Raw genomic sequence first — 141,281 nt, forward strand, 5'->3', positions numbered from 1 at the left:
AGCTCCTCCTTGGGCCTAGCTAATCCAGCCCATTAGGAGCCTTGGCCCAGCGCTGGGGGCTCAATATAAATACCCCTTTTATGGCAAAGGGGCAGGTATTCTAACTCACACTCGGATAACCTCATTCTGTACCTTTTCTGACTTAAGCATTGGAGCACCTTGCAGGTACACCCCCCTCTCATTTCATTCTTCGGCCCATTCACCAAGACCTTGGAAGGCCCTCCTGATCAGGCAGATCAAATAATAATAATAATAATAATAATAATAAATTATTAATCTACTGTGAATTCTGTGTTATTATATAAAATTCACTTTCATTGATAAAATAAATAGAGAATAACAAAGGAATTGAGAATTTGTTTTTACTTTATTTTTTATTTAGTTTCTCTAAGTTATTGTGTACAAGAGTGATCAAAGAATGAAGAATGAAATTAATTAATCAAAATTTTGATTCAAAATGATATCATTTAACATTTTTTTTATAAATCAAAAATAAAATTCGATCTGATCTCGATTTTTAAGTCTAAACAAGTCGGTTAGGATTCTAATTCTCAATTCAATCAACTAAACAAGCGGTCCGATCCGATTTTCATTACCATTACCATGTAAAAGAAAACTATTTAGTGACAAATTTTACATAAAACCAAGAGCTCAAAATAACACGTTTTAGCCAAATAAGAAAAAAAATATATTTTCTTTGAAGGATAGGAGTAAAAAGGAGAGTATCGAATAGATATTCTCTTTATCTTTGTTTATGTTTTTCACGTTCCATTCTTATTCAGCCCAACAAGAAAAAACGTAGCATTGAAGAAAGGCCCTTTTTAGATAGGATCTTTAATACTAAATTGACTTTATATGTTGGAAAATATTTTGGGTAGTATATTTTAATCTATAAAAAGATGAATTGAGAAATATTTTATGCTAAGATACAAAAAACAAATTATACTACCATATAATAAAACACTACAATTAAATACAAAATATTTTTAAAAATTAAATAATTTTCTTTATAATATATACTAATATAATTCTAGAAATTTTGGTTTTAATAAAAATAGATTTGGGCCATGAATTTCAACTTATAAAAGTCAACAAATTTGACACTAAAATAAAACTATTTTTTGTTAAAACTAAATAAATAACCAAAAAAAATTAAAAAATGAAATAGAGTTTTGGATTTATTTATGTCGGTACATTTATTGCGGTTGTATCTATATTTTCAGAATGTAGGGCAAGATTGTAGGATTTGAAATGGCCTTATCCTTTGAAAGTGCCCTTACCCCATGACCATGACAATTACAAAACTTTAGAATTTGTCATTTTCTTACAACCAACTCCCCCACTTCAATATGACCAATTTATTTGGGCCTCTAATCTTTCAATAATATCTTCTTTTTATTTATATATTTAAAAAGTTATCCACTTTAATACTCAATCTTTATATTCTTTGTTTTTTCTTTCTAATTTATATTATTTTAACTTGTTGCTATATATATATATATATATATATATATATATATATATATATATATATATATATATATATATATATATAATATATATATATATATATATATATATATATATATATATATACCTCTCCGTCTGGAGAATTTATAAACAGATACAAATTTTTATACTTGTTCTATAAACTGAGATAGTTGATGGTATAAGTCAATCCAAGAAGCTTCATCATCGCCAGGAACTTCAAAGCCTACCTTTGGAACACCTACTGGCATAAAAAAATAATCAAGTTGGCAGTTGTCTGTCAACTAGATTGTGCTTTGGTGTGAAGTTGTGCTCCACCCCCCAGCCAGATAATATAAAAAAAAGAAGACTAAATGAATAATGAATAAAGGAACGTTTTTATGAATAGGTCAGTCATTCTTGGATATGTCTCTACTGCTATTATTGTTACGTGTTATTGGACGACTAATGAATTTTATTCTTTAAAATAAAATGAAAGAAGGTTACAACCAGCAGAATTCTATTAAATCCATATAGTAGAAAGAAATAAAATCTATTTGTTTCTACTATATTATCTATTACGGTACGAAGGATAAAAATAGAATGTTTTACTAAAAAAAAAAGAGTGAATATGGAGGAACCAATCTATCATTTTCTTTTCATATGGATATATGGATATCGATCCATAGATATATATGGAATGTCAATTCCATGGCGTCCACATTTCATCTAAATCGATTCTCTTTGTATTGGTTCCAATCAATCTGAAATAATGAAAAAGCAACGCAATTTTTATTCTTCTTATTTTCATTTTGAGATTTCCGATTCTTTTCAGAATCCCGGTAACTAATAAATAAAAAGAAAGAATCTTTTTAGTATTCCAAAATTTAATTTGATTAAATTGAATATAAATATTCAAAATAATTAAGTTTGGAATAGTAATCCGTTTCCAATTATCTGGATTCCCGGGATATCAAGATGGCAACAATTTCAATATTTGTTTGATTCAAATAGCTTTTTTTTTTTCAAGATTATATATACATGGAATATATTACACCACTGGAATACAATAGAATTTCTAAATCTAAATAAAAATTTATTTCATTAATTAGTATTAATAAAATAGTTCAAAACTTGAAGAACCCCAGCTAGAAAAAAATTGAGACAGTTTGATGCCTTAACTCAATTAGTATTACCTTTAGAGTCCACTTCTTCCCCATACTACAAGGGAAAGGGAAAATGTAAAAACTACCATTAAAGCAGCCCAAGCAAGACTTACTATATCCATGTCAATTATGTCTCCTATCTATATCAATATGAATCAATTCTTTTATTAATTCTTTTTTTTATTGTTTACTCATTGGAGAATATCTTATAATAATAGTGGAATCGCTGGTACAGAGTCAAAAAAGGATTCCATTCCGTCCTAACACCATTGGCGAAACATCCAATTAGAACATCTAGCAAGTTCTTATCAGATTTGGAGTAGAATTGACAAATTGGAAGCATAAATAAAAAATATACTTAGAAGTAGTAAGGTAATGAATCATACTAATAGGTAGGAATAATGTTTTATTTCCCCTTTCATTAAGTAAAAAAGAAAGAATCAAGATAGATTCCTTTGCATACTCTTATTTGCATTTGTTAGTTCCCTTGAATCTAATCCTTATTGTATCCCGTCCCGATTCGTTCTCTAAAACAATTGGAAAACAGGCTAGTAAATTCTTTTACTATGGATTACCCAAAAGAAAGAGTTTTCTTTTTCGTAGACCGGAAATCGAATAGAATTATTATTATTTTTTTGATTATCTTGTCGATCAGGCGACACCCGGATTTGAACTGGGGAAAAAGGATTTGCAGTCCCCCGCCTTACCACTCGGTCATGCCGCTCAAATGATACAAAAAAATAGATTAGAATATAAAAAAACTAACGTATACCTTTTCAGTCACAAAAGAAAAGTAAAAATTTTGGGACAAATAGCAACCGTTAACTACAAATTCCGGAAGAATTAAGGAATCTTCATTTTTCTTAATGAAAAAAAAAGATATAAATTGATACATAACAAATCAATATTATTATATCTTTTTTTAGAATCCTTCTCTATTTCCATTATAACAGGAACTGTTAATATATGTCAACCCCAGAATATCCATTTTTATTGTTACACATTATCTAATCGGGTATCTTCTATGTAATTATAGATTACAGGGAATTTTCCATAAATTCTCGTACTTTCATTTTTTTGCCAATTTTTCATTAAATAGATTGATGAATGAATAGAAAAAACAAATTAACACAACATATGTTGTCCCGAACAAATAGGACTGCAATAACGTAAGAGACATATATAGATATCTATAGCTGAAGTTAGATCTATGAATGTTTAATAAATCCCAGTCTTTTTATGCAATGCAATCCTCCAATTCTAAAATAAGGGGTCAAAATATCTCTCTTCTTTGTGAATTCTCATTCTTTTTTGAACACTTGAAATGGTAAAGGGCTCAAAAAAATCGTATATTTTTTTCTGATTATTTTATTTTTTATATCTTTCTCTCATGGAGCCGAGCAAATACTGAATTTATTTTTTGGATATCAATCGAATTGGAATATGGAATATCATACTATACTAATAGTATAAATAGAATTCATTTTTTTTAGATTGTAAAAAATACCCCAACCCGAAGTCTACTCTGATAAAATTTTACCATCCGAAAAGAGAAAAAAACCTCTCAAAAAATTCTTTAAAAAAGGGCAGATGTATAGAAACTTTCAAAGAAAGAGTAGTTTTTCAATTTTTCGATCCAAATTGAAGCGATTGTACCCGTATATAATACCGTTGCTCCTTACCTGGACAGGGCAACAAACTTTACTTTTACCATTTATAGAGACTTTTTGGGATCTAGTTGTAATACTAAGGAAGAGTCCTAAATGGAAAAAATTTGTATCTATTTTTTCTCCTAGTAATTTTTTACATGGAGCCAAGGCAATTCTTCGGGAAATTGCACAACGGAACCGTATAAGTGAGATTTCGAGTAAGTGTTTACATAATTTTGTTGTAGACGTGTACGAAGGTCTTTTTCACACAAATAATGAGTCACCATTCCATCTGAGATCACTAAATATTGAGGAGTTCCTGTTTTCAATCCTTTTACTTCTTCTTATTACTGGATATTTAGTTTATGCACATCTTGTCTGTGTTTCTGGATTCTCTAACGAGTTACAGACAGAGTTCGAACAGGTCAAATCTTTGATGATTCCATCCTACATCATTGAATTGCGAAAACTTCTGGATAGGTATCTTACATCAGAACAAAATTCTTTCTGGTTAAAGTCTATTTTTGAAGTTGCTCTAGAACAATTCGAAAATTTTCTAGAAGAAAGAGGAGGTTCGCCTTCTGGCGGAAACATCCCAAGGGGTAAAGGTTTTAATCTCATGGATCTCAGAAGTATTATACCAAATCCCATCAATCGAATCGCGTTTTTGAAAAATACGAGACATTTAAGTCATACAAGTAAAGCAATCTATTCATTGATAAAGAAAAGAAAAAGGATGAATAGTGGTGATTGGATTAATGATAAAATAGAATCCTGGATCTCGAATAGTGAGTTGATTGCTGATAAAGAACGAGAATTCTTACTCCAATTCTCTACCTTAACGACAGAAAAAAGGATGGATCAAATTTTAGTGAGTCTGACTAATAGTGATGAGTTATCAAAGAATAACTCTGGTTATCAAATGATTGAGCAACCGGGAACAATATACTTCAAATATTTAATTGACATTCATCAAAAGGATCTAATGAATTATGAGTTCAATCCATCCTGCTTAGTAGAAAGACGGGTATTCCTCGCTCATTATCAGACAATCACTTATTCAGAAATCCCGTGTGGGCCTAGTTGTTTGGATTTCCCATCTCATGGGAAACCCTTTTCGCTACGCTTAGCCCTATCCCCTGCTGGGGGTATTTTAGTGATATGTTCGCTAGCAACTGGACAATCCTATTTGCTCAAATCTCTAGCGACAACCTCCTATGTTCCTTTCATTACAATATTTGTAAACAAGGGCCTGGAGAACTTTCCTAAGGGTTTTGATACGGATTATAATGAGGAGGATCTTTTTGATGAAAGAGAGGGTACCATTTACAGTCTTTTACCTAATACCGAGGGTAGTTGTTATAATCCCCATAATTATGAAAGGGATGATAGTGACGATTTCGACCATAAGCTTGATAGGCGATTGAAGTTTCTAAGTATGAAGGATCCGATATCTAGCGATATCATACCGGAAGACGAACTAGACCGGTTTTATTTAAGACTTCAATTCGAATTAGTAAAAGCAATGTCTCCTTGCATAATTTGGATTCCAAACATTCATGATCTCGATAGGAATGAGTCGGATGACTTATCGCTGGGTATATTAGTGAACTCTCTTTCCAGAGATTCTGAAAAAGGTTCTACTAGCAATAATCTTGTTATTGCTTCTACTCATGTTCCAAAAAAAGTGGACCCTTCTTTAATAGCGCCGAATAAATTAAACAAATGCATTAAGATACGAAGGCTTCTTATTCCACAACAAAAAAAGCACTTTTTTACTCTTTCATATACTAGGGGATTTCACTTGGAAAAGCAAATATTCAATACTAATCGATTGGGGTCTCTAACTCTAGGTTCTAATGTACCAGATCTTGTAGCACTTACTAACGAGGCGCTATCAATTAGTATTATACAAAAGAAATCTATTATAGACACTAATATAATTAGATCTGCTCTTCATAGACAAACTTGGGATTTTAGATCTCAGATAATAGAGATTCAGGATCATGGGATCCTTGTTTATCAGCTAGGAAGGGTTGTTTCACAAAATCTACTTCTAAGTAATTGCTCTATAGATCCTATATCTATCTATATGAAGAAGACATCGTGTCAGGAGGGGGATTCTTATTTGTACAAATGGTACGTCGAACTTGGAACAAGCATGAAGAAATTAACTATACTTCTTTATCAATACAACTACAAAACAACATGAACACAATCACAAAGCAAAAATAACAACAATAATATAAAAGAAAACAAAAACAATAAAGTCCATCCTTAAAATAAGGTGATACCATCCAACACAAACTAAACAGAAAAGAGACCAACCAAAACCACCACACCATATAGGAGAGAGCCAAACACCACAAACCACTATCGATAGAAAAAGAATCCTCCAACAACTAACAAGTACACTCTACCTCAAGACTAGGACGAAAACTCTCAAGACGTTACTGATTCAGGATGAGACACAATATTTTAGAGACAATCAGAGAGAAAGGACACGAATTGCCACAGACTTACCAAAAGGGAACTTAGTGAAAATTAGATGAAAAGGGACTTAGTGAAAATCAGGTAAAAAGGGAGCAAAAGCGTGCAACCACTAGAATAATTACGCGCAACATCAGACAACATTGAGATAGCCCATGTCCCATTAGTAAAATTCTAATTAAAATTTAGAAATCTTTATAAAAAAAATAGAAAATATAAATTTTTAAATAACAAGACTGAATTAATTAAAACATACTACTTCACATATATATGCTTCCAATATATTTTACATAGAATTTGACATCATTAAGACCAGTGACCTTGCCACATAAATAAAACTTTAAAATAAAAGTACCTGAAGAAAACCAAAGGAAAGCTTAACAAAAAGGACATCCTAAGTCCAACTGGACTGACACTTATACTGATTGTACATAATATTACATAGTAGTAGCGATGTGATCAGCGTTTGATAAAACGCTAGCGACCTTCAGTCTTGATGTTACCGTAACCTGTCACTCCATAGCCTTCCCTCCTGAACGGTCTATCTCGTTGACTGATCGTCATAGATCAATCCGAAAATGTAAGACAAAAAGAATACAGGGCTAATACTTATGTACAAGTTTAATAGTGGGAATAGGGTGTAAAATAATGATATATATGACTACCAGAATTATTCAAACAAGTGTATCTTTATCCCATATTTACCTCTACTCTATATATGTTTATTCTAATGCATCCCTGAACTATATGATGATTCAAGCCACTAAACACTTTCAAGGATATCTATCCCATTTACCAAGATTGGATATCACAAGACCACATGCCACCAACGTACTCCCAATTACCAAGAGCTACGACATCTAACTTCACGTGGAGTCCTGGTGTTATACGTCAATCGTCCCTTAAGATTCAGGCCAAGAACTTCGTCTTGTCTAGCATGCATAAATAATAATCCCTGTCGAGATTGTAGGCGACCAATCAACCTCGTACGTTCCATGCCGCGCGAAAGTAGACTTACACATTCCTCAATGCAAGTTGTAGCAGTAAATTTATGACCATCAAACTATAGATAAGCTAGACGTCAATTAAACCAGAGTCGCCACTGCACTTTTATTGTTTCCAAGAGAAAAGGGAAAAGTACGAACAAAACCCAAAAATAAGAAGTTTTCAAATCAAAACTAATAAAATGTCAGAGATTAGAGGTAAGGGGGTTGGTTACACATAGGGAAGGTGTTAGCATCCAAAGTGTCCTAGGTACTCCTAGGGAGCCATTTCTTGTGTGCATATGTGTTTTTGTACAAATGATGTTTGCAAATAAAAAGAGTGTTGGAATGAGAAAAGAATTCATGAATTATATTTTTGTGTTTGACAAGACCTTCAGACTTGTGCCTACGTACCAACATAAAAATGAGGGATCGAAATCTCGTAGTTCGTGGTATCAATTTCAAAGTGAATGCATTACTTTTAACAAAAATTTAAGTTTAAAAAGGCACAGGGGCCTAAAAATGGTTTGAATGAGTGTTAGTTCTTTTTTGGATTTTGAAATTTTTAAGTAAAGTATAGTTAAGTTTATTCACAAGTTTGATTAAGAAAAGGAGTTTGAAGATGCAATGGCATAAGGCCAAAGTTTCTAGTTTACAAAATGGTCAAAGTTTAGAAATCAACAAACATAAGCAAAGAAGATTTTAAAAAGAGGGAGAGATTTTTGAAATTAAAGAAGTGGGGAGGAGATGAAGAGACTAATCCTAAGCATAAATTTAAAAGTTTGAGAGTTGAAAAGATCTGACCAAGGGGCTGCAATCCAATAAACAAGAATGTCATATTGAAACCCAAATTCCCTTGGACTTTAGAATCAAGCAACAAACAATACACAGATAGAAAGTTGAAGAGCAAGGCATCAAATAAAGATAGCCACATCCAAGCTTAGCAACTCCATGATCTTCTTCCAAATTTCCCAAGTGTTAGATGAATCCCAAAGATGGCATAAGTCACAGGTCCAAAATAACAGCTTCACAATGATCATGTTGCAGATGAACTCAAATGGATCTTCAATATTGTATCAGATGAAAGTTCACTTCATAAGTACTTGGTCTTATAAAAGTTGGCATTGGCCAAGTCCTTTGCATAGGGAGTGTTGTCTAGGTTCTAAGTCCAATAGTCTCAGATCAAACCAACAGTCCACACAAGATGTTTTTTAGGGTTTTTGTTCTTATTATGTACATTAAAGTCAAAATACCACACAAAAAAACAAATATATAGAATCGCAAAATATCACAAAATATGGTCTAAATGGACAAAGTGAAAATGACATTAAAATAAACAACTTGGATGGTATGAATAATGGCAAATGAATAAGGCTTAAAAATTAAAGAGCATTAAAAGTAAATGACTTGAAATTAAATGTTAGTTGTTAGTGAATTAAGAGTTAGTATTGTTTTTGCTTTTCTTTTGTTTAAGTCATTATTTGGAGAACACTCAACCCACTTATCACAAGCATGGATCCTTGAACCAAGACATCTTCCAATGGAAGGAAAAAAGGCCAAGTTTCCACACAATACCATGAAAGAGGGGAGACTTACAATCTCACTAACTAGAATGCTATGCCTTTTTTGAATCAAAATTTAGCGCTATGTTAAGCAATTGTAATTGGACTTATGTAGAAGTCCCAACTATTTGAGATCGAGCAATAGAATTTTGGTGTTAATTCATGTTAGAGACATAGTATAATGGACTATGCCCATAAAACATACCACACACAAAAAGAATATGCAAAGTGGTGGACCTAATCTCATCCATACTCATGTTGATTTTTGCAATCAACTAGCATTAGGATATTTGAGATATCATAGATCCATGACATGAATGAATAAAGAAGGGGGAATGAGATGAAGAGGGAGGGGAATGGATCAATCACAAATTGGTCAAAGGAGGATTTTTACCAAATTAAGATCATTCATTCATTTTGGGAGATGGAATGTACATTCCATCAATCCCCTAAATCCAATGGTCTTATCCTAACAAAGTCAAATCAACCTTGACCAAGGCCCAACAACATAAGTCAAACTCACAAAGTCAAATAAAATGGCTCTACACAATCAATTTGGCATTTAATCAATTAAAAATAATAAAAATATGCATTAAATTAAATTATGGTTGGTCAATTTCCTAAAACCTCATCAAAATACCAAATAAATCGCCATGAGATTTATCATAGGTCAAACAAGGTCAAAGGATCTTGGAGAAAAATTTTCATAATTCTTGGAAACTTAAAAGTATTTTTAAACAATTAAAAATATTCATAAAATCAAATAAAACATGAAAAATATTAATAATGATCCAAAAAATAATTTTAATTCAGAAAATGAAAGAGGATTTTATTTAAAAAAAAATTGGTGAAACTCTCATATTTCTTTGATCAATATTAAATTTAATATGAAGTAATGAAAATAAAAGGAATAAAATGAAAATTCAATTAATCAGAAAAACGTGGACCACTTGATCTCCCTCATTAATTGAGGTGGAAGATCAAGTGGTCTGAAACGTGTGTTCCACCAAACACACGAGTCAACGCGCTACACCAATGGTAATCACAAAGAGCGTTCAGGATTAAAACAATTTGAAATGATCAAATGGCTCAGAACGTATCTAGCACATCGCCGGAGCAAATCACCGGTCGTCTTTTCCGATGACCCTGGTCGGACTAGTTCTCTCATCACCATCACATAAATGAAAAAAAAGGACATGATCTTAAAGAAAAAATGGCGTAGATCACGAATATGACCTCAATTCAACCTAACTCCAAGTATATTGAGAGATACATGGAGTTGAAACTTGAGGTACATGAACTGAGTTGCTTCAATTTGACCTCAAAGCAACTCAATCTTCTTACCTACATTGGTAGGACTTCAGACAACCAAGGATCCAAGAGAATTGATGATAATTAAGAGAGAATCGAAGAGAAGAAAAAACTAGAAAAATACCTTCAATGATGTGCAGAACTTGATCTCTCTTGCTTCAATTCGTGTTTGATCTTGCTTATGGAGCTTGCAGAAGTAGATTAGGAATGGTACAAGGCTTTGGATCCTGGAGTTTTTGAATCTCCAAACAGTGAGATTCAAACTCTATTTCAAGTGAAATTCCTCAGGTTTTCCTTTCAATTGTGAGGGTTTCAAATGGGGGAGGCAAATCTGGCGCGCAAGGGTCCTCAAAACTGATGCAATGGACCTCTATTTATAGCAAATGCAAGTGATATTTGCACACTTGAAAATTCTTCCAAAATTGGCAATGTGGTGTGCACGCTTGCATGGGCATGTACAGGCCCATGAAGCAACTCAATTAAGTCCAAATGCAAGTGAGATTGAGTCTAAATGTGCATTGTGATGCAAGCCAAAAGTGTATTGATGTTTGAAGAATGATTCTTGCCAACTGATACACCCATGTTCAGGCCATGCGCAGACCCCTCAAACTTTGTCCAAAATGGATGAATTTGAACTCTTTAGAAAGGTTAGATCAAGAGGAACAACTCTTATGTTGAACATTTTTCCATTTGGAGCTTGTATCATGATGAATTTTGAGGTGGAAGTTTGGAAATTTCAACATGTCAAAATATTTTCTAAGTGTTAAGCCATATGTTCAATTATTCCACCTTGACTAACTTTTTATGTGAGCTTTAAATGAGAAACGTGTCTTCATCAAAGTTGTAGCTCTTTCAAAAAAATTCAAAATGACCATAAATTCGACCTTGTTTGGATTTGGGATGAATGAGTTATGCATTTTTGAAGTTGAGGAAAATCACTTGTTCAATGGTATTGGTCCAAAATGACCTATAATGTATCCTCATATCACATGCTCATAAAAGTTGATTTAGCTCTTCCTCCAAACATAAATGTTTAATTAGACACCTTGAATTTGATTTTTCAACTTGGAAATATTTCATCTCGTAAAAATTGAGCAAGTTATGCCCTTGGGAAGTTGACTTCCAAATTAGGGTTTAGACAAAATGACCTATAATCTTTCAACATAAAAAATGACTTTCCAAGAAAAACTAGATCTAGAACTAAACATGAAAGTTGTTTGTAATGTCATTTATAGTTACTTTTCTCTTGAAACCATTTTCATATGATGAAAATAGTCGGAGATGGGGTCTAGGGAACCCCAGTTTTGATCAGTTGAATTCCTCTGATCAACCACCATGAACCACCTTGCTAACTTGCAATTATCTTGACTTTTTGGACTCATGGGAGATCATATATGAATAAGATGATGAAATTTGAGATTCCCCTTGAAATATTTGATCAACTGGAAAAGAAGCTTATTGAAGAAGTTACACAAGATATCCAGATGAACTAGGGTTTCCAAGGCAAACCAATTCCAAACTCTTGATAATTTGATGATCAAAATAACATATGAAGCTCATGGGGACCCATGAATGATGTCTAAAGTCATTGCGGATCATTCCTTGGTTGAGCTCTTAGCAATGAGGGTCTTAAACCCTAGATGTGAACTTGATAGATCAAAGGTGATCAGGTGCCTTACCTACAAAAGAAATAGACAAGTGCAAGGACATATTTGGTATTTTGGTTAGTAAATGATAAGATACAAAGTATGATACAATCACATGGTGCTTGGTAATCTCTTACAAAACAAACCCAATGAGTAAGGGGTAAGGAGGATGCCAAGGTGTGATCCCAATGCCAATGCATATGATGTGAATATCATGAGGGATCTTAGGGTCAAAATTGGGGTCTTACACAAGTCTATATGATCACTCAATCATCTTGTGGCAACTCTCAACCATAAGTATTAAGTTAATATTTGGAAAATATTGTATCAACCTTTCAGGTTATACTTATTATCTAGATACTTAGGTTGAGTGTCAAATCCATCAAATATCTTGTCTATTTCTTCTTGGGATGATCTTTATCTCTACATAATTAGTTTAGTTTATACAATAAATACGCTAGTAGGGCTTGGGTCACCACTACACACACATGTATATTAAGTTATTTTATGCTAACCATCCCAACATATACGAAATCTTGTCCCCACCTTTTGTTGTTGAGCGTTGTTGAAAATCCACGAGCGTTTTCTCCGATCTTTGCTCATAACCTAATTTACGATAACCGTTGAATTGTACGAAAGTTATAAACTAATTAGAATATAATTTACGATTAATTAAACATAATCCCATTATAACTTAAAATATTTAATAATAACCTCCACTATATTTAAATAATTATTAAATTCAAGTATAAGTTAGACTATACCCCGGTTTGGATTTGTTCATTTTAGAAAATTATCAAGAGTATATTCCTAATAATATTTGGGCATCATAACGACTTAAAATGATAAAATTTATCTTGGATCTTATAAGTTCAATATCTCGATGTCTGAATGGAAATTTAAATCGAAATCTTAAAATAATCTTTACATGAATAACATAATTAAAATAAAATGGACATTCTAACGGCTTACCGGTTACTTATGAAAATGATTTTGGCAGAACTTTAAAGTATAAAACTCGTTTGAAACTTTAGAAGAACTTTGACCACAAAATAACTCTAAAAGCTATGAACCGGCACCGTGAGAACTTCTACAACTAAAACTAATATTTCTATATGAAGAAACTAGAGAAGGAAGGAAATAGAAAGGTAAGAAATATGATTTGTAAATGAATGAAAATGGGATGGAAAAGACCCATATTTATACTAGTTGTAAGATATTAAAATAATATAAATTTATCTCATTTTGCCCATACCTTCTAACTTTTCAACTTTTGCTAGTAAATATGTCTTTATCAAATATTTACTAGTCTTTCATCAATAGTTTTTATAAATGTTCTAGTATGACTTTGTGAAAATAATTGATGAGAAACGTATGGGAGCATGATTTCCTAATATTTCATGACATAAGATCATGTAGGAAATTAATAGAAAAATATATAGATATTTCTTTTACAAAATGAAATGATAAATATAATAATAATAATGATAATAATAATAATAATAATAATAATAATAATAATAATAATAATAATAAAGGATAATTCTTTAATATATTTATTAACTTAAGATTATTTTATTTATTATTTTTTTAAAGATTAGTTTGTAGAGTAAAATGGTGATATTCAAATCAAATCAAATCAAATAATAATAATAATAATAATAATAATAATAATAATAATAATAATAATAATAACAAAAACAACAAAAGTAATAATAATAATAATAAAAATGATATGGATAATTAATTAACTCAAAATTAAGTATTTTAAATACTAATTTCAAAGTTTAGTTTGTAAAATAAAACGATGATATTCAAATCGAATAATAATATTAATAATAAAAATTAAAGGGTAATTAATTAATAAATAAATTGTTATAGTTGTTAGTTTTAATGTTTAGTTTGTAATAATTAAAGATGTTAAAATCTAAAATATAATCAGATATATTATTTAAGATAGAAAATTAGGATGTTACAAGCATCGCGCACGATAGGGATGTGTCAGATGCAGGTCATCACACACACGATGACCCTTTTTATGGGCTTTTCTAAAGCGTTCTGCTCCATTTTAAGGCTTTTTAAGGGGATTTTATTCACTTTTTCAAGGGTGACGAAATTTGGCAAGGCAAGTACGAGTTTTACATCACTATAAGTGATTTTTAAGAGCATTTGAAGCCATTAGAGGTCAATCCTTCAAGGAATCTCATATGCAATTCTTCTTAATTGTTTTTGGTATTGTATTTTGAATTATGAGTAGCCAAGTTTCTCTAGGTTAGGTTGTGTTTGATGAACCTGTTTCAATATTATTGGGACATATGTTTGATTTGGCATTGCATGAGTGTTTTGACCTATAATTCTATCCAATTGTTTCTTGTTCGTAATTCTTTTTATGTGAGATACTTTTTTAATTTGATTTTGGACACATAGGGAACATTGACCGTTAGTCTATATGTTGTACCTAGGGCAATTGTTATTCTTACGCTAGTGGACTAGGGATCGAAAACTCCGAGTAGTGATTAATAAGTTATATCGCAAGGGATTGATTATAGTGCTTTTGTTAATTCGCCGCGGTATTATAGTTTCAATTTCATTCATGTAATGCATCAAACATCAACAGTAGATAAATATGGGATTCTATACACAACTTGACCGCTTTCGTAATTTTTTCTGAACACTTTATTTTATTTTTGCATTCAACCTGAAAACCCCCTAATTTACTATTTTCTATGCATTGCACAAATTTGTCTTGTTAAATAGCAGTCTATGTGGATTTGATCTTATTTTATTACTGCGACATTATCGTTACACTTTTCGAGAAATCATCAAGTTTCAAATAGACAAAAACCTCGAGTGTCAGATCATAATCAACCCTCCTCTAATACTGGTAGGACCTCCCAACGATGTGAAAATCACAAAGAATGCGTGAAGATCCCCATGGAGATCTGTAACTTACTCAAACCACCTAAAATTCCTATACCACAACACAATCACCACCTCACAAGTAACAGAAAAAGAATGAAAAACTAGCTCTAAAAACTCATCATAAAACCCACAAGAAGCACTAACAAGATCGAGCAAAACACCATGCTTAACCAAATTCTCTCGAGAGAGAAACTTTTCTAGAAGGATTGGCCAAGAAAAAAAAACTACTTTTAAAGGAGCCCAACTAACCCAAATCAAGGGTAGAATAACATCCACTAAAAGGGAGGAGGAAATAAACGTACTTAAAAAGGTATCTAAGAGAGCATCGTAAGTCAATGAAATGGAGTGAACTTCATCCTTCCCAAACTTTCACCACTAGTAGTCGCTAACCAGTGATAACCTAATACCCTGAAGAATTTGATGAATATTAAAAAGTAAATCCTCTTCCCAAACGGAGAAATATCGCTTCTGGTGAAAAATCCCAAAAAAGATTACCTCCCACTAAACGAATAACATCTCTCAAACTCTTATCTTTATGTTCTGATATAAGGAAATGCATATAGAAAGGAACCTTAAGGGGAACACTCCCCACCCATATGTTAGACCAAAAAGATGTAAGAAGACCAGTCCTATTTTTCTCATCATTCTCTCCACAAACTAATATGAAGTCTCCCCTTCTTTTGAGCTTAAAAGGGAAACATTTCTCCATCAAGAATAAGAAAAATAATTTCTAGAAGATCTACCACCATTGAGTGAAGAAACAATGCTCCCCATAGTTATCACCAAGGATATCTCGTCGTAACCTAAATTCTCTAAAGATTAACTTTGAACACCATTTTTCTAACAAGGGAAAATTCACTAAGCGGAATTTACAAACCCCCATATATACTCTTAAGGCTTACACGCATCAGACCACTTAACCCCACCCTATAGAAACCTCTTGGTGATCCTCACAATTCTTTTTCAAACTTTAACAGACATCTTTAAAAAGGAAAAAAAAATTGGGATAGAATCAAAGACAAAGTTAAGAAGAACCACCATACCCCCACCCCCAAACTAACGCACCTAAAGCCTATGAATTAGCTAGATGGTAATTTCTTGAGTATATGTTTATTAGATGTGGGTTTGACTCTAAGTAGTGAGTTTGGATCTAAGCTTGTGTTTTTTATGGTAATATTCTTGTTCTAGATAATGGTCGTCCAACACAAGAAATTCACGTTCAGAAGGGGCTGGAGCAAGGTATGTTGACCAAGTGACTCCAAACATAAGAGGGTGTAAGAGGGTGAATTATGATATTCATAAATGAAAATATTTTAAAATATTTTATTAAGAAATTGGTTTTTATTATTCCAACAGAGATAAAGCAATGGATAATAGAGAAGAAATAATTCGAGAGGAAATAAAATGAGTGACAAAAAAATAAATAGATGGAGTTAGAAAGATTGCACTAGAGATTTATACAAGTTACTTATCCCTTGCTTACTATTGTCCCCAAGATTTTCCTCTTCAGAGTTCCACTAAAAAATATGTCTTGATATTTTACAAGATATGCCCACAAACCTTCTTAAAACAAATAAGAAATTTTGCATAGGCTAATTGTAACAGCCTAAATCCTAAAAAAGAATTTATAACGTATACGAAAAATATAAGGACATAAAAAGCGTGTTTCATCTCTTTGACATTCACAAACCATATCATCAGCATAAAAAAAACTTCATACATGATATAAATTACTCAATAAAACAACTAAGAAAATAAAAAATAAGGTACTCCCAACCCAATTACACTATCAAAGTGACACAATAGAAAACTAAATAGCCGATAAGATACGACAAACAAAATAGGAAACAAAGCAGCGAGTAGGCTAACTACGCCATCCTCCAAAATAAGTAACATCTAGTGCTCCTCAGTCTCCACCAGAGTATCTGCGTAGTATACATATGTAACCTCATGGAAACAAAAAAGGGGTGAGAAATACATTCCATATATAAATGGTGCATAAAACAACAAGGACAATTTAATCATTATAATTAATCAATAACAACCACAAACTCAAATAACAATAACAAACAATTAATAGGTGTAATTATGCATGCAATGATCATCTCTTCTACTCTAATTCATGTGATACCAATCTCTAGTATATCCAGAGATATGTTTCTGAGGTATCCCAACTCACCACTAGGACCGAAGTCCAACTCATCACTGAACCGAAGTCCTACTCGTCACTGAACTGAAGTCCTACCTATCTCTAGTATATATTATGCATGAATGCTAAATAAATATCCAATACTTCTATCTTCTATACTTATCATTGGTTCCTTTCAAACCTAAAATACATCATCACAATCATCGCCACTTTATGGCCACATCATTGGTTCCACCGAACCTAATTATCTCGACATCAACCACTCCTCCTATGAGGAATTTTCCATTTAACTCAACATAATAAATTAATAATACTTTTCTTATCAATCATAATCAAACAGCAGCAAATAAAACAAAGAATAGGAATTTATTCGAAAAACCGAGTTAAACATCTCAATACGGACACTCTACAGAGCTGACGGTTGGACCGTCTCGGCAATGACGATTTTCGCTCTCTTGGAATTTTCATTGTCGATCGCTGACGAATTAGGGGTCCTACGCTCATTTTGGGGCGCTGACGGTTGGCCTGTCACTTGGCTGACGCCCATCATCACTGACGATCTAGCATCTTCTTCCCCGACACAGTGACAGTTAGCCCGTCACACATGTGATGCCCATCACCGCTGTGCAGAATGCAATTTATGTGTTTTCTCTACTAAATCGCTCCATATTTCAATCTCCCTAAATGATTTCATACTGGTAATGCATCCAATACTCGATTAATACATTATCATAATAGATTGCACAATAAAACATGAATTTAACATTTATCATATCATTTCATCACGATTTCTTCATCAATTCATGGAATATCATATGAATAACAACAACCAATTTTCTATAGCATATACTCATATGAATTTCACAACAACTGTAGTAGAATCAGCATCAACAATAGAGTACTACTCAGAATTATATAGTAATAATTTAAAGAGGTTTTGCACAAACCATTTCAAGATTCAATTTTCATATCAATGGAAGAAAAGGAGAAATAAAGGGGTTAAGGAATGTCCATTATCCCTCATGCTTAGACACTAATATATTGAACAATTACCCGCCCCTTTACATTGATTATGCATAAAAGCTTGAAGCTTTGACGACTTTGACTATGGAGGCTCTCCTCTTTCACTCTCTATGTTGGTGTAAGCCCTAGAGGCCAATACTTTTGGTACTTGTATAGAATTATTTATTAATAATAAAAGGATTTTTCTTTATTATTTTTGTTTAATAAAGTCCCTAGAATAGCTAGTCCGTTTAATGTATCAAGTGTGACTTAATCATGAGATCACATTAAACATAAGAACACTATTCTTAAAGTATCTGTAGTCGAGCTTTATTGTGAAGTGGGATAATATTAAAGCATTAAGACTATTATGTATATAGACTGATGATCACATCTCATGGATCATGGATAAGGAGTTATCAAGTCTTAAACATAGGTATGAATATTAAGAGTAATATTTATACTGGATTGACCCGCTATGAGAATACCATATAAAATATTATGCAAAGTGTCATAAGTTATTCTCATGGTGATAATGGTGTATACCACCCTTCGACCTGAAACCACTATGGACCCTAGATGTAGAGTCGAGTGCCTTATTGCTGATCAAACATTGTCCATAACTGGATGACCACAAAGACAGTTAATGGGTACTCCACGAAGCATGCTGAAGGACATGAGTGACCTAGATGGAATTTGCCCATCTTGCGTAACAGGATAAATGTCTATGGGCTCAATATTGAACTGGACATGGATGACACTGTATATGCCTTGTGTTCAATATAGACATAAGGGAAAAAGGGTAATTATACACATAAGTATTATCACAAAAGGATTTGTCAGATCACATGACATTTTCGTGTCTTAGGTAGCAGTGATGTGTTGCTAATACCGCGAAAATCTACAGGGTCACACACAAAAGGACGGATTGATGAGAGATAGAGTAACTAAGGAACACCGTAAGATACGGTGCACTTAAGTGAATTGTAAAATATCGTAAGGTACGGTGTACTTAAGTAGAATACGAAATATGGTAAGGTACCACACACTTAAGTGATTTTGGCATATTATAAGATATGGACCACATACACTTAAGTGGGCTTTTTAGCTTACAACCCGCACAAGTGGTTCTATAAATAGAACCCTTATGCAAAAGCATTTGTGCAGTTGTAATTTCATTTCTCTCTCTCTCTCTCTCTCTCACTCAAAGTCTTCATTTGTAGCAGCTAGCACTGAGATTGAAGGAATCCGTTTGTATGGACTGAGTAGAGACGTCGTCACCATTCAACGTTTGTGATCGCTCCGTAGATCCGCATCAAAGGTTTCAATTGCCACAAGAGGTAACGATTATATCACTGATCATGCCCCTTCGTAAGGATCACTAAAGGAGAAAAATTTAAATTCCGCTGCGTTTTGGATCCCTCTTCTCCTTCACTCTATACCAGGATTTGCTCTTTCTCTTCTTAGTATCTTTTTCACCAATTTCTACGTACTCATACTATTTCCCCTATATATAAATAAAAACCTAATTTAATTTATTTAAATAATATCTACTAATTTTGCCAACTCTTACTAACTCTACTCACCTCTTTATATTTTAGTTAAATTCTCTATTATTGCCTAAACCATAATTTCTTACATTCTCAAATAATCTTGAATATTAAACTATAGTTAAAGAGATAAATTTAAAGAGATTTTATAACCCTGCATCCAGAAGAATAAAATATTACATTGTAATAATTTCTTGCATAATTGACAAATACTTAGAAAATTATGCTTCAAACAATCAACTAACAGAACCTCCCCAATCTTTGAATTGAGGAACTTACCAATGATACCAATTCTAGTGATGTTTCCTTTTTTGTTGTTACCTTAGTAGACATATCATTGCTTTTTAGGAGTAAAGGTATAAAAAAGAGATCCATCTCTATTCATATGCTTTAAACATTCGCTACCAAGGTACCACTTAGCGTTTAATATTGTGAAGCATTCTTGCACCATAAACTTGGATATTAATTTTAGGTACCCAAATCATTTTGGATCCTCTAAGGTTAGTTTATAAATATTTCCATTAAATTTATCATGATAATTATAATTGCAAATATATTATGAAGTAGCCATGTTTTCATTTCATTCATGATGTTCTTTATAAAAATAGAGTATAAAAATGTTTACTTTCATAGCTTTTCTTAATAAAACAAAATATAGCAATATGACCACTTTTTAAAATACTTGCATTTAGGAGCTTTTCATTTAGGATTTTTATGAGCATGAAATATGTTACTGAAGTTTTTAATGTTATTCTTAGGTTTAGAATTTAGACCTCCCTAATTATATAATGTTATTTGATTATCTAGAATAAGATTTAAGTTGTTCATTTCTTTAGTAAATTTATCAAGTGTGTTTTATAAATCAACACTTTTATTTTTTAAAATATCACATCGATCACAATTGGTAGATTTAACTAAGTTGTGGGTCTATGATGGTCCAATGGTCAGGAGAATATTTTAGAGTCTTAATAAATAACCTACCTGAATCTGGGACATTCCGTCGCATGGTGGCCGGATCCATTGAGGCATGCTCGGATCGAGGTAGATATGGCTGGCCTAGAACATGAGGAAACAAAAAATATTATAAAAAAATAAAGAGATAAATTTAAAGAGATTTCACTAGAGATTTATATAGGTTTGTCCTATTACACTTATATCGTTTATATTAAACTGACCACTCATACACGCATTAAGCACAGGATCAAATAAGTTTTCACGCTTCCTCTCTTTCACAACTTTGGAGTTTCAAGTTCTCTTACTCGATTCAACATTGATTCAACACTTTAACTGAAACTTGATTCTTTTGACTGATGAGACTTGGGATATCTTCTTGATTAGAAGTCATCATAAGAGATTGTTAAACAATTTGATACAAAAGACTTCACCACGCCGCTAGACATAAGGTGTTGTAATCATTGATCGCGACTTTATGAGTCGATTGGGGTACTAACTGCAAGTGCACAGTTCTATCGCGTAGTTTTAAAAGATATCGATCCCACAAGGACTTATGAATCGATATACCGTTTTCTAAGGTTACTTCGTAAAGCTAAGGCGGATGATACTTTGATTGTTTGGGGGAAAAGTTAAAACTAAAATAAGATCTAGGTTAAATATCAATTAAGCGGATATCGGTATGTAGTTCGTCGTAATTAGGAAATCAAGTCTTCGTTGGTTTCTTGGTTTTAAAATAAATCTTTTCAGTGGACACCATTGATTAAAAGTCTTCTCTCAAACTCTCGCTCTGTTGAATAGACTATGACTTTAAATTAACGTAGCTGTCACTTATTAGTTAAGTCCAAAATCACTTTTTGAAAACAATAGAATCTATAGAAACTCTTTTTAAGAAAATACTAATCGTTTAAACACCCTCGTCTCAAACTCTCGCTCTGTTGACTTAGATTATATAATTAAATTCAAATGCTTAACTCTCGTCCTCACATTTAACTTTTAAAAATACTTTTTGAAAAAGATTAGAATTTAATTAACTCTAAAAATTGCTTTCGCCCTGATCCAGAATTAATGTCCAATTTACGCTGTCCAGTTAAAAACTCAAACTTTCGTTCTATTGATTTTAACTTCTTTAGTCTTTTACTCTCGTACAAAAACCTAGGTATTAAACCTGTAAATTGAGACCATAAAAAGAGTGATTTTATTTTTAAACGTAATTAAACCAACTTAGTTTTGATTCCTTCATTCCGCTTATTTTACATACCGATACCTAAATAAATTAGCCGGACATGCTAAACAGATCTAAACAATCATCATGCTTAAATAAATCCATCTCAGGCAAACAATACAAAAAAATAATAATGCAGGGCATATATAAATTCAAACAATGATTAAAGAACCTGAATAATTAATGGCAATCTTGAACGCTCCACCACAGACCGGTTGGATTTGTTCTTGAATTCTTCAATCGGACAGGAAAATAAAAAGTGAAGGAATAAAAATCTAGGATCTAACATAAGGTTAGATCCAGTAAAAGATACACAATAGTTTCCGGTGTAGAAACTATTGTGTGAAAAATTAATTAAGTGCTGAAAGATTGACTGGAAAAGAAAATAAAAATTTCAAATAAAGTAAAAACTGTAAAAAAAAAAAAGGTAATGCTGTAAAGTATGCTTGCACGGCCGGAAAAGAAAAAAGAACGAAGAAGAGAGACTTTTAGGGTTGGAAGGAAGTGACTATTTATACTAGTCCACTTTGTAACGGTTTCCAAAGCTTTCCGTGTAAAATCCTCACGTTCCAAGAGTCAAACGAAATAATAGGCTTCAACGTGCCTCTGTTGCGTTTCTGAAGCCAAAAATATAGGAGAATGGTGTGACGTCCGTCACACCATGTGTTACGCTCGTAACACAAGGCAGCAGGGCGTGACGCTCGTCACACCTTGTGTGACGCTCGTCACAGGCTCAGCGCTCATGGCTTGTAGTTTTTTTGGCTGGGCTTTAGTGAAATTGCTTCTCTTCATTCCTTTTTGCACCTCCTTTTCTTCCTTTTTCACTTATGCTTCAAATAAGCTACCTGAGATAAATAGAAGGAAAAATACCCAGTAGTATCGAATAAAATGAAATAAATTGAAGCGAATAATAATATAATTTAATTAAATCGAGTCCAAGAATGTGATATTATTTCATGTTATCAAACTCCCCCATACTTAGACCTTTGCTTGTCCTCAAGCAAGATACAGTATAGAAATCGTTTTAAAAATTAGCCAGATGAAATTTCAAAACACACATCAATTTGTACCAGGTTGCAAGTAAACCTTGTTTAGAAATAACCTGAGTCTAATCTTGACATCAAGAACTACCGTTACAACATCCGGTAACCTTACCTCATGCAAACCAGTTCGAGTCATGCTATTATAACCAGCCTAGTTCTTTTTCTCTTATTTCACCCGTTTTCATTCTAGCGAAATCACATTAAGCCCTTTATCGTTTCGCGCACATAGTGGAGTGACCGGTTTGTGATTCTGATCCCCTTTTTAGCTTGAAGCTCTGGTACATTAGTCGGATAACTTCGTTTCTCGGTCCATTGCAAATTGCGGGGGATCGGACCGTAGTCCTCCCTACCAAGTTCAGCACCAGATAACTGCTGAACCAACTCATAATGGATCTTTCGTATTATGTTTTTGTATGATCTGCAACCTTTAGATTAAATGATCTGGTAAGGATCACCTAACTTAGTTAGTGCATTTCCTGATATATATATATATTTTTTTATTTTGGGAATCATTCACTTATATTCATCGGCCCTCCATGTAGTTTGCTATTAAGATGGTGCTGACTTCTTGTATAAACTACTCGGGGTTACTATAAAGTTAAAAGTCCAGGGACTTGTATAACAGGTACCTTTCTGATCTAACATGTTGAGGTTTGTTTAGAGCGTTGGTATGGTAATAATTTTGTCTTGATTTCACTCAAGTTTGATAAAATAAGCAACCTTTATATTTATTGATTGTGTTAAATTTTTGTTATGGCTCAAGAAAATTGAGGGGAATAGATAATGGAAATTTTTCATACTAGGGACTTAATTTAGAATATATATAAAATATATATATATATATATATATATAATATATATATATATATATATATATATATATATATATATATATATATATATATATATATATATATATATTTTAAATATAAGAAAGGGAAATAACAATGAAAAAGGAAAGATAACATACTTGAAAAAGGGAAGATTTAAAGAACAAGGTTTTTCCCCCCCATACTTAAATGAAACAGTGTCCCCAATGTTTCAAAGAAAACAAAATAAATAGAAAAAGAAAAGGAAACTAAAATCAATGCTGCCTGCCGCCTCTGGTTCTTGGACCTGGTGATCGTTGACGTACTTCTAAGTCGTCAAACCTGCTGAGCAACTCAGCGAACCGCTGATCGGTTATTGCATTCCTCGCTTCCTGTTGTTGTTGCATCTGGCGCATCATCTGCATCACTTCGAGATTCTGCGCTTGCATACCATCGATAGCATCCATGATGTCGTCGTTGGTTGCTGGCCTTCTTCGTCGACGACGTCGTGAGGATGAACCAGCTGCATTATCGGAAGGGTTGAGCGGGACTGATTGTTGTGCAGGAACCTGATCACCTTGCTCCATTTCTGCAAACTCGTCTGGAGGCGGGTTTGCTTGCGTAGGCTCGGTAGCTTGGGGAGCATTCAGATCATAGATGTGGCGGTTGGGATTGGTGACATCTGTTAGGGCAATGTTGGGTAAAACAACGCTTGGGACTTCCTGGTTGTTCACCATAAGGTAATACCCTCCGCCTACCCTGTTTTTGATTAGGCGGCTGGACCGACAGTAGCTTATATCCATAAATAGGGGTGGGAGAGATTGTAAATTCTGAAGTCGATCCCCAAGATTTAAGCCAAGTGCTATGGTGGTGATTAATCCACCAATTACAAAAGGTTGACGGCCTCTAGCACATAGGGTGCGGATATGATGAAATAGGAAGGAGGCAACGTTTACCTGTGTATCTGCTACAAAGACGCAGTGGAGGAAAAATAATTCTTTGGCGTTGACTTTGCTGTTGTTCGGTCGACCAAAAATAGTGTTTTGCAGGATGCGGATGAAGTACCGGATGGTTGGGTTATGCATATGCGAAGCAAGTAATACATCCCAGTTGTTGGTTTCCACACCGGAAATTTTTCTAAAGAGGTCGAAGGCGTTTATATGCCACTGGGAGTTCGGAGGTATCCTAGGATGGACTTGACCTTCTACAAGGAATTGTAGCATGGTGCTCAATTGGTTTTGGGATAGGGAGTACTCGGTGTTGAACATGCGGAAGGTTGCGGTACCGGTTAAGTACTCGTCTTCATTGGTAGGAGTGTTGTACGAATAAGAACTTAAAAATTCTAAGGTGAGAGCGGGGTAGGTAGGTTGATTATGAGTGCAAAGAAAGGTTAAATCAGCGAGGCGGAGCATCCATTCTATACCTTGAAGTAATCCTAATTCTTGTAAACAATTTAAATCAGGATACCTGGTGGATTGGACGCCTCGCTGTTGGAAACGCTCAAACTGCTCCCTTTGATAATTTTCATCTTCGGATCGGAAAATGATATTTCCGAAATCTTGGTTTCCCGTCATACCGATAAGTGGTTTGAAAGAGGTAATAAGGGGAGAAGGGAAATGAAATTGATTTTATAGAATGGTTTGTGGTGTATGAAGAAAGGTATGGTGGGTATTTATAGGAAAAGATTTGGAAGTTGGAAAGGGAGTGGTTGAAAAGTAAATAAATGTGGGTAAATGTGAATAAATGGGGAAGGTAAAAAGTGGGTGGTGTAACGGTCGTGTCTCCAACAGTTAGTAACGTTCACATAGTCTGCAGGTGTCACGCTCGTGACAGGGGTGTTACGGGCGTCACAGGCACTTGGTGTGATGACCGTAATGGATTGTGTGACGCTCGTCACACAGTCATTCTTGCAACATACTTTGTTTTTATAATTATATTTTATTATTGTTATTTTGTTATGCATATGTTTATTTTATTTTGCTATTGTGATACTTTTAAATTGCCTTGCATGCTATTCTACTTTCATAATATATATATATATATATATATATATATATATATATATATATATATTTCTTTAATAAGTTATGTGGGTAAGAACAGTAGAGAGCATTATTGATAGATATTGCATAAGTCATAATAAAGTAAAATAAATCAATAGCTTCATAAAATAATCATAATGTAACATTGGAAGACAGAAGCAAACATGCGAAAGAAAAACAAATACTATAATAATTTGAAACAAAATTAATGAATAACCTAAACTAAAACTAAGTAACTAAGAAAAACAACATCTATCCATCTGCATGATCTCTGGCCGGAGGAGCAAAGGAGTTAACACGGTTTAGCAACTCGTGGAACTGATTTGTCATACTATTCATTTATCCCAGAAATTCTTGTCCCATGTTAGCTAACTCTTCTCTGAGGGCGTCCTGTTCTGACATCAAAGCCTGAATGGTGGTGTTATAATTTTCTCCGGGCATATGATGTCTAAGATCGGATATCGCTGATTCTTCGGTCGGGACAGGTTGAGGAGGAGGATCAATATCATAATAACCAGATGGTGTCTGAGGGTCAGATTCAGCATAAGGGATCTGGTCGTCACAAATCTCATAATCCTGGATGGATTCAGTAGATCTATCAGGAGAGGGTATTCCGTTCAGGTTGTAGAGCCAGTTATTGCGGTTATGAACACTAGTCCTTGGACTAGGCAAGGTGAATAGGCAAAGAACTTGGTTGTTAATTATAAGCTCAAACTCTTCAGACCCTAGGTTTGCTATAAACATAATGTTGAAGAGGAAGGGTATACTCATAGTCGCAATGCCACAAAAAGGGCTTAGGTCAAGCATAGGTTGACGTAATCCGATAGCATTACCAATCATGGTTATCAAGCCGCCTATTTGAATTGGTGCTCGTTCATCTTGGATAAGGCGGTCAAAATTTGCCAACATAAAAGTGGCACCGTTTACTGGACGGTTCTGAGAAGCACAAAATATGATGAAGAGTTCATCACGTGAAACTGAGGTACTGTTTGACTTCTTCCCAAATAAGGTGTGGGCCAGGATCTTATGGAAATAACGAAAGGCCGGGTTATGTATGTTTCCAGAAAGAAACTCATGTTCCTCAGGATCGTCATTTCCAGTCAAGCTTCCCCAAAAGTGTTCAAGTTCTCTATATTCAAAAAGTTCTTCTTGGCTCACTGTGAATGTATCAAAAGAGGTAGGGAAACCTAAAAGGTTGGTAAAGTCTTGAATGTTAAATTGATACTCCATGTTGAACATTCTGAACTGGATGAAACCTCTGCTTATTCCTTTTCCATGGCTGGGTAGATAGATCAGAGAACTAAGGAATTCTAGAGTCAGTCTCCGGTAAGTGACGAATTGTCTACGGATAGGAGTGGTTTCCCACCCTATTTGACTCAGCAAATACAAGACACTCTCTCTTAGTCCAAGGGCAGTCATTGCCCAATCATCAGCATACAAACTAGGTAGCATCTCTCTCTCTGCTAGTTCCTCAAACTTTTGTTTCTGAGCTTTCCCTCTGAATTTGATACCCATACGATCAATTTGTCCCATCAGGTTAGTGTTAGCTAGAGAAAAGAAAAACAAGAGTTTTAGTCAGGATTTGGCCAAATGCCGAAAGAAGAAAAGAATAAAAATTTTATAAGTTTAAATAAATTAAGAATGAATACTAAATAAAATTTAGAAGAATAATTAAAGAAGAAATAAAAATAAAGATAAAGAATATTTGTGGGTTGTCTCCCACTAAGCGCTTTGTTTAATGTCGCAAGCTCGACATAAACACTATCAAATATAATCTATAAAATTTGGGGGCACTACGTCTAAGTGCAGGACTTGTGAATCTTCAATGTTCTCTGCATGATGATAATGTTTTAGACGCTGCCCGTTTACGATAAACGGTTCAATGGATTTTCCTTTAATTTCCACCGCTCCACTGGGAAAAACATTGGTGACTTGGAAAGGACCTGACCATCTAGATCGTAGTTTTCCCGGGAATAACTTTAGCCTAGAGTTAAATAACAGGACTGTATCGCCTTGTTTGAAGATTTTCCTTGATATGCGCTTGTCATGCCATTGTTTTGTTCTTTCTTTGTAGATTCTGGCATTTTCGTAAGCGTCTCGTCTGAGTTCCTCTAATTCGTTTATATCAAGGATTCGCTTTTCACCGGCGGCCTTATAGTTTAAATTTAGATTTTTAATAGCCCAGTAGGCCTTATGTTCTAATTCTACCGGGAGGTGGCAGGATTTTCCATAAATAAGCTTAAATGGGGTTGTCCCTATGGGAGTTTTGTAAGCGGTTCGATACGCCCATAAAGCTTCTGGTAGTTTCAATGACCAGTCTTTCCTTGAGGTGGCGACTGTTTTTCTAATATTCGTTTGATTTCTCTATTAGACACTTCCACTTGCCCACTGGTTTGAGGGTGGTAAGGTGTCGCTACTCTATGCCTTACGCCATACTTAAACAGTAGTTTTTCGAGTACCTTAGATATGAAATGCGATCCACCATCACTGACTACTATTCTTGGGACACCAAATCTTGGAAATATTATATTCTTAAAGAGTCTAGTTACTACTCGTGTGTCGTTTGTTGGAGAAGCTATAGCTTCAATCCATTTTGATACGTAGTCAACCGCTACGAGTATGTACTTGTTACCGAAAGAAGGTGGAAAAGGTCCCATGAAATCTATCCCCCACACGTCGAAAATCTCTACTTCCAAAATGCCCTTTTGTGGCATCTCGTCACGTCTAGATATGTTTCCTGTGCGTTGACATCTATCACATTTCTTGATAGCCGCATGCACATCCTTCCATATGTTTGGCCAATAAAGACCGGCTTGTAGGATTTTGGAGCAGGTCTTGGATGTACTTGCATGTCCACCATAAGGAGCGGAGTGACAGTGTTGGATTATATTTTCTACCTCTTCTTCAGGTATACACCGATGGAAAATACCATCGGGGCCTCTTTTGAAAAGTAAAGGGTCATCCCAGTAATAGTGTTTTATGTCATAGAAGAATCGTTTCTTTTGCTGGTAGGATAAAGTAGGTGGAACTATTCCGGCAGCTAAATAATTGACGAGATCAGCGTACCATGGTGTAACACATATAGCTAAGGTGGTTTCTACGTGTTTATCAACTTTATTTTCTTCCAAAGTAGCTATAAGTTTATCGTACGAGAAATCATCGTTGATCGATGTTCTTTCCGGTTCCAGGTTTTCAAGTCTAGAGAGGTGATCTGCTACTACATTTTCAATTCCTTTTTTATCTTTGATTTCCAGATCGAACTCTTGTAGCAACAGGATCCACCTTAGGAGTCTAGGTTTAGCATCCTTTTTTGTTAAGAGGTACTTGATAGCAGCGTGGTCGGTGTAAACGATTATTTTAGCTCCGACCAAGTAAGAACGAAACTTATCTAGTGCAAACACCACTGCTAAGAGTTCTTTCTCGGTTGTGGCGTAATTCATTTGTGCTTCATCTAGAGTTCTACTTGCGTAATATATGACGTGAAGCTTTTTATTCTTTCGTTGTCCTAAAACAGCGCCCACGGTGTAATCACTGGCATCACACATTATTTCGAATGGTTCATTCCAATCTGGTGTCTGCATTATGGGTGCGGAGATCAATGCTTGTTTAAGCGTTTGGAATGCTTCTAAGCATTTATTGTCGAAGATGAACTCAGCATCCTTCATCAATAGTCCGGTCAAAGGTTTAGTTATTTTAGAGAAGTTATTAATGAATCGTCGGTAAAAACCGGCATGTCCTAAGAAGCTTCGTACTTCTCTCACAGTTTTCGGAGGTTGAAGGTTTTCGATTACCTCTATTTTGGCTTTGTCTACTTCAATTCCTCTATTTGAGATGATGTGTCCTAAAACAATTCCTTCTTGTACCATAAAGTGACATTTTTCCCAATTAAGTACTAGGTTTACTTTTACACATCGTTCTAGAACTCTTTCTATGTTTTCAAGACATTCTTCAAAGCTTTGTCCGCATACAGAAAAGTCGTCCATAAATACTTCCATGATATTTTCGAGAAAATCGGCGAATATCGCCATCATGCACCTTTGGAAGGTTGCAGGAGCATTGCACAAGCCAAACGGCATTCGTCTATAAGCGAAGGTGCCAAAAGGACACGTGAATGTTGTCTTTTCTTGGTCATCAGGATGAATTGGTATTTGAAAGAAGCCTGAGTAACCGTCTAGATAGCAGAAATGAGAATGTTTTGCTAATCGTTCTAACATCTGGTCAATGAATGGTAAAGGGAAATGATCTTTTCGGGTTGCTTTGTTTAGTTTCCTATAGTCAATGCACATTCTCCATCCCGATTCGATTCGTTTGGTTATAGTTTCTCCTTTTTCATTTTCGATAACTGTTATACCTCCTTTCTTTGGTACTACGTGTACAGGACTAACCCATTTGCTATCAGATATAGGATATATGATACCTGCCTCTAATAACTTGGTTACTTCCTTCTTCACTACCTCACTCAGGATCGGGTTTAGTCTCCTCTGATGTTCCCTAGAAGTTTTACAGTCTTCTTCTAGCATGATGTGGTGCATACAAATAGAAGGACTTATTCCTTTAAGATCGGTGATGTTGTACCCTAGTGCGGTTGGATATTTTCTTAAGATATGTAGGAGTTTTTCGGCTTCGAGTTTTCCTAGGTCTGCATTAACTATCACTGGTCGTTCAAGTTCTAAGTCTAGGAATTCATATCTCAGATTTTTGGGAAGTGTTTTCAGGTCTAGGGTTGGTTTCTTAAGGCATTGCGTAGGGTCTGGTGTTATTGCTAAACATTGGTTGAGTTTGTCTTCTACAAGATAGTCAGACAATTTGTCATTTTCTAACTCTGTTTCTTTTATGCATTCATCGATGATATCCATGAAGTAACATGTGTCTTCTATTGCAGGTGCTTTCAAAAATTGGGAAAGAATGAACTCAATTTTCTCTTCTCCTACTTCGAAAGTGAGTCGTCCTCGTTTTACGTCTATGATTGCACCGGCGGTTGCTAAGAATGGTCTTCCCAATATAATGGGTGTAACTTCATCTTCTCTAATGTCCATAATTATAAAATCAGTTGGAATGTAGAATTGACCTATGCGCACGGGAACGTTTTCAAGAATTCCTACAGGATATCTAACAGAACGATCTGCTAGTTGCACAGACATTTTAGTTGGTCTTAATTCTCCCATTTCTAGTTTCTTGCATATGGATAAAGGCATAACACTAATATCGGCTCCTAAATCGCATAAGGCTTTATCTATGACAAATTTTCCTATGTGACAGGGTATAGAGAAACTACCTGGATCTTTAAGTTTAGGAGGCATATTCTGGATTATAGCGCTACATTCAGCAGTGAGTGTAACAGTTTCGCTATCTTCAAGTTTCCTTTTATTAGAAAGAATTTCTTTTAAGAACTTAGCATATGAGGGCATCTGCGTAATAGCTTCTGTAAACGGAATTGTGGCGTTTAATTGTTTCAGTAGGTCAACAAATTTTTTAAATTGGCCCGCATCTTTGGTTTTAATAAGCCTTTGAGGGTAAGGGATAGGTGGTTTATAAGGTGGTGGAGGTACATAAGGTTCTTTCTTTTCTACGGTTTCCTTATTACTCTCTTCCTTTTCCTTAGGTGTACTTTCTTCCTCAGTTGACTTTTTAGAGTTTTGGTTTTCAGTTCTTGGATCTACTGGTCCTTCCACTTCCGTTCCACTTCTTAGTATGATTGCATGAGCGTGGCTTTTCGGGTTAGGTTGGGGTTGTCCAGGAAATGTACCAGTTGGGGCAGCAGTAGGCGCTTGTTGTTGAGCTACTTGTGATATTTGTGTTTCCAGCATTTTGTTATAGGTAGCTAGGGCATCTACTTTACTTGCTAGTTGTTTGATTTGTTCGCTAGTGTGTATATTTTGGTTTAAGAAATCTTTATTGGTTTGCTGTTGAGAAGCTATGAAGTTCTCCATCATTATTTCCAAGTTGGATTTCCTAGGAACATTATTGTTAGGTGTAGATGGGGTCGGCTTTTGATATTCAGGAGGTATAGTTGGGGCTTGATTTGGAGCTTGTCCTGGTGCGTATAAAGCATTATTACTCTTATATGAAAAATTAGGATGATTCTTCCAGTTTGAGTTATAGGTGTGCGAGTAGGGATTTCCTTGAGCATAATTCACTTGCTCTGCTTGGATTCCTGTTAGGAGTTGACAATCTGCAGAAGTGTGACCTTGGATTCCATAGACTTCGCAATTCTGAGTTGCGACAACCACGGTGGTTGGAGGTGATACATTCAAACTTTCAATTTTCTGGGCAAGAGCTTCCACTTTTGCATTAACATGATCAAGGCTACTTATCTCGTACATGCCACTTTTCGTTTGAGGTTTCTCTACCATTGCTCGGTCGCTTCCCCACTGATAATGGTTTTGGGCCATGCTTTCGATAAGTTGATAAGCATCGGCATAAGGTTTATCCATAAGTGCACCACCTGCTGCGGCGTCTATTGTTAACCTTGTGTTGTACAAGAGACCATTATAGAAGGTATGAATCACTAACCAGTCCTCTAAACCATGGTGTGGACAAAGTCTCATCATGTCTTTGTATCTTTCCCATGCTTCGAAAAGAGACTCGTTGTCTTTCTGTTTAAATCCATTTATCTGGGCTCTCAACATAGCTGTTTTGCTCGGAGGAAAATATCGGGCAAGAAAGACTTTCTTCAACTCATTCCATGTTGTGACTGAGTTGGAAGGAAGAGACTGAAGCCATCTTCTAGCTTTATCTCTTAACGAGAAAGGAAAAAGACGAAGTCGAATTTCCTCTGAAGTGACACCATTAGCTTTAACAGTATCAGCGTATTGGACAAATACGGATAAATGAAGGTTTGGATCCTCTGTGGGATTTCCAGAGAATTGATTCTGTTACACTGCCTGTAGCAGCGAAGGCTTAAGTTCGAAGTTGTTTGCTTCGATTGCGGGTGGAGCAATACTCGAATGCGGCTCATCTTGCGATGGAGCGGTGTAATCTCGAAGAGCACGAGCTGGTTCTGCCATCTCGGGTATCGGTGAAGGAAGAAGATTTTTGAGATCAGGAATTTCGATAGGAGGGAGATTGTTTGCAACACGATATTCCCGAATTCGTCGTAAGACTCGGAGATATAGTTCGATGTCGTTGATTCGTAAGTAAAACGGCTCGTCTTGTGAGCGAGTGTGTGGCATACAAATCAACGAAAGAAGAAGAAATAAAAATTGCCTTATTACGATATCGACTAAATAAAAGTCCCCGACAACGGCGCCAAAAACTTGATCGCGATTTTATGAGTCGATTGGGGTACTAACTGCAAGTGCACAGTTCTATCGCGTAGTTTTAAAAGATATCGATCCCACAGGGACTTATGAATCGATATACCGTTTTCTAAGGTTACTTCGTAAAGCTAAGGCGGATGATACTTTGATTGTTTGGGGGAAAAGTTAAAACTAAAATAAGATCTAGGTTAAATATCAATTAAGCGGATATCGGTATGTAGTTCGTCGTAATTAGGGAATCAAGTCTTCGTTGGTTTCTTGGTTTTAAAATAAATCTTTTCAGTGGACACCATTGATTAAAAGTCTTCTCTCAAACTCTCGCTCTGTTGAATAGACTATGACTTTAAATTAACGTAGCTGTCACTTATTAGTTAAGTCCAAAATCACTTTTTGAAAACAATAGAATCTATAGAAACTCTTTTTAAGAAAATACTAATCGTTTAAACATCCTCGTCTCAAACTCTCGCTCTGTTGACTTAGATTATATAATTAAATTCAAATGCTTAACTCTCGTCCTCACATTTAACTTTTAAAAATACTTTTTGAAAAAGATTAGAATTTAATTAAATCTAAAAATTGCTTTCGCCCTGATCCAGAATTAATGTCCAATTTACGCTGTCCAGTTAAAAACTCAAACTTTCGTTCTGTTGATTTTAACTTCTTTAGTCTTTTACTCTCGTACAAAAACCTATGTATTAAACCTGTAAATTGAGACCATAAAAAGAGTGATTTTATTTTTAAACGTAATTAAACCAACTTAGTTTTGATTCCTTCATTCCGCTTACTTTACATACCGATACCTAAATAAATTAGCCGGACATGCTAAACAGATCTAAACAATCGTCATGCTTAAATAAATCCATCTCAGGCAAACAATATAAATAAACAATAATGTAGGGCATATATAAATTCAAACAATGATTAAAGAACCTGAATAATTAATGGCAATCTTGAACACTCCACCACAGACTGGTTGGATTTGTTCTTGAATTCTTCAATCGGACAGGAAAATAAAAAGTGAAGGAATAAAAATCTAGGATCTAACGTAAGGTTAGATCCAGTAAAAGATACACAATAGTTTCCGGTGTAGAAACTATTGTGTGAAAAATTAATTAAGTGCTGAAAGATTGACTGGAAAAGAAAATAAAAATTTCAAATAAAGTAAAAACTGTAAAAAAAAAAAAGGTAATGTTGTAAAGTATGCTTGCACGGCCGGAAAAGAAAAAAGAACGAAGAAGAGAGACTTTTAGGGTTGGAAGGAAGTGACTATTTATACTAGTCCACTTTGTAACGGTTTCCAAAGCTTTCCGTGTAAAATCCTCACGTTCCAAGAGTCAAACGAAATAATAGGCTTCAACGTGCCTCTGTTGCGTTTCTGAAGCCAAAAATATAGGAGAATGGTGTGACGTCCGTCACACCATGTGTTACGCTCGTAACACAAGGCAGCAGGGCGTGACGCTCGTCACACTTTGTGTGGCGCTCGTCACAGGCTCAACGCTCATGGCTTGTAGTTTTTTTGGCTGGGCTTTAGTGAAATTGCTTCTCTTCATTCCTTTTTGCACCTCCTTTTCTTCCTTTTTCACTTATGCTTCAAATAAGCTACCTGAGATAAATAGAAGGAAAAATACCCAGTAGTATCGAATAAAATGAAATAAATTGAAGCGAATAATAATATAATTTAATTAAATCGAGTCCAAGAATGTGATATTATTTCATGTTATCAATCATCAAGACCAACATATAGTAGTACATGAACAACACATAGATCCATAAGGTGGCCCTTTAACCTTTTTTCTCTTTCTTTTTATAGGTGGAGGGGTTTAGTTGTTTAGTTGGTAGGCTCGTGTAACTTGAGCTATTTTCCATGTTTAGGGAGGGGACCTCAGAGTTAGTGACATCTCATCTCCAATATGTTGATGATACTCTTATCCTAGATATAGCCTTGGTGGAAAAATATTTGGGTCATCAAATCCATCCTTCGGTCCTTTTAGCTTACCTCGAGTCTCCGTGTTAATTTTTCTAAGAACGGTCTGATTTGTGATAATGTCGATCAGAGATTTATGTATTTAGCTGGAGACTTTCATCATTGTGAACTAGAATTCATATCTTTTACGAACTTTGATTTTATGGTGGGCGACAATCTTCATCTTGACTCAACTTAAAAGCCCCTCATTTCTTTGCTAATGATACCGATTATATTAAAACATTGTCAATAATTTTCTGTTAAGAGGGCTTGCGTGTATGGACACAATAATAACTTGTGCTATTATAATTAAATTTAAATACATCTTTGATACATTTATTTTATTTTAAACAAAATTTTAATTGTCGTATTTTTAATTTTTAATTTTTAATTCTCAAATTTCATAAATTTTAATAACTTTGATTCTAACTCACATTTTAACTCATAAATTATTATTTTAAAGTCTAAAAATAGTAATTTTTTAATTCAATAATGATAAAAAAAATATTTATTTCTAAAATTAAAATGAGAGCTAAAAAACCTTATTTTTCAAACAAAAAATTTGAATTGATATTAAAACTCAACAATATGTAAGGTTAGGACTATAAACTCAGAGTTAAAAATAAAATGATTAAAACACTGTTTCAAATAAAATAAAGAAATAAAGAATACATTTAAAGTTTAAAATGAAGATTAATCACTAAATTAATGAATATTAAAAGCATAGTTTTTGTCATTAACAAAATACATAAAAATGGAAGTTTTAAATATATATATATTTTTGTGTTTATTTTTTCAACTTATTTTTACCAATTTGTGTATAAACAAAGAGAGTGATTCTTTATTTGAGGTCTCTTGCTTATGTGGCATGGAATCATTTATTTGGCAGACATGAACTTCAGCATAAATAGGCTTTAAAAAGATAATTCAATCAATTGCACCTACCCATTTCAATCATATAATTCTCTCCATTCCTCTAAGCTCTGACAAATTTGATGAAAGTAACCTGTAAAAGGGACCAATCATCACATCCAGCTAATACTCTATCCTTACTTAGTCCTACAAAGGAACATTGATTCTTTGTTTGAGATTGTATGTTGTGTAGTTATTGCATTATAGTACTTGTATCATCCTTTGCTTCATCATAATTATAATCAACTAAAGATGTTACACTTAAGGGTGTACCACACAACTAGGTAGGGTTGGGAAAGGAAGGTGAGTCTTTGAATAAAGGGTTTTGATTTATTTGTGCTATTCTATTTGGATACACTTTCCTGGCAATTTCTGAATTTGTTTTAGAGTGGTTTGGTTTTGTTTGTGGCACATTGGCCCTAATTTACTTCACCTTTATCAATGTCACATATCTAGCACTAGAACCAATCCCTAATTCATTATTAACCAATTACTTTCAAATTTGAATATGTTAGAAGTTACTCTTTTTTTTCCACGTATTTAAGATATTATTAATCGTTTGATCTTGATAAGATGAATTAGAAAAATATAATTTTATTTTTTATAATTCTAAAAATAATATAATTAAATCATGATCGTCTAACTATAATCAAACAGTCAAAATCGCATGATCGTATAATTTTCACCGGCAAAAAAATATAAATCTCAGTTTCTTTTCAACGATTATTATAATATATTAAATCTAAAATAACGGATTATATTACAATACATCATATGTCATGTAGTTATATATTTACCACATCAATTAAAATATGATGTGTCATGCTTAAACTTGAATCTAACAACAAATTTGCACATTTGCATTTCAACTTCTATCCAAAAAAAAATATATGTTACAACAACCTTATCATCTCATCATCTCACCCACAAGAGTTACTCATAATGCCAAAGAACTAATTTATTTTAGTTTAATATGAAATTAATTGAAAAATACCAAAATAATTTCTTTTATTATTTTTAAAATACTAATAAAAACTAACACAATTATAAAATTTAATACTAACAATAATAAATATTAGAAAAATGAATAATTGATTAAAAGAATTAAAAACACTCCCACAACATACGGGTTATCATCTAATTATTAAATAAAATGAAAGAACATATTTAGACATTTTTTAATTATACTTAATTTACTCATAATCTTTGATATTGTCAACAATTACAAATCATTAATCTAACCGGTGCGTAAATATATACAATTGTAAAAACTTTTAAACTTTTATATTGCGACAAAATTTATATATTGCAACAAAATTTATAATTATGGTTTGTAATTTAAAATCATGATGCAGTATAAAGGCTTAAGAATTGCATATGGATTAGGTTAGTGGTATGTTTGAAACCTTCTTTGATCTTCCATGTTGTGTTTTGTTGGAAGAGACTAGAAATATAGACACATTAGTGGTCATGCCGTTTTTTTTCTTTTTTAAAAAAATGGTCTTATGAGTGTGTAACATTTAATATTGATATGAATATACTTGAAGGTGTGTACTTGGTAGGGACGAAATAGCAATATTTAAAAGGAGAGAAATCATTATATGCTTAGTTAGCAATAAAATAAAAGGATGGAAAGAAAATGTATTTGGCCACATGAGGGTGACAAAGATATGAAAGTGCAATTTCACAAGTCCAAACAAACAAAGCCATGTTCAATTATTTTACTTTAGGCTTTCTCTCTAGCAAGCACTAACAAGTGAAAATCAAAAAACATTTTCACCCCTTTTCATTTCCACTACCTAACTAGTTCCTAACCTAGTAGTACCTAGTTCCTACTTATCTTTTTGCATTTCTTACTTAACAACACTTTTAAACTCATTTTCAACTTTAGATTTCGAATCTATTAACTACAAATTCGAATTCCATGCGTTTAAAAAATCATTTACTTACTCGCGTTAATTTATCTCAGACTATTAAATTTAAGATTAATCCGTTCATTTTACATTTCAATTAAATCATCTCAACTATGGACTATCGGTTAAGATCAATCGTATGATCAAACATCGACTATGGACTATCAATTTAAGATCAATAGTTATATCAAAAACATCGAGTTTTGACAATCAATTTAAGAACAATCGTCAAATCAAACATCAACCATAGACTATCAATTTAAGATCAATCTCAGAACAAACATCTATTATAGACTATCAATTTAAGATCAATATCCAGATCAAACATATAACATTAATAAATATGTCACGTATAAACTTATTGGAATCCAGATCCATGATTAAGAGGGAACATTTTTGTTGCAAACAAGTCCCTTAAACCTAATAAAATAGAATCCTAATTGCTTCTATGTCCCTCATCTCCAAAGCAGTGATGATTGAATGGTCAGAGTACTAACATAGAATATTTTTTATACCAAAGTTTGAATGAACAATCTATATCCTTCAAAAAAAAATGCATAGCCTGACAAATTTAAGGCCAAGTCCCACACTTGGTCTCATTCCCATACTTTCCTCATCAATAGCTATAATCTAATACACTCTGTCACTGCAAAAGAAAAGGAACAAAATGGACCAACCTCAAATAACAAAAAGAACTGAAACTAGGGTTACAACTTCATTAAAACTTTTGACCATGTTCCAACACTCTTCATAAATGTTTTTTTTTTATAGTAATTTTTATTCCTCAAACAAGAGCAAAAGTATGCAGTGTTTGAGAGAGAGGTTAAAATGATTGATATTGGGGTCCAATATTGTAATGAGAAAGAAAGATAGAAGAGGTGATGTCAAGTCATGTGTGAAGCAAGAGAATTGGCTGGTAATGTGATATGAGCTGTTTTGTAAGTGTTATCTTTATTGGAAGATGTTAAAGAGATAGACCCATTTGGAATATGACAGAATGTTTTTTCATTCTTAGTTTCACTTTGCAGTTCTGTTTTGTTGTTAGGTCCCTCCTATAAAGCTTATGTCAAAATCAAATCAACTTCAATAAAATAAATGTCATGTTGTTAATCTTTGTTATCACGTTTCATTTACTTGATCAAACTTGTAGCTTACACAAAACCGTTTGTTTTTCTTATGTATTCACGGAAATAGACATTGGAAACAACACACACGCGTAGAAATAGGTATATGAGGAAACAAATTAGTTAAATATAAATGCATGTGATATGTCGTGTCAGTGTCGGATGCAACCAGAGATATAGAAAATGAATTAGTTGAATATAAATACACGTGATTGTGTTGTGTCAGTGTCAACGTCAGACACTCAACACCACAGGTAGAAAATAAATTAATTGAATATAAATGCATGTGACTCGATCTTATAATAATGTTGGATGTCAAACATCATACTGATAGAAAATGGAATATAAAAGTATGTGACTCTGTTATGTCAATGTCGGACACCGGACACCATTCACGCAGAAACTAAATTAGTTAAATCTAAATACATTGGATTGTGTCGTGTCAGATACCGCACACCATGCACATAGAAAACAAATTAGTTGAATATAAACGCACATTATTGTTGTATAAGAGTGTCAGGACGTCATACACACAAAAAGACAAATTAGTTAAATATAAATACATGCGATTGTGTTGTGTCAGTTTCGGACGCCGAACATCATATGCATATAAAACGAATAAGAACACAAATGCACTTGACTGTACAATTAATTGAATATAAATGTAAGGGATTGTATTGTGTCAATCTCATCTCAGACGTCGAATATCAGACACATAAAAAACAAATTAATTAAATATAAATCGTGTTTTAGTATTAAATTTCTTTCTTCTTAGGTGTCAATTTCTTGCCTAATAAGCAATTTGACTATAAGTTTATACAAAATATTAATGGTGGCAAAAATTTGAGAAAGTGAAAAATGTCACTTTCTAGTGCATGACTTAAAACATACTTTCTCTATTATTATTGGATTCCCTAAACTTCTAGCACTATCTTTCGGTTTGAAACTCGAAAGATTTTAAATTATCAACTCTTTATGTTTGAATTTCAAACACATCACTAGGTAGCTTAAATTAATTAGGCTATTGTCACCATCATCACACAATCTTTAAAAGAAGAAAATAGTTTTGTTTAACTTAAACATTTAAAACTATATATAAAATCAATGTTTACTTTATGTTTGTTGTAAAAATATTAGTTATTATATATCCAACCACATTGACAAGATAGGTGTATGATTGAAATAGTGGAATTCTGATTTCTGCACAGAAGCTTCTCCCTCTAAATGTTACGTAAAAACAGTAACATAATTTGAAGCACTAATACATGAGAGTGATGATAACAAGATGTGAATATTATTATTATTATTATTATCTAAAAAGGACATAGAAAAAAGAAGCAAATTATGGGAATGGATGAATATAAGGGAGAGGAATATGGCATAGGATTCCTAAAACTTTTTCTTTTACAAGAGCGTGCTAAGTAGAAAAGATAGGGAAGAGAAAGTGGGGAAAAAATCTACACATTCAATTTAATTGAAAAGGTGAATATATGGTTCCCACACACAATGAAGTAGGAATCCCAAGTGAAGTCCAACATCTACATAAAGATAAAAATGTATGAATATAATTCACATGAGCTTCAAATTTTGTTCCACACGTGGGTCCTTTGTTCCCCTATTTCATTTTCATATGGGATCAATCAAATAGTGTTTTCATTAATTAAAATTTTGAAATTTAAGTAAAGAAAAAGAGAATTTTAGGAAGGGCTATTCTTTTTAATGTTTTGTGCTTTATATTTTGTTTCATTTTGCTTTATGTATCTCATTCTCATGTCCATGTATATTTTTACATTTACTCTTCTAATTTTTGAGATAGGATTCACCATTCGTACGAAATCGGTTTGTAAAATATATAAAGTATATCTCTTTTTTATAAGTATTTTTAGGTCTCATATATTTTTAATTTGGATTTGAATTTTTTCAATATAGCCGGTGTCTAATAGTTATGGTTTATTGTGCAAATAATTTAGTTGACGGTTCAAATGGATGAACACTAACGAATCTTAGATTTTGTACATTGAGTCAAATTCTTCGTTATAAAACTTACTCGTATGATGAATGATATTGTTGTTAAATTTTAAAGCAAATTGAGGGGTTAATGTTGTGATATACAATAATATTTGATCACGCCAATCTTTTTATGTGAGACAAAGAACAATGACAATCAAAATAAATTATCTAAGACAAAGTTAATCAATTTATAAAACAGTATAATCAAATTCGGACGAACAAGAAGAATAAAATAAAATGACGAGTACATACACATTTTGTTTACTCGGTTTGATCAAACGAGTCTACTCTAAAAGAGAAAGAATATCTTCGATTGAATATACTTCAAGATTTGTTACAATATATTATAAAAGAATTATAAAAAAATAGTCTTATTAGTTTCGAAGAACTTATCCTATTTTTACCAAATATTTTTCAATCTCTCCAACTCTCAATATATGAATCATAGATTAGGATTTTTAAAAGTGTTTCTCAATCCTCCTAGATACCCCCAAAAGTATTCAAATTCTTAGTATTCAATCCTACAAATTCCTCCATTTACCTATCTAAGTTTTTCGCACTAGAAATTCACCACTTCTTCCATGCTCATAAAAGGCTTGGAAAACGTCTTTTATAGGTGTCAGAAGGGGAGTATCGCGTTCCCTCATGACGTACTGTACTGTGTTTATGCCATACACAATGCATTTTTGTAAAATCCCTAATGGCTTGTCAAGCCAATCACCACGATTCTCTACCTTAATTTTAAATTCGATAATGATGCCAATTTATAATTTCTTTTTTTTAACACTCATTACACTGCTCTGATCTTTCTAAATTCTTATTTCACTAACATGAAATCATCTCAAATCTCAAAATTTATTATTATTATTTAAGTCCTTATTAATTAATAATACATGACCAATAATAATAGAACATAATATATATATATATATATATATATATATATATATATATATATATATATATATATATATATATATATATATATATATGGGGCGATTCAAGTGAGAAGACTAGATTATTGTGAGAAATGAAAATAATTAATCACAACCATTAAACTATGATTCATTGAATTTAATGAACTAGATTGACTTCTCTTTCTATGATCCTCAATATTTGTAATTTATAATCTTTACTTAAACTTAATTCACCTTATATTTTAAGAAATAAAATATTTGACTTGTTGTCTTTTAAAAGTAACGAAAATTGATTTAAAATGATTTTATTCATGATATTTGACATCTAATAATTAATATATAAATATGTATTATTGTACTATAAAAAATTTAAAATTATTATATAATAACCCAAAAAATATTTATTTCTAATATAATTATAAATTTATATTTATTGTTGTATTAAAAATAACAATCAATCTTATCATGTATTAATAAAAATATAAATATAATCATTTTCAAATCCATATACACTTCATATGATTATATATCGACCATAATCATTAATATATATATGTTAACGGTCAATGTGGTATTAAAGCCTCGTTAAGAAGATGGTGCATATGGTATGTATATAATAAAGAGAGTGAGTAAGGAGAAAACCACTTAAACATGGAAATACTTGAACCAAACACTCAACCTATTACTACTAATTCTTCTTTATCGCTTCCTAAACTCTGTAAAAAGACAAACTCTCATAAAATAGAAAATCTTATTGAGTATTCTCATGTTCCCGAAGATGCTAAAATTTCCTAAACAATACCTTCTTTATTAAGTTCATACAACATCTTCAAAATATAAAGAAGTGTTACCAGATCCATCTGAAATCTTATCTCTACAAACCGTCGTCATATGAAAGAGTACGTCCAGTCATACAAACTAGACTAATGTAGCATAAGATCTACGAACCAGGAGTAGTATGTAGATCTGGAGATTCCCCAGTATCTCATAAACCACTGGAAGACTGAAGGATATACACCCTTACACTTTGGGGCTATCAGGCTCATACTTTATCTTCATGGAAGGAAGAATCAACCTGTGTTTTGCAAAATAGCTATACTGGACTCAAGCTACCCCTATTATGAAAATGTTGTAATAAGATCTGTTTTAACCACACTTCATGCAGGAAGTGTTGTCCTCACCACTTCCCCAAACTATAATGTAAGTCTTAATGATAATACTTTATCCATAAGACTAATAGTACATGATCAAATCACCGGATCTGACCAAGTTCCAGAAGCCATGTCATCCACCCTCCATCACTAGATAATATACCGCTTGCAGAATCACTCGATAGATCTGCCTCTCTCAGGTTTCTCTTCTGATTCACTACTGGTTGTCACCAACAAAGAAGAAGACATACCCTCTATAGTTCAGATTCTGAGAAGGATCACAAGAGAAGAATTAACTCATCTAATTCCCCTTGAATGGATAACCAACTATGAGAAACTCCATGTTGATAGAAGACCTATCCAATCCCAAGAGGCTACTTTCAGAAGATCCATTGACAAGACAGTTAAGATGATTTTTAAGAAGTCAGACGAAGGGTCGAGCTCAATGTCTCCGATCTTCCAGAAAATGATGATCCAACCATTTCTCAAAGAAGACCGGTGTCATGTCTATGTAGTTACAATAAAGGGAAAACACATCTACATTGATAAAAATAGATGGCCATTTCATTTGGGATATTGATCCAACAAGATGTGACCTAGATCGTGACTGTTGGATGCACGACAATGATATTGGCCGAGATATCATTCTTCCTAAAACAAAGAAAAAGGAAAGGTGTAAACGATCTCCTCCTCCTTAAAGGAGATTTGATCCGGACAATGGTCTATGGGTAGGAATTCATGGTAAAAAGAAACCTCTATTTATCTAGGAGGAATGACTTAAAATTCTTAGGAAAGAAGGATTGTTACCACCTAATGATCCAACTCTTGTTACATGGTCACCGATAGACCATTGTAAATCACTACATCCTCCAATTGTTGTCCATCCAATTCCTTGCTTTATGTACTCAGCCACAACTCCAGAGTACAACCTATAATTTCCTACTTTGGAAAGAAAGATGGATCCAATCACAGGCATAACATTTAAACCTTTCATTCATCCTAGTGAAGTCAAGCCCGAAGGAGAGCTTAAACATTTAACTTAAGCTAAAGAAGTTCTAAATTGGAAATCTAAAAACATGGTTTCTCAAAATGAGATTCTCCAAAATCTTGACAAAAGGGTGGATAAGATTGCTGAGAAAATAGACGAAACAAATGAGTATCTCAAGGTTTTATCCCAAAAGATGCAGAAACATTACAGAAGCTTAAAAGCCCAAGTATCCCACTTGGATCGTGATTTGCGGAAGGTGTTAGGAGAGAGAACTTTTGGTAAAACTTTTGACCAAAAGGAAAGAGAGATCAGAAGTCTGTAAGGCCAAGTAAAAGAGATAGATAATTTCTTAAGAGCCTCTCATGAAAGAAAGCCCAAGCCTATTAAAAACTCTTTATTTGACCCTCTTGCTTTTCCTACATATTTCAAACGACCAGAAAGGCCTTCTCCATTATACCATGCCTATGTTTCATCACCACCATATCAGGTCAAATACATACCTACAACTTACAGACCAAAATCTACTAGAACTACCACTACCTCAACATCCAAGGCAAAAGGGAAAGCTGCCTATTTGAGCGCTTCATCCTCAGGCTCCTAGGATATCCTTGAAACACCTCCTCCAAAAATCCAAAAGGAGGAAGAAACTCATGATAAAGGTTTTCAATCCACGGCTATTACTATAAATTATGAATCTCCCCGCAAAAATTACTCTCTTGCTGAACCAGCAACATAAAAGGGAGATGAATCCTCCACAGATGGTGACAACAACTCTGATCAAGAAACATCTATTAATGAAACACCAAGATCTTTTTCATCGAAATCAGAATCGAAATACAACTATATCCCAAGACTCTTCATGGTAAGTATAAAAGAGGAAGAATCCCTTGAAGAAACTCTAGTCCCTAAAAGGAATAAACCAAATGGAGGTCCTTGGTTCACTTTTGACTATATACCACCTAGCCGCTGAATAAAGAGACTACTTGAATTTGGAGTTTGGCTTGACACCCAAATGATGAAAACAAGTGCAAATAACTATAATATCATTGAATAATTTTGTTGTAGAATGATAGGCACGATGAAAGAATGGCATCACAATCTTGGAACTTTCAAACAAGATGAGTTACATCGTCTAGAAACTACAACTAATATTCTTGGTGTGCTTCACCGTGAATTTATCGGTGATATGGATATATTTGATAGGAAAAACGGACAAGAATTCTTTGAGATGAAGTCTTGTTCGCTCGAAACAAATAACCTTGACAAACACTATCATAGGATGGTACATAGATATTATGTCCTCAATGGATACAATGACCCTAGTCTCAAGAATACCTATGTATCCTCTCTACCACAAGAACTCTAGCCATAAATTCAAAGGATGTTAGCCGCAACTCAAAAGGATTTTAAAACCATGAGTCTTAGCTAGATTCACCAGGTTGCGTTAGAAGCACTTGAAAAGCTTTGCAGCTTTCATCATCAATTTTCAGAAGTTATAGAACAAGAGTCAAAATTTACCCATGCATGTAAAAATCCCTACTTGGAGATTAAGTGTAAAGACAAAAGGTGTAGTTGTGCAACAAAAAAGAAGCATCATCAACAAAAATACACCAAATCTCATAGGACCTTTAAGGGAAAGAAAAAGAAGATATGAAGTTCTTTAGAAGAAAGCCTTTCAGAGGAAATGGGAAAATCATAGATGCTTTATTTGTGGAAAAAAAAGGACATTTCTCTAAAGAGTGTCCTAATAATACCCATAAAGCCGCAAAAATGATTAACTCTATTCATTCTCTAGAATGAGACTTAGAATCTTTGTATTCTAAATAAAGCTTTGTTGACGAAGAAACAATTTTTGCCCTTCAAGACTCTTCTTATGATGAAGCATCATTTCCGGAGTCAGAAGATGACATATATCTCCCTGTTTACTCCTTCAAAGAGATAATAAGTTCTCTTCCTACTCCACTCTCTCTTGGGTTGAAGTTTATGTTCTCTCAACAAAGTTTTCATGTCCGAAGAAAATTATAGCTTATATGGACACTAGGGCACGTAGTACAATGATAAATCCTAGCATTCTCCTAGCACAATCATGGGTGACACATGTTACATACTTTATAGCAGCAGATGGGAAAGTTTTAAAGATAGATTTATTGACCAAGGAGAAGATAGGAATTAAATTCTTCCCAAACTGCATCGTCTGGACCAGGGTCATTGGTAGTAATCTTCCAAACAAAGATATTGTAGTAGGAATGGATGTTTATTCAACAACAATCAGACTTTAAATTCTCCCCACATAAATCAAATTCAAAAGATAATTCAAGCCTTCTTCTGGAATATTGAATGTATATTCACTATCTAAAACCCCTAATGGCTATGAAGAAATCAAGTTCAACCTACTCAAACTCTATGCAGATAACCATGAAAAATTCCACCATCCAAAACCACTATAGAAAAATAAAGACTTTTTTGTCCAACTTCCTTTTAAGCTCAATGAAGATGTTAATCCAACAAAGGTCACTCATCTAGGAATGAGTCCATCAGATTATACATTAGCTAGAGAAGAATGCAACCAGCTGCTCAAGCAAGGTCTAATAGAACCCACCAAATCAGAATGGGTTTGCCAAGAATTTTATATGAAGAAGAGATCTGAAAAGTTGAGAGAATAAAAGAGGCTAGTAATTAATTACAAACCTCTAAATCATTTTTTCAAAGATGATAAATTTCTCATTCCTAAGACATCGTCCTTAAATGTTTTCATCAAAGATGCCCATATTTATTCTAAGTTTGATCATAAGTCGGGATATTTGCAATTGGGTATCAACCCTGATGATCATTGCAAAATGGTGTTCTGCATTCCTAACGCCCAGTACCAATGGATTGTGTTACCATTTTGGGTTAAGGTAGCCCCATCACTTTTTCAAAAGGCCATGACTAGAATTTTTTAGTCCATCCTCAATAGTATCCTCATTTATATTGATGATCTGTTGTTATTCTTAAAAGATGAAAAAACCCATAAATAATTGTTGGGCCAATTCCTTCAAATAGCCTAACAACATGGAATGGTACTCTTTGAAAATAAAAGTCAATTGGACCAAACTGTTGGTGTAAACCCTAGAGGCCAATACTTTTGGTACTTGTATCGAATTATTTATTAATAATAAAAGGCTTTTTCTTTATTATGTTTGTTTAATAAAGTCCCTAGAATAGCTAGTTCGTTTAATGTATCAAGTGTGACTTAATCATTAGATCCCATTAAACATAAGGACACTATTCTTAAAGTATCCGTAGTCGAGCTTTATTGTGAAATGGGATAACATTAAAGCATTAAGACTATTATGTATATAGACTGATAATCACATCTCATGGATCATGGATAAGGAGTTATCAAGTCTTAAACATAGATATGAATATTAAGAGTAATATTTATACTGGATTGACCCGCTATGAGAATACTATATAGAATGTTATGAAAAGTGTCATAAGTTATTCTCATGGTGATAATGGTGTATAACACCCTTCGACCTGAAACCACTATGGACCCTAGATGTAGAGTCGAGTGCCTTATTGCTGATCAAACATTGTCCGTAACTGGATGACGATAAAGACAGTTGATGGGTACTCCACGAAGCATGCTGAGGGACATGAGTGACCTAGATGGAATTTTCTCATCCTGCGTAACAGGATAAATGTCTATGGGCCCAATATTGAACTGGACAAGGATGACACGGTTTATGCCTTGTGTTCAATATAGACATAAGGGCAAAAGGTTAATTGTACACATAAGTATTATCACAAAAGGATTTGTCAGATCACATGACATTTTCGTGTCTTGGGTAGCAGTGATGTGTTGCTAGATACCGCTCACTGTTTATTATGTTAAATACGTGATTTAATATAATTGTCAATGCTGCGAAAACCTACAGGATCACACACAAAAGGACGGATTGATGAGAGATAGAGTAACTAAGGAACACCGTAAGGTACGGTGCACTTAAGTGAATTGAAGAACATCGTAAGGTATGGTGTACTTAAGTAGAATACGAAATATGGTAAGGTACCACGCGCTTAAGTGATTTTGGCATATTATAAGATATGGGCCACATACACTTAAGTGGCCTTTTTAGCTTGTAGTCCACACAAGTGGTTCTATAAATAGAACCCTTGTGCAGAAGCATTTGTGCAGTTGTAATTTCATTTCTCTCTCTCTCTCTCTCTCTCTCTCTCTCTCTCTCACTCACTCACTCACTCACTCACTCACTCAAAGCCTTCATTCGTAGCAGCTAGTACTGAGATTGAAGGAATCCGCTCGTGTGGACTGAGTAGAGGCGTTGTCACCATTCAATGTTCGTGATCGCTCCGTAGATCTGCATCAAAGGTTTCAATCACCACAAGAGGTAACGATTCTATCATTGATCATGCCCATTCATAAGGATCACTAAAGGAGATTTTTTTTTAAAATTCCGCTGCGTTTTGGATCGCTCTTCTCCTTCACAAACATGTATTGATTTTTTAGGGATGCATTTCTCCCAAGGGAAATATCAACCCCAACCTCATATTGCCTAAACTTTCCGGATGAAAATCTCACAGTTAAGCAAATTCAGCAATTTCTTGGTATAATTAATTATATCAGAGATTTCCTACCAAAACGGGTGGGATACACGAGTCCTCTATCCCAAATGCTGAAGAAAAAAAACCCCATCATGGGGAATAAAGCAAACTGAAGCAGTAAAAGCTTTGAAGAAGATCGCACAAACTCCACCTGGCCTGAAAATCCCTGTGAATGGTAAAAGAATTCTGCAGGCTGATGCCGATGATCACTATTGGGAGCAGTCCTAATAGAAGAACTTGAAGGGAAAAGATACTATTATGGTCATGCCAGTGGCCAATTTAAAGAAGCTAAAAAATACTACCACGCCACCTACAAGGAAGCTCTCTCCATAAAAATGGGAATCTAAAAGTTTGACTTCCACCTAAGAGGCTACCAGTTTGAAGTCCATATGGATAATTCCTCTTTTCCCAAGATCCTTGAATTCAAAAATAAGATGCCACCAGATCCTCAAACCCTTCATCTCAAAGATTGGTTTTCCATATATGATTTCTTTGTAAAACATATCAAAGGAACTCAGAATGTGATCTCTGATCTACTATCCCGGCCTATGAAACCTATATAGATCATCACAACCAAGCACATTTTTCCTCTGATTCTTATGGTCAAACCACTACCAGCCCATGCATCCACAACCAAGAATCTTCCTCCAGGAATAACGGTATCCTTTTCACCATCCCAGTTTAAGTAGTATGCCAGGAACAATATCTTTTATTACATGACAAAAAAAGGAATAAACTCTTGGATCATACTCCTTACTTCCCTGACACGCCTTCCCTTCTACCAATTTTAGTAAACACAAATGTCAAATTCAAAAAAAACCATTTGTGGTATATATGGTGTGCCACCAGTTTGTATTTTATACTTGTTCTTATTCCCACTGAAGCCATGTATCAACACATAATGAATCCCGAGAACCACAAGTCCTTGATTTGGACTACTCTTGAATGGTATTCTCCATTACAGTGGTGGAGAAATCAATTAAAACCGGTCATAGACGAGGTCAAAGAAATAATATTAGACTTAGAAGCTATTAGCAAACTCAAAACTGTTTTCTTTCTACACAGGGCCTATTAGACAAATCCCACAACTAAGTTACTTAACTGTAAGAGTTATGTTCACTTTTGAGAAACCACTGATGATTATCCTTCCAGTCTAAAAATCACAAGGGAATTAATGGAATATGTTAACTGCATCAATCTTTATGACCCAAAGAACCTCGATAATAATACAACTTGTATAAGTTATGAAAAATTCAGAAAACCAGAAGCTGAAGAAAGCTCAACTCAAGCCACACAACAGAATTCGGATTCTCTGATGGAAGCTGAATTCTCAGAAGTACGAGTGTAAGAAGCTAATAGAAAATTAATGGATCACACTTACATGATGGATGGCATCTAGCAACATGAGTCATCTCGTTTTGGAGATTTCCTTTTTGCTGAAAATTTATCCGATCAAAATATGTCCCCCTCTCATGAACCCATTTTCAAAGACTAATTCGACAAGTGTCCATTATATGTCATAAGCATGCTTATGAATAGTGTTTTTTCGTCTTTTTATGTAATAGTACTCCAATTACGTATCCATAAGTGATAAGTGTGTCAGACTTTTGAAAAAGACATTTTTATAGTATTAAAAATGCCATGCTTGTAAATAATGTTGTTTTTGTCCTATATGTACCTCCTTGTCTATAAAAGGAGGGCTATTGTAACATATTTTGATCAAGCAATCACAAAAAAAATCTTCTTGTGTGCTTAAGAACAACTATGTTCTAAAAATCATTTCTTTCTCCCTAAAAGCTTCAGTTACTATATTCATATCATAATTCCCCCATATAGATGCAAGTATGCTTTACACTTGCCTCGAAATGAGGATCTTGTGTATCAGAAAACATCTAACCTTCGATCCATATTATGTTCCTTACTATTATGAAATATCAGTTTTAATTGTTAGTCTGTGTTACGCCTATGGTTGACTATTTGATGACGATACAGTTAATACTGGTTTCATAGTATGTGAGGTTCCCGGTCAGTGTGGTATCAAAGCCTTATTAAGAAGGGGGGTGCATATGATATGTATATGATAAAGAGAGTGAGTAAGGGAGAAAGTAGGAATTAATACAATTAAATATACACATTTAATATTAATATATTAATTTTGAATAATGTTTAATATTAATATATAATTATATGAATTGTTTTGTGGGATACAAAACTAAATATATATATATATATATATATATATATATATATATATATATATATATATATATATATATATATATATATATATATATATATATATATATATATATATAGCTTTAATTAATATATAATTATTTTAAGCGATAGCATATATAATTATGAAAAAGTAATTTTTTTAATAATTAGTTTTTAATTATTAAATACTGAATATTTTATTTATATATTACATTTTTAATATATATTATTAAATCGATTATCATCAATGTATATATATATATATATATATATATATATATATATATATATATATATATATATATATATATATATATATATATATATATATATATACACATATTTTTATTAGTATGATAATACATATTTATATATTAATTATTAGATAATAAATATTATCTATAAATTTAGTTTTAATCGGTTTTCATTATTTTCAAAAGACAACAAATCAAATATTTTGTTTCTTAAAATGTAAGGTGAATTAAGTTTTGGCTAATACTAACATGTGCCCCAAGGGCACAAGTTAATGATACATTTATAGAAATATTCTCTTGGAATGCGTGTATTTGACTTCTTGAAACTTAAAATTTTATTTTATTCAACACAATTTTTTTAATACTAGTAACCTTAACTTTTGCCCCAAGGGCACAAGTTAGCAAGACCCTTAAGTTTTTGTAAAGGTTGTATAAATTAGAAATATAAGGACATAGAAAGAGAAATCAATCTAGTATATTAAATTCAATAAATCAAAATTGAATGATTGTGATTAATTTTTCTCAATTTTTACAATAATCATGTCTTCTCACTTGAGTCGTACCATATATATGACCTTTGTACCATGATCCTTCCACCATGAAAAATGTCAATATCCCATCATATTTAATGCAATAGCGTAGATCATCAAACATGTTTATAAACACCAGATTTTGCTTGAGATGGGGAACATACCTCATATTGGGTAGAAAAAATTTACAGTTTTATCAATAACTTAAGTCAAATCATACAAATATCATGAAATTTGCAAGCCTTATTGTCACGGAGTCGGTCGAATCCACATGCTTCAACTTTAAAGTCTCAAAGTAGTCTTTTCTTGGGCGCATGCGATTAAGAGATCCATGATCCAAGTCTTCTTTGTTTCCAAACTCGGAACAACTAGTACACAATCATTCTCATAATCATCCTCATCTGAGGCAACTGTAATATAAAAAAAATTAACATTGCCCCTCTCTCGGGATAATCCTTTTTAAAGTGACTGATTTTAAGAAAAATAAATCAATTTAACATTAACTTATTAAAACTCTTTGATTTGGGTTTTCCTTTAAACTCACTCTCTTATCTTAAGCATCGATATCACCAACAATCAAATATTTCATCATTGAAATATCCTTGGATCTCACAGCCATCTAGACTTCATCCATAGTGATAATACCTTCAAATATTTCATCATTAAATGACACCCTTGAAATTCTTAGAGGATTTGGGTAATGAACTTAACAACAATTAAGTTTTCCCTCATCATCAATATTCATCTCAATATTCTCCAAGTCATTGATGATCTTGTGAAATCATGTCATTTGCCTACAATAGATTTTCTCTATACTAATAAGTGTATAATTTACCCGTTCATCACTATTATATTCATAGACTTATTAACTTAACTATACACAAAGTAATGCAAAAAAAAAGCTCTCTATTTATGTGGATTTGAGAAATTGTCTTAAAAATTATACATTGATCATTTTCTTTTATTCCCTTTTTGACAACTTTATGTTAAAGTAGTGAAATGAGTGCAAAAAGGATTTCGAGCTACACAAGGAGACTGACCCAAACTCAAAAGACAAAACAAAGCCTAATTCGCTGGGAAAAATGTATCTTGAGCAGGGAATATGAGGTAATGAATAATGAATGGAATCAAAGACAAATTCACCAGGCAAATAAAAGCTTGGCTAAAGAATTCAGAAAAGAGAGTAAGGTTGGAAAACCTGGAAAATTTATTGGGAGAATATTAGCTTGCTCAACGAATCAAGTACGTCTCACAAAGTGGTTTGAAGAAGACTTTGACAGTAAATAAACCTAAAGGTAAATTAACTTAGAGAATTATAGCTTGTCCATCCAATTAAGAAGGTTTTGAAAAATCTACAAATAGGGGCTTAACAAGTTAATTTTTTATATTACATATTACATATAGTTTCATATTAGTTTTCCTAAGCGTATATAGTTTTAGTTAGTTTAATAAAACTCTTCATGAAAGAGAGCTAAAGTGTTATAACATCGAAGGGTTATTGAAATGGAGCATCTCAGAACAGAGATATCGTCCCAATATGGTTCTATTTTTACACCTTCTATCTATCTACCTTTATCATGTGTAGCTAATTTATTTTTTGTTAGGGGTTAGGTTTATAAATTATGTATTTTAAATATTTGATATGATCATGACGTTATGCTCAGTTTAATCAGTCAACTATATTTGATCTTTCATTTTTTCTTAATGTATGTTATACATGTATTATGCTTATGCGTTTGTTGAAAGGGTCTCATAGATCAAGACCAAGGGTAACTTGTGGTTATGCCTTAAAGGGTGTGATCGTTTATAGCTGACTTTATATTAATGAACATCACTTTTTTTGGTTAACTAGTTTTATTACATGTTTTTATTCCATTTTCCCATTTGTTAAATTTTTTATGTGTTCTTCTTTTACCATTTGAAGAATATGTTTTTTTGTCTTAAACTTATTATTTTTAAAAGAAGTTTGATTATTTATAGTTTGAATTAGAGGTAAATAAAATTTGTCTAACTCAATTCTTCTAAAATGAGTATTAAGATTATATTTCAGTTTTAGTGGCAGTTTACTTGCATTGCCAGTGAGTAAATTACAACATAAGCTAATTGTCTCAAATGACATTTTTAAAAAATTATTTAATTAAATTGGATTTATAACTATCTATATACTTTTCATTTGTTGTAATTCAACTAGATCAATAATAATAAGTTTTTCTCTTCTCTAATTTCACTAATAATCATTATAATATGATCTCTCTCTCTCTCTCTCTCTCTCTCTCTCTCTCTCATATACACATACACACATACTCTCTCTCACACACACATATATACTCTCTATCTATCTATCTATCTCTCAATGCTCATTAACTTTAGAACCAAGTAATCCTAACAATTTAGTATTAATAGCATCTGTTAGATACAAGCTTCCATCAATGAAAACAAGAAGTACAACCTTTAATAATTCTCTACAAACCTATCAGTGTTTAAAAGAGAGCACTATGATAGACTGTGCATGCAAATGAAGGTCATATTTAAGTTTTAATATGTTTTTGAAATCGTGAATGATGTTTTTCCTATAATGGAAATCAATGTAAATGATGCACACAAGTTTGTTCCTCATTAATTAATCAAGAAAGATGGGAAAGGTTAACTCTTTATACATCAATGCATGGATCCAAACATATTTTAGAATATTTTGAAAAAGAAACAAATAAGGTTGTATGGGATACACTTAAGAAGATGTGTTGAGGTGATAAGAAATTGAAGAAGGTGAAGTTACGATATTTGAGGAAGCAATATGAGAACAAACAGATGAATGATGCTGAGGCAATTGCATATTTCTTCTCAAAATTGGTGTTGCTGACCAATATGATGAAGTCATGTGGTGAGAAGATCAATGAAATACAAAAGGTTGAGAAAGTCTTGAGATCCATAACTACCAAATTTGATCACATTGTCATGGTGATTAAAGAATTCAAGGACATGTCTAAGATGAGCTTGAAGAGTTACAAGCATCATTGGAGGTCGGTGAGATAAGGTTCAAGCAGAGGAACTATGTGAATGTCATATAAAAATATTTATAGGCTAAGTTCTTAAAGAAGATGAAAGAATATGCCTCAAAGATCGACAAAGGGGGAGGAAAATGGAAGAAGGAGAAGAAGTGGGATGATGAAAGTACCAACAATATTTCAAGGAATCAAAGAGCGAGAAGCAAGAATGGTGTCTCTCACAATAAGAAAGTCAAGAAGTTTGTTATAAAGGAAGTTCAATACTAATACTTCCAGAAGTTTGGTCACTATGTAGGAAATAATGTAAAAGATGAAACAAAATTTTCACATGCAGGCAATAGTGACTATAATGAGGTTATATTGATGGAAAATACACATTTTCCACAAAATAAAACCAATTTTTGGTATCTTGACACATGTTACATTAGTCACATGAAAGGGAATAAAAACTGGTTTATTAAGCTTGATAAATCAATATAAATAGCCATTAGATTTATTGATAATTTCAAAGTTACTAATGAGGGCATGGGGAACATTATAATTAAAATAGAAAGGATGGGCAAGAAGCGATTACAAATGGTGTGTTATGCATGTCTTCAATGGCAAGTAACCTAATCATTTTACGCTAGTTGCTTGATAAGAACTATGCGATGAGGCTATGGGACAAGGATTTGAAGGTTCTTTATGAAAAGACCAAACTAATTTTTAAAAGAACCTATTTTAAACAAAAGGCCTTTCAAAACAATGATCAACATGCTTTACCATCAATGTCTTGCATCAACCACTACTGAGGATCAAAATTAGATTTGGCATCAGATGTATGGTCATCTGAATTTGAGAAGTTTAATTCTAATGCATATGAAGAAAATGGTGTAAGATGTTCCTAAAATATAAATGTCAAAGAAATTGTGTGAAGAGTGTTATGTAGCCAAGCATACAAGGAATTCATTCAAGCATGAATTTCCTAAAGTCAAAGAAAAAGTTGGAGATTTATCAACCAGATGCGTGTGGTCCATTTGAAGTAAATTAAATGGGAGGTAAATGTTATTTTATAACCTTCATAGATGAATTAACTGGGTATATGTGGATTTACTTTATGGAGAAGAAAAGTGAGTATACATTCAACTCAAGAAATTTAAACTGTTAATTGAAAAACAAGTTGAATGTGACATCAATAGATTGATAATTGTTAAAGGCGGTGAATATACTTCAACCGAGTTTGCATAATTCAGTGAGAAAGAATGAATTAAGCATGAAATAATATCTCCTATACACCTCAACACAATGGCATTTCTAAAAGAAATAATGGAAGCATATTGAACATGGCAAGAACCATTCTCAAGGTTAGACAATTGCCAAATTATTTCTAGGGAGAAGAAACCTCAATAGCAATACATATCATAAATAAATGCCTAATAAAGAAGTTGATAAACAAGACACCATATGAAGCTTGAACAGGTCTGAAGCCAAGTGTTGGCCATTTCAGGTTTTTTTTGCTCACTTTGCTTCAGGCATGTTCCTGAGCAACTAAGAAGGAAGTTGGATAATGTAAGTCATGTAATGATCCTCATAGGTAATTATGCAGTAGGTGCGTACAAAATATTCTCACTTAATGAGAATAAGGTGGTAATAAGTAGAGATGTGCAATTTGATCAGAGAAAAGGGAAGAGTTGGCTGAAAGTTCCAAACAATTCAATGTATAATGGTGAAAACTCAAGCAATATCATAAATGTATTACAAGATAATCAAGTAGAGGAATATCTATAAGGATATGATGTAAGGATTTCAATAAGAGCAAGAACTCAATCATCTAGGATAACTGATTATGAAATATTCCTTGGTCAATCAATAAATGAATATGGTGAGTTTATAGATAAAGCCATGATGGATGAATCTGAGCTAATTGGCCTCAATCAATCCTTAAAGGAGGATAACTAGTAAGAAGCTATGAAGGATTAACTTAAGATAATTGAGATGAATCAAACTTAGGACTTGGTCAGTCACTCATGCAAGAAAGCCTTGGATAAGAAATGGGTCTATAAGTTGTAGCTCATACCAGATGTTGAAATAGCTAAGTATAAGGCAAGGATAGTTGCAATAGGATTCCTTCAAAGGCCTAGAATTGAATTAAATGAAGTATATGCACTTGTTGATAGACTTCAAGTAGTTGCAGTTGCATCATACAAATCATGGAAGATGAATCAATTGGTAGTAAAGTCATCTTTTTTAATGGACCATTAGATGAAGAGGTCTATCTCAAGAAACTACCACGTTTTAAGATTAAAGGCAACATTACTATGGAAAGGCCATGTCACTACGGTTATAAAAGGGACGCTATCATGGTTGTTAAACCGTGGTAAGGTAAGGTGTGGTAATATGTGTCAGCTTTACCAGCACAGTCTTGAAACCGTAGTAACAACTTAGTAGGGTGTTATATGTCACTATGGTTGTTAAAAACGACCGTAGTAAAATGTGGAGGTCAGTGGTTCGATACGTAGTGCCAGAATTTAATAATTTTTTAACATTTCACCACAGTTTAAAGTTACAACCATAGTGAAAGACTTAGTATATCATATTTCACCATGATTATAACTAGAAACCATTATGATATGTATAATTGAGCTTATTATAACTTATGTGGAATGGTTATTTCACCAACTACTCAATAAACATATAACCTTGCAATCTGATTTAGAAAGTAATAATATAAAAATTTGATTTATATTAGAAGAACAAGTTACACTAATCAATGTTTTTCGAGCTTTCTACAACCCATTATCTGCATCTCTCTCTTTAACAGTTAGAATTTGATTCAATGATTTTAACTCTTCAACCAACACTCCCTTCACTAATAGTTCATTCTGTAAATTACTAGTGACTTTGCAAAATGAACTAGTAAAAAAGAAAGTGTTGATTGAAGAGTTAGAAGTATTGAACCAAATTCTAACCGTCAAAGAGCGAGATGCAGATAATATGCTACAGAAAGCTCGTAAAACATTTCCCAATGTAAGTTGTTATTTTCTATCATAACTTAATTTTTCATATTATTATTTTCTAATTCAATTCAAAAACTTATATTAAATGAAGGGTTGGTAAAACACTCAAACCACATACGATATAATAAACTCATCTTCTATGACATGTTCAATGAATGTAATGAAACTACAATTTAGAAGGTATATTATTGAACAAACCTTAACAACAACATACATCAACAACAAACCTTAAGCAACATACAACATACAACTTTTATTAACAAAAACAAAATCATCAACAACATACAACTTTTATTAACAATATAATGCCTTAACAACATACAACTTTTGTTAAAATAAAATAAAATCATCAACAGCATACCTTAAACAACATACAACATACAACTTTTATTACCAATAGAATACAACTTTTATCACCAACAACATACCATAAACAACATACAATATAACATAAATAACTTACAACATACATTACAAACAACATACAACTATTATCAACAATAAATACCTTAAACAATATACAACATATATCAACAACATACCTTAAACAACATACAACTTTTATTACCAACATACAAATTTTATCAATAATAACATACATTAATGACAACATAGAACATATATAATAAAAATAAAATCATCAATAAAATACAACTTTTATCAACAACAATATATCTTAAACAACATACAAAATATATCAACAAAAACAACATCATAAACAACATAAAATGTACCTAAAATGTAACAAGGAAGTGAAAGAAATGACTTTTGTGTAACACTTTTCCTTGATCCATAAGAGATGAAGAAAATATGTTAGAATTTTTTGAAGAAGTGGTATCCAACCTTCATGGAGTTAGGATGAGGTGTAAGAGAGAGTTAAGGTTTCGTTTTAAGAGAGACAATTGTGTTTTGTCCTGAATGAGTGAATTTCCGCTTAAATATATGTTATAATTTTCACCACGGTTGATAACATTTATGTACATTTAGCAACAGTTGCTTATATGGACCATGGAGAAAGGTATTTTAGCTTTAATATAAATATTATGATTATAAGTGACACGTTGTTGAAAAGTATATCTTTGGCAAATATTTTTATATCGTATCCACAGAGATTGGTTGTTATTACCGCCGTTCTATAATCCAAATTGTTATAAGTTTGACTAGTAACAAAGTTGTTTTGTTTGGAAAATTATCTTGTGAGTAAATGTCGCTAAAAACAGTAAAATGGTTTTAATCAAATGTAAAAGCTTGGCAAGATTGGAGTTCACTATTCTAAATGCTTATGATTCCTTATGACAACTATATAGATTCAAGATTATTGATGATGTTCAAGTATCCTCTCAAAGTCATTTATGTCTAAATGATATTGTGATAATCACTATATTGATCCTTAGACGATCTCTCCACCTAACTATCAATATAGAAATCTTTGATGTTTGATACCAAAGAAGAGTAATAAATAAATCTATCTCTACAACTTATTCACTACTTGAAAATCTGTTTTATGTCAAGACTCAAATAATCTCTTTCAACAACTACTCAAATCTGGTTTTCAACTTAGGGCAAAAACAGTATTCAATACATCAACAATCTTTATCATATATAAAAATCAAATGGAATACATAAATAAATGAGAATAGCTACTACCTCCAATCTTGACAAAATGGAGTTTAGCTCCTAATCATCATTGTTACAAAGCAGAATGTTAATGGAAGAAAAACTCTGTTTTTCTCTCTTAAAAAATATCTCAATGTATCAATGTGTGAATAATAACCAATATTCAAATAATGTGTTTTTTTCTTCTAAAAGAGTTGACATTTCCTTAATTGATCATTTTCATCCAAAGCAGAAAAGCTATTCCAAGACAGACACCAAAATGGCAAGACAGTTGGTCATGAAGGACAACACTTTTGGCCCAAAATCAGCTTGCTAGATTCGCAGCCTTCGCGGCGCGAACTGAAGCTTTCCCAGCTTCCTTGCTTTGCAAGCTTCATCCAAAATCTTTCAATTTGTGATGTTGCTTTCCAAAAGCTCTTTTCATCTAAAAATTCTACAAAACTAACAAATCTGTGAAATAACTATTCAAAATAAAATAAATTAAATCTAATTACATTTATACAAATTAATAAGAATAAAAGTGTGTAATTACATCAAAGTTTGGTAAAAGGGACCAATAAAATGATATAAAAAGTAGTGCTAATTGGTCCCTAACAACTCTCCCCAACTTAGCATTTTGTTTGTCCCTAAATAAAAGTTTCCACCCTCACAACCAAAGCAATGACACAAAAGATTGGAAAAAGGATTTACCAAGGACATTCAAATGGTTCAAAAGTGTTTGGTCATTTCTCAATCCACCTATCTCAATTCTAGACAAAACATGAATAAGGAAAATGGTTGAGTGCAAAAATCCTTCCAAGGAATTCAAAACCATATATGTCAAAATTGAATCAAACTTACACACACATCATAATAATGATGAATAACATGAAGGGTTACTTTCACTCATCCAAACAATTAAATCAACAACAATTCAAATCATGTGAAAAATTAGAATCAAGAGGTCTTTCAAAGGTTGTAATGTGGCTTAGGTTACAAGAAAGGATGTGATTAATAGAATTCGACAAAGTTGCCTATCCTAAGGGAACATTCCCAATCATTCAACTTCTACACAATTTCCCTTTCTTTGATCCCTATCTTTTTCTTTTTCTTTTCAAATCCACACAACCATGAGCATTTTCTTTTCTTTTTTCTTCCTTTTTTTTTTCTTTGCTCTATGGTTTCAAGGGTGATTTCTTTTTCTTGTTTCTTTTCATATTTTTACCCTTTCATAAAAACTCACTTTTCCAAGTTTCTAATCAACTTTTCACTTTACTCTCCCCAACTTTAGATTCCAAAACCAAATTTATTCAAAAATGCTCCCTACTTAGAAATAAGCAAAAGGCAAAATTTGCAAACAACTCGATTTGGGGTTTCAATTGGCACGAAAGAAATTAGGATTCATTTATTCCACGATTTTCAATTGATTTTTCAATAATCAATAAAATGAATCCTAAAATAAGCTCAAAAGGGTTTAACTAAGGATTATTCATCACAAGGTTATTTGATTCAAACTTTTTGGTCAAGTGGTTTTTCTCACAAACAATGCCTCTATCTTTTTCAAAATTCTCATACAAAAAATAGATTGATGCATGATTTAGCATGATAAGAATGAGTTAAAATAATGCTTGGTTTCCCGCTTTTTAGTGTACAATGGAAAGCTTCCTCACAATTGGTTAAGTCTTATTTTGATTCAAAGGTGACATACATTTCAATGAGTTTATGATATGAAATTTGCACACACCATCAACTACTCATGTTAAGTCTAGAAAGCGATAAAGTGTACCTTGAAATGCCGACATTAATTCTTATCATTACCACTCGAAGTGTCCTATGCTTCTTTCTTTGCGAACATTTCTCGGTTGCTTTAAGCTTGACTTAAGAGTAAGAACAATTAAACAAAAAAAAATGTTGGTAAACCAATTTGATTGTAACACACTTAAATCTCAAATAGTATTCATGCAATCATCAAAACAACTAACAAAAACAAAGTTTTGTGAACTAGAGCCACCCAAAAGTACATCAAAAATTTTCCAAAACAAAAATAATATAAAGAAAACTCAAAATGACAACAACTCCTCAAATTCACCAGCTTCTCAATCCTCCTCCTCTTGGCCACCACCTACATCACCAAGGACGTCCTCCATCTCATCATTAGGGTTTGCACCACCTCCTGCACCCCCATAAAATTTGGCCTGCCCTCAGGCCAATTAGCATAAGCCACATATTCCGCCTGAGAAGGAAATGTGCGGGCTTCTAGTGCAAGAAACGTGTTCTGGAACTGTTGTTGTATAGCATCGAAGATAAATGATTGAGACCTCCTAGAGGCCTCAAAGCTCTCGCAACAGTAATTGGCAAACGCCATCTGGTCAAAGACTAGAGTAGTGTGGGATTGGGGTCGGGGTCTGGATGACGAAGTCCCAGCTCCGTCAGTTCTATCCATTTGGCTTTGGCAGAACCTATTCAGATAGGCATCGTTGATCACACTGGTGATAGAGAAGTGTACTTCCTCTAGAATGGTAACATTCGCCTGACGGTAAAGTCCCATGATCAGCCCTGGGTATGCAAGCACACCTGCTTTACCACCGAATTTGGTTCCACTTAAAACCATCTTTCTCATTTCTCTCACGATGATGGATGCTACATCCACAGACTTCCCGATCATAATGCAGTAAAGCAAACACCCTACATCCAGAGGAATCGTGGTGGTGTGGCTCCTTGGCCGAATATTACTCAGCAGTAGCACAATAAAAGCCCTAGCTCCCAGATTTAAATTTTCTCTTTTCCAAGATTTTGGATGTCCTTGATCATTTAGGTCAAAGGATTTTCCTTTAAGGCACAGGGTAGCATTTACCGCTTCTAGATCCCACCTATTAGCCAATTCCATGGTGTAGCGGTGTATTCGTCACCATCGGAAATATTAATTAGATCCGAGGTAAATCATACAAGATAGAGTCGCCACCGCACTTCTATTTATCCAAAGGAATGGCTAGAAAGCGAACAAAAGCCTAAGAAGTTTTGCAAAGAAAAACTAATAAAAGGTCAGAGATCTGGGTAAGGGGGTTGGTTATGTTATGGGAAGGTGTTAGGCACCCACAACATCCTAGGTACTCCTAGGGAGCCCTTTTCACAACTTGTTGTAAAAATTATTTGTTTATGAAATATTTATTGTGCAAACATGATTGAAGAGATGAGAAAAGAATGTACAAGTTAGTTATTTTTGTGTTTGGATGGATGAACCCATTGCCTACATACCTTTTCATGAAAGATAAGGATCAAAACGCCGTAGTTCGGCTAAAAGATTTCAAAAAGTGAATGGATTGATTTTAAACAAAAGCCTTAAGGTCTTTCGTTATCAAAGGGAGAAAACTCAACCTAAATCAACAACAAGTCCACCATGTGAGAACAGCTTCAACGTGCTAGTGAGGGGTTAACCCTATAATAAGCAGGGAAGTCTTACAATTCAATCACTAAGGACAAAAGGTGAGATTCACATCAACCACTAAGCTAACTCAGATCTACGACTAATGCATGAAAATTTGATTAGGAAGTGATCATTGAAATCACAAAAGACAATTGAGTGAGTGGAATTAACCAATTAGAAGTTTTCACAAACATGTCAAAGTTGATTAGAGATTCAATTCACGATAAGTGTTATGAAAAGAAAGTTTGAAAATCAAAGGCATAAGGCTTAGGTTTCTAGTTTTGAAAACAAGTCAAATGTTTGCACAATAGTTTTTTGGTTTTTGGGTTAAGGATGAAAAAGTATGGATCAAGGTTAAGCATGCCAGAGGTGATGGTTAAGGAACAAAGCCACAAACAGGGTTGCTTTCTCAAGATCATAGAAATGATCCAAGTAAGTTCCTTTGGAATGGTCAAGCATAGGGCTAAAGTAGATAATGCATGGTATCAGAAAAAAAAAGAAAAAAAAGCAAGAGGAAACAAGATGCCAATAGCTGGTCTTACTCTCGACTCCAAGGAAATGGAATGCCAATCAATGGTCTTACATCCAACTCCTAACAAGCAAAGGAAACAAATGCCAATAGTTGGACTTACAATTGACTCCTCAAAGGACAAAATAACTGTTACAAAGTATGAGCAATGATCATGGTAATGATATACAAGTAATGAAAACAATGCACAGAGGCACACACCAACATCAATGTACAGATGAACAAACAAATCACACACTATACATAAACAATGGGCTTCACACAAAGGGTGGGCTTTAGTCAAGGGGTCATATCAACCTCGACAAACAAGCCAATTGTACAAGTGTAAACAGAAGCTCTTAACCACTAACATTGAGAGTTAGGGTGAGCAGATGAAATGGGAAATGAGGATTAGACCTCATGGCTCTTAACCCGGGCCTGGGTGAGCTTGAATCAAAGAATGTGTGGGAGTCCAGAATGAGGAACTCTATTCCATAATGACTTACTCTATAGACAAGATTTTGGGGTGTTATTCAAAATGCATTAGCACATAGTGCGAGCAAGATGAAAGACTCAACTGAATAGCAGGGGATGGATTGCACATCCCTTCTATCTGCCAATGCCTCTTCACTTAGGAGGTCTTTACATGTAACCATGCCTCATTGAGGTCTTTAGCACAAAAATTAAACAATCAAGAGCATGGCCTCTTAAGGAGGGCTTCAGACAGGTGCCTGCCAAAGATAGCAGGTCTTCCAGACTACATGGAGAAAAGAAGTTACCTAAGTCGTATGCCAACCACAAGCAAAGCAAAGCAACTCAAATAATGAGTTAAAGCTACTAAAGTACCTGTAAGAAAATCAAACAAGTCAATATTCACATTCAAACAAACCAAACAGACAGTCAACAGTGAGACAACCAATATACATAATGCAAGTCAACAACTCAAGTGAGTTAGCCACCCAAGGACCTACAACACAATCAAAATTAGTTAAACAAAGTAAATTGCATCTCAAGCAAGGAGATTACATCATCCATTAGAACTAATTGCTTGAACCTGAAAGGCAAAGCTCAAATTGTGAGTACAAACCCCTAGGCCAAAGCCTAGGGTCAAAGGCAAAGAAAAAAGTCAAAACAGCAACCAATATTCAACACAAAGTGCATTTAAACAAGTGGGAACATATCCTAAAAAGGACCAAGTCAAAATCATTAAGCAAAGTCATCTAAGGAGAAAGATATGGCAAAGGCAATTTCAAAGCACATAATTGGTCACCAAGAATGAAAATTCCATATTAACACAGAAATGAATCAAACAACCATGGAAATTTTTATGTGCATACAACATGTCAAATACAAGCATCATGCAAAAGATTGGAATCAGAAGAGCTCATTTGACTTAGAAATGAAAATGCACAAGTATGACATCAAATTGTGTGACACACATTGTCACACCAAACGTTTATGTGTCTAAAACAGAGATGAAAAATGAGAAAAATACCAAACCAAGCCTCAAAGGTCAAGCATCATGTTGGGAATCATCACACCAAATTTCATGGCAATTGGATCATTATTGAGCATTTCACAATAGAATGAATGAAGCATGTCACATTTTGCATATATGATCAATCAACAGTCGACAATTCAAAAATCCAAAAATGATAGAATCCAAAAATCAACACCACAAAATAATAGACAAATACATGAAAATGTAGAAAAAAATTGGGAATTAATTGGATGCATATCCTATTTTTAGTGCTTTTTTGAAGTTGGAAGAAAATGATGAAATAAAATGTGAAATATGTACATGATATTTGGAGGGAAAGGATAAATGGTAGATAACTTGAAAACTTGGCACCGGCTGGAATCGAACCTGGTACGCACAAAAATGAAGCGCTAAAGCAAATAAAATTCCAAAATGTAAATGTTGGGAATCGAATGGTGGATCAAGGCAAAATGCTGTAGTTTCATTTAAACGACATGGCGTCCAGTCACCAGTCAAAGGCCATGTGGCGCAGGTCAATGGAAGCGCATCCAATCGTTTCGCCACGAAGACACACGCATGGACACACGCTGGCTAAACCCTAGCGCCAGCTCTGCTTGTTGCAGACGGCGGCTGGTGCGGCGAGGCAGGGTGGTTTCCACCGTCTTCTTCATGAAGACGGTGGCGCTATAGTAACTCATGGAAAAAAAATTCCAGATCCAGGCGAAACTTATACCGTTCGAAAGCTTATCACATGAGGAACTCAAATCTATCATCAATCAATCCTAACAATCCATGAATCATAAGAATCGAAGGAAAACATTTTATGCATTCAAACATTCAAATCCAAATATCTCAACCAATACTCAATCATTTTTAATTCTGAAAGCATCATGATTATCAGCGTGAAAGGATCTACATAAACATGTGCATAGAATCAAGAAAGGTGATAATCGAATTGTAACCTCTTGAAGAGCAGAATGATGAAATCGTGGCTTTGAGCTCTTGCAAGTATCCAAATCCAGTCCTAAGATGATGACTTGAAGCTTTATGTATAAATTGAAGCTTGAGAGGGCTTGGATCTAGCTCAGATTTCGATTTCCATTGTCATGTTCTTGAGCTTGCACATCTTGATTCTGGTCCAAATTCTTCAATCAAGAGCTTGATCTATACTCAATGAAGATCAGAGAACAAGAATATCCAATAAAATCAATGTGTTATGTGGAAGAAATTGAAGTTTCAATTTGGAGAAAAAATGGAGGGAACTTGAATCTAGATCTAGAATTGATGAAGAAGACTGAAATTCTGTTATGATTTGGTTTATATACTCTGTCTTAATCATGCTGAAAAATGTCATTAGCAATGGTTAATTGAAATTAGCAAAAATAAGGTGTGTGACCAAAAGTGGAAAATGTGAGGTGCCATGCAAATTTGGATGTGAACAGTGTTGTATGGATGCTCAAAATCATTCAAAATCATTTCATGCACATGTTGGCAATGGTATTTTGTTTATATGATGCACCAATTTTGAATTTTCAAATTTCCCTCCAAAATGGGCATGAATGAGCAAATGATTATGTGATGAAATTTCATGCAATGTGATGATGGATTTGGAATTTATAGGTCAAGAGAAGAAAAATGCAAAAAGAGGCACTTATTTTGGAGCTTTGGATCAAAAGTTATGGCTTGTTGAAGTTCCATGCACACTTGGCAATCATTTGATCATATCTCCTCAACCATTCATCAGATGCTCATGATCTTGGACTTTTTGGAAATGGAAGAGAGAGATCTTCAACTTTCATGTTGGACAAAATTTCATTTGAAGCTTCCTTCATGTTGGAAAGTTGAGTTGAAAGTGAACCAAAAACTTGCTATTTTTGGAAACTTGAAATTATAGGTCACTTTCCATTTTGGGAAACTTTTGATTTAACCTCAAAATCTTCAATATGTATGTTTTACATGATGAATAGGCCTTGTTTGAACATGAATGAGATGAAGAAACTCAATTCTCACACTCCAAAGCCCTCAGTTGACTTTCAAATGACTACATTGGTCCTTAGATGACCTGAAAATATTCTGATGAACTTGGGCTTCAACCACTTGGGGAATTTGCTCCAAAATGAACCTATAGCTCATACAAACTCAATATAATGATCACATGATCCATATTTCAATGGAAACCTCATCTCTTGCACAAAGGATTCACTTGAATTGCCTTGACCTGTTGACTGCTTAAGCTGCAAGACAAATGTTAGATGGCATATTTTTGTACATTTGGTTAGTGATTAAAAGAAAAGAAATGATATACAAATGCAAGCAATGCTTGGTGATCAAGAATCACTCTAAAAAATATCCCACCCACAGGGAAGGAAGCAAGGTGTCCAATGATCCTTGAGGCTATGCATTGCTATGATATGATGCCATGAGGGATCTTAGGGACAAAATTGGGGTCTTACACATGGTACAATACTCACACCGCTCGTTCTCTCCAAGGGTTAGAGGATCACCAAGATATGAGTTAATGGCATCCCTCCCAAAAGAAACAAGTCTGCCTCTTACCCTTGTTCGGTAGATGAAAGCTACCCCCTCTTCTTGATGCATGGCGTTTGCATAGAACTCCCGAACAATGTCATAGTTGATTGCCGCTTCTGGTTCACACAGTTTCATCCACCTTCGTCTCTCAAAAGTCGAAACCAAACTCTGATAAGTCCCTCCCAGTGCTAAACGGATGAACCTCTCTGGCAATATTGTTCTCTTGATTAAACTCTCGAATCGTTCTTCGTGTTCATCGCTTGTTAACCTTCTTAAAGAACGAGGATGAGCGGGAGCTGTGGTTTTGGTTCTTTTCGACATCTGCATTCAACATCAGAGCAACCACAAAACAAATATGGAGAGGGTTAGCAATCAATCAGCATAAAAACATGGCCCTGAAATTTCCCAGTTCGCGGCGCGAACCCTGCGAACCAGGAAATCTCCAGAAGCCTCCTAGGTTCCAAAAATGTGAGGTATGCTACTTCTAATAGTCAAGGTCTCCAACTCTATCCCAATCCTAATCTAAATCAGACATGCCTAATGATTTCAAGTGTCAATCTTCAAATTTTTCCAATCCCTAACCAAACCTAAATGTGAACCCAAAAGGAAATGGAGAAGAGGAATTGAAAAGCAACATACCTTACTGAAGCACTTGTTCTTTGTTAGAAAATAAAGATTAGGGATTTGGGAAAGGAAAATTTTCAGTTTTTGGGAGGTTTTTGTGAGCGGGAGTGAAAGCGAGGCAAACTTGGTGTTTTGAAAATGAGTTGAAATGAAAATGAAAATAACCTAACAGAACTTAAGTGGTTCTGTCACGCACTGTTCGCGGGGCGAACCTTGCTCGCGACGCGAACGAAAGCTTTGCATTCAGTTCGCGGGGCGAACGGCAAAAAACAGAACCCAATTTCACAAGATTTAACACAGCAGAAAACCACACAGCATAAAAAATAAAATGCAGACTTACAACGTTGGGTTGCCTCCCAACAAGCGCTTTGTTTAACGTCGTTTAGAGCTCGACGGTCCACTGATTAACCCGGTCCAGATAGAGACACGACACGCACATCACGATTTACGTCGCCACTATGGTAGACTTTGAGTCTTTGACCATTTACAGTCCAGCTCTCTTGTGATTTTGGATCCTCGATCACAATGGCTCCATAATTGCGCACCTCTTTGACCACGAACGGTCCTGACCACTTTGACTTCAACTTACCAGGGAATAACTTCAACCTTGAGTTGAAAAGCAATACCATTTGTCCAACATGAAACTCCTTATGACGGACCTTTCCATCATGGTATGCCTTTACCTTTTCCTTATACAGCTTATTCGAATGGTAAGCATTATTCCTTAATTCCTCCAATTCATGGAGTTGTCCTTTTCTTCTTTCTCCAGCTAGAGTGGAGTCGAAATTCAAGAATTTAAGAGCCCATAATGCCCTATGCTCCATTTCCACTGGAAGATGACAAGTCTTCCCATACACCATTTGAAACGGAGTTAGCCCAATAGGTGCTTTGTAGGCGGTATGATACGCCCATAAAGCTTCATCCAGTTTTAAAGACCAATCTTTTCTTGAATTCGAGACTGTTTTCTCAAGAATCCGCTTGACTTCCCGGTTCGAAACCTCCGTTTGACCATTCGTTTGTGGGTGGTAGGGAGTGGTCACCTTGTGCTTTACACCATATTGTTGCAAAACTTTTTCTAGAGGTGTATTGCAAAAGTGTGAGCCTCCATCACTTATCAACACCCTAGGCACACCAAAACGTGAAAATATGTTTTTCTTTAAAAATTTAATCACTGTTTTGGCATCGGCCTTAGGTGAGGCAATTGCTTCTACCCACTTCGAGACATAGTCAACGGCCACTAGTATGTACTCATTTGAGAAAGAAGAGGGGAATGGACCAACGAAATCAATACCCCAACAATCAAAAACTTCTACTTCTAGCATGTTGGTTAGAGGCATTTCATCCCGTTTTCCTATTCCTCCACTCCGTTGACATGTATCGTAACTCTTCGCATGTTCATGCGTATCTTTAAATAAAGATGGCCAATAAAAGCCCGATTGGAGCACTTTAGTGGCTGTTCTCAAACCACTATAGTGACCTCCATACGGAGAGTTGTGACAGTGCCAAAGAATGTCTCTTGACTCCTCAATTGTTACACACCTTCTCAAAATATTGTCTGCACCCACTTTAAACAAATAAGGATCATCCCAAACATAATATTTTGCATCCGCCAAGAATTTCCTTCTTTGATTGCAAGTGAGGTCTTCCGGTGCTAAACCGGTTGCTTTGTAGTTAGCAAAATCAGCAAACCAAGGCCTCACTTGAATCGCATACAGTTTTTCATCTGGGAATTCTTCTCTCAGCTCCTCTTCTTTGTTTGTAATGTCTACATTGACCAAGCGAGACAAATGATCCGCAACCAAATTTTCGAAACCTTTTTTATCCCGGATTTCCAAATCAAACTCTTGCAGTAAGAGAATCCGGCGAATTAGTCTTTGTTTGGAATCCGGTTTGGTTAGCAAATATTTTATCGCCGAGTGGTCAGTGTAGACTACAACTTTTGACCCAATCAAGTAAGCTCTAAACTTTTCCAATGCGTACACTATGGCTAGTAATTCTTTTTCAGTTGTTGCGTAGTTGACTTGTGCTTCATTTAACACTTTACTAGCATAGTGGATAACATGAAAAACTTTATCTCTTCTTTGACCCAACACTGCACCAACCGCATAATCGCTTGCGTCACACATAAGTTCAAAATCAAGTTTCCAGTTTGGTGCCACGATTATGGGTGCGGTGACTAGCTTTTCTTTTAAATCAAGGAAAGCTTTGAGACACGACTCATCGAAAAGAAAATGCGTACCTTTGTTAAGCAAGTTGCTCAATGGCTTTGCTATCTTTGAAAAATCTTTGATGAATCTCCGGTAGAAACCGACATGTCCGAGAAAGCTCCTTATTCCTTTTATATTTGTTGGGGGTGGTAATTTCTCAATGACTTCCACCTTGGCTTTGTCAACCTCTAATACTTCGGAGGAGATCTTGTGACCGAGTACAACACCTTCGGTAACCATGAAGTTGCATTTTTCCCAATTGAGCACTAAGTTGGTCTCCACGTATCTTCCCAAAACCACATCAAGATGTTTTAAGCACAAATCAAAAGATGATCCGTAAACGGAGAAATCATCCATGAACACCTCAATGCATTCTTCTATTAAGTCCGAGAATATAGCTTGCATGCACCGTTGAAATGTTGTCAATGCATTACATAACCCAAAAGGCATTCTTCGGTAAGCAAAGATGCCAAAAGGACATGTAAAAGCTGTCTTCTCATGATCCGCTGGATTGACCGAAATTTGATTGTACCCCGAGTACCCGTCCAAAAAACAGTAGAAATTTTTGTCGGCTAACCTCTCCAACATTTGGTCCATGAAAGGTAATGGGAAATGATCTTTCCTTGTGGCTTGGTTCAACCTTCTATAGTCAATACACATCCTCCACCCGGTTACCGTTCTTGTCGGAATCAACTCATTTTTGTCATTTTTGATAACCGTCATGCCACCTTTCTTGGGAACTACTTGTACCGGACTCACCCATGCACTATCGGAGATAGGATAAATCATTCCGACTTCCAAGAGTTTGACAACTTCTTTCCAAACTACCTCTTTCATCGATGGATTTAGACGCCTTTGAGGTTGTGCAACAGGTTTGAAATTCTCCTCCATCATGATCTTATGCATACAATAGGCTGGACTAATACCCTTCAAGTCGGATAACACCCACCCTATTGCGCCTTCATTCTTTTTCAGCACTTGAATCAATTTGTCTTCCTCTTTTGTGGACAAGGTGTTGCTTATAATCACCGGTTTAGTACATTCATCACCAAGGAACACATACTTCAAGTGTGAAGGAAGCATTTTCAACTCTAATTTTGGTTCTTCCATTTTCTTCATCGCATTCAAGTCCTCCTTTGTTTCTTCTTGATAAGTAAGCTCACCACAAGATTCCAACTCATGCAACATTGCTTCAATCTCTTTTTCCTCATTTTCGGTCAACACGTTGTATGCTCCGATAAGAGATCTTTCTAGAGGATTCGAAATATGAACTTGATTTGCGACCTCCACTACTTCCTCTTCAATTGTGTCAATTCGGAAAGAATCATGCTTGTCATTTGGATGCTTCATAGCTTCAAAAAGATTAAAGGTCACCTCTTCGTCTTGTACTCTCACCTTCATTAGTCCATCATCTATGTCAATCATCATCCGGGCTGTTTTCATGAATGGTCTTCCAAGAATTAGAGGAACATCACGATCTTCGTCCATCTCTACTATCACGAAATCTACTGGAAACAAGAATTTGTCCACTTTCACTAACATGTCTTGAGCAATTCCGCATGGTGAAGTGGTAGACTTGTCGGCTAGTTGTAAAGTCATCCTTGTCGATTTGATCTCAACATTTCCCAATCTTTTCACAATGGAGAGGGGGATTAAATTGATGCTAGACCCCAAGTCAATCAAACCATTACCAATGTATGTGCTTCCAATGGTTACCTGTAAAACTACTCGGCCCGGATCGGATTCCTTCCTTGGGAGAGTCTTTTGAATGATGGCACTACAACGTGCATCAAGCAATATGGTTTCGTCTTCCACGTGCCTCCTTTTCTTTGTAAGAATGTCCTTCATGAACTTTGCATACCTTGGAATTTGTTCTAATGCATCGGCAAATGGAATATTGATTTGAAGTTGCTTGAATATGTCCATGAACCGTGCATAATGCCTAGCATTGTCCTTCTTCGATGGAGCATGTGGATAAGGTAGATGTTGGGTTGGAATGACGCTCACATTTTTCTCTCCTTTCTTCTTCTTTCTTGGTTCAGCATCCTTTTTCACCTCCAATTCAGGCTGCTCCTTTGCTGAAAAATCCTGCTCTTTTCGCGGCGCGAAGGGGGATCGCGGCGCGAACTGTGAAGTTCCAGCCACTTTCTCCCTTCCACCAACCATGTCTTCTTTTCCCAGCACTTCATCCATATTATTTTCTACTGTAATTTCCTCACTTTTTCACTCATCAACTCTTTACCACTCCTCGTGATAATTGCTTTGCAATGCTCCTTTGGATTGGTTTGAGTATTAGCGGAAAATGACGATCATGCGTTTTGCTCTGACAGTTGCTTCGCAAGTTGGCCTACTTGATTTTCCAGATTCTTAATTGCTGCTTCATTACTCTTCTGATTTGCCATGGAAGCTTGCATGAATTATTTAAGAGTGTCCTCTAGCTTGGAACTTCCTCCTTGCGACTGTTGTCCTTGAGTATTTGGATGTTGATAAGGACTTTGCTGCTGAAAATTTTGATTGTTGAACCTTAATGGTTGATATCCTTGATTGTTTCTTGGTTGGTAGCCTTGATTATTAGGAGGTTGTCTTTGATAGCTGTTGAGACAGTTTTTAAGTGTCGGGTTTTTGTTATCGTATCCACAGAGATTGTAAGATATCACTGCCGTTCAATGGTTGAATTAATCTTAACTTAATGTAACACTAGGGTTTTGGTTTTAATCAAGTTATCTTGCATACAAAGTAATTAATTGCGGTAAAAGTTACGTTTTGATTAATATGAGAAATATTGTCAAAGTTAGGTTTCAATGATTACATTTGCTTTGCATGTATTTGCTCGGTCAACAATCTTATAAACTCCTTTAGATGATAAATAATTTCACAAAGTCCTCTCAATGCGTTTCTCTCGAACACCCATTGTGAGTTTTGTCATTTTGATCCATTGTTTCTCTCGAACACAATCTATCAAAAAGACAACGTTTTGGTTCAACCTTATGGTGAACAAAATCATTCGTTACTATCTCTAGCTAACAAACAAGTTTGGATGAAAACCTAGGTCAAGAATCGGTAAACATCTCTCGATCAAATACCAACACAAAGAGTTTTAAATAGAAACAAAGTTTTCATCATATATTTACCGTTAAAGAGTTTACATATGAGGATCCTTACATTTACACACAAAGCTAGCAATCACCTACATCTAACCTTGACAAATGGAAGACTTAGCTACTCATTTTCATGGTAGCTTGGTCGGCAAGTAAGGAAAGAGGGTTGATCAACATCCAAGTCGAATAATCGAAGTTGGATGGGAATCCACCTTCTTTTTGTGGAAGATGGTTGCTAGATGAAGAGAAATGAAATTAGGGCATAAAATCTCCCACAAAGCAATGCTGTAAAATATCTAGGAGAAAGTACAAAAAATGGAAAAGTTGGTAAAAATGAGGTATGGTGCCCAAAAGTGGCACCTGCTACTTATAGACAAGTGCAGAACTGTCATGTTCGCTAGGCGAGCATAATAGCTCGCCTAGCGAGGTCCTAAAATGGGCACAAAAAGCCCCTGCGCCCAGAGCAAACAGGGCCTGCTAAACTGTCATGTTCGCCTAGCGAAGGAAACGCTTCAAGCTCGCCCCCAGCGAGGTTGAGAGGTTTTGCTACTGGAATGCTCGCTGGGGACTCGCTAGAGCCTCGCCTAGCGAGTGAGTGCTGGCTGCACTTATTCACCAAAACAGAATGAATTCGCTGCAGACTTCGCCATGAGCTCGCCTAGCGAATTAATTTGCTAATTTACTGGAGCTGTTCGCCAGGAGCTCGCCTAGCGAACCCATTCTTCGCCACAGCCTCGCCTAGCGAGCAGGCAGATGAAATGCTCCTTTGCTTTGGTTCCTTTGCCAATTCTCTTGTGTCTTTATTATCAATTAATTCATGCCTTTCCTGCACAATAACAAACACATCAAAGGCACCAAGCTTGTTTATCAATGTACGCATTCCATGTAAAATAAATGTGATTTTGACAATTTTAGCAAGGCAAAAGAGTGAAAGATGCCCACATATGATAGCTCAAATAAGCACTTTTGGGCATCTAACAACTCTCCCCAACTAGATTCTTGCTTGTCCTCAAGCAAAGTATGCCTCTTGAAAGACAAGAGGATTTGCATAAAGAAACGGTTTCTCCGAAGTTGGATAAACGGCTCAAACACAAGCGAAATTCGCATATACAAGTTCCCAACGGTTTGAATAAAATAATACCTAGGAACTTAAACTTAAATAGCAATGCAAAATATTTATCTATCTACAACAATACTCTTCTGAATGAATCATCCTATCTCTCCTCTTCGAATCAGGAATGAAGATTTTGCGCGTTTGCAACCGCGGGACTAATCTCGCTCTCTAACAAATAATGAAGAAATCAAACAGATTCATACAATGTCTAATCAATTAAAAATGGTACTGTGGAAGCATAAAGATCACTAAGGGCTTTTCGGTTGAAGCTTGGTCAGGTTAACAAACAAGGGTCATTTCTAAGGCCATTGAAACGAAAGTGCCGATGCAAAAGAGACATTCACAGTATTATTCACACTACTCGACTTGTTTCATCTGTTTCTTATTTGTAACCTTCACAACACATATTCCCCAACTCAACTCTTATTTTTCACTATTTTTCTTCCAAGCAAGCATTCATTTTCATTCTTTATATTTTTGTTCTTTTCTTTCACATCAAATGTACAAAACAGATGTTTCTTTTCTATATTTTCTATACATATATTTTTCTATGCTTGCTCGGTTTTTCTTTTCTTTTTCAAGAGTTGTGGTGCTTACCAATTCTTTTTCGTTCTCCCCAACTTATTTCTTCCACACCCTAAGTGAATGCTCTTACCTTTTTACGGCAAAAGAACAATAATCAATATTTTTCGGGTTGTAAAAAAAAAGATTTTTGAGATCTCGCTTTATTTCAAGCCGAGATTCAACTGTTTAGGCTCAAAGGGGTTAACAAATACTCTCTCTGCTCACAGGTAAGTTGTTTTTGGATGTAGTTGTGCTCGAAAGAAAACAAGTGCCTTGATCATTTCTAATTGCTTCCACAATTTCACAATAATAACAGACAAATAATGAATCACATGAATCAACAAAACTTATTAGAATCCAGCATTTAAGTGAACAATGGAGGTTTCCTCACACTTTGTGGTTTTAGGTTCTAGATGAAACATTCATTCAATTATGTTGCACAAAGACAATATTCAATTTACCAAAAAGAGTAAAGTTCCTAATGCATTCTAAAATTCTAGCCGACGGTAACCATGTACCTTAGCTTCATTCACTTGTTATTCTTATCATTGCCATCCAAGCTCGGATGCACCTTCATTGGGTACTTCTTGAGGAGCAACCAATCTAGAAGGGTTTGCCACTCATTCAACCAAAAATTTATTAAACACACAAAATTAACAACAAACATAAATAACATTAACTGAAAAATAAAATTTTGTTCGTGGGGGACAAAACACCCCAATAGTACAACCCATGGTCAAAATACAAAATTCGAAAGTACAAATAAAAATGACATAATAAAAACTGAAATACAAATACTCAAAAACTTAACCCACAAAGGGCTCAAGACTCCTCTTCACTACCGGCTTCAGAACCGGTAGCCTCATCATCAATATCCTCATCATCAGCTTCAGCTCCCTCCCCCTCACCATAGACTGGCCTGTCCACAGGCCAATTAGCGTTGAGCATAAACTGCTCACGCGCTAACAATGCTCGAGCACCGGAGGGGTCATTACCTTGCAGCTCCAACCTCTGCATACTGTTGTGCATGTCAATCATAGCTCGTTGGGATGCTGCCATCCACTCAAAACTGTAGTCACAAACAGCCCTCAGGTACGGATCAAGTCCGGGAGAAGAAGCACTAGGACCATCAGCAGCCCGAGTACTTCCCGAGGCCGCACTGCCAGCGGTAGTCTTAGCTCTACAATACTTAGCTACATACCGATCATCAATTGGAGCCGGGATCCTAACCTGTCCACGAGACGGAAGTCTCACCCTAGCCTGAATACATAAGCTCATAATCAAACACGGGAAGGCCAGTGGGCAATTCACACGAGCCCCCGATTTCAGCCCACTCTCAACCACAGTCTTCAGCTCATTGGCGATTATCCTCGCCACATCAATCTCAACATTAGTGAGGATGGAATGTGTAACACCTCAAAATTTGCCCTCCTCTCTTGGGACTAGCATTAACATTGTACATATCATTTTAGGTCATTAGGCATTGCATATTGCATATCATGTGGTTACATTATGCAAGCCATTCTCCCAAGTCTTGATCAGAAGATGAGGAAGTCAGAGTGCAAGCTTAGGGTTTATTGACTGATCATGGGCCATCTGAGGATTGGGCTGTGAATTAGGGTTTTATGATTCTCAAGGATGTTGGTCTTCATCTTGATTACAATGGTACATCATCATCATCATGGTTGGATGTCATCAGGAGATTGAAGAAGATTCCTTGAGATTAGGGTTTTGACCACTGGTCAACCTTAATCATCTGCATTGGGCCAATCAGGGCATAATCAGGAGATGGGGGCTATGATGTATATGAGGATCATAATGTGATTATATTGAGCTCATGGATGCTAGGGTTTCATGGTTGAGCCATTTCATCAGGAGTTTGGGGCTCAATTTGATCAGTGCGTAGCCAAATTCATCTATCAGTCAGAAAAGTTAATTGTGCCTGGATTGATGGATTTGGAGGAGGGAGAGGGCAAGAGATACTCCATTCATGTTCAAACAAGTCTCATTTGACATTTCAAATACTCACATTGAAGGATTTGAGGTCATAGCAAAGGTTTCCAAAAGGAAAAATGACCTATGGTTTCAAGTTTCCAAAAGGATGGCAAGTTTTTGGAACGACTTCAACCCAGTTTTCCACCATCAAAAAAGCTTCAAATGGAATTTTGTTGAACATGAAAGTTGTAGATCTTTCTCTCCCATTTTCAAAAAGTCCAAGATCGTGAGAATCGGATGAACGGTTGAGGAGATATGGTCAAATTACCACCGGGCGTGCATGGCAAAATTTTCCATGTATCGATGCACACGAATTTCGTATCGATGCGTGCAAGGCAAAAAAGGGCCATGTATCGATGCACACGAGTTATGTGTCGATGCACACTGTTAAAAAGTGCCTTGTATTGATACAAACAAGTTATGTATCGATGCACACTGTTAAAAAGTGCCATGTATCGATGCAAACAAGTTATGTATCGATGCATACTGTTAAAAAGTGTTATGTATCAATACATAACTCTATTTTGAGCTCTCATACAGTACTGTTCATGTCCATATTACTTCATGCACCATCTTCATGCACAAGAGTGAAAATCTCATTTGAGCCAACACACTCCAAATATCAATTGAGAATGTATGAGCTGTCAATGAGCTGTCACAGGGCTTGAGTGAAAAGGCCATTTTGCCCTTGCTTAAGTAAATGCACATTTGCTAATTGCATGTCATTTTTGCTAATTTGGTGATTAAAGCTTGATTAGTTGGAAGTATATAAGCTTAATCATAACAAACTCTTGAGGAGAATTCACAACATTCACAAAACCAGATCTGAAACCTTTCCAATTCTCTCAATTTCCTCAAGAACACCAAAACTTCAAATCCAAAATTCATCATCAATTCTTGATCAATCTTGAGAATTCTTTTTGCATTGAACTCCTCTCATCATCTTCTCAAACTGTTTGTGGAGTTTGGATTGGAAAAAGCTCGGAATCGTGACTGTCCAACATAGCATCATCCATGGTGAATCAAGATTTGGCGCGGTAGGAGCGATCTCTCTCGAACCTGAGCTTTGTATGCAACTTCTTGTAGCTTCTAGGCCATCTGTTTCAAGGAATTAAGCATCGAAACTCCACGAATCGCGACTGCCTTCGAATTGAGGTTAGTATTCGAGTAACACGATTTTTCAATTGGTTATAGGCGTTTTGTAGCTTGTTTATCATAGATCGTAGTGGTGCTGTTGGTTTTAGAAATGGATAACCGTAGGTGGAGAAATCTGAACTCGAAGCTTTGAATGTGAAACTTTAGTCGATCGATCCGTGAGATTTAGGAACTTGTAGGTTAAATCATAGACATAATTGAGATCCTGAGAGTGAGACCTTTCCAACGGTTATTCATTTGTGAGATTTGGTTGAGTTTTGAGCAAAACCGATTTTGGACTTGGAGGTTGAGTTGTGCGAGGAAGACGATGGAGTTTGCTGGCCTGTTACTGTTTGATCTTCTTTTTCATTTGAAAATTTGAAAACTCTGTTTCCCTCCCGCGCTCAAAATAATTACAGTTATGCCACTGTGCAGTTTTAATTAATTTGCTTAATTCACAAAAAATCATTAACACATTGGAAAAATCATAAAAAATAGTAGAAAATCAGAAAAATATGGAAAAAAATTGTGTCGACTTTGTCTTTGAGTGTAGGATTTTTTTGACCTATTGGTCAAAGTTGTGCTTGGCAAATATTTTATTTGGCATAGGCTTTTCTAATGTATGTCACATTTTGATACATTTTGGCAATTTGATCATGAAATACTCATATCATAAAATAAATGGCTGAAAATTTTTGTGGTGGTTCTTGACTCATTGAGGATTATTTATATGTAAATTTCATGAATTTTTGATACCTGGTTAGAGAGCAGCAAATTCTGGAACTTAGGTGTGACAATTTGTGTCACACCTCTTGATGTCAACTTGTTGAATTTAATTGGATAACCTATGCATGTTGGAATTGGCTGAAATTTTGCATGATGACTTGTTGACATGTTAGGATGCTTGATGAATTTTTGTAGGATTTTTCACTGTATTTTCAATTTAATCTTGATTTTTCATTTCTGGTTGTTGAAATGGCAAGCTCATGTGATACATGTTGGTAGATTGATTGGAAAATCCTCATATTGTATTGTATGGCCATGAAATTTGATATGCATGAACTAGACACATTGTGTGACCTCCCTGTTTTGGTCTCATCCATTTCTTTGTTGTTTTCAATGAGATATGAATTTTTGAATTGGATGTATGCATTGATGGTGTGAATTGAAGCATGAAATTGTGTCTGTTTTTGTTGATTTTCATTGACATGGTTCCATTTGCCCAATTGAGCTCAAATTTGACATGGTAGACCTTGATTGACCCCTGTTTAGGTGTATTAAATTTGAGATTTTTTGGATGTGTTTTGATAGGGATTTGAATGCAATACTTCTGTTTGTATGCTTTGGGCTTCATTTGACCTCATATGGATTGTTTTGTGCATGAATTGAATATGATGGATGATATAAACATGAGACCAATGATGTTTTCTCTTGTTTGATGTTAATTTGATGTTGGTTGATGAATACCTTGCTGTTTTAGATTTTTTTCTTGCTTTTGGACCCTAGGCTTGGCCTAGTGGTCTAGTTGCTAATATTTGCTTGATTTTTCAGGATCAAAAAAAGCAATGTACATGGAGAATGATACAAGTTGATTTTAATTGATGTTGTGGATGTTTGTACACTAACATAACATTGTTTTGTAGGTGTTGGAGCTTGGGCTTAAGCCTTGAGCTTGCTTTGTGCATAGTTTGTTTAAACTGTTTGATTGTTTGCTGTACAATTTGTCTGATTGAATACTGACTGTGTTGGATTGTTTCCAGGTACTTTAGTTGCTCAGTTCCTTGTGAACTTTTGCTTTGCGTTGCTTAAGCAACTTGCATTGAGGTAAGTCCTCTTGACTTCATGTAGTCTGGAGACCCGGCTGTTACCGGGCCGGGCAAATTGTCTGAAGTCCTCCTTAAGAGGCAATGCTTGTGTATGTTTATTTTTAAGCCAAGCAGGAAAAGCCCTTCAAGTAAGGCAATTGGTGGAAGGTAGGGACAAGCAACCTGTCCCCCACTATTCAGTTGAGTCTTCTCCTTGCTCCCATTACATGGTTGTAGCATTGAGATCAAAAGCCCAAGATCTGTGCAGTGCACATTGAGTCAGAGTCATCGAGCATAGAAGGGTTCCCCCATTCTGGACCCATGCTCATTTGTCAGCTCTCCCTGGTTAGGGATAAGAGCTGTGAGGTCTGATCCTCACTTCATCCTTTCATCTGCTTCACCTTAGCCTCGTAATGGCAAGGTTAAGAGCAAAACCAGCCTGTACAGACGACTCGCTTCGGCGGTCAAACCCCATTGATTGAGCCTCTTGTTTGGTTATAGTGGGTGTTTTGTGGATATCTGATTGACATGATTGTGTGAGATGCCTATTCTCATTTGATGTATGTTGATTGGTATGCTTGTATGCTTGTGTGTTAGCTTTTTTCCTGGTTAGGAATAGTTTGCTTATGCAAGTAGGTTAGAAACCTGAACTTGGGGCGGCTTTGCATGACAACATTAGGCTCGAGTCTCAGCTCCCTAGTGTCGTGTTTTTCCCTCTGTTTCTGGTTAGGAGAGAGTTTCTCCCCTGTTTAGGGGAACTACATCGCCCTGATCCTCGTGCCAGACGAGGTATGTAGGCAGGTGGTCGTGCGAGACCACTCCGGGCACCCTTTTCTTTTTTGCGTGTGTTTTGTTTGCCAGCTATCAGGCTCGAGTTCCCGACTCCCTGTTAGTCTGTGTGTTCAATTTCTTCTGACGTCTCGGCGTCTCTTCTGGCTTGCTTGATGACTTGTAGGCTCGAGTTCCCGACTCCCTACTAGTTTGCATGTTTTTTCTGTCCCTTTCAGGGGAACTACATCGCCCTGATCCTTGTTCCAGACAAGGTATGTAGGCAGGTGGTCGTGCGAGACCACTCCGGGCAACCTTTTTCTTTTTGCGTGTGTTTGTTTGTTATCTGATTGTGTTTTGGTTCGGATGCCGACGTAAGCCCAGTAATTGGCAGTCGGGCTCCACGTTTGCCGTTTTGAGCATGCTTTGGGTTCGGATGCCGACGTAAGCCCAGGAATCGGCTGTTGGGCTCCATGTTTGCCCTTTTGAGTGTGTTTTGGTTCGGATGCTGACGTAATTCCATCCAGTGGTTGTCGGGCTCCATGTTTGCCACCCTTGCTTGTTTGTATGTTTTGCGTTGTTTGGCATGCGTAAGCCGAACTACAGAGGCTCTGATTCTTGTTCCAGACAAGATATGTAGGCATAAGGTGCGATACCTTATCGAGCTCGTTCTTCTTAACCCCACCTGCGTTCCCCGTGTGTGTGTGTGATGTTTAGCAACCTATTCTTTATTCTAGGACGTGGATCCCTAGGAGTACCTAGGACGTGAGGGGTGCTAATACCTTCCCCTTGCGTAACCGACTCCCGAACCTTTTCTCTCTGGTCGCGAGACCATGTCTTTCCAGGTTTCTCTGAGCGTTTCCTTTCCCTATCTTGGGATAAATAACGTTTAGTGGCGGCTCTGTGTGTTTTTATTTTGAGCTTCGCCGGTTGATTTTTCGCAGGATGCGACAGCTGGCGACTCTGCTGGGGACGCTCGATGTAGACCTGTGCTGGTCCATCGTCCCTAAGCAAGTCCTTCCTAGCGTTCTGGGATTAGGTTAGGTTGCTTGTTTTGTATTATTTATTGCATTTATTATTCTAACCACTGTGTATATATTTGCATTAATGCTTGCATGCATCATACTATCATGTTGTTACCGTCCTCTATGCAGGTGGTTCTGTTGTTTGGGGTGGGTGTTCTGAGTGGGGCTAAAACCCAAGCCCGAGTATACACCTAGGACTAGTGTGGTCTCACGTTGCCTCTTTCATGTTAGATCAACATGTGCCTGGCGGCGTGATGTGCCACAAGCCGGACGAGGCTCAGTTGATAGTGCTCATCTTTGTGGAGTATCCACTTTGTTTGAGTCACTCCATCTGAGTTGTTGACTCTGGTGACCGATCATTTCCCGGATCTTTGGTTTAGACGATTTTAAGAGAGCTACAATGGCACACCCGAAAGGGCAAACCCATTGAGTATCTCCGCCCGATTGTCGAGACTATTATCCGCCTTAGGATGACTTGTTTAGAATTTACCTGTGAGGGGAGGGTGATTCTTTCAGATGCATGTTCAGATGTAGATTCAGATGGTGACGTTTTGTTCCGTGGATCAGAGTCATATTTATAAGTCGGATTTATGGTTATTTATTGCCGTGACGCCGGAGTGCTGTCCGTGATTTATCAGTGGGGATCCGTTTATTTCAGGATTCCCCGGGCCGAGGTATTTATCAGTAGGGATCCGTTTATTTCGGATTCCCTGGGCCGATTCAGATGGTGATGGTGTGTCTGCTCAGAGACCAGTGATGATGATGATGATGTATCTGTCTTCCGTTTATTTCGGAACCCGTGGGTCAGATTGGTGGTTATTTGTTCCTCAGATGGTTATGATCAGTTCAGAGGCCAGATTCAGTGCAACAGAAGACCAGATGACTTGGAGGATGGCACAGTGCATTGCATTCATACATCATCCTCATTTTGCATTCATCTGCACCAAACCTATGTTTAGCCATATGGGGAATATTATTGATTGAGAATCTGGTTGAGAGACATCCGGATGTCAGAATATTATTGATGAATTTTTATCTGTCTCGATGAAACCAGAATCAAAGGACAGAATCTTCCTCATATGGATGGACGTCGCATTCATGCATATTAACCTGTTTGCTGTTTTGCAGGTGTCGAATTCTAACGTGCTTGCCTGTTTCGGGAACCATTGCTCGTGCTCGTAGAGTTGTACCTTTGCACTCGACCCGACCTCACAGATACTTTACAAGGCGAAATACTCCTAGACTCATGGAACTTCCCAGTGCGGATATGCTTGAGCTAAAGGACAAAATGAACGAGTTGATCAATATAATGCAAGGCTTTGCAATTGGTCAGAAGGCTCTGGCAGACAAGGTCGAGAAACTCGAGCGGGCTTCAGCTGCTAACAGTGTTGTTAATCTGGATGGTGTCTCCGATCAGGGGCTGGGTGGATCCAGAGACGGTGAAAAAAGAGCAACCGTGGGTATGGTGAACAACAATGCTGCTGGTTTTGGTGCTGGTGGTCAACCTGGGCCCGGTCTGGGGCAGAATTTGAAGGACAATTTTGTGCCTCCTTTCTTCGGGTTTGATGAGGACAGAGAGGAAGATAGAGAAGCTGATCAGTTCTCAATGCACAATGAGCCATTCGGTCAATATGGTGTCCAACCACAAGACAAAGAAATCCAGTTGCTGGCTGAGAAGGTAAGGGCTCTGGAAAGCCATGCTACTCCGGGGTTTGTCAACATGTCCAACATGGGGCTGGTTGAGGGGATTGTGATCCCACAGAAATTCAAAGCGCCTGCATTTGACAAATACAATGGAAGTTCCTGTCCTGAAACCCATTTGCAAGCATTCGTTCGCAAGATCTCTGCTTACACGACGGATCAGAAGCTATGGATGTATTTCTTCCAGGACAGTCTGTCCGGAGGATCCCTGGAGTGGTACACCAAGCTGAAGGCTGCTGATGTCAAGAGTTGGCAGGATCTAGGAGATGCATTCTTTAAACAGTATCAGTTCAACGCTGATATGGCACCGAGTCGTACCCAGCTGCAGGGTATGTCTCAGAAAAGTAATGAGGGGTTTAAAGAGTATGCTCAGAGGTGGAGGGAGTTGGCGGCCAGAGTTCAACCTCCTTTGGTGGATCGGGAGATGTCCGATTTATTCATGGGTACCCTGCAAGGGGTCTTTGCCGAGAGAATGGTGGGTTGTCCCGTCACCAACTTTGCTGATATTGTGGTGGCGGGTGAGCGAATTGAAAGTTGGCTGAAAATGGGGAAGATCCAGGGTGGTAATGCTTCGTCATCGGGATCAAAGAAACCATTCGGGAACGGTCAGCGCAAGAATGAGGGTGACTCGAGTGCTGTGTATGAGCAAAAAGGATACGGTAGGGATCGTTATTATCAGCATGCTGCTGCGGTAAACATCCCTGTTGGTAATCAGTCAGCCAGACAGCAACGTCAGCCACCGCAATCGAGAGCCGGGTACCAGGTGAAAGGGAAAGGAGTTGATCGTCACTTCGACAAGCCGCCCGTGTCATATGCCGTGCTGTTCAAAAAGTTGAGGGATTTGGGGTTGGTCCAGCCGAGGGCGATGGTTCCGATAAGAACAGATCAGTGGCCTCCTGATTACGATGAGAATGCCAAGTGTGAATTTCATTCTGGTACGCAGGGGCATAACATTGAGGGCTGTAGAGCATTCAAGAATGTCGTCCAAGATCTGGTGGACTCCAAAGCTATCAATTTTGCGCCGTCACCGAATGTTAATGCTAATCCCATGTCGGTCCATGGTCAAGCGACGGTGAGCGCAATTGCTGAAGATTCAGATTACACCTGGGCAGTGGGTGAAGAGACCAACAGTAACTGCAAGCTGGATGGTTGGGTAAAACCGTGTGCACCAGGGCAGCAAATCCTGAACTGGAAGGCCTAGAAAGAATCAGCACTGTTACTCATCTGGAAGAGTAATATTTCGTGTTTTCAGTTTATTTGCATGAAAGCCATACGTGTTGCCCGACACGTAATGGTTCATTGTAAGGGCCACCTCATGTTTAAATTTGCATTTTCTGCATCATTAATAAATGGATGTTTTTCAGTCAAAAAACGGTGTTCCCTGTTTTTCAATTATTTTTGCAGTTTAAAAACAAATAAAAATGGCAATGTTTATTTTCATTTTTCATCTTTTTTTGATTTGTCTCGTCCCGACTTCAAAAGTAATTCTCCGGATCTCGTTGATAACAATTTGGTTACACCACATATGATATCGACAAACCGAGCAATCAGGCTGAAGAAGAAAGCGAAGAAGATTGTGATCTGCTGGAATTAGCCAGATTGCTGAAACAAGAGGAGAAGGTGATTCAGCCGCTCGAGGGCGAGTTGAGATTGTTATTCCAGGTACCGTCGAGGTCGGGAAGGAAAAATTGGGGCCGTTTCAGAGGCAAGCCAAAAGCAGGATGGTAGGCTTGTTGAAAGAGCATATGAATGTTTCTACTTGGTCACGTCAGGATACGCCAAGGTCAAACACCGATGTCGTTGCTCACAAGCTACCATAGAGAGAAGACTGTCCTCTAGAGAAGCAGAACGCCAGTGCCTATATCAGAGAGCCATGGTGACTTCGTTTCATGATATGATTCATCATGAAATGGAATGCTATGCTATGACATGATAGCAAAGTCCCAGTCAGAAGAGGGGCATCTGGCAGACTGGGGGCAAGTCGTTTGACCAGTGGAGATAATTCAGACTGAGGTTGAATTAGAATGAGTGCACTATCAGAGTGCGATCCGGTAAGATGTTGGGGGGTCATTATAAGAGAGGAATCGAGGTTGCTCCTGCTTTAAAAAAAAAAAAAAAAAAAAAAAAAAAAAAGAAAAAAAACAAATGCCTGAACCGAGAATAAAGAAAGAGGTTCGTGGTTTCTTAGAAAGATTGAACTACCTGTCATGGTTCACATCTCATCTAACCGCCACGGGTGAACTCATATTCAGATATTGATAGAAAGATCAAACGGTCAGGTGAAATAATGATTGCCAAGGGGCATTGAAAAATAAAAGAATAAGTTGCAGGAACCTCTGATTCTGATACTTCCTGTGGAAGGAACAATCATCAATTCTGATACTTGACGGCCTTCGAGGGGTTTACAAGGTGTATTGGGTCGGCATGACGCGTCTTGTCGAAAAGAGCATGCAATTTACCTCAGTAAAAAGTTTACCGACTGTGAAACAATACATTCACTGTTCGAGAAAACTTGCTGTACTTTGGCATAGGCTGCTCGCCGACTGAGACAGTATATGCTGGTTCATACCACTTTGTGGATTTCCAAGGTGGATCCGAGTGAGTATGTGTTTGATAATCCAACATTGACCGGACGGGTTGTGAGAGCGCAAAAGAATATTAACTGATCGGTATACTCTCAGAAAGCAGTCAAGGTGTATTGTCTGATTACATTGCCCAGCAACCCATTGAGGGTTATCAACTGATGAAGTTTGAAGTTCCCTGATGAGGACATCTCGAGGTGCTCTAATCGAAAGATTGAGAGTAACCGATCCCGGAGGAGGGGCCTGACCCTGAATCCGAACGGATTCTGATGTCTGATGGGGAGGATAAGGTGAATAAGTTAGTGCTTCCCGGGGCATGATGGAATGCATCATCGATGGTGGCAGAGTACGAAGCTGGTATCCTGGGAACTGTACTTCGGTACGTACGTCTACTGGGGCAAACGCCTTTCTCACTCAGGAAGCCTAATTGAGGAAAAGAGGCTAACAGCCATCCGTCATGGGCAGCTATATCAGCAGTGAATGAAGCGTGCTTGTGACAAGAAGGTGCGACCTCGGGTATATCACGTGGGTGATATGGTGCTGAAAAGGATCCTTCCTCCTCAGAACGATCGAAGGGGCAAATGGACACCGAATTATGCAGGTCCGTTCGTGGTCAAGAAGGTTTTCTCTGGTGGAGCCTTGTTGTTAACGACCATGGATGGTGAGGATTTTCCATCCCCTGTGAATGCAGGCGCAGTTAAAAAATACTTCGTGTAAAAAAGACCCGCTGGACGAAAAGAACAAAATAGTCCAGGCAAAAATGGGCATCCCGGCGAACCAAAAACAGAAAAAGGGTTCGGGCAAAAATTAGGGATATAAATAAAAAATGTACACCCGGCAAGTCGAGAACCTGGAAAGGCGACTTGGGCAAAAAGGGGTATCCCGGTGGACTGAAAACCCGAAAGGGCGGTCCAGGAAAAAGAGGGATTGAAACGAACGACTGCGTCTGGCATGATCGTTTGCGCTTTGGTTAAAGCATCATGGATAATACCCGGTGGGGATCAGTTGGAATTGTCTTGTTCAGAAGGCAGAAAGCACGGAGAGTCTGAGGACATATGGGGTGTAACCGAGTTGGAACTCGAGGAGATCACGGGTTTCACATTGCCGTTAGGATAGATTTTTCCTTTTGAGCGCAGTTACCTCTTTTCAGGAATTGCTTCCTTTTGTATTGCTCATTTGAGCCACACTTTTCAATCAATAAAATGCATATTCAGTCAAATAATTTTGTTTTTGTCCTTCATTACCGCTTTGATTGCAAAAACATCCAATTATTTTTGATAAGGAATCTTTGCATTTTAATACATACAGGTTCCTTCCAATGCATGTTTATAAGATTGAAAGCTTGAAATCTTATTTGGAAGGTTGAGTGACCCAAGTGTTGAAATCTTGACACGCCTGGGGCACGGTTTTATCTAACGATCTGTTTTGCAGGAATTGTTAGGTATTTTCCACTCACTGGCAGGTTGTGATGTGAAAGCTGTTGAGAAACAAAATCCCCATGGGAGTCCAGCCAGGGACGAATATGTGAAGGAAAGGCGGAGAGACGTTGCGACGTACGACGATCCTTGAGGGTAATCAAGAAGACTCTTCAAAGTCGAAAGACTTGAAAGTTTGCACTTCCCCGCAGAGTTCGATCAGGGACGAAGGAGGAACGAAGAGACGACGAGAGACGTCTGACGACCATTGAAATAATCAAGAAGACTCTTCAAAGTCGGAAAATTGAAATTTTTGTATACATCCCAGGAGTACGTCTCACGTCGAGCACGAAGCGACTTGGAATACAAGATGATGGAGCAGAAAAGGTCCAGATGAGTCTGGGAGTTCTCAAAAGTGGAAAGCTGACATGAGATTGGGAGGTGGATACCGTGGTTCGATAAGTCGAAGGGTGTTAGACCAACCTTTCTCACTTCCCCAGCTATTCCCCGAGTGGAGCGGGTTTTTTCAATGACATATCTCTCCAACAGTGTTCATTCTACCAGTGGATTGAAAGAGTTTCCGTAGCAGACGAATATCTGCATCCCCAGCCGAGGGTATCCTACATGTGGATTGATTGGGTCCTCCCCAGCGGAGTAGTTGTCGTTCCCCTAGCAGGGTCTGGATGGTATTCCCCCAGCAGGTTGAAGATTGCTCATTTCCCCAGCGGGAGTATCTGTGAGGGTTCCCAAAGCAGAGTTGAGATCTATATCCCCAGCAAGTCAAAGACTGTGGTATTCCCACAGAGTGCAGTGAAGGATCTGTATCCCCAGCATGTCCTCGAGAGGGTGGGGTGCAAAGGAGGTATTCCCCAGCATGTCCTCGAGAGGGTTGGGTGCAAAGGATCTGTATCCCCAACAAGGGTTGTCTATTTCCTAGCAGCAGTGCTATCCCCGGCAGGGTGGAAATCGGAGCAGTGGCGAGTTCCTCAGCAGAGAGTCTCGTTTTCCCCAGAAAATTCCCTTGAGGGGGATATTTTTATGCATTCATCATGTAGAATAAGCATTGCATATTGCATAGAAAAATAAATAATCGCGTAGCATTTCCATAATTATGGAGCATTACGCAGAAGAAATCAAGCATGCATCATTGCAAACGTCAGCTAGTCTCAAGCCGTGGTTACTGTTTGAGAGGTATTTTGCCAGAAAATGAAAGTGTTACTCCGAGTAGTATAGCCTCATGATTGGATCACAGGTATTGTCCCAGTGGTACGACACTGGAGAAGACTCCTTCCGTCGGACGGAGATGGAAAAGGGATGTATTCAACGCAACCCAAACTGTGGTTACCGCTTGAAGATTTGGGGTTCACCAAAGGTGAAGATGTTACTCTGAGGAGATTAGCATCACAACGTCAGATCAGCAATGTTCCCCAGTAGTGCGATATTGGAGGAAATGTTCCCGTCGGACAGAGATGGGGATACAGTCAGAAGACGTTACGCGATCAGCGCGATTCAAGCCGTGATTACCGCTTGAGGTTTGGTTTTGTCTGACAGCGAAGACGATGCTCCGAGGAGTTCAGCATTGTGAGTTTGGAACCACCGTTTCTTCCCAGACATCAGTAAGTGTTTGGTCGATCATTGTTTGATGTCTGTCCGCATCATTGTTTGATGTCTGTCCGCATCATTGTTTGATGTCTGTCCGCATCATTGTTTGATGTCTGTCCGCATCATTGTTTGATGTCTGTCCGCATCATTGTTTGATGTCTGTCCGCATCATTGTTTGATGTCTGTCCGCATCATTGTTTGATGTCTGTCCGCATCATTGTTTGATGTCTGTCCGCATCATTGTTTGATGTCTGTCCGCATCATTGTTTGATGTCTGTCCGCATCATTGTTTGATGTCTGTCCGCATCATTGTTTGATGTCATGTCAACATCATTGTTCGGTGCCTGTAAACATCGAGTTTCCTCCCGGTCATTGGTTAATGTCTGGTCGAGCTGTTTTTGGTGTCAGTAAACATCATCGTCCGATGTTCAGTAAACGTCGAGTTTCTTCCCAGTCATCAGTCAGTGTCTGGTTGAAGGTGTACCCTCTGGTATGTCGCCCTCAGAGTGGTGTTTGGTGTTATTTCCGACGTTGCCAGCGGAATTATCACGAGAGATTGGAGAATGGGGTTCAAATGGAGAAAAGGAAATGTGGAGACATTTTCTGGAGATGGGGTTCAAATGGAGAAAGGGAGATGTTGCGGCATTTTCTGGAGAACGGGGTTCATATTGGCGATCGCGGGTTATCGTCAGGCGACTGGGGTCCAAATCGGAGAATGGGGTCCATTTATTTTGGCAAACAGGAGAATGGGGTTCAAATGCAGAGATCCGAGGGTCGTTTGCGCAGAGAAAATTTCGGGGTTCAAGAAAATGAAAAAAGAGCAAAGAAAGAAGATGTTGGGGTTCAAATGCAGAGGTCTGAGGATCGTTTGCACAAGCAGAAATTTCGGGGTCCAAGAAAAGCAAAGAAGAGAGAATAATAATCCCGAGCGGATGTGTGGTGTTCAGGCCATGGTTCTCCCTGTGTTACCATTTATTTTGGTATCCAGGTCGACGTTGTTCAGAGTTTGTTTCTTCGCCGATGCTGACAGGCGTTGTTAATTATCTTCCCATCAGAGTGCAAATTGTTCGTCTGTTCTTGGTATTCAATCACTCTTCATTCTGATCATTCGAAAGCCGAGGCTATTCGTATCGACAGGTTCACAGTGGATTGAATAGGGGCAGCTGTAACACCTCAAAATTTGCCCTCCTCTCTTGGGACTAGCATTAACATTGTACATATCATTTTAGGTCATTAGGCATTGCATATTGCATATCATGTGGTTACATTATGCAAGCCATTCTCCCAAGTCTTGATCAGAAGATGAGGAAGTCAGAGTGCAAGCTTAGGGTTTATTGACTGATCATGGGCCATCTGAGGATTGGGCTGTGAATTAGGGTTTTATGATTCTCAAGGATGTTGGTCTTCATCTTGATTACAATGGTACATCATCATCATCATGGTTGGATGTCATCAGGAGATTGAAGAAGATTCCTTGAGATTAGGGTTTTGACCACTGGTCAACCTTAATCATCTGCATTGGGCCAATCAGGGCATAATCAGGAGATGGGGGCTATGATGTATATGAGGATCATAATGTGATTATATTGAGCTCATGGATGCTAGGGTTTCATGGTTGAGCCATTTCATCAGGAGTTTGGGGCTCAATTTGATCAGTGCGTAGCCAAATTCATCTATCAGTCAGAAAAGTTAATTGTGCCTGGATTGATGGATTTGGAGGAGGGAGAGGGCAAGAGATACTCCATTCATGTTCAAACAAGTCTCATTTGACATTTCAAATACTCACATTGAAGGATTTGAGGTCATAGCAAAGGTTTCCAAAAGGAAAAATGACCTATGGTTTCAAGTTTCCAAAAGGATGGCAAGTTTTTGGAACGACTTCAACCCAGTTTTCCACCATCAAAAAAGCTTCAAATGGAATTTTGTTGAACATGAAAGTTGTAGATCTTTCTCTCCCATTTTCAAAAAGTCCAAGATCGTGAGAATCGGATGAACGGTTGAGGAGATATGGTCAAATTACCACCGGGCGTGCATGGCAAAATTTTCCATGTATCGATGCACACGAATTTCGTATCGATGCGTGCAAGGCAAAAAAGGGCCATGTATCGATGCACACGAGTTATGTGTCGATGCACACTGTTAAAAAGTGCCTTGTATTGATACAAACAAGTTATGTATCGATGCACACTGTTAAAAAGTGCCATGTATCGATGCAAACAAGTTATGTATCGATGCATACTGTTAAAAAGTGTTATGTATCAATACATAACTCTATTTTGAGCTCTCATACAGTACTGTTCATGTCCATATTACTTCATGCACCATCTTCATGCACAAGAGTGAAAATCTCATTTGAGCCAACACACTCCAAATATCAATTGAGAATGTATGAGCTGTCAATGAGCTGTCACAGGGCTTGAGTGAAAAGGCCATTTTGCCCTTGCTTAAGTAAATGCACATTTGCTAATTGCATGTCATTTTTGCTAATTTGGTGATTAAAGCTTGATTAGTTGGAAGTATATAAGCTTAATCATAACAAACTCTTGAGGAGAATTCACAACATTCACAAAACCAGATCTGAAACCTTTCCAATTCTCTCAATTTCCTCAAGAACACCAAAACTTCAAATCCAAAATTCATCATCAATTCTTGATCAATCTTGAGAATTCTTTTTGCATTGAACTCCTCTCATCATCTTCTCAAACTGTTTGTGGAGTTTGGATTGGAAAAAGCTCGGAATCGTGACTGTCCAACATAGCATCATCCATGGTGAATCAAGATTTGGCGCGGTAGGAGCGATCTCTCTCGAACCTGAGCTTTGTATGCAACTTCTTGTAGCTTCTAGGCCATCTGTTTCAAGGAATTAAGCATCGAAACTCCACGAATCGCGACTGCCTTCGAATTGAGGTTAGTATTCGAGTAACACGATTTTTCAATTGGTTATAGGCGTTTTGTAGCTTGTTTATCATAGATCGTAGTGGTGCTGTTGGTTTTAGAAATGGATAACCGTAGGTGGAGAAATCTGAACTCGAAGCTTTGAATGTGAAACTTTAGTCGATCGATCCGTGAGATTTAGGAACTTGTAGGTTAAATCATAGACATAATTGAGATCCTGAGAGTGAGACCTTTCCAACGGTTATTCATTTGTGAGATTTGGTTGAGTTTTGAGCAAAACCGATTTTGGACTTGGAGGTTGAGTTGTGCGAGGAAGACGATGGAGTTTGCTGGCCTGTTACTGTTTGATCTTCTTTTTCATTTGAAAATTTGAAAACTCTGTTTCCCTCCCGCGCTCAAAATAATTACAGTTATGCCACTGTGCAGTTTTAATTAATTTGCTTAATTCACAAAAAATCATTAACACATTGGAAAAATCATAAAAAATAGTAGAAAATCAGAAAAATATGGAAAAAATTGTGTCGACTTTGTCTTTGAGTGTAGGATTTTTTTGACCTATTGGTCAAAGTTGTGCTTGGCAAATATTTTATTTGGCATAGGCTTTTCTAATGTATGTCACATTTTGATACATTTTGGCAATTTGATCATGAAATACTCATATCATAAAATAAATGGCTGAAAATTTTTGTGGTGGTTCTTGACTCATTGAGGATTATTTATATGTAAATTTCATGAATTTTTGATACCTGGTTAGAGAGCAGCAAATTCTGGAACTTAGGTGTGACAATTTGTGTCACACCTCTTGATGTCAACTTGTTGAATTTAATTGGATAACCTATGCATGTTGGAATTGGCTGAAATTTTGCATGATGACTTGTTGACATGTTAGGATGCTTGATGAATTTTTGTAGGATTTTTCACTGTATTTTCAATTTAATCTTGATTTTTCATTTCTGGTTGTTGAAATGGCAAGCTCATGTGATACATGTTGGTAGATTGATTGGAAAATCCTCATATTGTATTGTATGGCCATGAAATTTGATATGCATGAACTAGACACATTGTGTGACCTCCCTGTTTTGGTCTCATCCATTTCTTTGTTGTTTTCAATGAGATATGAATTTTTGAATTGGATGTATGCATTGATGGTGTGAATTGAAGCATGAAATTGTGTCTGTTTTTGTTGATTTTCATTGACATGGTTCCATTTGCCCAATTGAGCTCAAATTTGACATGGTAGACCTTGATTGACCCCTGTTTAGGTGTATTAAATTTGAGATTTTTTGGATGTGTTTTGATAGGGATTTGAATGCAATACTTCTGTTTGTATGCTTTGGGCTTCATTTGACCTCATATGGATTGTTTTGTGCATGAATTGAATATGATGGATGATATAAACATGAGACCAATGATGTTTTCTCTTGTTTGATGTTAATTTGATGTTGGTTGATGAATACCTTGCTGTTTTAGATTTTTTTCTTGCTTTTGGACCCTAGGCTTGGCCTAGTGGTCTAGTTGCTAATATTTGCTTGATTTTTCAGGATCAAAAAAAGCAATGTACATGGAGAATGATACAAGTTGATTTTAATTGATGTTGTGGATGTTTGTACACTAACATAACATTGTTTTGTAGGTGTTGGAGCTTGGGCTTAAGCCTTGAGCTTGCTTTGTGCATAGTTTGTTTAAACTGTTTGATTGTTTGCTGTACAATTTGTCTGATTGAATACTGACTGTGTTGGATTGTTTCCAGGTACTTTAGTTGCTCAGTTCCTTGTGAACTTTTGCTTTGCGTTGCTTAAGCAACTTGCATTGAGGTAAGTCCTCTTGACTTCATGTAGTCTGGAGACCCGGCTGTTACCGGGCCGGGCAAATTGTCTGAAGTCCTCCTTAAGAGGCAATGCTTGTGTATGTTTATTTTTAAGCCAAGCAGGAAAAGCCCTTCAAGTAAGGCAATTGGTGGAAGGTAGGGACAAGCAACCTGTCCCCCACTATTCAGTTGAGTCTTCTCCTTGCTCCCATTACATGGTTGTAGCATTGAGATCAAAAGCCCAAGATCTGTGCAGTGCACATTGAGTCAGAGTCATCGAGCATAGAAGGGTTCCCCCATTCTGGACCCATGCTCATTTGTCAGCTCTCCCTGGTTAGGGATAAGAGCTGTGAGGTCTGATCCTCACTTCATCCTTTCATCTGCTTCACCTTAGCCTCGTAATGGCAAGGTTAAGAGCAAAACCAGCCTGTACAGACGACTCGCTTCGGCGGTCAAACCCCATTGATTGAGCCTCTTGTTTGGTTATAGTGGGTGTTTTGTGGATATCTGATTGACATGATTGTGTGAGATGCCTGTTCTCATTTGATGTATGTTGATTGGTATGCTTGTATGCTTGTGTGTTAGCTTTTTTCCTGGTTAGGAATAGTTTGCTTATGCAAGTAGGTTAGAAACCTGAACTTGGGGCGGCTTTGCATGACAACATTAGGCTCGAGTCTCAGCTCCCTAGTGTCGTGTTTTTCCCTCTGTTTCTGGTTAGGAGAGAGTTTCTCCCCTGTTTAGGGGAACTACATCGCCCTGATCCTCGTGCCAGACGAGGTATGTAGGCAGGTGGTCGTGCGAGACCACTCCGGGCACCCTTTTCTTTTTTGCGTGTGTTTTGTTTGCCAGCTATCAGGCTCGAGTTCCCGACTCCCTGTTAGTCTGTGTGTTCAATTTCTTCTGACGTCTCGGCGTCTCTTCTGGCTTGCTTGATGACTTGTAGGCTCGAGTTCCCGACTCCCTACTAGTTTGCATGTTTTTTCTGTCCCTTTCAGGGGAACTACATCGCCCTGATCCTTGTTCCAGACAAGGTATGTAGGCAGGTGGTCGTGCGAGACCACTCCGGGCAACCTTTTTCTTTTTGCGTGTGTTTGTTTGTTATCTGATTGTGTTTTGGTTCGGATGCCGACGTAAGCCCAGTAATTGGCAGTCGGGCTCCACGTTTGCCGTTTTGAGCATGCTTTGGGTTCGGATGCCGACGTAAGCCCAGGAATCGGCTGTTGGGCTCCATGTTTGCCCTTTTGAGTGTGTTTTGGTTCGGATGCTGACGTAATTCCATCCAGTGGTTGTCGGGCTCCATGTTTGCCACCCTTGCTTGTTTGTATGTTTTGCGTTGTTTGGCATGCGTAAGCCGAACTACAGAGGCTCTGATTCTTGTTCCAGACAAGATATGTAGGCATAAGGTGCGATACCTTATCGAGCTCGTTCTTCTTAACCCCACCTGCGTTCCCCGTGTGTGTGTGTGATGTTTAGCAACCTATTCTTTATTCTAGGACGTGGATCCCTAGGAGTACCTAGGACGTGAGGGGTGCTAATACCTTCCCCTTGCGTAACCGACTCCCGAACCTTTTCTCTCTGGTCGCGAGACCATGTCTTTCCAGGTTTCTCTGAGCGTTTCCTTTCCCTATCTTGGGATAAATAACGTTTAGTGGCGGCTCTGTGTGTTTTTATTTTGAGCTTCGCCGGTTGATTTTTCGCAGGATGCGACAGAATGGACTAAATGTGCCACTGGGATCGGCACAGTAGAGGTGTGTGATTTGGGTTGGATGTTGGTTAAAACCAGAAGTAGAATCAGCTGAGCCATGGGAGTCATGTCCTCCCGGTGATATCTCACAGGAACCCCAGATGGGTTCGGCTCAACCGATCTCCCAGCCAAAAGCAGGTCGGTGGTAATGGCAGCGACGTCTCGATGAAGTCTGAGGTCGGTGTGGTACTGGTCTCTCTGATCAGCTCCCAGCTGGAGCGGTTCCCCTAGGATTCTGTTGATCGCATCCCGGTCAAAAGGAATAGTACGCCCGGCAACTCTAGAAACCCAAGTGAAGGGCTCGTCGTCGTCGGGCAGTGCGTTAGCATAAAACTCCCGCACTGTACCAATGTCATAATGCTCCAAGGGACTTATCAACCTATCCCACTTCTTGGCGTCTATCAACCCGGCGAAAGTTCGGTAAGTGCCCTGCGGGTTGATCAGAAAACGCCTCTCAGGAAGGATTTTTCGCTTCTCCAAAGCGATGTAACGTGCCGCTTGTTTCGGGCCTACAAACTTGTCGTGGTCGAATTGAATCGGCACGGTCCTGGAAGTAGTTGCATCTCCTTTTCTCTTTTTACCAGCTCCAGATCTAGACTCCATTCTGCAAAATATACAAAGAAACAATATACACCAACAAACAGATTAGCCATTAAAACAAAATTCAAAATACTGTCATGTTCGCTGCTGCTTCGCCTAGCGAAGTTGCAGCGAACGGTCGCCCCAGGTCGCCTAGCGAGCTGCTAGCGAACCTTACGGGTTTTGGGATTTTCTGCATTTTCAAGGATGTTTCTCCCAATACCCGTACTCTATGGTTTCTACACAGAACCTAATGATTTCTAATGACAATGAGTCGTTCTATGCTATTGGGGATTGGCTAATTGCATGCAAAACCTAAAATAGATGAAATCCCCAATTTGAAAACCTAAACGACCTAACATTGCAAACTCCACAATATCTCATGCAACCTCCATGTTTCCCATACCAAATTTATCCTATTTGCTATGCATATTTGGAATTTAAGAGTAAACAAAAAGAAAAAGAAGTGGGGCAAACCTTTGGTAAAAGGATTTGGAAAAGAGAAGTGGGAAGAGTTTGCAATTGGCGAAAGAAGCACGTGTCGGTGATAAAGATGCAACAGAGGGAGTTTGAGAAACCACGCACGAAATCCTCAGCAGAGCCGTTCAGACAAATTTTTGAAGGTAGGGCAAAATGGCTCTGCTGAAGTGTTTAAATAGAAAACAGTACTGCAGCGCTCGCTGCTGCCTCGCCTAGCGAGCATCTTGCGAGCATGCTCGCTTCTGCCTCGCCTAGCGAGCTGCAAGCGAGCATGACAGCAAATGCATTTGCAAATGCAGCACTTGCAAGTCATCCAGCCTTGTTTCGCACACTGTAACAGAATTCAACATGATACATAAAACAATAAATACTTACAATGTTGGGGTGCCTCCCAACTAGCGCTTGTTTAACGTCGGCTAAGCTCGACGGTGCGATGCTCACAGGGGAGCATCGAGCGGCTGAGCACAACTCTCGCGATCCACATGACCGCCGAGATACACTTTCAATCGTTGGCCGTTCACGGTCCAACTGTCTTTCTCGTCCATGTCTTCAATGATAAGGGCCCCGTACTCTTTTACTTCTTTCACCCGAAATGGCCCGGACCATTTCGATTTCAACTTCCCGGGAAACAACTTCAACCGGGAGTTGAACAATAGGACCAATTGTCCGGGCACAAATTCTTTGGTACGGATCTTCTTGTCATGATACTTCTTTGCTTTTTCCTTGTACAACCAACTTGAGTGGTATGCGGCATTGCGCATCTCCTCCAACTCAAGTAGTTGTACTTTCCTTTTGTTACCGGCCAACTCATGTTCAAAATTTAGAAATTTTAGGGCCCACAAGGCCTTGTGCTCCAATTCAACCGGCAAATAGCAAGTTTTACCAAATACCAATTGAAACGGAGTTAGGCCAATTGGAGCTTTAAAGGCCGTACGGTAGGCCCATAATGCTTCGTCCAATTTTTGGGACCACTCTTTTTTAGAATTAGACACGGTTTTTTCTAGGATTCTCTTAATCTCTCGATTAGAGAGCTCCGCTTGCCCGTTAGCCTGAGGGTGATACGGAGTTGTCACCCTATGCGACACACCATAATGTTTTAGAATTGTTTCCAAAGGTGCATTGCAAAAGTGTGACCCTCCGTCACTTATCAACACTCGGGGGGTTCCAAAACGGGAAAAGATGTTTTTCTTTAAAAATTTTATCACCGTTTTGGCATCCGCCCGAGGTGAGGCAATCGCCTCAACCCACTTAGAGACATAATCAACAGCTACAAGCATGTACTCATTCCCGTAAGAGGGTGGGAAAGGTCCAACAAAATCTATGCCCCAACAATCGAACACTTCCACTTCTTGGATATTTTGGAGAGGCATCTCATCTCTCTTACCTATCCCACCACTTCTTTGGCAACTGTCACAACTTTGCGCATGGGTATGTGCGTCTTTGAAAATAGTTGGCCAATAAAATCCCGATTGAAGAATTTTTGTGGCCGTTCTAACCCCATTATAATGTCCGCCATAAGGCGAGTTGTGACAATGCCAAAGGATGCTTTGGGCTTCATCACCAGTTACGCATCTCCTTAACAGGTTATCGCTACCCAACTTAAACAAGTATGGGTCATCCCAAACATAATACTTCGCATCCGAAAGGAACTTCCTCTTTTGGTTCGAAGTTAGGTCGGCCGGCACACAACCACTAGCCTTGTGGTTTGCAAAGTCTGCAAACCACGGCCTAACTTGAACCTTAAACAATTTTTCATCAGGAAATTCTTCCCGGATTTCCTTTTCAGATGCGGTAACCTCGACATTCACCAAGCGGGATAAATGATCCGCTACCAAGTTTTCCGACCCCTTCTTGTCTTTAATTTCGACATCGAATTCTTGTAACAAGAGGATCCAACGGATGAGCCTTTGCTTCGAATCCGGCTTGGTCAGCAGATATTTAATCGCCGCGTGGTCGGTGTACACCACGACTTTAGACCCTATAAGATAGGACCTAAACTTTTCTAGCGCATACACTATTGCGAGTAGTTCTTTTTCCGTTGTGGCATAATTTATTTGAGCCTCGTTAAGAACCTTACTCGCATAATGTATAGCATGAAAAGTTTTGTCCTTTCTTTGGCCAAGTACCGCTCCAACGGCATAGTCACTCGCGTCACACATTAGTTCAAAATTTTCATTCCAATCGGGAGCGACTATTATTGGAGCGGTAACCAATTTTTCTTTTAAAACCTCGAAAGCTTGCAAACAATCGTCGGTGAAGAGAAATACCTGATCTTTGGCGAGTAAATTGCTCAAAGGTTTAGCCACCTTTGAGAAGTCCTTGATGAAGCGCCGGTAGAACCCCGCGTGCCCCAAAAAACTACGGATGCCCTTCACATTGACCGGAGGGGGTAATTTTTCAATTACATCAACCTTAGCTCTATCCACTTCAAGCCCCCTTTTAGAGACTTTGTGGCCTAGCACAATCCCCTCGGTCACCATAAAGTGACACTTTTCCCAATTTAGCACCAAATTAGTCTTCACACACCTTTCCAACACCGTCTTCAAATTTGCCAAGCATAGACTAAACGTCCCACCAAACACCGAGAAGTCATCCATGAAGACTTCCATTGTTTTCTCTATTAGATCGGCAAAAATAGCTTGGACACATCGTTGGAATGTCGCCGGCGCATTGCAAAGCCCAAAAGGCATTTTTCTGTATGCGAACACTCCAAACGGACACGTGAAAGCCGTCTTTTCATGATCAACTGGGTCAACCGCAATTTGGTTGTACCCGGAGTAGCCGTCTAAAAAACAGTAGTATTGTTGGCCCGATAGTCTTTCAAGCATTTGATCCATAAATGGGAGTGGAAAATGGTCCTTACGAGTCGCGGTATTCAACCGTCTATAATCTATACACATTCTCCACCCCGTTGCTACTTTAGTCGGGATCAATTCGTCTTTGTCATTACGGATTACGGTCATTCCACCCTTCTTCGGAACCACGTGCACGGGACTAACCCACGGACTATCCGAGATCGGGTAAATCATTCCCGCATCCAAAAGCTTCACCACTTCCTTTCTTACAACCTCTTTCATTGTAGGATTTAAGCGGCGTTGTGGTTGAGCCACCGACTTGAAATCCTCCTCCATCAAAATCTTGTGCATACAATAGGATGGACTAATTCCTTTAAGATCGGAAAGAGTCCAACCCATAGCTTCTTGATTGGTTTTTAGCACAATGATTAGACGGGCTTCTTCTTCTTTTGTCAAAAGGTTGCTTATGATGACCGGCTTTGCCTCGGTCTCATCTAGGAACACATATTTCAAAGTCGAAGGTAACTCTTTTAATTCAATTGGCGCTTTCTCGTCAATTACCTCCTTCTTCAAATTTTCTTCCTCTACTTCCCACGGTTGTAGGTCTTCCAAGCTATCAAGTTCCTTCAAACATTCCTCAAGAGCTAGCTCCTCTTCAACAGTGAAAACCTCCAATGAGTCGTCGAGAGCTAACTCCATAGGAGATATCTCGTGAATATGCTTTGAAACTTCCATAATAGCGTCTTCGATCGCATCGATGCGAAAGCTATCATTTCTATCCTTGGAATGCTTCATCGCCTCGAATAGATCAAAGGTGACCTCCTCATTTTGAACACGCACCTTCATTAAACCGTCATCAACATCAATCATCATTCTTGCGGTCTTCATGAATGGTCGGCCCAATATGAGCGGAGCATCATCATCTTCCTCCATATCAATTACAATAAAATCCACCGGGAAAAAGAATTTGTCGACCTTCACCAACACATCTTGGGCTACGCCATGAGGATGGGTCGTCGACTTATCCGCCAATTGTAATGTCATTCGGATGGACTTAATCTCGATGTTGCCAAGCCTCTTGATAATTGACAAAGGTATAAGATTTATGCTCGACCCCAAGTCAATAAGTCCCTTTCCGACATACACATCACCAATTTTAACCGGCAATGTAACTCTTCCCGGATCAACCTCTTTCTTAGGAAGCGTCCTTTGAATGATGGCACTACAGCTCGCATCAAGGACGATGGTCTCCGGTTCCGTATACCTCCGCTTTTTGGTTAGTATGTCCTTCATGAACTTGGCATACTTTGGCATTTGTTCCAAAGCTTCAGCAAACGGAATGTTTATTTGTAATTGCTTAAAAATATCCATGAACCGGGCGTAATGCCGTTCATTTTCCCTTTTGGAAGGGGCATGAGGGTAAGGAAGATTTTGGACCGGAGTAGCGCTCACTACCTCCTTTCCCTTTGCAATTCTAGCACTTTTCCATCTAGGCTTCTTCGCTACCTCCCTTATCACCTCATCATTTTTATTTTCCTCAATCTCCACACCTTTTTCTTGTTCAACTTCACCATTATTTTTATTATTTTCAACTACTTCCTCATCACTCCATACTCCTACTTCACCGTCAACATTTTCTTCCACTATTTCCTCCTCAATCTCCTTCTCTTTCTCTCTTTTTTCACTCTCCATTCTTTTTTCATTTTCACTACCCAACTCCCTTCCACTTCTCGTCATAATCGCCTTACAATGCTCCTTAGGATTTGTTTGCGTATTAGCCGAAAAAGAAGGACCGGTTTGTTGTTCAGCGAGTTGCTTGGCAAGTTGCCCAACTTGAGTTTCAAGATTTTTTATGGCCGCGTCATTACTCTTTTGATTGGCCATTGACATTTGCATGAATTGCGTCAATGTCTCCTCCAATTTAGAATTGACTACCGGCGGTTGTTGAGATTGATACGGATTTTGGGGAGGATTTTGACGGCTAGAAGAACCACCTCCATAACCTTGGTTATGATAATAGTTGCTTCTAGGTTGGAACCCTTGGTTCCCTTGGAATTGTTGTTGTTGTTGTTGTTGAGGGTGCGGTTGATAAGGTTGTTGTTGTCTTGGTTGATAGTCCCGTTGATTGGCCATGTAATTTACTTCGTCAAAACCGGGAGGTGGACAAAATCCAGTGTCATGTTCACCTTTACAAAGTTCACAACAAGCTATTTGTTTAGCTTTTGACGGTTCTCTTAACTCTTTGATTTGTTGCGTTAAAAGTTCCACTTGTTGTGAGATGAGCTTGTTTTGGGCAAGTATGGCATCATTCGTCCCTAACTCAAGCACTCCCGCCTTCTTCAAAGAATTTCCACGACTTTGACTTTGAAGATCATTCAAAGCCATACGGTTGATAATGTTTGTGGCTTCTTCGGCACTCTTTGACATCAACGAGCCACCCGAGGTGGCATCCAACAACGTCTTACAGTTTGGTTGAAGTCCATTTCTGAAGATATGGATTTGAGTTAATTCATCAAATCCATGCCCTTTGCATTTCCTTAGCATGGACTTGAATCTCTCCCACGCTTCATTCAACGATTCACTGGTTCCTTGAGAAAACACCGAGATGGCCGTCTTTGATTCCATGAATTGGTTATGAGAGAAAAATCTTTCAATGAATTTCTCCTCTAACACATTCCAATCTGTCATTACGGCAGGTGTTTGATCGAGATACCAATCCTTTGCTTTACCGAGCAAAGCGTGAGGAAATAAACGTCTGAACAACGGAAGCTCCTGAGCCTGATCCACTCCGGCAGCCAATGCTATCTCATAGAATTTTGTGAGAAAAGCAAATGGGTCTTCATGGTCCATTCCGGTGAATGGACTCCCATACAATAAATTCAGAGTTCCCGTCTTCATCTCAGCTTGCCTTCCAGTTTGGTTGGCAAACTGAGCGGTGTTCCTTGGACTGTTGATACATGGAGTAGAAATCGGTGGTGGTGGTTGTGGCTCCATGTTTGGTACGAATGGGTGTGGATTTGTGGTTGAAGAACTTTCTCCTTGCTCTTGGCGTTGCCTAGCCTGTTGCCTCCTACGTCTTATTTTGCTATTGAGCCTCCTTGCGGTTCTCTCGATCTCAGGATCAAAAAGAAGTTCGTCCACAGGGATTTTCCCTCGCATAAAACGTAAGCTGCACACTAAACCAAACAAATTACAAGCACAAGTCAAAAATTCACAAGCTAAAACTTAAACAACCAATGCGATGCTCGCAATATCAATTTACAATCCCCGGCAACGGCGCCATTTTGTTGAGACAGTTTTTAAGTGTCGGGTTTTGTTATCGTATCCACAGAGATTGTAAGATATCACTGCCGTTCAATGGTTGAATTAATCTTAACTTAATGTAACACTAGGGTTTTGGTTTTAATCAAGTTATCTTGCATACAAAGTAATTAATTGCGGTAAAAGTTACGTTTTGATTAATATGAGAAATATTGTCAAAGTTAGGTTTCAATTATTACATTTGCTTTGCATGTATTTGCTCGGTCAACAATCTTATAAACTCCTTTAGATGATAAATAATTTCACAAAGTCCTCTCAATGCGTTTCTCTCGAACACCCATTGTGAGTTTTGTCATTTTGATCCATTGTTTCTCTCGAACACAATCTATCAAAAAGACAACGTTTTGGTTCAACCTTATGGTGAACAAAATCATTCGTTACTATCTCTAGCTAACAAACAAGTTTGGATGAAAACCTAGGTCAAGAATCGGTAAACATCTCTCGATCAAATACCAACACAAAGAGTTTTAAATAGAAACAAAGTTTTCATCATATATTTACCGTTAAAGAGTTTACATATGAGGATCCTTACATTTACACACAAAGCTAGCAATCACCTACATCTAACCTTGACAAATGGAAGACTTAGCTACTCATTTTCATGGTAGCTTGGTCGGCAAGTAAGGAAAGAGGGTTGATCAACATCCAAGTCGAATAATCGAAGTTGGATGGGAATCCACCTTCTTTTTGTGGAAGATGGTTGCTAGATGAAGAGAAATGAAATTAGGGCATAAAATCTCCCACAAAGCAATGCTGTAAAATATCTAGGAGAAAGTACAAAAAATGGAAAAGTTGGTAAAAATGAGGTATGGTGCCCAAAAGTGGCACCTGCTACTTATAGACAAGTGCAGAACTGTCATGTTCGCTAGGCGAGCATAATAGCTCGCCTAGCGAGGTCCTAAAATGGGCACAAAAAGCCCCTGCGCCCAGAGCAAACAGGGCCTGCTAAACTGTCATGTTCGCCTAGCGAACATACCTTCGCCTAGCGAAGGAAACGCTTCAAGCTCGCCCCCAGCGAGGTTGAGAGGTTTTGCTACTGGAATGCTCGCTGGGGACTCGCTAGAGCCTCGCCTAGCGAGTGAGTGCTGGCTGCACTTATTCACCAAAACAGAATGAATTCGCTGCAGACTTCGCCATGAGCTCGCCTAGCGAATTAATTTGCTAATTTACTGGAGCTGTTCGCCAGGAGCTCGCCTAGCGAACCCATTCTTCGCCACAGCCTCGCCTAGCGAGCAGGCAGATGAAATGCTCCTTTGCTTTGGTTCCTTTGCCAATTCTCTTGTGTCTTTATTATCAATTAATTCATGCCTTTCCTGCACAATAACAAACACATCAAAGGCACCAAGCTTGTTTATCAATGTACGCATTCCATGTAAAATAAATGTGATTTTGACAATTTTAGCAAGGCAAAAGAGTGAAAGATGCCCACATATGATAGCTCAAATAAGCACTTTTGGGCATTCGCTGCAGACTTCGCCATGAGCTCGCCTAGCGAATTAATTTGCTAATTTACTGGAGCTGTTCGCCAGGAGCTCGCCTAGCGAACCCATTCTTCGCCACAGCCTCGCCTAGCGAGCAGGCAGATGAAATGCTCCTTTGCTTTGGTTCCTTTGCCAATTCTCTTGTGTCTTTATTATCAATTAATTCATGCCTTTCCTGCACAATAACAAACACATCAAAGGCACCAAGCTTGTTTATCAATGTACGCATTCCATGTAAAATAAATGTGATTTTGACAATTTTAGCAAGGCAAAAGAGTGAAAGATGCCCACATATGATAGCTCAAATAAGCACTTTTGGGCATCTAACAATAGCCCTGATTTTGATTGTTCACGTAGCTCACTTCTTCTAGTGGAGGACAAAAACCAGTAGGGTGACCCCCTTGACATAATTCATAACACGCTACTTGATGCCGAATTTGAGACCCTTGAATTTCTTTCATTTGCTGAGGAAGCTTGGCCATTTGTTGAGTAAGCAACTCCACTTGTTGAGAGAGTAGCTTGTTTTGAGCAAGAATGGCGTCATTGGTATTCAACTCAAGAACTCCCGGTTTACGTTGTGAAGGGCTACGATCATGTTGACTTTGGCGATCATTGAGTGCCATCCGATCAATAATGACTTTAGCTTCTTCCGCATTCTTTGACATAAGCGAGCCCCCCGCGGTAGCATCCAAAAGTGTCTTGTGAGTTGATTGGAGCCCGTTTAGAAAAATATGGATTTGAGTGAGCTCATCAAAACCATGACCCTTGCATTTTCTCAACATCGACTTGAATCTTTCCCAAGCCTCATTTAGAGACTCGTTGCTTCCTTGAGTGAATACCGCAATAGCCGTTTTGGCTTCCATGAATCGGGATTGAGGGAAATATCTTTCTAGGAACTTTTCTTCTAACAAATTCCAATCCGTCATCACTCTCGATGCTTGATCAAGGTACCACTCCTTTTCCTTTCCCACTAGAGAGTGTGGGAACATCCTTTTGAATAATGCCTCTTCACCCGTTTCATCAATTCCCGTAGAACCCACAATCTCATAGAATTTAATGAGATGGGTATACGGATCTTCATGGTCCATTCCGGTGAATGGATTTGCATAGAGAAGTTGGAGGATTCCGGTCTTCATCTCCGTATTTCTTCCTCCACGGGCAAATTGAGCATTTCTTCTTGGACTATTAGCGGACATTTCGGTACGATTGTCATCCGCCATGTTTCCTTCACAAGCCTCTACAACCACCTCTTTGATTTGAACAAGTGCGGAAGTAGATGCTTCTTCTCTCCGGTTCCTCTCTTCGGCTAGTTTCCTTCTTCTTCATGTTTTGCCATTGAGCTTCCGAAGTGTTCTTTCAATTTCGGGATCAAATTGAAATTGCTCTTTGGTAGCTTTTCCTCGCATGCACTAGAATCTACAAAACTAACACACCAAGTGAAACAAAAGAGGGATAGTAATATAAGTAACAAAACTTAAAACAATGAATTATTGTAATGCTTGTAATATCGAACACCAATCCCCGGCAACGACGCTAATTTGTTGAAAAGTATATCTTTGGCAAATATTTTTATATCGTATCCACAGAGATTGATTGTTATTACCGTCGTTCTATAATCCAAATTGTTATAAGTTTGAATAGTAACAAAGTTGTTTTGTTTGGAAAATTATCTTGTGAGTAAATGTCGCTAAAAAAAGTAAAATGGTTTTAATCAAATGTAAAAGCTTGGCAAGATTGGAGTTCACTATTCTAAATGCTTATGATTCCTTATGACAACTATATAGATTCAAGATTATTGATGATGTTCAAGTATCCTCTCAAAGTCATTTATGTCTAAATGATATTGTGATAATCACTATATTGATCCTTAGACGATCTCTCCACCTAACTATCAATATAACAATCTTTGATGTTTGATACCAAAGAAGAGTAATAAATAAATCTATCTCTACAACTTATTCACTACTTGAAAATCTGTTTTATGTCAAGACTCAAATAATCTCTTTCAACAACTACTCAAATCTGGTTTTCAACTTAGGGCAAAAACAGTATTCAATACATCAACAATCTTTATCATATATAAAAATCAAATGGAATACATAAATAAATGAGAATAGCTACTACCTCCAATCTTGACAAAATGGAGTTTAGCTCCTAATCATCATTGTTACAAAGCAGAATGTTAATGGAAGAAAAACTCTGTTTTTCTCTCTTAAAAAATATCTCAATGTATCAATGTGTGAATAATAACCAATATTCGAATAATGTGTTTTTTTCTTCTAAAAGAGTTGACATTTCCTTAATTGATCATTTTCATCCAAAGCAGAAAAGCTATTCCAAGACAGACACCAAAATGGCAAGACAGCTGGTCATGAAGGACAGCACTTTTGGCCCAAAATCAGCTTGCTAGATTCGCAGCCTTCGCGGCGCGAACTGAAGCTTTCCCAGCTTCCTTGCTTTGCAAGCTTCATCCAAAATCTTCCAATTTGTGATGTTGCTTTCCAAAAGCTCTTTTCATCTAAAAATTCTACAAAACTAACAAATCTGTGAAATAACTATTCAAAACAAAATAAATTAAATCTAATTGCATTTATACAAATTAATAAGAATAAAAGTGTGTAATTACATCAAAGTTTGGTAAAAGGGACCAATAAAATGATATAAAAAGTAGTGCTAATTGGTCCCTAACACACGCCAATTTTGTAACAAAAAAATGAAAATTATTAGTGCTATGATCGGAAGCTTGTATGCCTTAACATATCACTATGGTTCATAATATGGACCATAGTGAAATATATTTTAATAAAATAAAATAAAAATTACAGGCGCCTGAATAAGAGTTCTTACTTCGGTTGGCTTAATGACCAAGGTAATAACATGTAATGTTATGTGTTTTTTCTAGTAGTGCAAGAAGAAAAGGTGTACAAGGTGATAAAGGCACTCTATAGATTGAAACAAACCCCTAGAGATTGAAACAAAATAATTGATAGTTTTCTTATCAAACTAGGATTTAACAAATAGAGTGTATGTGAAAAGTTCTAATGAGCATGGCAGATCATTTGATGCCTATATGTAGTTGATCTATTGGTCACATGATGAAGTGAGATTGGATTGTCAAAATTCAAATCTAGCAAGAAGAATGAGTTTGAGATGTCATGCATATGGAACTTGGCTTATTTTCTAGGAATGGAATTTGTAAATACAAAATTTGGAGTTTTCTTCATTACTACGAAAAATCCTTGTTACCTCGATTTCATATGCGAGGTAACAAAGGACGTCATGAAAATTTATCACTTTACCGAATATAGTTTCATCAAGGGAGAAATTGTACTTGCCGTGGGTTTGATCCCCAACAATAAAAAATTTGTATTTTAATACTAAAAGTTGTGTGTCATTATACCTCTCAGTTTCTATTAATATATGAATTGGAAAGTGTGTATTTACCTCGGTTTGAATTTCAAATCAGGGGGAAAATATTTTTTTGTCAAATATAATTTGTTTTAAATTTTATTTTGACCTTTATTTTTTTTAGATAGAACCTATATACACATTTTATGATAGAATCTATATACACATTTGTAACGGAACCCGAACATTTTATTTTATATATACCAAATTACATTTTTCACAAAACTTTAAATAGAACCTAATATATACATATTCAAAATGGTACACTAAGAGAATCTATTTACATATTTGATAACATAATAGGAATAACAAAACCAAATACATATGTGTAACAGAAAACATATACATATTGTGTTTACAATAACTAAGAGAATCTAGTGTTATTGAGGTTCATAAACTGAATGGAAGGAACCGGCCCAACATGAACAAATATAATTTATATATGATGAGTTGTTAAACACCTATAATTTGAGCAAAACTCAAATTAGGATAACCCTACAACAACAATATTAAAGATTCAATTTCCATAAAAATGACAACAACATAAACCTTTTAATATAAACTTTTTATTAGCTAACAATAACAACATGAACTTAAAAACTAACATAAATAAATTACATACATATGAATAAAGCGAATACCTTAATCCATGAATGACTAATGCCTTCGGAGACAATATTCAATCTTGATGTGAGTCCTGACATTAAAAGTATTTTAGAACAATGAATATAAATTGAAATCATCATTAAATATGTAATTACGTGCACCATAATTATAGTATGGTTATCTCCAGCTAATTTGTACCCTGCAAAATATTCAAAATACAACTCTTTCCAACTATATAGGATTGACATTCATGTTTTAATGTTATCTAAAAGATGTCTCTCATTTCCTTTACCACCCTTTACAATCTTAGAACATTATCTGGTTAATGTATTATGGAGTCAATATTGTGTTGGGGTAAAACAACTATCTTTTATTCTTGTACCACCTAAAATAATTTCTCAGCTATGTCTAACTGATTTAAATTTGGATGGATAAGTACATTCATCAATTTCAATTGTTGTATCATAAAAATAACATCAACACAATACATAAATTTAAATACACAAACAACAACAACAAAGAACACATAAATTTTAAACCAAACATATACTTACCTCAATCACATCTCGGGTACACTTCTCTCGCATCTTCTCGGTCAAATTCTTTCGCTCATCCTCACTCAACCTCTTATGCTCCTCCTGATGCACCCTCTTTCGCTCCTCTTGGATCATCCTCTCTCCCATCTCCTAGACCAACCTATCTCGTTCCTCTTGATGCATCCTCTCCCGTTCCTCATGGATTATCCTATCACATTCCTCTTGAGTCACACTCTCCCTCACCTCCTAATTCACCATCTCATGTTGTTTTTCTAATGTTTCTTGTATCCTCTCATCCACCCTTTGATCAACTAGATATTCAATGTCTTTCTTGAGCATTAACTTATTACTCTTTGGAGATGATCCAGAAAATATACTCAAGTCGGAACCTCTTCCAAGACCACGGACACGTCCACCATATTCATTTATTCCAATCGCTTCTGTCAATATGTCATGACGTTGTTGTGGAACAAAGGTGCCATCATTGGATTTTTCAACCAGTAAATCCTACAACATAAATAAAAGTTCATCTTTACCAAATTGAATTAAATAAAATAAGTAATATTGGAAAAAAATACCTACTTAGAATCTTTTCAGCAACTTCGCATGTAGCCTTTGATGTGAATTCACCTCCTGGTCTTTAACGTACTCTCTTCCATTTCTCATGGGATAGTGATGGAGATGGGTTACGATCAAAGCTTCTATAAGGATCTCTCAGCTCTAGTTCTCTTTGTTTTATTATTTCTTTGATAATTATTTGTTCCAGTTTATCATATTATCCATGAGAAAATATATGTTGATAGATATTTCTTGCCATATTCTTCTTTCATTTTTGACTCTTAGCCAAAAATTCAGAAGTGTTGAGAGACATGACAAACTTCTTCCAAATATCCTTCCCAATAAATTTATACATCTTATATGGAAGCTTTAAGTTTTCTTTGGATATGTAATATAATCTCTTATGATTTATGTCTTAAAGCCCCTTCAACGTTCACCGGCACATGAAATAAATTTATTTTCCAGGTTATCATCGTCTGAAACAATAAACACTTCCTACATTTACATGATAGAGTTGGTATATTAGTATTAAACAATAAAATAAATGATCATATATACTTGTAAAACAAATCAATAAATATAAAATAAATACTACAATAGAAACATCGCTTCATGATCTATCAAAATGATGACTTTGCTTCTACCAAATAATTCCATGTAACTCTTAAAATTCCCAGCATTTTCACCATAAATCTTACCAGTTTTTAGACAAAAATCAATTGGATATCTAATACCACTTTGGTGGGATTTTAACAATTTGATCATTATTGTGGGACCTCTAGAAGTTTTTGTACTTTTATCTTTAGTAGAGGTAGTTATATGAGAGCTGGAGGTTGTAGGAAAGGTGTTGGTAGAATCGATCATCTCTATTTAAATAAGCTCAACAATAAACATTTTACTTAATACAAATCAACAAAGGCACCTAATGTGAGATTTATGGTACATATAGTACATTTTATTTAACACAATATCAACAACAACAAAATCTATTTTACTTAACTCATGCATATGAACTATACTACTCATGGTACAAATGAATTTTTATCAACAACGACGCTAAAAAGGAAAATCATATTTCCGTTTTTACCAACATAATCAGAATAACTTCTTTCAACAACAAAAAATGACATTTCTAAATTATGTGCATGGATAAAGTGAGTTATATACCGAAACGTGACGAAGAAGGTATGACAATGGTTGAGGAAGCTTTGTTTGAGTTTGATTATAATTCCTTCATTTCAAGCTTCATTCAATGGCGTTAATGGCGTTCGAAGGGAGAAAATATATGTGTATTGGAAGAGTTTATGTTCGAACATGTATGTGTGTTGAAAGAGATGATGTTTCAAAAATGATGAGAGAGTCTGAGTTTAGAAATATGTTAGGGCATTTTGATGAAGATAAAAATCTCCCAGAGTTTGTTTTTCAAGAAAAATATATTTGGGTGTTCTGATTCGCAAAAGAATGAAGATGAAATGAGTGTTGTAAGATAAATAAAAAGTTAGAGTCTAATTCTATAAAGTATACATGCAAAAGATCTTTCAAGTCGGGTATTAAAGTCAAACGAGGGAAAAGATAAATTTTAAATTAAAAAAAAAATTAGAAAAGCGTCATATTCTGAAAAATTCATGCAAATAATATTTCCCTTCGGTTGGGAAATCTAACCGATGGAATTGACAAAAATAAAATTTTAAAAATGAATAAAAAATAAGGGCCAATTGAAATCAATATTTTTTTTTGTAAAAAATTACTTTAATTTTTTTTTATCAAGGAATTCTTTTTCCTCCAACAAAGATTAATTTGGTAATTTAAAAGAAATAAAAAACATAAAATGTACCAATTGAAATAATGTAACGCTTGGTCCCTAAGGCAATTAAAAAATAAAGAAAAAAAAATAGAATAGGCGGTAAATAGAAATCAAAGCGTGAACCCTGATTGATATATTCCCTTGGTTGGTTCAAAATATCGAGGGGATATATTGTATATAAAAATAATAATAAAACATGGTGTCCCTAAGAAATATACATCGTTTATTTATTTGTTGAGGTGAAACTTTTATCATAGAATAGATTATTTATAATAGTGCTAGTAATGGTGACAAAACGGACGACCCGCCCCGTTTAGGCCTGTCCCGCTTAAGCCCATTCAAAAGCGGGACGGGGTGGACAAACTTAGACGTATGAGCTCAAAAGTCAAGTTTTCTCCGTTTACTAACGAGTTGGCGGGTTGGCGAGCTGGCCGGACATTTTTTTTATAATTTGATATTTACTAGATAATTTAAAAAAAAATGTAGTCATTACTAAAAAGGTCAACCAAAAATTATTTTTAATAATACATAATAGAACTTCAACACGTCTTAAGTCCAAACAGTTCAAAAATTAAAATAAATAAAGACGGATTGAAAAAAACATAATGAAATATACTCAAGTACAAGAAAAAATATCAAAATAAGTAAATAAATAAATAGCACATATCATCTCAATCCTATTTAAAAACTAAATACTAAAACAACTCAATTTATAATTTACGCAAGTCAAACAATAATAACAATTACGGTGCATAAAATAAAACATCTCGGTGCATAAAATATCAACACCTGAGTCTCTCACTACTTACCTCATATAGACTATTATATTGACTAATTTCTGAATAGGTAAATCATAAATTTGTCATACGTATATCCTAATCAAATCCTTCATTTTCTTAAAATTTAACGTTTGTTTCTAAAGAAAACATGTGAACTAATGTATTGATAACTTAATAATTTTTCATGCTGCAACTGTTCTTTCATTTCAAGCTTTTCCAACCAACACATGAATTAGAAACTTATAGAAAGAATCTTACACTTATCATTCAATTTGTCTCTACAATAAATTAGAGTACAATTCAATCAACGTAATACTAAGAGAAGTGTGTTGTTTGTTTTGTTAATGTTGTTTTAATTTAGTGTAAAAAATATAAAAAAAAATTAATGAAAAGCCCACGGGCAAAACTTACCTTGCCCCACGCCCGTCCCGTTTTTGAATAAGGTTAGGTGGGGGTGCCAACTTAAGGTACCAAGCCAAAAAACTCAATCTGACCCGTCAAAAATAGTGGACTAAACAGGTCAGTCCGACGGATTAGATCCATTTTGTCACCCCTGAGTGCTAGCACTAGAAAAAATATGAGTAAGACATCTTAAAAAGTTCAAGATGAACAATTGCATCCCTACAATAACCCCCATGGAAATAGGTATAAAGTTGAAAATGGATACAAATGATGAGTTTGAAGATGCAACTTTGTATAAAAAAACCATTGACTCACTAAAATACATATGCAACATTAGACCTGATATTTTTGAAAGTGTTGACTTGGTAAGCAGTTTCATGAAGAAATCTAGATCATGATATCTACTAGCAACTGAAAGTATCCTCAGACACATCGAAGGTACTACAGACCATGTACTCATACCAAAACATCATAATAAAGTATATGTCTATTCTGATTTTATATTGGGGATGAGATCAAGATGACAGGAAAAATTTAACAGAGTGCTTGTTAATGATTTGAGAAACTCCAATATAATGAAGCTCAAATAAACAAGGGATAATGACTATATCATCGTGTGAGTTAAAGTATGTTGCATCCTCATATGAAGTTTGCTAACCATTGTGGTTAGATATGTTTGAAGAATTGAAGTTTAGTGAAGTCGTGAAGATCAAATTGATGGTTGACAAAAAAAATTATAAATTGATGTGGCTAATCATCCAATAATTCATAAGAGGAGCAAATATATTGAAAAAATACCATTTACTAAAATACCAAGTTAACAAAGATAAGTTGAGGATTGAATATTAAAAAAATATAATTTTTAGCTAGATCAATAATAACAAGTATCTCTTTTTTAATTCTATTTAGAATAATTTTATTTAATATTGACTTAGTATTTTTTTTCTCATATATTAATCTTAAGATTCATTTTGATCTCTTAATTTTAAAATATTCTAAATTAAATCTTTAACTCATTAAAAACAAAGAAATCCCAAGAATTTAGTATTATCCTTGTACAAATAATTTACTACTTAGACTCAAGTGATTAATAATCTTCAATTAAAATTTAATCTATTGGGAGCACTTGAATTCGAAGTGTGATTGGAATAATATTTGATTAAAAAATTTATTTACTTTGACTAAACTCTGAATTCCTAGAACCAAATCGATTATATTAAAGTTATAAAAAAAAGTATCTTATAAATGGTAAGATATTTTTTTTACTAGTTTTATATAGTAAAAGATGAATTGATGCATGTGTATTTACAATTTCAAATTCCTTATTCTCTTTCAAATAAAGAACAACTCTTTGACCAAAAAGCAACCGTGTGACACAACAAGGTAGTTTATAATTTATATAGCACCTTTTTCTCTTGATAATAAGCAATTAAATTGGTAATAAGGATATGCAAAAAGTTTAGATGCTTGTACCTTTACTTTTATTGCTATAGAGAAATTATCATAAAATCAAACTTTATATGTAGGGTAAAATGCTCTTTTATGTAGGGTAAAATACTCTCTCTTTTCTGGTTTTCTTTTTGGACATTCTTGTCTTCTTTTTTAGCAAGTCCAAATTGGGTTAGCTTAAAGGACATAATGAAGGAGCGCTAAACAAATCTTATTATAACATCTTTTCACAAAGAAAAGTTAAGGGCTTCTATTTGTATTTAATAGCTTATCATTTCAATATCAAAAGAAAACACAAACAACAAGACAAATTAAAATGTACTTAGTGAAAAAATTAAAAGGAGTTCACATAGTATCCCCATTGAAAAGGCATTTTAATAGTTAAAGTTGTCCCCATGCACATTGCTTTTCAAAGACAAGAGTATTAAAGGATCATAAACATGCTTAATAAACCGAAAGGGTTTTGATTATTGATAAATGACATAATGTTATCATGCACATTATATATCTTTTTTATATGTAAAAAATAGTTCAAGCCGACTAACGAGGTTAGTTAAGAAATGTAATTAACAATAATTCAACTATATAAAAATGATTTTTTAAGAAGGAATTAAATACAATCATATTTTTTAATATTGAGACATCATGAGGGAAATTGTTCACATTGGATCATTGACTCATCTAAAAGTCAAAACTCACTCAAACAAATGAAACAAACGTCACTTATATATTCAAAATCTTAAGACAATATGTGTATGAGTACTCTTATTTATAAAGTGTCCAACCTCTATTTTTTCAAGCAATGTGAGAATTATACAACTAACATTTGTTTCTCAACAATCTCTCTTTCAAATGCGAGTCCGTCCAATATACTTCCCCTCAAGCAGAAGCTCTTTCATCCACATAATTGTATTGTCATTTGCAAACACCCTTACCAGGTCATGGGAATTTCAACGGGACACGTCGTCCGACCACCTCCATGTCAAGAAGACTTTTGATACACAGAGTTGATTCTTACTCGAATCATCAGCTCTGATACCACTATTGGATCATCATGAAGGAAAACATACATATTGGGTCAAAGACTCACCCAAACAAGTGAGAGAGATACCACATATTCACCCAAAATTTTAAGATAGTGAGTGTATGGATCCTCTGACTTATAAATTGTCCAACCTCCATTTTTCTAAGCAATGTGAGACTTACACGGCTCACACTTGTTTCTCAACACTTAACATAATATCAAATTCTGATTTAAGATACGTTGATTCATTTGCTATTAGAATTTTGCTATCGAATCATCCATCATTTATTTTCACACTCTAGATATGTTCATTCATTCACGTGAGGGAGTGTGTTAAGAGTCTCATCTCAGATAATATATAGCTTGAACAAATATTTATAGGTGGAAAAAATCTTCACTCTACAAGCGAATTTTATAAGGTGAATACATTTTTAACAAGCTCTAAATGTAATTTACATCCTTTTAAAAGAATATCAAATTTATTTTAAAATAAATTTTCTAAGTCAATTTAGTCAAATATATCCGCAAGGCACAAAAGAATCTTTTAAATTTACTAAGTCAATCTATTTAAATAAATAAATAATATTTTTTATTATTATATTAGATTTTGTGTTTATTAATTATAAATATTTTAACATTTTTAATAATTTATATTCATTAATTTACATTAACTTTTTACATATTTAAATTTATTATTATAAATTAAAATTAAAATATAATATTATATATAGGTTGTTTTGCTAAGATTTTTTGTTAAATATTAAAATGACAATTAATCTCATTGATTTATTAACTCGTTATCTATTTAAATATGAGTCAAACTATTTCTTTAGTATGTTTATATAAAATATGTTTTTAAATAGATTAACTAGTTAAATAAAAAACTTAAAAAGATTAAACTCAAACTCAAAATTATGCATTTGAGAGATCATAAATCAGACATAAACCTTAAGTTTTCTTATTATATCAAATTTAGATTTTGCAAGTTTTACTTGAATCTTCATATTGTTAGGGACTTGGATTATTAGCAATTGCATATGAATCTTTTTTTATTGGAATAAAATTACTCATCTTATTCTTATGTGCCCAATCCCATTATCATTATTATTAAAAATTGATAAATATTTTATTCTGATATCATGATTATAAATAAATAAAAATTGGTCACTGGACCATGTATCTTGCAAATTAAAGTTGTTTTTGAAACTATATACTATTTATTTATTTTAGTATTTCATTCCTTTTTCTAGCTTTAAGTTTTGTTTTTCTCTCTTTTCCACATGCTTTTTGATTTTGTTGTTTTCTCTTTAATTTCTTAGATAATTGAAGAAAAAGTGAATGATTGCTCACCCATTTGTGTGAAGAAAATAGCGCTATATGAATCAATTAAATGAAACTTTTGGAATTGTAATACGGCTAAAGAATAATATAGGGGACCTGTAGTTGGACTTATATAGTGAAAACAAATAAAGGAAAGTAAAAGCAAACTTCACAATACCTTAAATTATATTACAATTTACGTATGCTATGATCACAAGTTCAAAAATGGTGTGTTCACTTTAGGTTTTATGAAATTGTACTATTTTTTATTGATGACACCAAGTGGTAGTGAAAACTAAAGTTACATTTGTGATTAACCAAATCTATCACAAGTTCAAATGATAGTATTCAATCAAATTAAAATAATACATCCGTTGGATTTAATAGGTGAATATAAATTTTACAAGAATAACATAAATATGAAATAAGATATGCTTATGGATGAAAATTTCATGTCAAACTCAAACTCAGTGGGATGTTTCAAACACAAATTTTAGTTGTTTCCTTTCTTTCATTAAAGATAGGGTGAATAAAAAGTTCCGACTTTTCGTTTGATTAGCTGTTTGTTGGTCGATTTGAATAAGTAGGAATAAAATGGTTTCTATCTTGGGATTGGTTCGCAACTGGAAGCAAAGTGTCGATGATTGTCGTTGGAGCGATTAATGCGTCAATCCGTTATTTTGTCTTGCTGATCCGACTGAATTTTTTTATCTAATTTTGTGATTAATATATTCAATTATATTTCCTATCTCTTGTAGGGGTTGAGTGCTTCTAGTACTCCTTCTCTTTAATACAAGTTTAACTTATAAAATAAACTTTAATCTTATAAAATCAAAGAATTATTTTTTATAAATATATATTCATATTTCTTCCGCATGAACACGCTTGGCATGACATGATGAAAAGCTTATTATGTTATATAAAAACCCTCTAATAATCAAAAGTATTGATCTCTTTTGGAACTTGGGATTCTCCACTAAGCTCCTAATTACTCTTTGCCATCATATCATTCATTTTATTTTTGATTAATTACCCCCAATCACACGAGTTTTTAATCTATCTGTTATCATCATAATTTAAGTCAAGTTGTTGTTGCACAAATAAAAAAGGTTAGAATTATATATATATATATATATATATATATATATATATATATATATATATATATATATATATATATATATATATATATATATATATATATATATATATATATATATATATATATATATATATATATATATATATATATATATATATATATATATATATATATATATATATTTTAAATATTTAAACATTATTATTTTTTAATATAATTTTGTATTTACGATTTTAACATGTGTCTCTACGATGAGTCGGCGATACAATCAAAATGATTTTTCTAAATTTTTTTATGAGTGTATATTGTGAATAAAATTTATCTATAAATACAATTATATTTTACTTTTATTTTTTGTTTTAAATCATATAAACATCAAATGATAAAAAAAAAAAAGAGATTTCTTATACTATCCTATCTAAATGATCCACATTATATTGATAGCATCAACTTAAAAAACACTAACCAGAAATATTTATTAAAAAAATACACGAAGAATTAGGCATGGTAGCAGGGCGAAGTAGGAGATAGTTTTAAATATTATCAATATAATATTTTAAATTTCGAAACTTATATAAAAAAGATTACTCAATAATTTAAGGTGTCACCAACGATAACGCAACAAAAAACTTCAAAATATTAATCAACATGCAGCAGAAAATCATGACAAAAAAAACTTCATTTCAACTTCATAAATAAAGCATTAACTCAAAACAACATAGTTCGGTAATAAATATAACATAACAAACGCCATGTTTCTCGATGTTACAAGATCAGAGCACTAAGAACCACTAATGTGTGATAAAAGCGATAAATAAAATAAAGAGTAGATCCAACAAGCCACATTCCACACACAAAAACAACTTTACTCCTGGATATTTGTAAGGTGTCCATGATGGACAACATTCAACAAAGGGGTGGGAAACAAAATTCAATATGAACAGTATAAATAATGTGCGAGTAGAGAAATACACAATATAACACACGTTTAATACACAATCAACATCACCACAATCTCACACTCGTTCATAATATATATATATATATATATATATATATATATATATATATATATATATATATATGACTTATGATACAACGTGACACTTGTGCATGTGGTACCAACTCAACATTTGATTCTCCCTAGAACTGGGTCCCCCCTTCTTAACCCATGAGTCCCCCTTCTAAGCTTGAAACAAGCCACTAGTCGCCCCTTCTGAACTAGCAAATATACCTTTTTCGACGACACGATGCAACGATGCATGTCCATACAAATCAATGCAACAATAATAATAATAGCTACGGTCCCCCTTCTGACCATAAATAACATGCAATTATTCACAATAATAATCCCCCTTCTGAATTAGTATCGACCAATAACAACAACAGTGTACACCAACAAATATGTAATTAATCACAATATATTCATGTATTTACAATAATGTAAATCATATAACAACACAAAGCAACACTGAATGTATCTCATACCATAGCCATACCATATACGGCAACATGTAAGTAGTACAATTACCATTCAACAATGATAATTTCAACATAATTAATTAATTCAATTCATAAATAACTAATTCACCATATCAAGTAGCAAAACAGTAGTAGTACATCACCCAAACAATAAAAACACCTTGAAAATCCGAACCGACATCTCAGATCATAGACAGGGACAAAAACGCCCCTTCTGACAGCAAGACGGGTAACCTGTCACCCTGGTGACGCCCGTCACCTTCCCATAAATCCCAGGTTGTCATCATCATGACAACCGGCTTGAAAGACAAGCCTGGAGACCATGACAATCTCCCTGTTAGAGCGTTGACGCTTGTCAGCGTCTCAAGGTGCATGACGGGTAACCCATCATCTGGGTGACGCTCGTCACCCTGTACCAGAAGGCAAAAATATGCTTTTCTGCCATGGAAGTCCTCTTGAACTCTAAAATTTAATCCTCAATCACCCAAACACGACCAGAAAATTATTATCACATGTATTAACATCATTATAATATGCTAATTCACATAATCACATCAATTATTCATTCAATTTCATCAATTCATGTTTATGTTCATGCTTTCAACAACTACAACAATGGCACACAAGCATAAACACATAAACCGAACCATATATACACAAATTCAATCACGAAAATTAGATGACTACACCTTTAATCATCAAATTCCAGAATTACATACATCAATAGTAATCTATGAACAATTCATACAATCTCTAAAGAGAGTAGGGACCTCTCTTATTTATCCTTCCATGCTATACACCCATAGAGAAAGTTTGTTATCCCTCCTTACCTTAGATCCTTGCAAAAGTCAGAATTGGTAAAGTTGTTCTTTCCTCTTCAAGCCCAGCCTTGTCTTTGCCTCCTTTCTCCCAAAATTCTATTTTCACGTACTGTATTTCTCAAAAAACTCTACTAACCAATATTTATCTTTAACCAAATTTTTAATCTCTTAAAAGTTACACTAAGATCCAACTTTTCTCATTTTATTCACCACTCCCCTTATATTTTCTAATTTCCTACTTTCCACCCAAAATCCTCTTTTTTCTAATTTTAATTTTAATTAATTAATCAAAACAATTATATATTCTAATTTATTATTTTAATTATTCTAAATCTTCTATTCCTTCTACCACCCTACCAACGCTCTCACTATACTCCACCAATGCCCCGCAAACACATACAACTCACCATACGTATTGAACTAAAAGCATACAGAACACCAATTAATTTAATAAAAAATACTAATAATATGATTAAATAAATTAATAAAATGCCCTCACCTCTGCCCTTAGTAGGGGTAAGAAATGATCACCCATTTATGTCTCCAACAGGGAATCAATTTTCCAACCCTGCCCGCACCCATTCGTAAAAATTATAATTTTTTTAAAATTCATTTTTTTGTGTATGTGGAGTTTTAAAATGTATTTTTTATAAAATGCATTTTTTTTATAAAATGAAATTTTTATATGAATTTCTGGTGTTTGTGGTTGAAAACTAATAAGTATGGTTTGTAGTGTAGGATTTTGGATAACAAGTATGAACTAAGTTATGATGATATGGGAAGGGAGACATTCAGAGTATTTGAGTTGGTATTGATGGTGCTAATAGAAGGTTTCCTTCTAGGGGATCAAGAGTTTGAAAAGGTAAGCAACCAAGTATTTTGTTTGTATCCTAAGTTGTATCTCAATGAAGTGGATCACTTCAAAGTAGTAATAGATATTTGTCTCGTAGAAGAGACTGACCCTGAGGTTGACCAAAATATTGGTTTTGAGGTTGAGACGACGCCTTCGTCATAGGAAAAGGAACAAATTGAGGAGATCTTTATTGAAAACTCATCTGAAGTCGTCCCTAACAATTATAATTTTTTGCTTTTGTTTATTTTATTAAGCTAGATAATTTTTTCCCTTTCTTAAAGAGTAACTTTTGTAATCATACTCGCCCTTTAAATATATGTCACGTCTTCCTTATACTTCATATTTTGTATTTTTGTTGTGGTGTGTTTGTTTGTAACTCGTTACAATTTATTTGACATAGACATAAATAGAGTTAGATTGGTTCCTTTGTCGTACTTACTTATGAGTCATAGGTTTTGGAAAAGAGAGTCTAACGGGTTCCTAATTTTCTCCCTTAGGAGTCTTTATTTTTTGCAAGGAGAACCCAGTGGATTCTTGTGTTTTCTCCATTGGGAGTCTTTAGTTTTTGAAAGGAGGGTCTGGTAGAATTTTGCATTTGTCCCTTGGGAGTCTTTAGTTTTTTTAAAGGAGATCCCTAGGATATCCCTAGGAGTTCCTTAGTTTGCACCATCGGGAGTCTTAAGTTTTTGCAAGAAGATTCGGGTAGGTTCACGTGTTTGCTCCCTTCAGAGTTTTTTGTTTTGGCAATGAGATACAGGTGAATTCCTCTATTTGCTCCCTTATGAGTCTTAAGTTTTAGCAAGGATGGCCTGATGGGTTCCTGTGTTTGCTCCCTTAGGAGTCTTAAGTTTTGGCAAGGAGACTCTGTACCTAGATGAACATGTATGACTTATTCAAAGCATAAAGGGCGCCTCATTAAAAATCATGTCCTTGTAGAGGAAAAGATTGTTACCCCAAGATGTTGTTTTATTTAATAATACATAATGTTTACATAAAAATTATTTTAAAAACTCAACTAAAATAATTTCTTAGATTTATAATGTTCAAAGTTCCTAGAATCTCTTCGCCTTCCAAGTTCTCCAGCTTGTATGCTCTCTGAGATGGTTTTTGACGTACTCAGTTGGGCCCTTCCCAATTTAGGTATAATTATCCTTTCTTGGCTTGGGCTATCACTTGATTTAACACCATTTCGCCTTATTTTATTCTAAACCTTGGTGTTATATCTCTTTTTTTCTATTTTCCTTGCCCCAAACTCCTGAATCTATTTCATTTCTCTGACTTCTTTTATCATATTATATAAACTATTGAGCTCCGCTTGATTATTTGACTTCATTAAAGTGTTGCCTTTGCTAAGTCAATGTATTTATCTCCACTTGGAGAATTGTGTTTGATCCTTAGAGCATTAAGAAATGTGTTTACGTCTTCAGAGATTGTCCCTTTCTTATCTTCACATGCCCTGCGATTCCTCTAAGCGATGAGTTTGAAACTGAAATTAATATATAAATGATGAAAAAGTATATTAGGATCTATCTCAAGCATAATGGAAAGTTCCCATGCAAACAAATCCATATTCTCTTGAACTAACTGCACTATTTTGGCATCCTCTTTCCCTGATAACCTGGTTCTGACCTCCGTAGTCTGATGGCTTTCATGGCCTATTTGAATGTCTTCAAATCCTCTGTAGGTGTCAACCTATCCTCAAAATTGTCAGCTAGCAGATTTAAAATCTACTTAGTTAACTTTATATGGGTTGTGTATTTCTCTTTTTCTTCATCTTCAGGCTATCCTTGTAACATCTTCTCACCAGTTATCCATCTCACTTTATTAGTCTTACTCGCATATTTCTTAATGGGTACTTCATGGTTAGATATAGAATTGATAGCATGGAATCTAAAGCATTGAAATTCGGTTGAGTGGTGATAATATTATATGGGAATAAAGCATTCACACCATATATCTTGCTTTCATAGTCTTCATACTTCCTTCTTTTTTGAATGTGGTCCAAAGGGTGACATACCCTAAGATATGTACTTATTCTCTAGAGAAACCAACTAATGAACCCCTAAAAGACTTGAGCAACTTGGGTTCATCTTCAATCCTTTGAAATCATCCCAATAGAGGATGTCGCTTGAATTTGCAGGATCCACCAAGATTGCTTACGTTTCAGTCATAAGTATTGAGGTTGATTACCATGGGATCATCATGAGGAAAATTTTCATATACATATTTGTTGGAGAAATTGATTTCTGAAGTCATAATTTTTATGAGTGATGCTCTATCGATGTGCATCACCTGTCTAGAATATTTTTTATGGATGAGCTGGAATCTCCATGTCCTACTAAGCTTCTGATATTTATGTTTAAGGTGTGGTATGGTCGGTCGGGCTAGTGCACCTCCTCGACACTCCAACTCTTTTTGGGCTAGGAAGTTATTTGTCTATCTTCCCTTTGCGGAGAGGTCCTCCTTTATGAATTTCCTTGTATGTATATGTTTATTCGACCTCCTTGAATTAGTTTTTCAATTTCTCATTTTAGATGGTGTCACTCATCAGTATGATTACCTTGATTCTTGTGGTGCTTGCACCATTTATTCTGATAATTTCCATTGGAATCTCCTTTGGGAGCGTGAGGGCTCATGAATAATTTTAGCATGGTAGACATCTTGTAGGATTTGTTCCCTTCTAGTATTAAGTGGAGTGAAGTTCTCAAGGGGATTTCCACAGGCTTGGAAGCAACTTTTTCACGGACCAACATTGTATGCTAATTTTTCCTGTGCTCGGATGATTCCTACTTACCAATTGATCATTATCATCCCTTGTCTTTTTCCCGACATTAATTTACTCATCCTTTATGTAGAATTCCTCCTTCATCATGATCTCTTCCATCAAAGACACCTAATTTTTCACTTAAGACTCATTAAAGTGTCCCACCTTTAAGCCATTATGGAAAGCCCCCGCGAACATCTTTTGGTTTGGATGGGAGACCTTGATGGTTTCTTTGTTAAAGAGCACCAAATATTTTATTAAGGTCTCAAAATATCCTTGGTGAACATTGAAAAGGCTTGTAGTGGAAACTTTCACGTGCTTGCTAACTGAGAAGTGGTGAATCATATATTTCATCGATGAATATAGAGAACCTCAAAAGGCTCATATACCATCTAAGGATTGCTTATTATAGAATTACCACTATCATTTTTCATTTGAGGGAATCAATAGTCCCGATAATAAAATTTTGTGTGTTGATAGAAATAATGTGCTCCTGAGGGTCACTTTTGTCGCAGAACATCGCTAGGGGAGGTGGTTTTAAGTTATCTGATACCTTTTCATCACACATTCCCATAAATAGGGGTTTAAGATCCATGGGATATTTTTATAATAAATTATAGGTTGCAGTTGTTATTGTTGTAGATCATGCATGATGTCTTCCAATGTCTTATTCTAGAAACATAGTTCCTCCATTATGGAAAACATTCTAATATGGCGGCTCGATCCCTATTGTTGGTGCTTATGGAGATAACCTTTACCATCTGAGATGATAAGAGGTTGATGGTTAGGTATGGTTGTGCGGCCCAAGCTAGTTTTACTGGACTCCCCGGTGGGTGCCAAATGTACTCCTTTGATACACTGATTGATAACTCTATTGGTGATAGGCTAGTTAGAGTCGCACTATTTATCTTAATGTCCATTGTGTGAAAGTTTGGCCTCTATGATTTATGTTTGCTAGTTTATATAAGGTCTCTTAAGCTCAGAGTCCTTTATGACCAACTTATTTATCATTACGACGTGTGTCTCCCTGTCGGGCTAAAGACAGTAAATGGGAATCAAGTCCCTTTTTTCTTTGTTTAGGACATGCCATTTATGTTCTTTGCAATACTCTTAAATCTATGTATGTGTATTAAAGTGTACCTAATGTCACTTGAATGTGTGGCCTTGGGCTAGTCTGCTCGATTTTGCCTTTTTATTTTGATCCAGATCGATGATGCCTCATAGAACACTTGGAGACCAAGGAAAGCTCTCCTAAGCCCGGGTATAGATCCAACCTTAAATTTATGGACATGTAAGCAGTCCCTCAAGCATGAGTCCCTAAATAGGTGAGGTTCCTTATGATGAAAGGTTGGAATGTATACAATCCCTCAAGCATGAGGCTTAAAAGGGCGAGATGATTTTGTGTGTGTGTGTGTATGTGTGTGTGTGTGTGATATACTGAGCCCCTCAAGCATGAGACCTAAAGGGGCGAGATACTTTGGAGGAAAGAATGGAATGTATTGGTACCAAACCAAACCGGTAGAAAGAGAAGAAACAAAATAGAAGAACTCGGAGAGAAGAAACCAAAAAAAGAATTGATAGGAAGATGAGCAATCAACATGGATGACAAATAGGAAGAAGGAAATTCAAACAAAATATCAATAGGGAGAGGAAATATCAAATATAAAATTTTATAGGAAGAGGAATAACAACCAAATAAATGAGTCATTTGATAGAAGAACCAAGTGAATCCAAACTAAATCAAATCAAACTAGATGAAATAAACACACTTTCATATTTTTGAGAACTCAATAGTGGAAGCATCAAGTAGTTCAATTAGGATTGAAGCAAACTCGGATATCATATTAGTAATAGAGATGATAATTAAAGAAGAAGACGCACTTAAAATTTTAATCATATGAATAACATAAACAACTAACAAAAAATAACTAACAACATAACCAACAAAAAAACAATCAAAGAAATGGATCAACCCAAGAGGGAACCCAACAGAGAGAGGGGGAAAACAAAGAAGGGAAGCAAATCAAACTAAATAAAAAGAGAAGAAACTAAATAGAAGAAGTCATAGAGAAAATAAAATGAAAACAAAAGAAGTTATAAGAATTAGAGAAATTAACCCGAAGGACCAAAAGGAAAAGGAAAAAATCAAACAAAAGAATCAATAAGGAGATAAGCAATAAAAAATAATACACTGAGAATAATATTCAAAGAGAATAATCAGTTGACACAAGAGCGAAACAAATGCAAACCAAATCAAATTAAATTAACGAATAAAACTAAATTAATCATAATCAAACCAATCCAAAGCAACATAGATATCCAAATCATAACAGAGGGAGATGCAACATAAGAGTATACATGACCAATAACATAATCAATGGTGAAAGGGTCATCTGAAGCTTATAATCCAACCTTAATATTCAAGAACACAGAGTGGGATGTGACATGTCAAAGAAATCTTATGTGTACATTGAGAGAAAGAATGTGGAAAAATGAAGAAGATGGCATTTTTCTCATGAATTGAATGAATATCGAAAACAGGTACACAGCCTATTTATATGTGTTACAACTGAATAAGTTAGTTATGCCACATCAACATCACCTACTAACTCTCTAACTAACTAAAAAACTGAAAAATATATATTGAAGTACATGTATCTCATGCATACCCATGCATGGCATGGCTATGACTTGGACCTTAAGCAACTTGCACTTATGTTTCTATATTTTCTTCGTCTGATTTGTTTAATACCCCCTCCCACAAGCTTTAGGTTGGTAGATGTCGATCAAGGAAATATTGGATAAACACTCAAAAAATGGTTGAGGCCCAAGAGCTTTGTTGAACACATCTTCAGTTTAATGTTGAGAAGATACATGAATTAACCTCATGAGGTCGACCTAGATTTTTTCATGAACTAAGTGACAATCAATGTCCAAATGTTCTGTGAATTCATGAAAAACAGGATTTGTAGAAATGTGAATGGCACTTTGATTGTCACAATAGAGAACCAGCAAGCAAGATGAATGTTGCTTGAGATCATGAACTAAAAAACACAACCATTGGAGCTTATGAGTAGTTGAAGCAAGAGCACACGATACTACAAATAATACATTTCATGACAAAACTTTCACCTCATCCAACAAAAAACCGAGGTAGAATACCAAGGCGTGTCATGTTTTTTTAAAAAATAACTACCACATATTCCCTCGGTTTGTAAATATAACCGAGGGGAAAATAATTCAGGACATGCTTCGAATTACAACAACAACAATTTTTATTTTTATTTCTTTAAAAATGGTGCCTTTTTAATTTTTAAATTAATGATCTATTCCTCCAGTTATATTTAATAATCGAGGGATTAGATTATTAGATTTTACTATAAAAGTACTCGTTAATCATATTTTACCCTAAGCCTAACTTATATGTAGTCGTTCCAAACTTGTATGCATCATACTTTGAGATGGATTACAAGACAGGAAAAATCTTCAATGTTCTTCTGTCTTGAATAAAATATTTTTTTTGTTCTTGCAATCCATCCTAACATAATGGTGTTGATGTTGTTGTTGTATTTTTGGAATAACCTTCCTATGTTGTCAATCAAAGAAAATATTCCTTAATTTATGCTTTCTTCGGTTGATAATATTGAGAAACTTATTCCTAAACATTGTGTAAATTACAAGCACAATTATTTTATTCTCTTTCATGTGAAATTATTTTGCATGAAAACATTTGATCAAGTTAATGAAATCTCTCTAGGATGGATTGCAAGTGTAGAAAAAAAAGTTTTTCTTAGTAGGAACAAATAACTTATTAGAAATTTGAAAAGATTTGTTGTTCTCCAAGAACTCATTGTCAAAATATGGATTTGTTTAAACAATTTATCTTAATATTATGTGTAAACAATATAATTTAAAAAAAAAAATTTCCCTCGGTTATTTTTATAGAAACCGAGAGGTATGTGGCGCTTGGGATGAAACATATTTTTTATATTTTTATTTAAAAAGAAAGATAGTTTACCTCAGTTTTGAGTAATAACTGAGGTAAACTATAAGCGTGTATATTAAGTTTATTCATCGTCCTTAAACAAATATTTGTCGTCAATTTAATGAGTATCAACGTTTAAGACACTGCTATTATCGATCCGCGTGAAACCTAAAATCCTCATTATAAAAGAATTCTGAATATTAAAAATTTATAATGAATCATTTGACATGAAAACTTTGAAACTTAAAAAATCATTTAGTTTATTTGGAAAATTTTCTCTACGATGGATTGCAAGAGCAAAAAACTATTTGGGTTCAAAGTTTGCGTTCTTAAATAATCATATAACTGAATATTTATTTTATTTATCTAACTTTTTTTTGTTTTATATAATAAACAAATGAATGCAAAAGTCATAAAGAATATTATACATCCAATATTTGATCTTCCTCAAGATAAATGAAATGGGGATCCTCAACATTTGTTCTTCCCCAAGATATCCAACATTTGTTCTTCACCGACAGTGATGACGATGAATCAGATTCAAAATTGATTATATATTTTTATTTTAATATTCTATGTAAACAATGTAGTTTGTAAACAAATTAATTTATTAATGTCCTGTATAAAAAATGTAATGAGTATTTGTTTTTAAAAGAATATAGTTTTCCCCTCAGTTTTAGCCATAAATTGAGATGTATGTAGAGCTAGTTTTGAAAATATAAAAAAAGCTATTGTTGGGGATCAAACCAATGATCATTTTAACTATCTCCTATGTTATTCTAAAACTGGGTGGGGGTAAAGTGACATCTTTTCAAGACGTCATTCGTTACCTCGCCTAAGTAGCTGAGGTTAAATCAATTTTGCATTTGAGGTTAAATGTATTATTTATAGTAGTGACAATACTCTACCTCTCTAGAAGAGCAGCTCACTATAACATGTTTCTCAAATTTCTAAGACACAAGAGATTGAACAATAAAGAAACAATAACCAGAAATAGACCGCCTTGTATCAGTCACCCCAATCAGCATCGCTAAATCCGAGAATTTGCAAATTGGATGAGTGTGACATGAATACACCTCTAGTTGATGATACTTTGAGATATCATAGCACACGTAAAGATGCACAATAGTAAATTTTAGTAGGAGCACTCATGAACTTGCTTAGTTGTTGAATGGCAAAAGCAATGTTCGGTCGTGTAGTAGTGAGGTAGATTAATATGCCAATATATCGTATCTATATTGTGACATCTGTAAAATTTGAGTTACCATCTTGATGTAAACAAGTAGAAGCATCCAAAGGCGTAGAAGGTGGTTTACAACCACTGAGACCTGAATCATTAAGTAAGTTCGAGCAACATTTTCTTTTACACCAAGTAATACCTTTAGAGGACCGTGCTACTTCAAGCCCAAAAAGAAATTTCAATTGGCCAACACCTTTTATGTGAAAGGTGTTATCTAATGCTCTTTTTAAATCATCAAGCACATTTAATGAGGTACCTATCAAGAATATGTCATCCACATAAACAAGGAGAGTTTTGAATGATGTTGGAATGGACTTAGTTAAAAGTGTATGATCAACAGGAACATGGATAAAGCCTTGTGCATGAAGAAAGGTAGTTGATTTTTCAAACCATTGGCAACTTTCTTGTTTCAAACCATATATGGACTTTATAAGCCTACACAATTGACTTGGTTTTGGAGGTATCACACCTTGTGGTGCCTTCATGCAAATATCTATGAAGGAAAGCATTATTTACATCTAATTTATGTAAATTCCATCCATGAATAGAAGCCAAAGCAAGTAAAACTAGAACTGTGGAATTTTTTTCTACTGGTGAGAAAGTTTCAAAATAATGCAATCCCTCTGTTTCATTGAAACCTTGTGTCACAAGTCTTTATATACATCATTCTATAGAAACATCAACATGTCTTTTTATCTTATACACCTATTTACTTATACACCCATTTACTTCCTATAGTATAAGCATTATGGGGAAGATCTACAAACTCCCACATGTGATTATCATTGAGAGCCTTAACTTCTTTGTTCATTGTTGCAACCTGTTGATAACACCAAAATATACCATTATTTTTACTTGTTTGTACATGTTTTATTATCATTTTACCTCTATTTCTAGTGTTACGTAGATACTTTGGTTGTATTTCAGGTATTTGACCATATAGGAGCCGTGTGCGAAGAAATGAAGCAATTCAGATGTAAAACAAAAAATAAATGGAAATTTGCATTCAAGGCGACCTGCATGGCGTTCGCCATTGGAGGTAACCACCAGAAAAATGACGTGTCACACACCTCAATGATTGAAAGACTCAGTCACACCCACTTTGTGAAGATGGCATTCGCCATACAATGGGTGGCGTTCGCCATCCTTTGTTTTACGCTGCAACTGAAAACGGATCTTGCTTGGTCTCCCACTCACCCCATGTTTTCCTATATTCCCTCCCACAAATTAAGAAACTTTCTATGGCATTTTAGGGTTTTTAAACATTATGAATAATGGTTTTATTTTGCTTTTAAATCATCCAAGCTTAGAACAAACATAAGCCATAAAGTTTAGTATCATTAGAGCTTTAACTCTTTACATCAAAGGGTTATCGTATTTTATTAATGTATCAAGTTTGGAGTACCTTTATTTTGAAGTTATTTATCTTCCCGCATTTACATTCCGTCAAAGTTTATTTTCGTCTACTTACATTGTACCGGATTCAAGTCTCCGATTGGAGCAAGTTCTTATTTTATTTAGCTTTATTTACGTTTTAATTGTCTTGTCTATTTATTTTCCTCGCTTTAATTTCCTAGCATTTTATTTCCCGCATTTTATTTTCCCTAAATTAATTTCCTCGCTTTTATTCTTAAAATCTTTTTTATTAAATTTGTCGTTATGTTTAATTCTAAATCTAAACTAAATGCCTATTTGTTTAGCGTAATTATGTCTAGCTAATTTGTTTGTACTAGAATGTGAAGACCGTCATTTTATGGTACTCTGTCTGTTATTTCTTTAGGATTACAATTGTGGGTTGTTTGGGTTTTAACGCAATTTTTCTGAACTTAATCTAATATGTTACTACGAAAGTAAGATAGTGATAACGCTAGGTAAGATCGAAAGCCGTCTGTCACTAAAGATTAAAATTGGTTTATTTTTTATTAGTAAATACCGCGAAAGTACTTTATTAATTATTTAGAAGGTTTAATATTTCTAGAAGGTGGTCTTAAAACTACTTGCGAACGTGCGCGCCTATAGGATTAGGACCCGGTCACCTGAGCTGAAGCTAGAGACCCTTTTTATTTAAACTTACCAATCGAAATCACTTTTCAATTGAGTAAAGAGTCTAATTCCTTAAAATAAGTTACGCGATAAGTGTCGGTCACACGTGATAGTGGACGGTATAAATTAGAGAGTCAAATTCGGTTCTGAATACGTGAAAGCGACAATTCCTGTTTAATTAAATTCTTTTCAAAGTAGAAAACATTGCCCCGTAAAGTAATCTTATTTAGAAATAATAAGAGCACCGTTAATTTATGTGAACCACGTTCTAATATTACTTGTCCAAATGTATTAAACTTTATTATTTCATCTTTTTCCATTCTTAATTTAATTGCCTTAGATAAACACTGTGAGAATTAGAAATGATAGCTTTAACTCTTGGTCTTTGTGGAATCGATATCTTTTAAATTTACACGATAGACTGTACATTTGCAGTTATTTAATCCGATAGACTCATAAAGTCGCGATCGCCCATCTAGATTTTTTTACCGTAGTATGATAATTTGAAGGTTCAATTTTAGAAGATAGGGACATGATATAGGCTTGATGGTTAGGTTAAAGCTTTAAGTATAAGATGAAGTTGGCTATGGGATACTGACATGAGGTAGAAACATTGTGATTCTGGTAGATTTTCTAGTTTTAAGATGCTAAGGAGTGCTTGAAATAATGATTGGGGCATTTGTTGTGGAGGACAATTTAGATGATGCAAGGTTAGGTAATGTAGGTTCAGGTTCAGATTCAATGGATATAGGTTCAAGGTTAACTAACATAATAGGTTGAGATGCAAGTTCAGGTCCAATGTTAGGTTAAGATGCATGTTCAAGTTCAGGTAAAGTTGTATATTTAGATGATGAAGGGCCATGTCGATCAACATTGCATTCAACTATGTTTTGGTTTAAAGATGAATTGAAATATGTGTTTGTAAGTACACCAACATGAGAACTATCATGGTAAGGAAACTCTAGGTCAAAAAATGTAACATTTCGAGAAATAATGATTTCTTGATCTACAACTTCTAAAATGACAAATCCTTTCATACCTGCCTTGTATCCCAAGAAAGAATATTTCCTTGCCATTGCATCAAATTTATGTCTATTGTTTGGAAATGTTAAAGGATAGCTCAAGCATCTGAACAACTTCAAGGAACTGAGATCATGTGTTCTCATATAGTACTTCATATTAAGACTTATTATGTTAGATCTTTATAGGAATCATGTTCATAAGAAATATTGCATGCAAGACTGCATAAGACCAATACCTCTTAGGCAAACTAGATTCAAACATAAGGGTTCTACTGATGCTTAGAATATGTTGATATCGTCTTTCTTCTCTACCATTTTGTTGTGAAGTGTGTGCATAATTCCTTTGATGAATAATCCCTTTTGAAGCATAGTACACTGGAAATAACAACTTGGATCCATTATCACTTCTGACTACCTTAACTTTCTTTTCAAGTTGAGTTTCAACTATAATAATGAAATCTTTTATCTTCTGTGAAACTTCAGACTTAGATTTTAACATCGCAACTCAAACATGCCTACTACAATCATCTAGAATGGTCATAAAGTATTTAAAACCATGCACATAAATGGTATTGAAGGCCCCCCAAATGTCTAGATGAATTAGATCAAACACATGGCTGGCATTTTTATTATTGATTGGAAATGATAAAATCTTTTGTCTAGATTGTTGGCATACATCAAAGGTTGTATGAATACCATCAGGAATGTAGCTATACATCTTACTCATACAATTCATTCTATCATAAGATAGATGGCCAAGCCTAAGATGCCATAACACTCTCTATAAGACTTTTTATTCACAAAAACATTACAAATAAGTCCTTTACTTTTCGAGCTCCCAAATAGTAGAGACCATCGAGCTCTTTAACCAAACCAATCCTCCTTGAATCCTTCCTTTCCTGTATCACACATCTACTAGTTTCAAACAAAAAAAATGCAGTATTTCTCTTTACATAACTTTGACACGGATATTAGATTAACTTAAATTGTGGCAAATAAAGCACATTTTAAATCACTAACTCATTTGATGATTTTACATCACAACATATAGATGCAACTATAGAGTTTCCATTTGGAAAATTAACCATTATAAGGTTGATTTCATCTTGTTTAATAAACCAATCTAATGAAAAACATATAAGATGTGTAACTATTGTATCCAATATCCAATATACATTACTATGTGCATTAAAACTAGAAAATAAAGGATTACCTCCCTTAGTCAAGTTGATTGATCATGTGTTCTTCTCAAGTAATTCCATTAAATTGTGATATCGATCCTTTATCAATGTCATACTGCCATTATCACTAATGGATCCAATTGTTGATTTTGCCTCTGATTCCTCACCTTCTACTTGATTCACATATGAGCTTCATTTCCCAAAAATAGGTGGATATCCATGTTTCTTGTAGCAACCATCAATGATGTGACCATTCTTTGCATAATAGGTACATACTTTTACACTTCCCCTTCCACGTCCTTGATTGTAACTACCATTTCCTATACCTCATCAAAAAAAATTATGTCCATCAACTGCATTCATCAAGCATGCATTGCCTTCAATCACATTTGCATTTGATGAGCTTGTTTCATACTGCAACTTTCTTTCTTGTTGCATAGCCAAGGAAAATATTTTTTTCACATATGAGCTTCATTTCTCAAAAATAGGTGGATATCCATGTTTCTTGTAGCAACCACCAATGATGTGACCTTTCTTTGCATAATAGGTACATATTTTTACATCCCTCATTCCCTGTCCTTGATTGTAACTACCATTTCCTATACCTCTTCTAAATTTTCTTTGTCCATCAACTGCATTCATCAAGCATGCATTATCTTCAATCACATTTGCATTCGATGAGCTTGTTTCATATTGCAACTTCCTTTCTTGTTGCATAGCCAAGGAAAATACTTTGTTGATCTGAGGCATATGATCCATGAGTAACACCTGTGATGCAACTCCTTGATATTCTTCATTTAAACTGATCAAGAATTATATGATTCCGCTTTCATACCTAAAGCTTTTGGCATTTCTCATTGTCAAACCGGTACAAGGCACATGACAAGTGTAATTAGGCATTGGTCTATATTGATCCAATTCCTCACATAACCCTCTCAATTTAGTGAAATAATTTGAAATTCTCTTGTTTCCTTATTCAAATACAAAATTTCTTGATTCAACTAAGCAACTCTAATATAGTTTCCTCTCATGAAATAATCTTTAAGATTATTCCACATATCTATGGCATTATCAATGAACACCACACTTTATGCAATCGAATGTGTGATTGAATTGTTAATCAATGTGCACACCAGGTTGTTACATCTTTGTCATGTTGTAAAGTTCAAATCAGTTTCGTCATGAACTTATATTGATCAATCTACAAACTTGAATTTGTTCTTCATCACCAATGCTCTTCTCATCTTCATCGACCACACATGATAATTGTCGCTAGATAGAGTTGGTGTGACACAACTTGTTGATGAGTTTTCTGAAGGATGCACATAGTAAGGATCAAGTTGATCTTGAACTTGATTTGGCGTCTGATTTTGAGGCTTGTTGTTATTGTTGTTGTTTCTCACCATAATTGCGATCTGGATCTTTTCATAGTTAACAAAAAAAATCTACAACATACTTTAAACCGATTCAATCACCATGAACAATTTACCAAAAGAAATTCTAGCAATACAATGGAACCAGAGCATTCAAAGCAATCTTATGTGTACATTGAGAGAAACAAGGTGGAAAATGAAGAAAAAGATGAAACTTTTCTCATGAATTGAATGAATATCGAAAACATTTACTCATGTCTATTTATATGTATTACAACAGAAGAACAAGTTAGTTGTGCCACATCAGCATCACTAACACATTAATTTATATAATTTATAAAAATAAAAATATAATAAAATATAAACAGATTAAATTATCTTTAACTCAATTTATAACATTTTTGTGTACTTTTAATTTTAATTTTTTTTTAGGTTTCTTTATTTTGTGCCAATTATATTTTGATTTTTAGTTTGTTATGTAGGTAGTATTCTCTTAATTATCTAATGTTGATGTTCTTATTCTTGGCATATCTTGTGTTTTGAATTATATATTAAGATATTTATCCTTGGCATTTTCTTTAAAAAAAACAAGAAACTAATACATCAAATTAACATCATTAATGGGACCTTAATAATCCTTTCATTGAGAAAAAAAGATGAATAAAATTATATCAATTCCCCCACTCCTTTGATCACTATCTGATTTTATATTTCATTGTGGAGGGGTAGGAAATGACAATATAAATAGACTAGTAAAAAAATCCCAACTAAAGTCTATAAAACTGGCCACAAGTATTAAGATGTTATTATCAACCTATTTTTTAAAGGGACCCTTAATATATCACAATATGCAAATTTGCCTAACTTTCTTTACTTGTGATGGCCATTACTATTATGACTTCTCATAAAACAATATAAGGTGGGAATTCAGATATTCAGACAGTGCCATTTTCCGCTCCTAAGTATTCATTACAAAACTTTCACTTCATCACTAGAAGATTCAAACGTAGAGGAATGGGTCCATGTAATGTAATAGCATGCGATTTGTCAAAAGATTAAACGCGTTTTAATATGAACTTTATGTTGCATCTATAATATAGCACATTAATTAACGAAAAAGAGGAGGCTAGATAGGGTACGGTTTATAATAGAGTGAAGCCAAGACAAGGAAAGAAGACCAAAGACTAAGTGCCCATCTTCAATCACAAGCTGAAAAATGACAAATCCATGGCATGATGGAGGGGAGAGAGAGGGAAATTTCCTCTTTTTTAAAGCTTGATAATCTAGATTCATAATATTATATATTTTGAAAATTTGAATCACGGTTGTATCCAAAATACCGACTCAATGCATAGGCTCAATTCGGTAAGGTGTACTAATAATCACTTCCATTCTATCAAGTTCATTAATCTTCACCTAATTATTGGGCACATATCAAGTTAGATACTTTGATTTACACTCGAATATATTCTCTTTATTCTATAATGAGTGATTCAGTTGATCATTTCATAAATATTAATAAAAAAGAATAAATGAAAGAGAGAATGATATTTTTACTAAAGTGTCATCGTCAAGTATTGAGAATGGTGAAAGTGATATTAATTAGTGAGTAAAATTGGAAAATGTGTATTGAAAATCGAGATTGATCATTTATTTTAAGACACTATTTTATTTCAAATGAATCACTCATTGTGAGACGAATAGAATACTTTGTATTTATATTTATAAAATTTCACGTCGGACGAATATTAATTTAAATTTTAAAATAGATGTCTTTCGGATCAATAAAGAATCGTGGTCATTATTATGAAGAAAAAAAAATTCAACACGATTATCATTATTAACTTTTTTATTTCAGGATTTGAATAAATTGAGAATTGATCAATAATTTAAAAATCAACTTGAATTTTATGGTTTAACATGTTGAATTGAGAATATATTAATTTTTTATTTGTTTGGTTCTATTTATGTTACATTACAGCATGGTTAATTGAGGGTTTGATTGAGTGGAACTAATTTGTACTCTGGTTAATTCAATTTATTTTAACTTTTAATTTTTTTATTCTTTGTTTATGATATTTTGAAAAACAGTTATTGTTCAATAAGTATTAGTAATTTATTTACAAATATATAATATAATAAAACATAAATAAATATTATTAGAAGAGATTAAATTTTGTATCAAGAGATCACTCTAATTGAACAATATACATATTCTTAAATATTCTTAAACTATTTCTTATATATTCTTAAATTAAAAAAACTGTGATGTAATAATTTTAAATACTATGATTTGATAAAACAGAATCATTTATATAAATTAGAGTTTAATTGGTATTGTAAATTAATTTTACACAAGCAATACATTTTTCTATAAACTATGTGTGTCACATTGATTAATCTATAAAAATAAATTATTTATAAAATTAATATTAAGAGTTCCACATCGAATAATATATAATATGAATATGTATTTATAAATAAAAAAATATTTATTCAACAAATCAATTTTGTAATGATAGAATTAGGTCAAATTTTAGTATGACATAAGAATTTGCTTAATATTTGATGGGTTGTTTGATGAACCAGGTCAAACTTTAGAATGATATAAGAATCCAACATTTATTTCTACGCTTCAATCGTTCAATCCTAAATACGAGAGATGTGTTAAATATCTCACCTCAAATAACATATGATCTAAACATACATTTATAATTATAAATAAAAACATTATAAATATAAAATATTTGAAATACGACTAAAATTGATAAATTATTAAATGAAGAACCAAGCGAACAAGTGCAAATATATCAAAACTATAAGTAAACCAAAACTATACCCATGATTAAAAATTAAAAAGGAAAGCATAGAGAACTATGTATATAGAAAAACTTTTTCATAGGGTTCCACATCATAGGGTCTATTTTTTATGTGTCATTTTTCTCTTTGAATGACTGCTTATTGGACACAATATCACCGACTCCCCATTTTGTGTTCCATATCCAATCAAATCAACTTTCCCTTTTTAAATACATTTTTTAATTTCCCTTTCACAATTTTACTATTTCATTTTCTTAACTTTAATATTCCCTCTCCTAAAAGCATCTATATTCACATTCTTACATACATAGCCAAGCTAAACTCCACTATATATAAATTATAAATAGATTATTTTTACACGCTTGAAAAGATTAATTTTTAAATTAAAAAGAATTACAATAAATAACAAAAAAAAAATATTCAAGATTCTTGAATTCACTCTCTATCTATTTCCTTCAAATTAACAATAAATATACACCTATTTTTTCATTTAATTAAAGTTCAATTTCAATGAGTAAATATATATACATTAATTTTTGGTAATCAAATAAGTCACTTTTTGGTGTGAAGATAGGGAACAATGAGGTGGCCATTTTTGCATATTTATTATTATGCCATATCCTTAGTTTAGGGCTCCACCATTTCAAGATTCAAAAAAGCTAGATAAGGTAGCTCAATCACTTAATTATGAACCCTCTTTTTATTTTTAACTCTCCACGTGGCATGCAAACGTCTTGTCCACGTAGGAAATGGTAGATTCTCATGTTAGGTAAAACCGTTGGTTTATGAACAAACATGAGAAAGTTAATTAAGATCATACATGTTATAAGTACCACAAAAACTATATATGGTTAAATTAATTACTAAATTTTTTAAATCATTTTTGGATGCTATCATTGCACTTGGTTTTGTTAGAGATTCCCTTTTATACTACCAACAAAACTAGTATTTTTTTTTGTACCTAAAATATAAATAATAATATTATTATTTAATTTATTTAAATATTATTTAATATTTTATAAACTATTTAAGGCCCACAATGTACCATAGTGCTTCAAATTTGTTAATTAATTAAAGTTTGAATTTATCCTAAATTCCAGCATTGTTAGGTTTTGGTCAATTCACTGTGGGCTCATATTCATACCACTCTTTCCGTTGTGCTGTTTTTTTCTTCATTTTCAATTTAAAGCATCAAGTGTTTCTTTCATTCTAGGGTGTATAATTTAATTGACCTAAAGCTTTATTAGTTGTATTATTTATTGCAATTAAATTTTGATTTTTTCATGTGAATATTTTTTATACACATGTATTAGACACAAAGTTGGACTCTTGTAAAAGATGAGTGGAATTTGAATTTTCATCATGTGTTATCTCCAACAAGCTACCATGTGTTTTTATATTCAAAGTTTCAAACTTCTGATGAGAATCCTTGTTATGATTATTAGAAAAAGATTGTGTTTAGATTATGACATGTTCTTGTTTGAAACACATTTCTAGGATTCAAATGATTATGAGTATTTATGTTTGCTAAGTTTTTTTTTATTGATTCTCTTTGTTAAGTTCAAGAAGCGCATATGTTCTATGATTACCACATGCTGTAATTTGGGTATGATATCTTGAACATGATGGAGTTTGTTTGAGCTGGATTGTGAAGTTGTGACATAAAACAATCAAGAGCAAAGGGAAGAAGCATCAAATTTGGGGACATCCATCATATCTCAATATGGAGATATTCTTTTTTTTAATACATAAATTTTTACACTTCAAAAAATATTAATTGTTTGTGAAAAGTGGTTGACAGTCCGATTAAAGTTGATTCGATGTTTATATAGTTGAGTGATAATTCAGTCGAATTTGGGCGATTGGCAGACAAATTAAGGTTAAATCGATGTTCATATAATTGAGTGAGAATTCAGTCGAATTCATAATAATTAAAGATGAATTATTGGAGTTTCAAAGAGTTTCATGAAGATCATGAAAGCATCAATTAATCAAAGATACATTGAGCCGATAGTTCGGCATAGACAAGACAATAAAACTTGTACTCACGGGATAGCTATCAGAATATTAAAAAAAAAATCTCAATTTCAAAAAATGGGGCGGAAATAGATTATGAAAGACATTAATAATCATTCTAAATATGCTCTCAAACTCTTCCTATTTATTATTTCATTTTGATTTTGATAATTTATAATACTTATTGCATGATTAATTCATTGATACTTTGTTTTCTAATTATTATTTTTTTAATATTTGAAATGTATGTTTGAAAGCTTTTAGAATATTTAAACTTTATCATTTATTATGTAAATTAATATTTGTTAGGATTTCAAGTAGGTTATGGTTTTCGGGAAGAAATATTTTTTCTATTTAAAAAATGATTTCAATGCCAGAACTAGGTGGAGTGGGATACTCGAACCCCTTTGAGACATGTTTTAGGTTTAATTGTTAATCCTTGTTTGGGTATTAAGGGAAGAACAAAAATGTATCAAATAGTCATATTTGAATATAGAAAAGGTAAATATCATATACATCCACCTCGTTGTCATATGCCTAATTTGACCTCAATGATTCATTTTTCAGTTTTTAGTTCAAGATATCCAACAAGAAAAATATTTAAGAGGCCCAATAAAAAAGAGAAACATATGAGCATGGTAAAATAAAATACCGTAATATAGGGGAATAATAAAAATTGATTTAAAGTTGAGTGTGTATAGGTCACATTCGTAACCAATAGAGTTATATGAACTATCACATTGTCAATACATATCACATGTACATTTCATTTTAAACACATTAAACTGATACAAAAAATCAATTTCACTTGCATTTTAACCATTTCCGTAGGCTTTAACTTTAATTTTGTTTTTCCTTACTTAATAGTTCTCAAAATATCCTAAAATTTGTATTTAAAATTCTTTGAATGATTGTTTAGAACTAGTAGCCGAATCATCGACTAATTTTTAAGTTTGATAATAAATTTGGCACCCTTGATAAAACACTACGATCAACGTAACAAAAAAATCAATTAGCCAATTCACAACTACAATTGCCTCAACATTAGGAAAGAATCTCAACAACATGAAACTTTTATTAACATCAAAATCAAAGTGGTATGTGTCGCTAAAATCGAAATATTTTTCACGCACTTTGAAAATGATAACAAATATTGTTTTTCTTAGTAACATGGTTGATAAGTCAATTAAATCAACTTAAAAGTAGTAGTAGTAAATAATACCTTCATCAAAAAACAAATTAATGTGGAAATATTTAACATTGTGTATGAAGCATTCCAAGATCGATACTTTTTTCACAACTACCCCTTAGGAAAACCAATGTTGAATGATACCTTTAATAAAGATAATATTCAATTTGAACAGGGAATATGATTACAATACAATATGAAATAATAAGACAAATTAGAATGTTGCAAGTTTCTTATGACAGTCTTATGAAGGCAGACATCATGTCATATGCTGGAAGACATGTCTTTCACCATAATAAGGAATTCAAAGACATGTTGGAAATTTGAAATAGGGTTCGCAAATAAAGTACCTACATGTAACATCTAATCCAACATCATATCTCACATGATTTGAGATACTAGTCCAAGCTTCGGTGCATTCAAACTAATCAATTGGTGGTTATGATGGTAACAAACTAACCAAGAGTTTTGATTATAAATCATGTAGAATTTAGTAAACAAAACATGTGGGGAAATACCATACCTTAAGCTCATAACCAACAAGGTTTTCAAAACGTCATAAATCAAATTTTGCGTCGATGAGCTGTAGTTGAGGTCAGATACCTTGGATAAAAGTTGTTAGATTCCAACCTCGTAGTTGAAACCATCAAGAAGTGTTTTTGGATACAATTAAAACATGTGGGTATACCTATGTATAAGAAACATTATCCATAATGGATACATACAATGATGCATTTTCTTAGCGAATATAAGACTCCTAACTTTGTTACTTTTCTTGGGGAAGAAGACAAGTCAACAATAGAGCATATTGGGAAGTTCAATGCACAATGTAGTAATAAGAAATCATAATATATTGTGTATTTGAGAGTTGTTCCCATTATACTTGACAAAAACAAACTTAAATTGACATTTCTCTCTCCCAATCAATTCGATTCAAACTTGACACGCATTAAAATATTCTTCCATGATATATTTTATTAGCCTAAACCAAAAGTTACAAAAATCAACCTTGTGGATTTTAAACACCGATTAGATGAATTAACCGTTGATTTCACTAAAAGGTTTAGAAATACATCATAGAAATGCTACGATCATTTTGTTTAAGCGTAGTATGCTTAAATGGTTATAAGTTGTATGCATACTAAGTTTAAAGGAAAATTAATAAGGTAAACTTACTTTTGTTTAAACATGTTGGCATTAAGGGTGATACAAATTGAAATTTTTATCTAATAAAAAAGATGTATTAATTAAGTTCCATAGTGGATATAGAAGACCATGATAATGATATGTGAGTCGATTCAATAATAAATATCATAACATTTGAGATTCTAAAGGGAGTGATACATTTGTATCTTTTCTTATTGTTTTCCATAGGGAAGGATACAAATAAAACAAATGATAAGTTTGAATATGAATTTGA

The 141,281-nt window shown here is 35.2% G+C and overlaps 1 protein-coding gene and 1 non-coding gene across 2 annotated transcripts; one reads left to right on the plus strand and one right to left on the minus strand.

Moving 5' to 3' along the window:
* Positions 1-29,260: 29,260 nt before the first annotated feature.
* On the minus strand, positions 29,261-108,781 carry LOC127123304 (uncharacterized; the record flags this gene model as incomplete). The annotated part of the gene is made up of 5 exons (XM_051053535.1): positions 108,653-108,781; positions 98,049-98,400; positions 97,176-97,925; positions 70,017-70,751; positions 29,261-30,138 (listed from the first exon to the last, which is right to left on the minus strand). Coding segments are annotated over exons 1-5 (2,844 nt in total), but the record flags the coding sequence as incomplete, so codon positions are not given.
* On the plus strand, positions 32,490-32,596 carry LOC127124143 (small nucleolar RNA R71). Its single transcript, XR_007803773.1, has one exon. It is a non-coding gene; the product is annotated as a small nucleolar RNA R71 (small nucleolar RNA).
* Positions 108,782-141,281: the final 32,500 nt, after the last annotated feature.

The sequence above is a fragment of the Lathyrus oleraceus genome, chromosome 2, assembly GCF_024323335.1.
Source record: "Lathyrus oleraceus cultivar Zhongwan6 chromosome 2, CAAS_Psat_ZW6_1.0, whole genome shotgun sequence".
Lineage (NCBI taxonomy): Eukaryota > Viridiplantae > Streptophyta > Magnoliopsida > Fabales > Fabaceae > Lathyrus > Lathyrus oleraceus.